The sequence below is a fragment of the Tiliqua scincoides genome, chromosome 7 (genome assembly GCF_035046505.1).
Source record: "Tiliqua scincoides isolate rTilSci1 chromosome 7, rTilSci1.hap2, whole genome shotgun sequence".
NCBI classification, from domain to species: Eukaryota; Metazoa; Chordata; class Lepidosauria; order Squamata; family Scincidae; genus Tiliqua; species Tiliqua scincoides.
Genome location: NC_089827.1, coordinates 59352996 through 59491297, shown reverse-complemented (window position 1 = coordinate 59491297; position 138302 = coordinate 59352996). Strand labels below are relative to the sequence as shown.

Below are 138302 nucleotides of genomic sequence, written 5' to 3'. Positions count from 1 at the left end.
AATGTCGGGGTGCTACAAAACCCTTCCCTAGTGGTCAACAATCTTGGGCAGAGTTGTTTGAGGGGTCACTTGAACCCCCTTAGGGGCGAAATTTCTGGTAAAAAGGGGCAGGACTTCAGCTGTCAAAGTTAGTTTGACATAAAGTATGTACTTCCTACTATTGAAGCCATTTGAAGTCCACTCATAACTAGAGGTGGGGGAAAATGGTTTCATTTTTTCATGGATTTCAGTGTTTTCCAAAGTTAGAACTGCAGAAAGTGGGGTTATGTGTTTTTATTCCAAGGGTGCATTTTTATAAATTATAATTATAAATTACTGTATATTTATTATGATAGTGCGCTAGGTAGGTGATATACTTGGTATAGTGTCACAGATGCACCTACATGCATGTAGAGGCATTAGAGAATATGCATATATGTCAGAGAATGGTTGTATTTTTTCACAGATTTTGGAGTTTTGTGTTTTTTACAAAACCAAGAAGTGCAGGAAGCGGTGTTAAGTGTTTTTATGTTGTTATCACCGAAAAACTCACCTCTACTCATAATGCCTCCTCATTTTCAATTCAGTATGCATCGAATTAGGCAGTTAGAAATGCAGAAAATTACTTGGAAATACTGGTGTACCCACAATAGTTGAGTACATATTTTAAAAAAAATAATGCTCTCGAGTCTCTAACGTCTCTTGAGTCAAAAAGGTAATGAAAATATTGCCTTTGACATCCCACCTTCATCTTTCTCAAATAGAAAACAATACAGAACTCTTTTTTAATCTTTCTCTATATATTTCCCACCTATGCTTCCCTAGGATGTACCTGCAGAGAAAGGCAGGAAGCCTCTTGCTTGGTAAATAGCCCACTTGCATCAAGGAAATGCTCTGCTGTGACTTCTTCCACCATAGTTTATTTATTTATTGGATTTATATTCTGCCTTTCTCCCCAAAGGTCACCCAAGGCGGCTAACAATGAAAATTAAAATACAAAACAAGTAAAATACAAAAAAACATTAAAAATTAAAAACAATTAAAAACAATTATTAGTTTCATCCTTCAGCACAGAAGACAAGTGATCCCCAAGATGGTAAAAAAAAAGAAAAGAAAGGAGTTTAGAGGAATCCTCTTTCTATTTTATAGAATAGATGGTACTTTTATATGTGGTACAAATAAGCCAAACCACAAATAATCTGTATATCTTTTAAAGGAGGTCTGTCCGTTTTTCAAAGACAAATTCCTTCACACAAGAGGCTATTGAGAAGACGTATCCCTTGCCATTCTGGACACAAACCAATAAATAGAGAGAGGGGGGGGGTCAACCAGACACCTGTGGAAAGAGTGGTCAACTGCACTAGTTTGGTGGCATTTTCTCCTGGCCACATTTAAGAGCCAGAAAATTAGCTGACCCCAAAGAGAGATTTGCTTGGGTCAAAGAGGATGGTGGCCCAATACTGACCACTGACCCGACTATTCCAGTTGCCCTTCGATAGAGAGACGAAGCTGTTTGTCAGTCAGTGTGGGAGGCACTGCGGCCAGAATTGATACCAGACTGTGAAAGATCCATCTGGAATGTTGCTTGTTCTTCAAAGATTAGAAATTCTTTGTTATTGTAAAAACTCCCATTGGGGGTTTAGAGAAAGCCTGCCTATGTGAACCATCTTGGATTAAAGTCAAAGGAGTGACCAAGAAAGGCAGTATATACATATGGGTTATTATTATTAATCTCAGGTAATTTGGGTGTACTGGGGAGAAATGGGGTTGTTTGTGCCCTCCAATCCCCATAACTTTCAGCACTGCCACTTATACTTGCACTGTGCTTCAATCTCAGTTTTTAAGCAAGCAAAATAACTGCATGCAGTTGATCTTGCATCACTTGGGCTGCATTAACATCTGACCCACCCAGTCAAAGTTCAGGGAAACACCTTGACTGTACTGCTCCCTCCCCTTGGAGCCATTGCACAAGCCTCTACCAATAAGCAGCAAATGTTCTCCACATGTGCTGCAAGGCTTTAACTGGGAACTCAATGTCAGTTCCAGTTTTCTGAGTACTATAAATATTTGTGGTGTATGAGAGAGCAAGGGTGGGGCAGCTTCATGTGTGCTGTGTTTGCTGCAAAGATGGCTAGATAACCAGAGAAGTTGGAGTCACTCCCCCACCCCACTGCCTTCCTTTCTATAATGTTGTTGGCAACCACTGTCTGAACTGCCCTGCAACCATATGATTTTTGCTGGTGCTTGCCAATCATTGCCTTGCTTAAGCAGGCAGCATTGTGTCCAGTCTTAAAGTTATGTGCAGCACATTCGTGAGATTCCCCCAAATCACCCTTTCCAGTCTGCAACTTACTTCAAGAGAGAGACAGGGATAAATCAAGGATTGGATTGGGGATGTGTAAATTCTAGGGACAGGCGGTGCAGAAGCAGCAGGTGAGGTAGAACTACCCCATCATAGTCTGTGCAAAAGCACCACAGCCACCCCACCCACTTAGACCTAAGGAGGCTCACCTCCTGAGAAAGCAGGTGTAAGGAGAGATTACTCAGGAGTAAGGAAAGCTTCCTTGGGAAAAGCAGCTTTGATACTTTTCCATGGGCAATGATGGGATAATTCTGCCTCACCTGCCACCCCCACTCCACATGTCTGCTCAGCTGGTGGTTCCAACTGGGAGTGGTTCCGCCCACTGGCTTAGCTGGGGGGGTGGGGCACTAAGTTTTGTAGGGAGCCTCCCCACAGCGTGCAAGCTCCCCTCCCCCTCGTCTTGCCATTCACCTCCATTTAGCCTCACTGCAGTGTGCAAGTGGCTCCTCCCCTCCCCTTTGGAGCCATTTTGGGGGGGGGAGAACAGAGGCGAATCGCTTCTAAGAGGAGGGGCTGCTTGCATGCTGCGAGGAGGCTCCCTGCAAAACTTTGTGCCCCACCCCCCTCTAGCTATGCCAGTGGTTCTGCCGCCACTGGTGTCTATATGCAGGCATTTGCCCAAGATTTCTCACCCAATGCATGGATGGTGACAGAGGTGGAAGCAGAACCACACCAAGACTCTTGCTACGAAAGCCCTGTTGAAGACAATGGGGTTCCGTGTCCAGGGAGAGAAATCTGTGCGCCACCTTCATTCTTGAGAGGTGCAAATTTCTTGGGCTCCCATTTTCTTGAGCTGTTTCTTGGGCACCCATATCTGGCCTGAGGATAAGACGCACCTGCACCACCAGAACATTCATCAGTGTGAGCGCTGACATTCACACATGGATGCTGAAAGCCTCAGTTACTTTTTTGAGTACTAAAATATATATACAGTCGGTTCTCATTATGCGCTAGGCTTAGGTTTCTGGAAAACCGAGTGGGTACTGAATTAGTGAATTCTGAATAATTGAGCCTATGGGGAAAATGGGGTTAGGTTCCAGGGGACCCTCTTCACCATACACTCTATGAACTTTGTGAACCTGAATCTTAACTTGAAGTCTGTGGGGCTGGGTGGTAGCGAGGACTCATCAACATCTCCAACATCTGATGCTTCCTCCTCCATGCTGGCTATCCCTCAACTCTTTGAAGGTTGCTGGCCCAATGACAAGGCCTCAGAGCTCAGCAGGGAGGAGAGGTTTGTTTCACCCTTCCTCCTCCATCACCTGTCTCTTGGCTCTTTCGCTGGGCTTGCATCAGCTCCGGAACAACCCTCAGGTAGCCTTCCAGAGGCCTATCGTCACCTCCGGGTTATGAAGGTTCAGCTGGAGTCCCCAAGATGGTGCGCAAAATGGTGGGGCAAGTCTGGAAGTGGGCACAAATATGCCCAATGATGTTCCAAGGGCCAACACCAAACCTCGTTTGATGCAAAAAATTGACCCAATCCAGACAACTTTCTAAAAATATCAGGAGTATTAACTGGCTGGGCACAATTGCCACAACCCCTCCTGCATCAACCATATTCCGTCTCTTTCTCTCAGCCTGCACAGCACTGGTGCTGCCTTCTGCTAGTGAGGAGGCTACTGTCTCTTCTCCTGCTCCCAAAACCTCTTTCACAAGTCGTTTGGCCCTTGAGTGTTTGTTTTTCTATGGGTGCAGTCCTAAACCCTTATGTCAGTGCTTTCCAGCACTGACATAAGGGCAGTACAGCTCCTAGGTAAAGGAACAAACATTCCCTTACTTTGAGGAGGCCTCCGTGAGTGACACCCAACTGCAGGATGCAGCCCTTGCCCCATTGGCACAGCTATGCCAGTGCTGGAAAGCACAGACATAAGGCGTTAGGATTGCGCCCTATGTGAAATAACAGTTGTAGGTGGGGTAATTAGTATTGCATTGGTGTGGTAGGACGTTATCCGTCCCTGTATGGAGGTTTAAACCTTCCCCCCATCACCTTATAGCTCACTCCTCTTATTTCCACAATTGTTATGACCCCTTAGAAAAGAAGCTTTCACTGAAGGTCGAGTAAAAGGAGTGAATGTGACAAAAGTTCACATTGTTTCTTTGCTTTTCCTTCTGCATTTGTGTGTGTCCAGAGGCATATCTTGGGCAGAGCCTGAGGGGAACATGCCCCAGGAATCATGCCAGGGGAGCACACGATTCCCCCAGGCTCTGCTCAAAACACCTCCATGTTTCGGGGGGGGGGGGGGCTGATAGCTTCGCTGTGTCCCATCCCAGCTTCTGTGAAGACTCCCAGCCTACACAGAAGCCGGGAAGAGGCACACACAATCCTGTCTTCAGGGAGAGCATGTATTGATGTTCTCCCTAAGTGCACAGCCTGGCTGGTTTCACTGCGCCCCATCTCAGCTCCCATAAGTCATCCCAGTATCCCAGGAGGAAGCGCATGAAGTCCCGCCCTTGAGGAGAACATCAGTTCATGTTCTCCCCAAAGGTGGGGCTTGGCTGGCTTGGCTGCGCCCTGTCCCAGTCTGTGAAGATCCCAGTTTGATCCCAGTTTGGAAAGATCCCATTCTGTGAAGGCTGGAATCCTTTACAGGAGCTGGGATGGGTTGTGGCGAAACCAGCTATGCCCCGTCCCTGTGGAGAATGTCATGAGAGTGACATCATGACATTGGGTGACATCATGATGTTGCGTGACGTCATGACAGCATCACTCTAGGTGCTGGGGCAAGGTGTTATGCCTTTGCGTGTGTCACTGTTTTGTGCTCTGGAAAGTGGCTCAGCATGGGAGATTTGTCAGGTCAGCCACTAGAGGGCAATCGTGTATAGGCCACTGAGGAAGAGATCCCCTGAACAAAATCCTTGGGCTTCTGACAATCTGACATTCAACTACATCATTCATTGGAGAATCAGAACTTCGATAGCTAGTTCTACCACCACCACCACACATCTGTTTTCCCCCAGACTGGTAAATAATAAACTCCAGTGGTCCCAATTTACCAGAGACATGCCATATTTTCTGCTACTTGCTCCTAAGAAATCACTGCTCTTATTTTGCCTTGTGGGAAAATGCTGAATCTCTGGAAAATGTCAAAATGTTTTTTATACATGTGATGTCAGTACGTATGCACGTAAAAGCAAATACACGAACACAAAATGCCAGGGCACTGCTTCCCTTCCATCCCCATTCCCAGACCCATCTATTCAAATGGGAAATCTTGATTTCTATTACTTCTGATTGCAAATAGGGCAATCAGTGCCATAGCTAAGGGGGTGCTGGGGGTAGCAAATGCACCAGGCAACAAGCTTTAGGGGGGCAACAAGCTAAACTTGACACTAGTGGCCAAAATTGTGAAAACCTTGGTATGTACAAATACCATCATGTTACATATCAGTGGCAAGTTAATTTAATGCAGAATGCAATGAAGCAATTTGCATTGGAATATCTGTATTCTATCAAAAGTTATTCAATTAACCAGAAAATGAAAACACAACTACCTCAGGGAACAAAAAGTGGGTATCTTTAACTCAAATCCGACCTATGAGACTGATTGTTCTGAGAGCCGAAGAGATGTTGTTATGATACAGCATAGAACCAAGAAGGTGCTAATCCGAGTCAGCTTTCATTTTCATGTCTCGTAATACAGTTACTCTTGCTAGCTGGGTAAAGAGGCACTTTTTCAAGTGGTGCTCCTCTTACGTGTAGCAAGGGGAGAATCACCACCCCTCCTCACCCCAGCACAGTGTCTCTAACCAATAAGGGCACGCTTTTTATTTATTTACTTAATTAAATTTGATTTACTCATGGGGGGTTACAAAACCTTCTTTGACCCCAGGCTGCAGATAGATTCCTTAGCTATGCCACTGACTGGGGGAGGCAGCAGAGCAAGTGGGTGGCAAGCTGCTGGGGGAAGGATGATGCCTCTTGCTGTGGCAGCACAGAGCTCCACATGCAGGAGGCTCACCAAGAGGCAGCCACCACTGCTTCCGCCCAACTCTTGGAGCTCCACCTGGAGTCAGATAGCTATGTGCTCTAGTTCATCCAAAAGAGCAGGAACAGTGCTCCGCCCACAGACAACTATGGGGCTGGAAGGCAGGGATGTGAAGTGTGGGAGCGGCAGGTGAGGCAGAACTGCCTGTTGTTGTCTGTGGAAAAGCACTGCAACTGACCTGCCTGCTTACTCCTGAGGAGGCTCTCCTTATACCCATTTTTTTGGGTGTAAGGAGAGCCTCTTCAGGCATAAGCAGGTGCAGTGCTTTTCCACACGGTACGATGGGGCGGTTCTGCCCCACCTTCCGCCCTCACACATTAGGTCCCTGCTGGAAGGGGGCAACAAGGCAATGAGGCTAGAGGAGGAACACATCTCAGATGGTTGGAACTCCAGAGCCTGAACAATGGAGGAGGCAAGGACTCAGTATGTTTGTGAGCAATCTGCCACGGAGGGGATGAGAGCACACACAAGTGAAAAATGATAGTGAGCGTGAAGTCGAGGAATGGGCGTGAGCAAGTCAAAAGGGAAGGATGGCCAGATTAGCTCTCCTGCCTGCCTGCAAGAAACAGCCCTTCCTTTGTTATGGTGGCATAGCTGGAGGGGGCGGGGCACTCAGCCTGGCAGGGAGGCTCAGCGGGGCGGGCAAGCGGCCCTTCCCTTACGGCTCCATTTTGCTCCCCCTGCCGGGAATGGCTCCAAAGGGAGGGGCCATTTGCCTGCCCCGCTGAGCCTCCCGTCCAGGCTGAGTGCACGGCCCCCCTCCAGCTAGGCCACCACTTTGTTACCATGTCCACATGGAGCAGAAAACTACTCATATTCTCTCTAGCTCAGTGATTTTCAACCTTTTTCATCTTATGGCACACTGACAAGGCTCTAAAACTGTCAAGGCACACCATTAGTTTTTTGACAACTGACAAGGCGCACCACACTGACACCAGGGCTCACATCCCCCAGTGGCCCTACTAACAAATGATACTCTCCCAAACTCCCGTGGCACACCTGCAGACCATCTGCGACACACCAGTGTGCCACGGCACAGTGGTTGAAAAGGGCTGCTCTAGCTCCTCCTTGTCTTACTTTGTCATTCTCCCCACCCACGCACTCACCCACCAGCTCTTCATGCAGCTTCATGTTTTCTTGGAAACAAAATTCCACTTGCTTGCAGGGCTTACTCCCAAATAAATTGCACAGAATTGCAGCCTTTCACTTTTGTTTCCCTGCGTATGAGTTTTTATAAACCATACTTACAAACACATACAACCACCTGGTGTTAGCAAAGGCAGGGGGTTCTGGGGTGATGGCTTAGATATTTACAATTCCTGAAAGTTCCTTCTGGGTCAGACTGACAATACCTGTGGCATGACTGCCCATCTCCTGCCCTGCTTGGAAAGACCCCAACTGCACACTGCTAGTCTTTTCAAACAATGCTGTTTAAACTGTTTTGTAATCATTGTCCTTCAGGCTATTCTTGCTAAGGTGCAGGGTGGTTATTTTATTGCTTTTTTTAAAGCCTTTGGTTCCTGCTTGCATATTGCTGTTCATTTCTCCATGACCATCACCCCATATTTCTCTCTTTTCGACCTGATCCTGTGGAGATGTATACAATAAGTCATGCATCCACTCATGCACAAGGACTATGATGGGCCTGAACGTGGCATACAAATAATTATAAATGCTAGTCACAAGTCAGCGTGCCTTCCAATTGAGACGTTCACGAGCAAGACAGAAAGGTGTACTTTTGTCCTGCCATTGCTCCCCTGCACCTTGTAAGCCAGACATACTGCCACTGAACTGGGAGGTAGCACATAGCCATCATGACCAGCACCCATTGACAGACCCATCCTCCACAAGTTTGTCCACAAGTGGCTTTAAGCTAGTGATTATCTCACTCAAGCTAGCGATTATCACCATTACTTGTGATGAATTCCACAGACTAATGATGCTCAGTGCAAAGACATGCCTCCTTTCGTCTGCCCTAAATCTCCTGCCAATCCATTTCATTGGGTGACTCCTAATAGTGTGAGAAAAAGAGAAAAACTTCTATCCACTCTCTCCTCACCATGCATAGTTTTATACCACCTGCGAGTCAGCCCTTCTGAATTCAATGGGACTTGCTTCTGTATACATATGCATAAGATTTTTCTCCCTGCCTGCTCCTCGCCCACCCCAGAGCCTTGCGTTGGTTGAGCTTGGCTGATGCAAGACTCACCCTGCAAGCCATCATAGAGGCTGGATGCGGCCTCCGTGCGCTGGTGTGGCTTGCTCTAGAGGAGGCGCAAATGTGCTTTATAGCATGTTTGCGACCTTCCTAGGCTGGCGCACAGGACTTGCTCCAGCCTAAGTCATCCTTAGGATTGCACTGTTATTCTCAATCCCTTTTGTCATGTCCCCAGCATGGAATTCTTCCTCTCCGCAGCTGCTCTCGATGTTTTCACTGAGTCATCCACTATGACCCAAAGATCTCTTTCCTGGTTTGTCACCAACAGCTGAGACCCTGTCATGAATATGTACAGTTTAGGCCTAGTAGCATTGCAAAGCCTGAACCTCAGTAACCCAGAAGGGGCTTGCAAGGGCCTTGCAGTCCTAGCTGCCAGGATTTACAATTCAATGGAAGGTGATTATGTAGCACCTAGGCAGCCAGAAAGACGCCCATCAAGGGTGGAATGCAGCTGCAGATCTCCAGGGGGGAGGGAAGAGCTGAGAGGGCGAGCTTCCAGCCCCACTTCCAGAGGACAGGGTCTTTGTTCCTTGTCTCTTGGTGAGAGAGGTGGTGGGTGCACATCCTGCCTACCAGGACCATGTGGCCATAAGTAACTGGCCTGAGGATCTACAAAAGAAGCTGACCCAGGTGAGGGTTAGAAAAAATAGAGTTAGCAAGTTAGCTTTGTTGTTTTATGCTGTTATGTTTCCTAGAAGTTTTTATGCCTCTAGCATTTGCTGCCTTTGTAACTTTTTGTAACCCTATGTATTTAATAAAGTAGAAAATCTTTTTACCATGTTGGTTCATTGTCTGTTGGGGACAAAGGTTCAGAATCCTGCCTAGCCGTTCAGCAAGCTACTAAAAATCCTCATTGTGGACTAGTAACTTGAGGACTGAGACTTTAAGTAAAGAAAGTGCTCAGTGCCTACAAGGGATATAGTTAAGCCTAAAGGGTCTTGGTTTCCCTGGACTGAGGCACTGGCTGTTACAGGGTGGTGGCAGTACTACCGAACAGGGATCTTTGAGGGCTCTAGGGTTCAGAACCAACAACTCTGAGCACCCAAAACCCTGGGAGTGAGACCCAAGTTTATGACAGACCCCATCTCTGATTTTTGGAAATATTTTGTCCCACTGTGCATTACTTTCCAGTTACTGCATTGAACTATTTAGCCAGTTTGGAACTACCCTGTTGGAGCTCATTTCAATCTGCTCTGGTTTTGGTGTCCACTGCTTTGATGTCATCTGCAAACCAGGTCACCTGGCTGCTCATCCCTAACCCCAGCTCATTTATGAACAAGTTAAAAAGCATCAGTCTCAACACAGAACTTTGTGGGTCCCTACTGAGAAAATTGCTCCTCTGTTCTTTAAGCAGTGGCCAGTCCATAAAAGGACCTATCATCTTATTCTTGGATTACTAAATTTACTGAAAAAGTCTAAGCATATAATGTTGACTAGATAATTTCTATTTGCATGCCTCTTATCTGTCTCAGAGTGCAATTCTAAGGCGCTCTTGGGCCAGTGCAAGTCCCTTGCGCTGACCTCCAGGGGTTGCAAAAGTGCCATAAGGGAGAGTCAGCAGGCCGGAGAGTCAGCAGGTCGAAGCACTTCAGCAAGGTCTTCTCTTCTAAACACTTGATTTATGCTTTCCAGCAGTTTACCTGAAATAGACTGACTGGTCTGTAATTTCCTGGATCCCTCAAAAATATTGGTTTTATGTTGCAACCTTTGAGTTCTTTGACACGGAGTCTGATGTAAAGAATAAAGTACATCGTTTTGTTAGAACAGCAGCAATTTCACATTTGAGTGCCCTGAACATTCTGGGTCAGGTGGCACCTGGGCCCAGTGATTCGTTAATGTTTAATCTGACAATACACTTTGAAACCTTTTTCTTTATCATTTCTGTTTGGTTCAGTTCTTCATACTCCCTCTTTGATAAGGTTTGCTCTTGCATCAGTATCAATCCTGAACCCCGCAGTGCCCAGGGCACCAGTGGGGCCAAAATGGTGACCGCTGGATCCTGAGGGTGTAGTGGCTACCGCCAGGATCTCCTACTCCCTGGGTGCTGTAAAAGTGTTTTATGGCACAGTGGCTAGCTAGGTCATTTGATACCCAGGCCCATAAATTTTTGTCACCCCATACGACATTAATTAATTGAGGGAGCAGATCCCCTCAAAAACGGCCAATGTGGCAGCCCCCTAATCAAATGGGCAGTGATCCCCACCAGTGGTTCCTTTCGCACTGCCTGGTAGGCCATCTCTTAGGATTCCATCTCTCTTAGGTTTGGATTCACCAATAGGGCCCCAGGTTCTGAAACCTTCCCGGCAGATGTATTTGCTACCAGGAGGAATGTCTTAAAGGTCAATTCTCGTAGAGGAATTTTGGCCAGCAGCTCGAAAGGCGGGGGCATGATGGACAACAGTACCCTGTGAGGTCCCAGCTAGCGAAGCTGTGTACCGTCAGTGGATTAATCTGTGCTCACATACATACACCCAGCATATAGATGCCACCCCTGTTCCCCCCAGGCAAGACAGAGGAATGCAGGCTGGGGCACTTGGACACTAAGAACAGGCTGGGCTCCCCAAGTGGAGGACTTACTCTTCCCTCCCACTTTGCAGCCTGCCAGGAGCGCCCCTGTGCTGATGAGATGCAGCACCTCCACACTCTTCTCTCCTCCAGCCTTGACCAATCCCAGGATGCCCAGGGCAAGGGGCACACTGGGAAATGTAGTCCTTGGGGTGAGGTTGCACATGGAGAGAGCTCCATACTGAGATGCAGCACCTCTGCCTGCCCAGCCAGCCTTCTCTCCCACCTCCCCCAGCATGTTTCACAGCCCTCCCAGCCTCATGCTGCGCCACCCACCTCGTTCACAGCTGCAGAAAAGTAGCAAGTCAGCAGGCAGCCCAGCCCATCCTCTCTCCCTAGATGCCTGGGGATGCCCCTGGAGGCTAGCCATGCCTCCCTAAGGAGTCGGGATTCACAGACTGAATACCTCAGGGCTAGGGCATCCTTCATGTGTTACCCCCACGGACAGGCTTGTGTCTGTGGTAATGATTGGTATGGTATGTGTCTGTGGTAATGACATGGAGCCCTTACTGGGGGTCTCCATGCTGACCCCCGTGTGATCCTGCCACCAGCCCAGATTTTGATGTAGGCACTGGGGTTATCCTGCATAAGTGGAGCTGAAGCAGATGAGAAGATTTGCAAGTCTTATTCATATTTTCAGGATATGAGGGAACCCAATTATCAAGCTGGGAAACCCCAATTATAAAGGGGGCCAGATAAACTGCTTCCAAGGGGCTGCATTTGGCCTGCAGGCCTTCTCTTTGACATCACTGTTTTAGATGGATGGCGGGCCTGGGGTGGCAGGGGGAAGCCCCAGGCGCCACACCCACTGCACCTCCACTCGTTGCGCTGCCTCTGCCTGCCCATCAGAGCTGTTCCACAGGCAGGCGAAGCCCCACGTGGCACTCCAAATTGTTCCAAAAGCCTTCTGAAGCTTCTGGTGCAACCTTGCGTATACGCAACAGGGACCAAATGAGTAGGCCTGTGGGCTGGGCTCAAAATGGGTCAGAAAACTGGAAGCATTCTTTAAAATCACACCAGAAGCCTCAGCAGGCATGGAGGATCATGTGAGGTTCTGTGAACACAGGTAAGTATCCTGGGGAGGGGGTGGTGTGATGTGCGAGGGGCAGCATGTTGCAGACTTATGCCCTGAGGTGGAATAGAGGCCAGGTCTGCAACTGGAGGCAAGGACTTGGCCTGTGTCAAGGTGTAGTGACATCTCAGAAGATATTACGGAGGAGAGAGGGTGTGGTGTCTACAGTGCCCCTTGCTCTAAGTAAATGCAGGGTTAAAGCCCAGGTGGTAGCTGGAGGTGTGCTGCACAGCTGCAGCCACTAGAGGCTAAAGTGAACCCGGGAGCATATAAACAGCACCTGGAGGAACTAGTGGTGTGGGTTGTAGGAGGAGTGAATGTTTGGAGGAGAGGCCTGGCCGCTGGGAAGCTGACCTTGGACTGTGACCTGACATATTGTTTCTGGACTCTGATTTGGCCCCTTGCATTGACTAACTGGCTTACCTGGACTTTGACCCTGGACTGTGACCTGGCATATTGACTTTGGTCTGTGATTTGGCAATCTTCGTTTATTAGACTGGGAACTGACTCTGACATGTGCTTACTGCCCTGGTGAGTTAACCAAGGGAAACTAACCAGCCTTAAGAGGGCATGATACCCAGTGGGGAGGAGCTGTGACACAACACAAGAAGAGAGAAAAAGTGTGGGTGGAGAAGTGTATAAAAAATGACCAAGAATGATCAAGGGATGTGTGTGGGTGAGTTAAAGAAGGGAGGGGGTGGTCAGATTAGTTCTCCTGCTCGGAACAACCCAGAACAGTTTCCTCTCTGCCTGAACACAAAACATTGTCAGTATCCTCCTTTCTTTCTAGTAATTTCTTCCTGTCTGATGCCTGGTTCACCCCCTCACCAGCTTCCCTTCCCTTCTTCATGCAGTTTCATGTTTAAGTTCCAACTTTACTGCCCAACCTTGCAGATGGTTGCAGACATCAAGCTCAATGCTAGGCAGGTCTACTCAGAAGTAAGTTCCATTGTGTTCAATGGGGCCTACTCCTAGGAAAGTGTGCATAGGATTGTAGCCTTAAAGTCTCCATTCCCCTGCTTATGTGCTGATTTTACAAGCATGGACCACCTGGTGTTAGCAAATGGAGTGGTTTTGGGGTGATGACGTAGATGTGTACAATTTCTGCAAGTCCCATCTGGACTGAAAAACCCATGCCACGCAGGTGAGAGTGGATAGGCAAACAGCCAGCCACCCTCCCTGCTTGGGCAGAGCTGTGGGCCAAAGACACGAATTGCACACTGCAGGTCTGTTTAAACAATGCAGTTTTGTTAAAATAATTTTGTACAGGTTGGGCCTCGCTATCCACTGGGAGTTCTGTTCTGGAACCCTCAGCAGATAAAAAATATCAATGGATACCAAAACAGTCAAAAAATGGCATTCAAGACCCACTTACAGGTGTCTTATTCCTCCATTGTTGCCCCAGAATACATTTGCTATACTGCATTCGGCCACTGTATGGTGTGAATAATGGAATGAAATTATGGCTGAATGCAGTATAGTGTCTATACCGGGATGGGCACAATTTGTGGCAGGAGGGCCACCTCATCTCTTTGACATTGTGTTGGGGGCGAAAAAAAAAGAATGAATGTATATTTTAATTTTGAATAAATTTACATAAATGAATACATTAGAGATGGAACTTATTTGAATGAATCAATTTTACTGAGCTTATTTATAATACATAGGAGAACTATAATACAGGCATTTAGAACCACATGAGAACTATGAACTGTTTGCCACATACCTCTTGCACGTGAAAACGTACAGACCAAGCCAGAAACACATGGAGTAGTTCAAATAGTTGTTCAAGCAGAAAGCACATGGAAACTATAAAAGGCCTTGCTCTAACTCAGCTCGCAGCTTGCGTCTGGTAGTCACAACTGGCAGTTGTGGGCCAGCGTGGACTCCAACAGCATTAAAAACATCAGTTCTGGTTTTTCTGTGAAACTGGAAGTTGCGTTATTTGAGCTGCCAAGCTCAGTTTGAGCCCGGCAGAGGCTGTGGATGGATGTCTGTAGCCTCTACAGGGCTCTGAGGGCCCTCCAGTGGTGAGGGAGGAGGAAGGGTGTGTATCCCCACACTAAGGTAATCTACTCTTATTTACTGCTTACTTTCAAAGGTAATCTACACATTTTGTTTCTTTACTTGTAGGCTTACAGGTATGCAATTTTTATAGTAAAATGTGTTTAGATCCATTTGGTCCATTTACTCACATGCACATAGTAAGTGCACATTTTGATTGCTCTCTATTCTACCACTGAGATATAAAGTCCAAAAATCATTTTATTTGTAACTCAAAGGTTCTGCCGACCTTGGCTGCATTCTCCAACTGCCTCGGGCGCATCACCTGGCAGGACAAAGTTCCTAACAACACAGTCCTGGAACGTGCTGGAATTCCTAGCATGTATGCACTTCTGAAACAGAGACGCCTGCGTTGGCTCAGTCATGTTGTGAGAATGGATGATGGCCGGATCCCAAAGGATCTCCTCTATGGAGAACTCGTGCAAGGAAAGTGCCCTACAGGTAGACCACAGCTGCGATACAAGGACATCTGCAAGAGGGATCTGAAGGCCTTAGGGATGGACCTCAACAAGTGGCCTCTGAGCGGCCTGCTTGGAGGCAGGCTGTGCAGCATGGCCTTTCCCAGTTTGAAGTGACACTTTGCCAACAGTCTGAGGCAAAGAGGCAAAGAAGGAAGGCCCATAGCCAGGGAGACAGACCAGGGACAGACTGCACTTGCTCCCGGTGTGGAAGGGATTGTCACTCCCGGATTGGCCTTTTCAGCCACAGTAGACGCTGTGCCAGAACCACCTTTCAGAGCGCGATACCATAGTCTCGCGAGACTGAAGGTTGCCAATACAAATGGTGGTGAACCCAGGGCCCCCAAAGAAATGTTTTCAAGTGGGTCCTGCACCTCCAGAGGCTGGCCCTGCTCTTGATCTTTTGCTGTATCTTAGTAACCAGGAATAATGGGTCTGCTGATAAACACATCAAAGTGGTTGGAGAACTCACCACCCCTTATCCTTACTATGCATCACAGGCACTGTTGATTGTGGTCCTGGAAATTTTGAGTGATTTCTCTAATTTGTTGTTGCATTTCTAGACTATTTCTGCATCATATTCAAAAGACAGGCAGCCCAATCCTAACATGCACTGGAACGGACAGGATGGCTGGCCTGCTCTGTATCCAGTGCAGATTTGCAGGTGGACCTGGCACAACTCGGCGAAAGGGGACATATGTCCCCTTACCCTGAGTAATGCCCCAGTCAACTCAACGGGGCTACTCGGATCTGCGCCAGCTTAATTGCTAGCACGGATTTGAGCAGCCCAGTGTAAGGCCAGGAAGCTCAGGAGGGGGGTTAGGATCTGGACTAAGTGCCAGAGGCCAGTCACAACCCCCTCCTAGACCTACCTAGTGCACCAGCCTGCCCAGCTGCACAACCCCACCTCAGACGCCCCCCAAAAGACATCCCTCCACCCTCTCAAACTCCTGTGCTGGCTGCCCTTGGCTGGCATTTTCTTACCAGCCAGAATCAGTGTGTGGAGGCCAGCACACATCCTTATGCCAGCCTTTTCGACTTGACAGGAGGTACAAACATGCTTTATGGCATGTTTGCAACACTCCTTGGCTGGCACAAGGAACTTGCACTGGCTGACTGAGCGCTCAGGATTTTGTTTTTACTTTTGTTTAAAGCAGCAGTTCTTCCTGGGGTACAGAGCCGGGGAATAAAAGGAAAGATGAGGGTGAACTGCCTTCCTTAGGCTTCTTGCAAAGTGCTCTTCTTCAACTTGGACATCAGACAACCTTAAGACACAGTTCTACAAAGTCACCCCACAGACCTCTTCAGAACCAGAAATATGCATCCTACTAATAATTATCCCATGTGGCCAGACACAGGGTGGGGAGAACACCTATCATCCATCTGTTGCCACGAAAAGAGCCCCCAATCCATCCTATTTATTATCCTCATTGACATTTGACTGAGAGTTTCCTGTAAATCAGCACTGTGTCTCTGAAATGTTGGAAGTGGAAAAGGTGCAACAACAATGCACAAGCATCCTGCACTGGGGGAGGGGGGAGTGAGCCAGATGTGGGATGCAAGAGGTTCCCCTCTTGTTTTTTTTCTGGTGAAGCTCTCTTTGGTATGCAGACTGCTTATCTCAGGTTGTCCTTCCTTGCTCTTCTTTCCCAGAGCCCCTTTTCCAGCTAGATAGCAAGCGCTCTCTCTCTCTCTAAGTATAGAGCACTGTAAAGTATATCAGTTTCATTATGACTACATGCACTAAAGTGATCTTATTAACAAATGTCTTAATTCAAAAAGCCCATGGTTTTTACAGTGCGAAAACGCAACAGTAAACCTCATACAAATTTCTTCCCCATTTTTCCATGCTGGCAACTCTTAGACCATCACACGCTGGGCATCAGATAGCATGAATAAAACATTATCTAGGAAAGGCACAAATCTCAAAAGGGAGAGGGTTAACTACTATGGCATACTGCCTTCCTTCCTTAGGTCTGGGAGAATTCTTAGGGATGCAAAAGGTGAAACGTTGCAGGAGGCTGGTGAAGAAGATGAAGAGCTCCACTTTAGCCAGCTGTTCCCCAGGGCAGGCATGGCGACCTGCAGGTAAGAGAAGCAGAATATTTGTTCAGGAGAAGAGGAAGGAGAACAGTGGACCCAACTTTTTCTCCCCCTCAGGACCCAACTCCCACAATCGCCTTTCATCAGCCTTCAACAGCCACTTATTTCAGACAGCTCACACCAACTTTCAGTCTCTCCAGCGTGTGCCAACCTGATCACATAGCTGTGCTGCCATAGACTCAAGCCAGCCCAGTCTTAGCCCTGAGCACATCATGCAGAATCACCTTCAAGGATCACAAGCTGAAAGAAAGGGCTCTTCAGGCACCATAGAAAAAGACTCTGGAACCATTTCTTGAAAAAGTTTACTCATAATGCCTCCTCATTCTTATTCTCAATGCTTCTTAACAGGGCAGTTGAGGAAAGGACTTGTAAATACCTGTATACCCATAAAGGATGCACATATTTTTATAAGAATTGAGTTTCCTACCAATTGCGAAAGACTGAGGAAAACAATGTAAAAAGTTTTGTACTTTTCCTCATTTATCTCCCAACTTGCCCATCCTTGATTGTACCTGCAGAGAAAGGGAAGAAGGCCTCCCGCTTGACAAACTTCCCATTTGTGTCCAGGAAGTGCTCTGGGTAAAACTGGTGTGGCTTCTCCCACATGGTTGCATCCTTCAGCACAGAAGATATGCGATGGAAGACCACGGTCCCCTGTGTGGTACAGAAGGAAAAGTAACTAGAAGAATCCTCTGTTTTGACTAGTGGTACTTGAATAAAAACTTATGAAGCAATAATAAAAATAAATCATCTGCTCTGCATGGATGATTTGAAGTTGTATAGAAAGTCCCAATCTGAAACAGAATCACTAATAAACACTGTTCGTATATATAGTAATGAAATTGCAATGGAGTTTGGACTAGATAAGTGTGCTGCATTCATACTGAATAGAGGGAAAATAATAAAAAACTGAAGGAATAGAATTGCCCAATGGAAACAATTAAGAATCTGGATGAGGAAGAACATTATAAATATCTGGGTATACTTCAGGCAGATAATATCAAACATATTGAAGTTGAAAGAAAAATTGAAAGTGAATACATCAGGAGAGTCAGAAAAATTCTAAAGTCCAAACCTAACAGTGGGAACACTATACAAGCCATAAAGACCTGTGCTATACCCATCATCAGATACACTGCAGGAATAGTAGCCTGGACACAGGCAGAGCTAGAGACATTTGATCTTCAGGAAGATATTGACTATCAACCATCCTCTGCACCCTCGTAGTGATGTGGACAGACGTATCTCCCTTGCAGCTCAGGTGGAAGAGGAATGCTGCAAGTCCATCAAATAGCAGAAGAAGAAGAAAAAGAGGCCTTGAAGAATATATAAAGGATAACCAAGAGGATGCACTCAAAAGGTTTAACAATGAGAAATGCCAACGAAACAAACCAGGCTTATAAAAAAGAACAAATAAAAAACCGAGCAGAAAATTGGAAAAATAAGCTACTACATGGACAAAATTTGTGAGACATTACTGGAAAAACAAACATCACCAAGACCTGGCAGTACACTGCAACATCGGTAAAAAATACAAGCTACCTGCAGCCAGAAACTGGTGGGATCACAAAATTGAAAAAACCATTGAAAACGAAGATGCCAAAATATTGTGGGATTTCCAGCCACAGACAGACGAACACCTATCTCACAATACGCTAGACGTAACTGTAGTTGAGAAGAAAGAAAAACAGTCAAAATCATTGATATAGCCATACCAGGGGATAGCAGAGTGGAAGAAAAAGAGCTGGAGAAAATATCAAAATACAAAGATTTACAAACAGAAATAGAAAGGCTGTGGCAGAAGAAGACTAAAGTGATCCCAGTGGTGATTGGTACCCTTGGTGCTATTCCAAAACACGTGGAAGAGTAGCTGAACAGCATTGGGGTCACAGAAATTGCCATCCACCAACTACAAAAAACAGCTGTACTGGGAACAGCTTACATCTTGTGACAAAATTTATAACAGCAAAATAGAATAAAAACCAGGCATCCCAGGTCCTTGAGAAGGACTCGATGTCTGGATAAACAAACCAGTCAATAATATCTACCTGACTGTGGAAAAATCTAACAACAACAACAACAAAATACCAAGACCTGGCCATTGAAATCACAAGACTATGGACGAAACATACCAAAGTGGTCCCATTGTCATCGGGGCACTCGGAACAATCTCAAAAAGTTTTGCAAACTACTTTAAACAACTGCAGCGTACTGAAATCACCATCAGATCTGTAAAAATCGGTGCTTTTGGGAACATTGTACATACTGCGCTGACACCTAGTTGATACTTAGGTCTCAGGCTGAGACTCGTGTCAGTTGCTCTCACCAGACAGCTATGAAGAGAGTCTGCTACAGGTCAGTGGCATCATCTCCAGGCCAGATTTTAGAGGCAGAAAATGAGTTGACCTCTCACCTGTAGACTTCAGCTTGAGCAAGACACGATCCTTTCCAGCAGCAATCCATAACAGGATGGCCATGGGAGGGCCCTGTTAGAACTTAACAATGGGGCTATATACCTGCGAGGCTACTTGTCCATCTTGCTCTGGGAAACTGCTGATAAGCCCTTCTCCAGACAGAAAGGCACAACAGTTCACAGCTATTCTAAATGGTTCCTGGCTTGTTAAAATGGAGTTCAGACAAAAGTTTAGGATCTCTAAATCTCTTGACAGGTAGGGACAGAAGCAGCAGATTTGTGTATTGTTTCTGAGTAGCATGTCTTCAGGATGAGTAGTCCAATAAGACCTAATATATAGGTCTGTGCCAATATAGCAGAGCCTGCATGGGCTGTGCTGCATTACATGAGGGGAGTGTCAGCTGTTGGAGGTCTCCTTGAGGTAAGGGGACATTTGTAAGGGGTAGGCTCTAGCAGCCGCTATGGGTCAACTCAGACCTGCAGACTGGCGCAGGTCTGAGTTGATCTGTGCCAGCAGATTGGGCCTGGGAATGGAGATAGGATATGGAGTATGCCGGCACCACCAATTCCACCTCCTCCTGGGCCACCGTCTGCCCCTATTATTGCCCTCCCCCCATCCTGTGTGCTGGAATTACCTGCTCCAGTGGGCATCATTCCATGCACCAGTGAGAAGGTGTTGCTTGTAGGCATGTTATTGCAAAGTGCTTTAAGACAAACTGGGCCAAAATGCTGTTCATCTGGATATAAGTGAAGACAGCCAGTATAGTTGGCCTTGTTACCCATGGGAAATGTTCCCAGACCCTCCAGTGGATACCAAAACCTACGAATAATCAAATGCGCAGGTTGGGGCCATCAGAGGACCTCTGGAAGTGACCGCAAATACCTTCCGCTCATGCCCAGAGGTGTTCTGAGGCATGGAGAAGCTGGACGTGACCTCCCCACATCCTGGAAGGCCTGCCAGAGCCTTCTGAGAAGCACGTCTGGTTTTTGGTTAAGAAATTTCCAGTTGCATTCAGGGGATACATTGAGAGCCTCTTCACCCATGTTTGGTCAAATCCACAAGTCCCAGACTTACGGATAAGGAGGGCCAACCCGCATTTGCAGTTCAAGCTTAGTTCTGGAAACCTGGCAAAACCAGCTGACAATGAAGGAAGACATGGTGTTAACCTTCTATTCAAGACACCTATAGAACAGAGGCATGTCTCTTAAATCTTCATGTAGTGGGTCCTATACACTATCTGATGAAATGTGTTCAGTTAACTAACTTGCCAATTGCCTTAAACTCAGCTTTCAAAACAGAAGACAAGGGAGTAAGGATCTTGTATGAAGGGCCAACCAAAAATAGCATTGTGATTTGTCTCTTGCAGCCATGGTTTGGATGGATTGACTGACTGGACAGAGTTTTATGCTGCTATTCAGTTCTCATGGGCAGCTCACAAGAGTCACATCATGGGGAAAACAATACAAAAACAGCAGAACGCTAAACCTTGTGCAGAGTCATCAAAACCAGTAGGCCCATTAAAAATGACCAGAGAAAGCCCAGTTTAGATGACCTGCTGGAATTTGCCTGGGCAAATAAAGAGGTGCTCACCAGGTTCTGAAAAGACATTTAGAAGGGCATTCCACATACTAGGTGGGGAGGCTGAAAAGGCCCACTCTCCAGTCACCCCCGCCTCACTTCAGAGAGGAAGAAGATGTGCACAAGGACGTTTGATGCTGGTATTCAGGATGGACCGTGTGGAGAACATTGCTATTATGAGTGAGTTCAGGGTTTCAGGACCAAAAGGCTTTCAGGATGCTGCGTAGGTGAATTGTTGTAGGTGAAATTTTTGTCTTGCTAGTAAATTGAATCTTTGGCATTGGCTCTGATCACCTGAGTATCAAATCTGATCCACCAGGACATGATTCTCCAAGTACGATCTCTTTTGCAAAAGAGTCTTTTTCAATGACACTACCTTAGGGATGACAAACTGGTCAAGTTCCGTATCTTGGGATATCAAAAAAGGGATCAAGAGAGGCGTAATATCAGCATAACGCTGGACTTCATGGATCACGGCAGTGGTGTAGGGCAGGTTTGGCTGATCTTCCATCATGGGTAGTTTGTCCCTGCCAATCACGTTATCAATTTCTTCATGGACTCTGTCTGTAAATATTAATTTATCATTAACCACTGATACATAGAAATTCCACTCTTCCTTCCCAGAGTCTCCAAAAGTGTGTTTTTACTAAGTGTCTCAACAACACCGGTCATTCACTGAGGCCAAGGTACATGGGGCCTCATTAGCTCTGAAGGGCTTGTTTTTTCTGCAAATAGCAGTGAGACTGGTTGCCTGAGATCAAGGCTGTAATAGGGAAGAGAGTTAAAGCCATCTATCCGTGCACTATGATCTGAGTGCCCAGTTCATCTGTGAGGACACACTTGTAACAGCCATATTTTCAAATCAGAGATTAGCACCCCAGACTCTCCACTCTGACACATTCCTTGAATAAGATCAGCCTTCTTTGTGATGAGATGGCCACAGAACACTCTACGCCATTTGACCACTAACTGCTCACTGTGGTGCCTGAGCAGGGTGACCAGACATCCAGATTTTCCCGGACATGCCTGGATTTTCAGCCTTTTGTCTGGGAGTCTGTGCGACTTTCTTCTTTGTCCTCCATTCTGGTTTTTTTCCCTGTGAGCTGAGCCTCTCCCTGCAGGCAGCCTTCTCCAATGAGCTCAGGCTCCTGTTGGTTAGTAACCCATCTTAGGATCCAATTGTAGCAATCTCCTGATAGCCACATGACACAGCCAGGCGTGGGAAAGAAGGACACACAGCCAACTGTCCTCCATTTTTTCCCCTGTGACTGTGCGTTGAGTGCGTTCCTGAAGGCAACCTTCTCCTTCAAAGAGTGTCTTTACAGAGTCTTTGTGAAGGCTTGTGTTGCAAGGAAAGGAGAGCCTGGCAAAGAAGAGATAGCTTTAAACCAGGGCTTTTCAAACTGAGGTGTCATGGCGCCCCAGCCTGTGGGCCCTGGTCACTTTCACCTTAAGGGGTGGGGGCAGCCTGGAGGCAGGGAGGAGGCAGTGGCTCGATCCCCTGGATTGCACTGCTCAGGGGGGCTGAAGAGGCTTGGCTGCACATATCTGAGCCTCCTGCAGCCTCCCGGGGGTGCAGGGAGCCCTGCGTGACCTTCTGCAGGGCTCCCTGCAGCTTTGAAAGTGAAAGCGGAGCGATTGCGCCCTGCCTCCTCTAAAGCGGAAGTGGAAGCGGAGTGAAGAGACTGATTGTTGGATTGTAGTCTTAATGACTCTAATCTTACATCACAAAGGTCAGCAAGGCTGTTTTTAAATCACTGGAGCAAAGAAACTTTGCTTTTTAAATTGATTTGCTATAGTGCGTTTTTTTGCCATCCACCTGAGTGCTTGGAACAGAACCCACGTGAATAATGAGCTCAACCTGTATATGGTTTTAACATTGATAGTAAATTGGATTTACTCCTGGGTAAGTGTGGGTAGGATTGAGCCTGGGATTGTTAAAAATATTCCTGCTTGATGATGTCACTTCTGGTTATGACATCACTTCTGGTGAGTCCTGACAGATTCTCACCCAAAAATGTGGGTCCCGGTGCTAAAAGTTTGAGAACCACTCTTCTAGGCTCTATTATTTATTGCCTAATCTATTAGCTGAATGTGGCTACATTTGTCTATGGAAACTCTCAAGGGAGTAGCCATGTTGGCCTGCAGCAGCCAAAATGAGGAGGCATTTTGTGGAACACAATGATGAACACATTTATTATAGCTTGAGCTTTCATGGACGATGCTCTATCATTTTTACAATGTAATAAATGTTTATTCTTTAAGGTGACTCAAGGTTGGCAACCTTCAGTCTCGAAAGACTATGATATAAGCCTACAGCACCCAGTATTCCCAGGTGGTCTCCCATCCAAGTACTAACCAGGCCTGACCCTGCTTAGCTTCCGAGATCAGATGAGATTGGGCATGTGCAGGGTAACAGTTGCTGTCTAGAATCTTTGTTGTTTGTAACAATTTACGGTGTGTGATGATGGTGCACTATTGAAAAATACAAAATTATTATAAACTCAATATGCAGATATACTGGTAGCTGCTGTGATCTGTTGGGCTGGAGGTAGACACAAGGTTTTGTGTGTGTGTGTGTGTGTGTGTGTGTGTGTGTGTGTGTGTGTGTGTGTGTGTGTGTGTGTGTGTGTGTGTGTGTTAAAACAGAATGTTGTAAGGAGTTGGAAGGAGGGAATTTTGCTCGTGACATATGCATTCATCCCACTTTCACCTTTGAAGAACTGGGAGAGTCACAGACTATATCGATGTTTCGGTACCAAAGTTCTGCCAAAGGCTAAGATGAAATGAATTTGGATTATGGACTTAAGACTTTGTTCCCTTGGGCATCTGGTGGGCCACTATGAGATACAGGAAGCTGGACTCAGTGGGCCTTTGGCCTGATCCAGCAGGGCTCTTCTTATGTCCTTATGACTGAGAGGCAACACTGCGATCACACCTTATCCTACTGAGATGTGCCCATGAGAAAAGGAGAGGGCATGCCAGGCCCAGAGTAGACAACCCCCTCGACAGCATAACTCTTACCCACTAGCCTTCTACATGTGACTACTTGGGATCAACAACCTCAGAAGGTGATGACTGGTAAATTGCCCTACAGAGATTAGAGAGGATGTATTTCAAGAACCACTGCAACACTGAATATTTTCTCTTCCCCTACCCACCCACAATTTAAATCTTTTTAACAGACTTTTCACCATATGGTCAGTTTTATCCAGAAAAACAAGATACAGTATAAATACCCACAACACCTGTTCTCCTGCTCTCCTCCTCAGGGACCAACCTCCTGTACTGATTTCTGAGACCATATATAGCATTCTTCTGGATTACCTGACTGGAATCAGGGGTCATCTTACGAACATATGAACACAAGAAGTTGCCTTGACTGAATCAGACCATCCACCCCAATACTTCCTTTCCTGACATCAGCCATTCAGAATCTCAAGGAGAGATCTTTGCTCCATAGCCCTTTAACTGAAGATGCCATGGAATTTATGTTAAATCCTCACATTGCAATCTCTCTCAATCTACCTACAGTGCCACCTACAGAGTGAGAAAAGAATCTTTTTTGATTAGCTATCAATTGCAGATGGCCTCCATCCAGTCAGAGAGCTCACTGCTGAAAAGAACCCCGTCAGAGTCCAATTCATCTTTGACTGGCGTGAATCGGATACACAATGGATTAGGGGTGACATATACGTTTAGAAGACCAGTAGGAGTGCCCATTGCCAAACCCTTTAAGATATCCCTTTGTCTTACCCTCAACTGATCACTTACTCTGAACTTCAGGGTGAAGGACCATGAACAGCAGTCCCCAGAGAATTGTGGAAGCAGTGGTTTTAGTGCCAGCCGCAAACAGGTCCAAAACAATATTTATCATGTTTTGCTCATTAAAACTGCTCTCTGGATCTCCTTTGGCCTGAAGAAAGTTAAACAAGATGATCATTCATAGGGAAGCAACATCAGATTGTATTATGTTTGCAAGAGAACACTCTGCTCTTCTTATCAGTAACCTGCAGGTTACACAAGAGGCCAAAAAAGGCTATTTGTAATTCCAAGATTTTGGGTGAAATCAGGTACTGTAGCTGCCCCATATCTGCTAGTGATGTGGAAATTCAGCATGGCTTGACTCGAGTCATAAGAACATAAGAACAACCCCACTGAATCAGGCCATAGGCACATCTAGTCCAGCTTCCTGAATCTCACAGTGGCCCACCAAATGCCCGAGGGAGCACACAAGACAACAAGAGACCTGCATCCTGGTGCCCTCCCTTGCATCTGACATAGCCCATTTCTGAAATCAGGGGGTTGCACATACACATCACGGCTTGTAACCCGTGATGGATTTTTCCTCCAGAAATTTGTCCAATCCCCTTTTAATAAGAACATAAGTCTCTGCCCCCTTTAACTCTACTCAAAAACGTCCTAATGGGCAGACTATCCACATCACCCTGAGCGTTTTGGGGACTCTAAGACTTGAGTCCTGACACTTTTTGGTAAAAAAGACAGCTGCAAAAAAAAAAAAAAAAAAAAAAAGGGGGGGGTTGCAGCTGGTGTGTGTGTGTTCTCATTTAATACTCCCCTGATGTCCCCATCATTGCATGATTGCTTTTGATTACTGATTGGTATTTTCATCTTTAATGTTTTATAAGTTTAACTATGTGTGCTGTTAACTGCCTGGGTGGTCCCTTATGTGAAAAAGAAAAGTGACATTCACATGCCTTAAGAATAAACATTCATTCATTCATTTATTCATTCTTTATTAACGGTCACAGACCCAAAATTCATAAAACATTTAAAACACTTAAAATATTCTAAAAAACAAAGCTTTTCTAAAAAAGAAGCAAGAATCTTCTTGCGTGTTCTTTGTGCTAATACAAGAAACTTGGCCACTGATTCTGTTATGGACTTATTCTTATCAACTAAGATATATTACCACATAAAAGTCCTCCCTGGAAAATTACACATAATAGGGTTAATATATCTTATTCACTCGTCCCTGTAAAAATTACATACAAAAAGAACATGTTCCAAGATCTCTATTATTACAGGGGCATAATCTATTTTCATATGTCACATTATTGTAGCGTCCTTCCAAGACTGCACATGGAAGACAATTAAATATTTATTGAATAAATATTCTGACAATATTGCACTAAATGTTTCCCAGCCTCTGAAAAATGGAGCAGGGAAAAGTTCCCGGATGCAGCATTGGCTGTCAACCAGTGGGATGTGGAAATACTCAGCTTAGTGAAATGGCATGACTGAGAAAACTATATGTGTAATGGCTAACAAGGCCTGAGTGAGTTCACATATGTCTTTGGGCATGCACGGTTCAAAAGCCAACACAGGTCCATAAATCTTCTCCTACCTTCTCCAACTCCTCCAGATATACATCAAGCAAATCTCTTGCAAAGCTGGGGTCTCTGGTGTCCTTATGTTCATCCACAATCTTTCTTAGAAAAGCATGAATTTCCTTATAGATTGTCCCAATTTTCTGATGTGGTCCCGGAATATAAAACAACCCAGGTATTTCAGTCATAAGCTGGCATAGTTGTAAACAAGGAAAAATAGATTTATCAGGAATTTGGCGTACAGAAATGAAATTGTGCTCTGACAGAACATTTTCCATTAATGCCCTTTTCACAGTGATGAGAAGAAATGAAACCCTTTGCCAGAATTTCATCCCAATTCCTCCCTTATTCCCACATTAGGGTGGAAATGGTCAACATTATAAACTGAAATCCTATATCTCCGTTTCAGAGAAATTCATTAAAGGTGTTCCTTTCCCAATGACCTAGTTAAGGTTTCATACACTTACTTTCACATCAGCAAAATAGATGGGCACATAATATTAACATAGCAATATTTTTGAATTGGAAAGGTATATTTCGAGCTTTGCCCCTCCCCCATTGCACACCTGGTGGGATATTGCCGCTGTTGGTGGAAATTGGAAATTGCCCCTGTGGGTGGGATCATGTGCAAATCCCCATCTTCCTTTTTCCCACTGGTGGTGCCATTGCACTTCCCTTGCTTCCTCTTTCTATTCCCCATGACCAAGCCTGACAAACAGTAGAAGAAGTGAGGAAAGTAGAGTGGTAGCAGCCTAGACTGTATCCAGTAGGGGCTTGGAGGAAATAATACGGGGAGGAATGTGGTGTGCATAGGGCACCAACCTATCTACCACTCAAACTGGCAACTTCACCTGGCCTTGTCAATGAGCCAGGCCTCAAAGAAGAATATGGAGCACCTGAACTCTCCTCTGCTAAAAGTGAGCAGCCAGGCCTCCTTTGGATTGGTATTCTACAAGTGAGAAGAGGCAACTAAAAAAGTCCCCTCTGACATGCCTGCTTGCCAAACCTAAGATGGTGGAGGGAATCACTGGCATAGCCAGAGGGGGGGCGGGCAGTAAGTTTTGCAGGGAGCCTCCCTGCGGCATGCAAGCGGCCCCTCCCCCCTTTTGGAGCCATTTGGGTGGGGGGGGGAATGGAGGCAAATGACTTCCAAGGGGAGGGGCTGCTTGCACGCTGTGGGGAGGCTCCCTGCAAAACTTAGTGCCCCGCCCCCTGTAGCTACGCCACTGGAGGGAGTCACTGTGTTTGTTTGTTGACCGATGAAGGTACCAAATTCAGGCTATTAGTCAGGAAGCTGAAATCCAGGACCCCAAAGGTAGCGTTCTCAGAAGTGCTACCTGTTCCGCATGCAGGGCCAGCTAGGCAGGCAGAGATCAGGCATCTCAATGAGTGGATGAAACAGTGATGTAGGGAGGAGGGGTTTAGATTCGTTAGGCACTGGGGAACGTTTTGGGACAAGCGGGGCCTGTACAAGAGGGACGGGCTCCACTTGAACCAGAATGGAACCAGACAGCTGGCACATAATGTTAAAAAGGTGGCAGGGCAGCTTTTAAACTGATCCCTGGGGGAAAGCCGACAGGAGCCGAGTGGCATCCGGTTCAGGACACCCCATTCCTCAGGGACAAGGATGGGGAGGTTAGAAAACAACAAGGTAAAGACGGAGTAGGAGAAGAAATTGGGAATGGAAGCATGATTGGATGCGATAGCCTGCTTGGCACAATGAGAGGATGCAGGGATAAAGGAGCTAACAAGCAGCCCATCCTGGGGGATTCCATGTACAAATGCTTTTATGCATGTGCCCAAAGTCTCCGAGCAAAGATGGGAGAACTGGAATGTTTGGTGACTAGAGAAAACTTTGATATAGTGGGCATAACCGAAACCTGGTGGAATGCAGAAAATCAGTGGGATACCGCAATCCCGGGCTATACACTATACTGGAGGGACAGGGAGGGGCATGTTGGAGGTGGGGTAGCCATTTATGTTCAAGAAGGGGTAGAATCCAGCAAAGTAAAAATTAAAGGCGGTTCTACTCGATGGTCTAATCTTTGTGGGTTAAATTACCAGGCCTGAGGAGCGATACAATAGTGGGGGCGTACTATTGTGCTCCAGACCAGAAACCTGAAGGGACCTTGAAATGAGGAAACAGATCAGGGAGGTGACAAGGAGGGACATGGTTGTAATCATGGGGGACTTCAATTATCCTCACATCAACTGGGTCAATTTGTGTTCTGGTCACGAAAAGGAGACCAGATTCCTTGACATGCTAAATGACTGTGCCTTAGAGCAGCTAGTCATGGAGCCCACCAGAGGACAGGTGACTCTGGATTTAATATTGTGCAGTACTCAAGACTTGGTTAGAGATGTCAATGTTACTGAGCCATTGGGGAACAGTGATCATGCTGCGATCCATTTCAACATGCACATCAAGGGAAGAATACCAGGCAAATCTGTCACAAAAACCCTTGATTTCAGATGAGCAGGCTTCCCTCAAATGAGGACGCCCGTTAGAAGGAGGTTGAAAGGGAAGGTAAAAAGAGCCCAATCTCTCCAGAGTGCATGGAGGCTGTTTAAAATAACAGTAATAGAGGCCCAGCAGAAGTGCATACCACAAAGGAAGAAGGGCTCGACTAAGTCCAGGAGGCTGCCTGCATGGCAAAGTCAGAGAGGCTGTAAAGGGCAAAGAAGCTTCCTTCTGTAAATGGAAATCTTGCCCTAATGAGGAGACTAAAAAGGAACATAAACTGTGGCAAAAGAAATGTAAGAATATGGGAGAGACTATGAGGAACACATGGCCAACAACATTAAGGGGAATAATAAAAGCTTCTTCAAATATGTTAGAAGCAGGAAACCCGCCAGAGAAGCGGTTGGCCCTCTTGATGGCGAGGGAGGGAAAGGGGAGATAAAAGGAGACTTGGAGATGGCAGAGAAATTAAATGAGCTCTTTGCATCTGGACTTTCAGAAGGCATTTGACACAGTACCTCACCAAAGGCTGCTGAGAAAACTGCAGTCAGGGAATTAGAGGGCAGGTCTTCTCATGGATTGGGAACTGGTTGAAGACCAGGAAACAGAGAGTGGGTGTCAATGGACAATTTTCACAATGGGGAGAGGTGAAAAGCAGTGTGCCCCAAGGATCTATCCTGGGACCGGTGCTTCTCAACCTGTTCATAAATGACCTGGAGACAGGGTTGAGCAGCAAGGTGCCCACATTTGCAGACGACACCAAGCTTTTCCAGGTAGTGAAGACCAGAAACTATTGTGAGGAACTCCAGAAGGATCTCTCCAAACTGGCAGAATGGGCAACAAAATGGCAGATGTGTTTCAATCTAAGTGTAAAGTCAAGCACATTGGGGCAAAAAATCAAAACTTCACATAGGCTAATGGGTTCTGAGCTATCTGTGACAGATCCGGAAAGAGATCTTGGAGTGGTGGTGGATAGCTCGATGAAAGTGTCGACCCAATGTGCGGCAGTCGTGAAAAAGGCCAATTCTATTCTTGGGATCATTAGAAAAGGTATTGGGAACAAAATAGCTAATATTATAAGGCTGTTGTACAAATCAATGGTAAGGCCACACCTGGAGTATTGCGTCCAGTTCTGGTCGCCACATCTCAAAAAGGACCTAGTGGAAATGGAAAAGGTGCAAAAGAGAGTGACTAAGGCCCAAATCCTAACCCACTTTCCAGCACTGGCATAGCTGTGCCAATGGGACATGTGCTGCATCCTGCAGTTGGGGAGCACTCACAGAAGTCTCCCCAAAATAAGGGAATGTTTGTTCCCTTACCTTGAAGCTGTGTTGCCCTTATGTCAGTGCTGGAAAGTGGGTTAGGATCACGCCCTATGATGATTACTAGGCTGGGGCACCTTCCTTATGAGGAAAGGCTATGGCATTTGGGCCTCTTCAGCCTAGAAAAGAGGCGCCTGAGGGGGGATGTGCTTGAGACATACAAAATTATGCACGGGAAGGACAGAGTGGATAGAGAGATGCTCTTTACACTCTCACATAACACCAGAACCAGGGGACATCCACTAAAATTGAGTGTTGGGAGAGTTAGGACAGACAAAAGAAAATATTTCTTTGCTCAGCGTGTGGTTGGTCTGTGGAACCCCTTGCCACAGCATGTGGTGATGGCATCTGGCCTAGATGCCTTTAAAAGGGGATTGGACAAATTTCTGGAGGAAAATCCACTACGGGTTACAAGCCATGATATGTATGTGCAACCTCCTGATTTTAGAAATGGGCTATGTCAGAATGCCAGATGCAAAGGATGGCACCAGGATGCATGTCTCTTGTTATCTGGTGTGCTCCCTGGGGCATTTGGTGGGCCGCTGTGAGATACAGGAAGCTGGACTAGGTCGGCCTATGGTCTGATGCAGTGGAAATGTTCTAATCTTCTTACCAGCGGTATAGCTTTCATTAAAATCTTCTGAAGCTCCTCCATCAAATCCATCAGCTTCAGGAATGTCTCATCATTGTATTCATAGCTGTTGCCAAATATTAGGGTGCAGATAACATTGCCAGATGCATAGTACAAGACTTTTTGCGGGTTAAATGGAAAGCCTGAAGGAGATACAAGAACAAAGCGATCAGAGATGTGTTGTCATGTATGTCACAGGATATGTGGCCAACTTCTCATTACCCATGTGTTATATTAGCGTAGAAGAGACAAAAAAAATCCAAATATCACATCCTGGTTTGCTAGCGGTGGGCGCCCCGGGTGGCGGGGTATTCAAATACCTGTAGAGCTTGGTGGGTTCAGGGTGGGGTTGCCTTTGTGGTTCCCCTCCAGGGGCTGATCCAGCAGAGTAGGGCTTCAGACTGCCACTGGGGGAGGGGGTTCACATCACCCCTCCTCCTCTGTGTTGGAGTAGTTTCCAGCTCTCAGGTGGTGTCTCCCTTCTCCCAGCACACCTCTCCCTCTGTCATCACAGGCTTTCTCCCTTTTGAGGAAGCCTGGCTGCCTCACCCTGCTCCACCCCTTCCTCCCTGGCAGGCTCAAGAGTTGCACACACACATGATGTGTGTGAATGATGCTTCCACATTTGCAGGGATATTTGCTGGGGTCTTGACAACAGAATTGGCACCTTCCATGTGGCGGTGTGATCTATACAATGTAACCTACATTCCTTCCTGATATGTGAATTGGTCCATGATGTAGGTCTGTCTCATTGAGCTACTGACTGGGCAATCCTGGAAGCCAGGAGTGCCTAAGCAAGGAACTGTGGGGGGAAAGAGGAATCATCGCCTCCGATGCCAATCTCTTGTTCTTCCCTGGAGGAGTGCTTCTCTGCCAGGGATGCTCTGACTGCGTGGCCTATGACATTCCATCACCTGTGTTTTCGAACCAACCTTCAGCAATCTGAGAGAGGTTTGCAGCCCCTGCAGCACCTCTGGGCATGAAGAATGGCTTTTGAAGCTTACAAGCCCAACCTCAGAACATTGAATGGAATTGGGAAAATGCTCCTTGCCTTACCCCTCACCCCAATCAAGTCTTTTTGTCATGGTCAGAGGCTCCATTGTCCCAGCCACTCTGGGCCATACAGTCCTGACATTTGTTTGTTTTCCTCTGTCTTGCAGGATATAGATGACCTACTGGTATTCCCAAACATTGCACTCAGCATCTTAGCACGGAACAGTTCCTCTTTCCCCAGTTGTCCCTCATACTTGTTTGGATAGTTAGTTGTCCAGGGTCCCTTTCTCTTGGGACTTTTGCCTTTCTGAAGAAGAATCCCTGGGAACCTTCTCTTCTCTGATCACGCTGGCTGGAACCCACACTCAGCAGACAGGGGAGCAACCAAGGACTCTTCCCATGTGACTGCAGCTGTGTGGACTGGGACTTGTCATGTGACCTTTCTCCAATCCCAGAAAACTGAGGCCAGAGCTTGCTGCCCCAGCGCCTCTGGGTTTCAGAGTGGAGGCCTTCATTCTCAGGAGCAGGAAGCTGAAGTGCCAGAAATGTGATTTTCAATCTTTCCACCTTCAGAATTAAACCCAGAATTAAAGGTTCCAAACTCTGCACTTGTCATGGACAAATTGTTGGGCAGAGGGGATGGGGAAATGGTTATGCACCTCCTGCGGATTCTCTTTCCATGGTAGGGGATTCCTGGGATCCATTTTATCCACCACTACCAATCTTCCCTTGCAACATGCAGATGTAAAGGACTGTTGAGCACAATCTGGGGTGCACTTTCTGTTCGAACAGGGCATCTATGAGATCAACCATGTCTCACTCGTTTCCCATGTGACCTGAAGTTGCACCAGAGAATAATCGAATCCTGGAAAAGTTCAGGGGTATAAAGTGACTCTCAGAACTGTTTTCTTCCCAGTGTTACTCTTAAGGAAACCTGTGTGTGTGTTCATTTTCAGGCTGTGAAGAAACTGTGGAGGGACAAGGTCCTTGGGAGTGGGCAGAGAGCTGTTTTCCACTTGTAATTCCTCTCCACCTACTCCTGAGCAAGTTTTCTAACCTCAATTCCCCTACTTTGCTCCCCTATGCCTCTTTTTCCAGTTTTCCTCTCTCCCAATGATGGTATCTTTGATTTGCTCCATGGAGCTGAATCAAAATTAAAATACATAACCCACTTCCACAAATTCGCTGCTTCCTTTATCCTCCTCTTCTGTGTCTTCATTACATTTTTTGTACATCGCCTAAGTGCTCTTTTTATTCTTCTCGTGTTTCTGCCCGAGACTGAACGTCCTTTTGCTTTTTCAAAACCTACCTCTTGCTTTCTTGACTACTTTCCTTCCTATCTCCTGTCCATGCTCACTGTGAATTACTTGTTCTCCAGTGGTTCTCCATGGCGGGACCAGTCCTTTAGATCTGGGTATCTCCTCCTCAAGCAGGCAGGTCAGGTTGAAAGACTTCCTGAGCGGAAGGGTGCCCAGAGAATTCCCAGAATGTCCAATCCTCAAAGGCCCTTCCCCAGAACTTAGATTTGGACTTACCTGTGAATCCCCCTTCTCAGTGGTCTCCATGGCAGGGTCGGTCCACCCACCCTTGCAGCTGGAAGCACGTGCATTTCAATTTACAAATGATTGGAAGAACAGGAGAGAGATAGTTACTTTCCTTGCTCGTATTTCCTGTTGTAGTTAAGGGGCATATTAGTAGGTTACTTGTTAAGTCCCCTTGTAGTTACACTTTTTTCAGAGTTCTCTGAAGCAGGATTCTTTCCATGTTTCCCTGGAGCATCATCAGGACGACTGTTGCAGTTCTGGGGAAGGGCCTTTGAGGCTTGGACATTCTGGGAATTCTCTGGCTGCCCTTCCCCTCAGGAAGACCTTCAGCCTGACCTGCCTGCCTGAGGAGGAGCTACCCAGATCTGAAGGACGGACCCTGCCATGGAGACCCTGTGAAGGTGGATTCACAGGTAAGTTCAAATCTCCCCATTTTTAACATTTTCTCAGTTCTTGCTGTTCCTTCTCTGCCTCTTCATCTCTCTAACTGAATTCTCACATTTCCCATGTTCTGCTCAATCTAATCTCCCTGTCAGGCATCCCGTTTCCATGGGACAAGCTGGACATGCATTTTGCATTGAAGGGGATGATATTCCGAGGCAAAACCTAGTTTCTCTATGAAGCTTTACAGAACGTTCTTCGGCCTGTTGCAGTGTCTACAATCACACAGTAGGAAGGGTGGTATTCATGTTTTAGGTCCAGTTGGAAGTGGAGACAACAGCAAAGATACAAATGTCTCCTGGATGGATCAGAATCCTAGCCTGATTATCTATGGAAATACGGTATAATGAATCTGCACTATGCATCTACAGACTTTTCCTGGGAGTGGGCTGGAAAGAACCCAGAGTGAGATCAGCAGCTGGGAAACTGCTGCAAGTGCCTGCAAACTGAGCAGGCATTTTTCTGGGCTGACCTTGGGCAACACCTATGAGCACCCAGGGCAAGACAAGAGCAGAGAGCAGAGAGAGAGGGGAGGGAGAAAGCCAAATGAGGGGGGGGGGGCTTCAAAAGAGCCTGACCGCCTGTGATGAGGCAGCCTTGGGGGAAGGAACTGAAGGAGATCCAGCTTTCTGGACACCAGCCACAACCTCCCTGGGAGGCACCTTGAATCCTCAGGGTGAAGAAGGAGACACAGAGCCTCAACCCCCTTCCCACCCCAGCTCTGAGGTGGCATGAAGGGTTTGGCCTGCCACCCAGCAGTTTACCACCCCCACAGCTGCACAGTCCTGAAAGAGGCACACTCTCTCAGTGGTGTGGACCTCTCACGGCAGCTCCTCAGTGCTATGATATTCCCCACAAGTGACTGGGGGGCAGCAATGCCCCCTTACATGCACATAGGAAACAAGTGGCAGCTGTGGTGGGGGAAAAGGGAGAGTGGGTGTTTGATATTAGAAGTGCCAACATTTTTCCTCTGGAGACAATGAGATACCTAACTGCAAACCCCCAACAATGCAACACACCTTCTTTGGATTTGAACTCTGAACACAAATATTCAGCTTCTTCAGAGACTCTCTTTTGTAGCGTTTTCTTCCCCATGCCCAGGTTCTTCAGGGTGGAGACAACAAATTTCCTCTGCTGCTTCCAGCCACTGCTGTATGATGCCATGAGGAGTCCTGAAGGGCATGAAAGAAAATGCCATCAAATTATTGTTATAAATGATAAATTCTGACAAACTAATGTTTGTTCCCTCCACTTCTCCCAGGAGAAGAGTTCATTATGTCATGTTGTTGTTAATACTTTGTCAGAGAGGACTGGAAATTCTGGATGTGGAACACATAGTCTATGGATTTTATCGTGGAAAAAGCTGCTCTGGAAGATTTACAGTGAAGTAGATGAAAACTGGGAATTTGTTTCCAAGAATTCCTGCTCTAGGAAGAAAAGGGGGGCACTCCCAGTCCCTCCAGGAATTTTCCATTACTGGAAAGCAGTTTTGAATGCTTCAATACCAACTGAAGATTCAATAGCCAGTTGAATCTTGCAATATCCTCTTCCTGTGGAGGGCATCACCACGCCCATGGCCTTAAAACGATGTGCAGGGGCGGCTTCTCCACATCCATCATGTCACTAAGGCTGAGTGCAGGTACTGCTTACCCCCGGAGCCGAAGAAACAGGTCAGTGGGGCCTATTATCATCCTCAGAGATACCCTTGTCTTCCCATGATAGTTCCCCCTCCTGCCTGGATGAGGCAGAACAAGCCACAAACTCGGATTGAGGAATCACTGAGCCAAGCCTCAAGCACTGTCATGACCCTCTTTTCCCTGGACCAACACTGTGGCCTGGGAACGAGTGCAGGCCAAACTCCTTTTGACTCTAGGCAAATCCTTGGCAGGGTGGTGCTTGTAAGAATGGTGGCTGAATTGCTGACACCAGGGCTGAGGTATTTGGGGCATATAGCACTAGTCTCATGATGCCTCAGGGGTCCCCACCTTGTATGGTTAGTCAGGAGAGGGGACTTGCTTGCTAGCCATCCAGGTTTTCACTGCCTCAACAACAACATCTTTCATCCATTTGAGGAGCTGGGCTTCAAGTGGGTTCCCTGAAAAACTGGGCACAGAAGTTATGGCTCCAGATTCACTTTCAGATGTGGATGGAGGGCTCAACCTGTCTTGAGTTCCCCCTCTATCCCCAGCTACCCCCAAAGGCCATACCTGCCACTGTGTAGGGGAGAAATGTCAGTCTGTGTTGCAGGTTTTCCCTCACACTCTTTGTAGGTGCAACTTGCTTGACCCCAACTGACCCGGACCATGGGGTAAGGACTGAAAAGAAGAGGCTGCTGTGGTAGTATTTTAGACAAGGCCAAGGAGTGATGAGTGCTGGCCTTGCCAGACCCTACTGAGACAGCCAGGACAAGGGTGAGGTGGGGGAGGAGCACCGTCACTCCACAGGCTTCACTGTTTGGGGGGTGCGAGCGCATTGAAGCCTAACCCTCTCTGGCTTGCAAGGCCTGCCACAGGTAATCTCATGGGAGATGACAGCAGAATTGGTGGCTGCCACACTCCCTGTGCTGCAGATCTTTGGGGCCACGATGGAAGGTACTAAAAAATGGCACCCATTTGCTTCCCTTCTTCAGAGCTCACACTAGCTGTTCAGGATGCCCTCGATCCCCCACCTCACATTGGCATCAAGCATAAAGACTCCCCCACTAGCCCAACAAAGGACTTCATTCCCTTCCCTGCACAGTGCCAAGGACCTAAAAAGTGAGGGTAAAGCAGAAGGGGGGGGGGCAAAGAAGCAGAAGAAGAAAAAGGGGTGTAGGACAACTTTTCGCTGTGTTTGAGACTCAGTAATGGACCAGGCAGTGCAGGTCTGGGGGCAGGATGCCCTCCACAGGGAGGGGATACTGCAAGATTCAATTGGCTCGAAGGGATCATGAATGCCTCTCCTTCTACTAGAGAATAACAGTTTCAGAATAAAAATAAACTCTCAAAACCTATGGCAGCTACAAAGCCATAGCTTTGTATGGCTCAAAACATATGGCAGCTTTGTATGGCAGTTGCTACAAAGCTGCCATAGCAACTGTGGGTCAAACTTGACTGACCCACGCTTATTTCCATTGTAGGTCACATTACCGCTCTTCACAGCAGCCAACAACTGCTGACTGTCCTACAGACCTGTATGACCAGATGTGCTTACACACCCATGAGACCACAAATCATCTTACTAGGTCAGTGATATGTTCAGCCCTTTGCTAGAAGAGGTGAGCTTGATAGATTTTTTACAGCAACAAAGCAAAATTCCATTTGGGATGGTCAGTACAAACAGTGGTTGCTTTACCTTCTCTAACTATTTTGCAATCACTCCCTTTCATTATATTAACCTGTTCCCATCAAGTGAAGCGGAGGACCTGTTTCCTTGCAATCAAGCACCCTGAGGGCAATGTGGAAGGGTTATTGCAAAGCTCACCCCAGCTAGCCTGGCCAGAAGTACACCAGTGTCCTCCTCTACAGGCTCTCTTGCCCTCCTGTGACATGGCAAGGTAAAACAACCTCTGTTTGTATGGACCATCCCTCAACTCCTCAAATCTGTCTCCCCAGTACGTGACACTGCCTTGCCTCCACCACTGCTCTCACCTGGGGGCAATGAAAGTGTTGGTAATGCCTCTCTCCTTTCCCAGTTCCCTTTCAGGGAGTCCCTCCTCAGCTTTCAGGAGTGTCTCAAAGGGAACTGGTGCTTCTTTTGATCTTACCCACCTTCTGCTTTTTGGTTCTCCTTTTTTGTCTCTCTCCCCACCTCTTTCATTCTCTCTGTCTCTTTCCCTTCCTCTTTGGCTTCTCTCCTTTCTTCTCATCCAGCTGCTCCTCCTCTCCCCTGACTGTTTGTTTCAGCCCCATGTGAAGACTGGTCCAGTGCGGTTCAGAACCAGAGGTGCTGTCAGTCATCCATCTCAGAGGCACTTGGCAATGATGTCATTGCCAAGTATCTCCAGGGCTCTTCAGGGTGAGCCTCAGCGATACAAGGCTCACGTAATCCCACTAGAATCCATGGCTTTCTACCCGGACAAACCATTGTATTAGCCCAATGACCTGCAGGCAGCATTACTAGTCACTTGTGATCTAAAAGAAAAAAAGCACACCTTCATCTATCAATAGTTTCAACATTCCCATCCCATGACGATAGGAAAGCAACCAAGAGGAGACCACTCAAAAAGATGAACCTTTCTGCACACACACTGAACTCCAGACATTTACAAAGGTTTGAAATAAAAAAAAATTCCAGTCATAATTCATGGAAGGGGCCTAATAAGTCATCTAGTCCAAGCCCAGTCATTCTCACAGTCACCTGTGATGTTTGTCTCTCTTGTTTTTAACTGCCAAACTGTTTCCAAGTCAAACGTTATCCAGGTACTGACGACATGAAGTCCCAAATCTTCTGAACACCGCTCCCCCACTCTGTGGTGTGTGCATAAACATGGAGGTTCAGCACAGTCAAGTCGCCTGCCTTTCAAGTGTCAAAGCCCCGAGGCCTTCTCACAAGAGCCACTTCCCAGGTTCTGAACAGGGAGGCTTTTCCTTTCTTAATTTCCCTCCTGTGGCTGCACAGTAGTAAGTGGTGACAAGGCTGGCCTGAGGGACAAATCCAGGACAAATGCTAAACCAGATGGGACAAAGGGACAACAGTCATAAAGGAGACTGTTCTGGGAAAACTGGACATGTGGTCAGTCTTAATCTAAAGCTGCCTGTTAAATATTGTACATTCCAATTCAGTCCCAGTGACCTAACAGGGTGATGCAGAGATGTCTGGTCTATCCAGCCGGTCAGCTAAAACAGAAGCATTAGGCAGCAGATTGATGAGTGTGGGGAGTGCCCACTTCTGTTTGTTCATGTACCTCTGCTGTTGCTTCTGCACTTTCTGCATTTTGGGTTGGAAAAAGAAAAAAGGGGCGGAGCAGAAGAGAAAGCATGGAGGAGAGGAGGTGGGCTGGAGCGTCAGAGATTCTCTAGTCCAGCCATTTTTAACCACTGTGCCATGGCACACTCGTGTGCCGCGAATGGTCCCCAGGTGTGCTGCGGGAATTTGGGAGAGGGTCATTTATCAATAGGACCATTGGGGGATGTGGGCCCCCATTGACAGCACAGTGTGCCTTGTCAATTGTCAAAAGCTGACTGTGTACCTTGACCATTTTAGTTCATTGCCAGAGTGCCTCGAAATGAAAAAGGTTGAAAAACACTGCTCTAGCCTAATATTCTCCTCTCCTGCTCTAGCTCACCATCACCACTCTCCTCCACACTTCCTTTCCTGTTTTGTCCCCCTCTTCCTTCCCAATCCAGAGACTGAGAGGAACAGAGGCAGGCACATCACAAGGTAAGGGGGACCTGCATTCAGGGCCTCTGAGAGGAATTTTCACAGGGGGTACAAAGTTTCTTTTGTGTCCGTTCCCAAAGGGGGAGCAGGCAAAACCAAACAGGAGAAGGGGGGCAACAGCTGCAGTAGTCTTTGGAGCCCAGGTCTACCTTGTTTCTCCAATGAGGAGCCCAGTTCTACCTGCCCATGAGGTGTTGGCAGCTAGATACAGTAATACAGAAAACCAAACACACTCCCAAACCTCTCCAAAATCTTTTAAACATGGAAAATCATTTCAGAAAATTAGCATCATCGTATTTAGGCTCACACTAGAATGGGAAGGGTCCAGTGTGCACCAAAACTTACTTCTGCAGCAGTTGTGCCCCTGAGCTCCTATACACTCCTTCACGGTAAGCGGATCCACAAGCCAAAGAGCTATTGTAGCAGGCCACTTTCCTCTTAGATTTGACACTGTGTTCGGGAGTGCCATGTATGCATTGCTCGGCCTGGCGCATATGGCTTGCAGGAGAAGCCACCACCACACACCCCCAGTAGCATCTCCAGCATCCAATGCAGGCAGCAGGTCCGGGTGAGATAGGAAATGTAAGATCCCCAGAAATTTCTGGGCCTCATCCTTTAGCTTCTGGTCCCCCTTTTTGATCCAGGAACCAGGAAGATATAACTCCTGCTCTCCCCTCTCATCGGCCCTTCCTGTATTTGGCATGCTGCCTCAGGAGCCAGGAGGTTTGGGCCAGCCCAAAATCCAGGGCAGACTTACTCCAAGCCCAGTGGGGCTTAAAAGAACATGTGAATATTGCCACATTTTGTCATGGGACCCATCTGCTATTTAAAATGTCCCCGTCTGGTCCCCGGAAGGGGTATCTGTCTTGCTACAGGCAATGAGAGTGAGTGTCTGATTAAAAGCTTGGTTGCCAATGTTACCCTGCTGCGTACATGCCTGTGTGCTGCCTCCCTTTCCCTCTCTCCCATCTTGTTTTCCTCTTCCTCTTGTTTCCTTTTTGTGGGAAGGATCAAAGGTATAGAGCAGCATGGGTCTCAAACTGTGGGTCCGGACCCACTCGGCGGGACATGAGCCAGTTGCAGGTGGATTGCATAGCACCTAGCTCAGCTGCCATTGAAAAGACAGAGCTGCTGGGCCGGGTGGGCTCCTGGTGGGAGAGCGGAATGGTGTTCTGCCCTGAATGGTTGGGAAGATGGGACACTGGAAAGGATGGAGGGTGGTGTGGTTGGAGAAGGATCCAAGTCTGCTTTGACATCAAGCTGGAATGTTTGAATTCTGAGCTCTGCAAAATTACAGCTTGAGTGTGCTGTGTAATTTGGCTGATGGCAGCTTAGGTTTGAAGCCTAAATTGATGCTGTCCCTTCTGGCCCTGACATAACTTCCAGCTAAATGACATCACTTCCCATGGGTGTAAAAGAGGGCTATAAAAAACAATGTTTTCCAAACACACTACCATGGCACAACTAAACTTTCACTCTGCCACTGAGATGCTTGTTTCTTAAAGCAACTGCAGCACTCAGCCAAGTTTTGCAATTTACTTCAGCTACTTAGTCTCCGAAAAAGGTGAGTAAAAAATTTGAGTAAACAGGAGTTTTGTAGCTCCAGCTACTTTAGCACATGTCCTAACATGGCAAATTAGCCTTTAACAACCTTCCTTGAAAAAGCACTGGCCAGGCATAAACAGCCTGTTAAACAACAATAGCTTTTACAAGTTGCTAACAGCCCCCTTAATTACCAGGTACTCAACTTTAGCTATTGACCAAGGTAGCCAACTAAAGGTCAAGTTGGTTTTACCTGGCCCAGGTTCCCTTCTGTACTCAAAATAAACCAGCTAATTAGCTTAATTGATTTTATTGAATGTACTGAAATTAAGTTTACATCTCACTTAAAAGAAAGCAATAGACATTAAGAGGGAAAACCCCCTCAGAGACTTAACACAGACACAATGAAAACAATAAATCTAAAAACTCCTAAATTATACTAAACCTATCACTTACAGGCATAAGTTGAAAAGACTTAACAGAGTACGGCCTTCACCTGTTCTCCAAAATTTGCAGATTCCCCATCTACAATGAGGCAACGAGGCAGGAAAGATGACCTCCCAAACGCCAAGCTTAGACCCACCTCCTAAATTCTGGTTTATAACTTTGAAGCACCAATGATCCAATCAAGAGACCAGCCCTATGTCTCCTGATTAAGAGCCCAATCCTGGGCTCAAAGTGCCAGCTTACCGCTGACATGCACTGCTGGCTGGCGCTGGGTTAGCGCCTGGCAGACGCCCAGCCTCTGCCGCTCGTCAGTTGCAAGGACCTCCGAGCCACGGTAAGGAAAGCGGGGCGTGGGAGGAGGCGTTCCAGGGAGGAGGGAGGTGGGCAGAGGGCGGAGAGAGGGTGGGGAGGAGGTGTGATGGGGAGGTGGGAGGCAGGGAGAGGGTGGGCGGGCGGCATGCCAGGGGGGAAGGAGGGAGGCGGAAAGAGGGCTGGCAGGAGGTGTGCTGGGGGGAGGGAGGGAGGCAATCCTGTCAGTTCATGTGGAGCTCGGTGCCCTACACAAACGCCTTTACCTTTTGTTCGGCGGTGAATTGAGTAGACTCATTGCAGGGCTACTTCCCTTACCTGGGAGAAGGGAACGAAATTCCCCTTCTCCCGAGGTGCCACCTGTGGTAGCCCGTGGGGTGCAGGATGCAGCAGCAGCCGTTTTCGGTGCCACTGAAGCTGTGCGCCATGGGAGCTCAGGATTGGGCTGCCCATGATGTAATCCTCAGGGTCACTACAGATCACTTTTGGTTCATTAAATGGTACCTACACAGCTGCAATAAGTTTCTAACCGTGTAATGTCCCTGGTACCATAACTCCAGTATTACTCCCTCTGCATTCCCTTAACCAAAAAGGAACCCTGATAAGAGCAAAGCACTGTTTGTTCTCACAGGTCAAAATGATTTCCTACTAGCTCATACCCAACATTACTACCTTCTAGCAAAGGGATGCAGCTTACAAAATAACTTGGGCCTAGTCTGGCTTGTTCTTTACAATGGATCTTGACAGATTGTCCTTCTAAATGTGGGTCCCAGTGCTAAAACGTTTGAGAACTACTGGTATCGAGAACATGTAGGTGTCCCTTGTTGGTCACTTTAAAATAGTGTAGGACTATGGGATAGTAACATCACCCCACTTTTTTCTAGGTCTCCCTTCGTCAGCTGCTTTTGTCAGCTGCTATGAGGAACACATGGCCAGTAACATTAGGGGGAATAATAAAAGCTTCTTCAAATATGTTAGAAGCAGGAAACCCGCCAGAGAAGCAGTTGGCCCTCTCGATAGTGAGGGGGGGAAAGGGGAGATAAAAGGAAGAGATGGCAGAGAAATTAAATGAGTTCTTTGCATCTGTCTTCATGGCAGAGGAGCTCAGGCAGATACCGCTGCCCAAACAGCCCCTCCTGACCAAGGAATTAAGTCAGATAGAGGTTAAAAGAGAAGACGTTTCATACCTCATTGATAAATTAAAGATCAATAAGTCATTAGGCCCTGATGGCATCCACCCAAGAGTTAATAAGGCATTGACAAATGAAGTTGCTGAGCTCTTGACTAAAATATGCAGCTTGTCCCTCAAAATGGCCACGGTGCCAGAGGATTGGAGGATAGGAAATGTCACACCAATTTTTAAAAAAGGAAGGAGGGGGGACCCAGGAAACTATAAGCCAGTCAGCCTAACATCTATACCAGGTAAGATGGTGGAATGCCTCATCAAAGAGTGAATCTCAAAACACATAGACGAACAAGCCTTGCTGAGGGAGAATCAGCATGGCTTCTGTAAGGGTACATCTTGCCTCACAATCCTTTTAGAATTCTTTGAAAAGTTCAACAGGCATGTGGATGTGGGAGAACCCATGGACATTATATATCTGGACTTTCAGAAGGCGTTCGACACGGTCCCTCACCAAAGGCTGCTGAGAAAACTGCACAGTCAGGGAATTAGAGGGCAGGTCCTCTCATGGATTGGGAACTGGTTGAAGACCAGGAGACAGAGAGTGGGTGTTAATGGACAATTTTCACAATGGAGAGAGGTGAAAAGCGGTGTGCCCCAAGGATCTGTCCTGGGACCGGTGCTTTTCAACCTCTTCATAAATGACCTAGAGACAGGGTTGAGCAGCGAGGTGGCTAAGTTTGCAGACGACACCAAGCTTTTCCAGGTAGTGAAGACCAGAAATGATTGTGAGAAGCTCCAGAAGGATCTCTCCAAACTGGCAGAATGGGCAGCAAAATGGCAGATGTTTTTCAATGTAAGTAAGTGTAAAGTCATGCACATTGGGGCAAAAAATCAAAACTTCACATATAGGCTAATGGGTTCTGAGCTGTCTGTTAGAGATCAGGAGAGAGATCTTGGGGTGGTGGTGGACAGCTTGATGAAAGTGTCGAACCAATGTGCGGCAGCAGTGAAGAAGACTAATTCTATGCTTGGGATCATTAGAAAAGGTATTGAGAACAGAACAGCTAATATTATAATGCCGTTGTACAAATCAATGGTAAGGCCACACCTGGAGTATTGCGTCCAGTTCTGGTCGCCACATCTCAAAAAGGACCTAGTGGAAATGGAAAAGTTGCGAGAGAGAGCAACTAAGATGATTACTAGGTTGGGGCACCTTCCTTATGAGGAAAGGCTATGGCGATTGGGCCTCTACAGCCTAGAAAAGAGGTGCCTGGGGGGGACATGATTGAGACTATCTTGCCACAACTCCTCCCCACTGGGTATCGTGCCCACTTAAGACTGGTTAGTTTCCCTTGTTTAACTCACCAGAGCAGCCAGCACACGTAAGAGTCAGGTCCCAGTTCAATATATGAAGGTTGCCAAATCAGAGTCCAAAGTCAATATGCCGGGTCACAGTCCAAGGTCAGATTCCAGGTCAGCCAGCCAGCGTTGTGTCGTGTCGTTCAAACATTCATTCCTCCTACAACCCACAAGCCCTTCCTGCCTCAGGTGCTCCTTATATCCTTTGGTACCTCATTACCTCTAGTGGCTGCAGCTGTGTAGCACACCCTTTACTGGAAACCCAGGCCTTGACTCTTAAAGGGGCCACTGTAGACACCACATTCTACCTCTTCGCCAGATCTTCCATGATTCCAATACAGAGACATACAAAATTATGCATGGGAAGGATAGAGTGGATAGAGAGATGCTCTTTACACTCTCACATAACACCAGAACCAGGCAACATCCACTAAAATTGAGTGTTGGGAGAGTTAGGACAGACAAAAGAAAATATTTCTTTGCTCAGCGTGTGGTAGGTCTGTGGAACTCCTTGCCACAGCATGTGGTGATGGCATCTGGCCTAGATTCCTTTAAAAGGGGATTGGACAAATTTCTGGAGGAAAAATCCATTACGGGTTACAAGACATGATGTGTATGTGCAACCTCCTGATTTCAGAAATGGGCTATGTCCAATGCAAGGGAGGGCACGAGGATGCAGTTCTCTTGACATCTGGTGGGCTCCCTGGGGTATTTGGTGGGCCACTGTGAGACACAGGAAGCTGGACTAGATGGGCCTATGGCCTGATCCAGCGGGGTTGTTCTTATGTTCTTTCTGTGAAGGAAAGGTACTCTATTTACCATGGAGCATTTTTTCCCCCTGGGTTAACTGTAAAATCCATTAAAAATTATCACTGTCCATTTTGTCCACAGTGTAACCTCTTTGCTATGAATGGAATTAAAGGAGAGACCAGATGACATCCAATCGCAATTCACTTTAAGACTAATTTTTCTCTGTACTGTTATGTCCATACACTTTTGCTAAAACAGACATTGCTTATCCCATCAGCAGATGAGCAACACTTGCCTCCAGAATTTCTTGTACGGCCTGCTAGCTTGAAAAGTGGAGCTGGTGGTCGGTCAGCAAAGTGCTCTGCGTTCTCTAGCAGCGACTTCTTCATCATCTTGAACCCACTCAGGAAGACGAAATTCCTCCATCCAATCTGCATTGAGAAGGCTTCTCCAAATCTTTTTTCCAACTATAAAAGGAAAACATAAATAGTAATAAAAATAAAGAAAACTAGGTTTTGTTGCTAGAAGAGACATTCAACCACAAAGAGACCACTCAAATGGTATAGTAGTCTACTCTGTTCTGGGAAATTCAAAATGTCAAGACATAGTGCAAGCTTGACACCCTCTTTCAAAAGAGTTAAGAAGTCGAAAGGCTTTATGTTTTTTCTCTATGAATCCCATTTTTAGATTAAAACAATCACCATCAACACTGATACCTCGGGTCTTTTTAAAAAATAATTTATAAGGATAATAATGTGACAATGGTATAGCTTTACATAACAGAAATTCATCATCAGCTAATAATAATTAAGATTCCCTGAGAGCCCAATTCTATGCATATCTTCTCAGAATTAAGGACCCAATCCTATACTTACCAAGCACTGGCGCTAAGCCCTAGTGCCAGCGCTGGGTGCCATAAACATGCCATGAAGCACTTGTATGGTACCTGGAGAGCAGGGAGCGCTGGCGCTGGTTCAACACTATCCAGACGCAGGGCCCAGCATGGACAGGAGGCAGGAGCACCACTGCGGGGGTAAGTGAAACTGCAGGGCAGCAAGGAAGCCTGGGGGGGGGGACAGAATGAGAGTGTGGGTGGGGAGGAACCGGGGCGGAAGGGGGTGGGACTGGCAGAGCAGTATCCTGAACACTGTGTCAGGCTGAAAAGCCCAACACGGAGTCTCTCAAGTCTGTGCTGGAATAATAGTTAGTGCATGCTTGAGAAGCCCCATTGCGGGGCTTGGGGCTTTCCTTGGGGAAAGGGAAAAAGGTCCCCTTCCCCCAAGGAGACTCCTGGCAGCTTCCCAGAGCTAACTGGATACAGTGATAGCCTCTTTGGCGCTGCTGCTCCAGTGGGTGCCAGTGGGTGCCCCCAAGGAGACTCCAAGGAGACTCCTGGCAGCTTCCCAGAGCTAACTGGATACAGTGATAGCCTCTTTGGCGCCGCTGCTCCAGTGGGTGCCAGGAAGCATAGGATTGGGTTGTAAGCCCCTTTATATAGGAATAAACCTGGGTTTATTCCCAGGTAAGTGTGAATAGAATTGCAGCCTAAGTTTGGCCTGTTACAACAGGGTTCTTATGTTCAGGTGTCATTACTTTCTTGTTTTTGAGGAGTTGCTGTCAAGTTGAGAGTGGGAGGCGAAGTAACCACAGGGAGGCCACACCGGGAAGGAATCTAGCTGGAACGAGGAGTTCTACAAAAGGTTAGAACAATTCCATGGTAAAAATCCCTACTAGGCATTTAGAAAAGCCTGCCTATGTAAACCACCTTGGATTAAAATCTGGGGAGAAATCCGATGACAGCGGCATATAAATTACCTGTATTATTATTATTATTATTATTATTATTATTATTATCCATTTGTTTTAAGAAAGTGTTTTTACCTGGTCCTTTGGCAGTTTACTAGGAAGCAGGCACTACTGAGGTCAATAGAACTTACTCCCAAGAAATAGGCATAAGATTAACTGGCTTTTCAGGGAATGCTGAGCACATACAGCCTTTTATAGCACAATCCTATTCGTGCCTACTCAGAAGGAAGTTCCGTCTACTCAGAAGGAAGTTCCATGTGTTAAATGAGGTTTACTCCCACAAAAGTGTGTATAGGATTGCAGCCTTATACAGTTGAGAGGTTCAGGGGGTGGAGATGATCACAAGCTTGTCTTTAAGAACTGGAATAGGAGTCAGCTGAGCTTCCCAGAGGCACCCCAGGTGGCATGGCGGGAGGCCCAGCCGAGCTAGCTGGGGGTGGGTGGATGAGCAGCTGGCTGGTGGGGCTTGGTGCTTTGGCGCAGTGGCGGTTCTCTCCCAGTGAGGAGGGAGAGGGCCCAGCCGCAGCAGCTACACTCGCCTTCCTGCACTTTCTGGGACAGGCGCACTTGGCCTGGCAGCCTGCTCAGGGGGGTGGGTGGGAAGCTTTGTGCAGGTGATGTTGGTGGGAGACTGTTGCCCCCCCCCCCCCGTAGTCTCCTGTATGCTGGCAGGGGAACAGCATCCTGATGTAAGTCGTGTGCAGGCTTTGTTGTTGCCTGCGTGTTGTTGCCCCCCCCAAGCCTGTAGCTCGATGCAGCTGCTACCCCCTGACCCCCTTAGCTACACCACTGGGTTGGGCAAGTCTGGAAGTGGACAGCCATTTTGGCTCCAAGTAACAATTCCAACTGTTTAACAAATATCAGTGTACTCTAAACATAGCCATAAGATTTGTCCAGGGATGAAATAAGGATGCCCGGTCAAGTTGGAGATTCATCAAATTACCCAATGAAGTGATAATGACGGATTGGCACATTGATGGCACCCAAGAGCAAGGCAAGCAGCGAAAGGAAAAGGATTGACGAAAAGGGTAACAATAGAGCCATGATCAATGACCTAGAATACAAGGAAGTGTATGCACAAACTCCAGCCCAGAAACCAGCTCCACTAGGGCTGGCCCCTAATTTGTAGACTCATGTTTCTGTCCAATTAACAGTGTCATATGGGGTTGCTGGAAGGTTCTGTTTTTCTAGCAAGACTCTATATGGTACTTAACACAAACTATTTATTTTGTTCATGCAAAGAACCGTTGGAGCATTTCATTTTGTAAGAGACTCTTCCCCTCCCTTCAGAGTTCACTAGAAGACACATAGTGAACCATCAGCAAACCTGTTGCCAGGCAAAGTGTGATGTACCCCTTTACAGCTTCTGTGCACTCTGGTTTATATCTACCAAGCACTGACTAATTGATGTGTAGTAGTCTTGCAGCACATTCCTAGACATGACTACCAGTGTTGGGAAACCCAGCGGGGCTTGACTCAAGTTGAGTCACAGAGTCATTGCCCCCCACAACTCGACTCAAAAAAGAATCCTAATGGGGGCACTTTCCAAGACTGAGTCACCCTTTAGTGACTTTAATGGACTTGAGATGAGTCCCCGCATCTTTAAAAAGCCAACTGCGGAAAAACAGGGCTGCTGCTGGGAAATGTGCGTGTGTGTGTTACTCACTCCCCTGTTGTCCCCGCTCATCTGAAAACAGGGCAGGAGGGGTGGGAGGGAGTGTGGACAGAAGTGGCGAGAGAGAGGAGGAGGGTCACAATCAGCAACTGGGAGGCTTACTAGGACGACCCGATCTTTGGCAGCCCTACTCAGAGGTAGTCCCACTTTAGCCGGTCATTCAGTGAGGATCCCTCCCCCAAGTAATGACAGAGTCTAGAAGCAGCCACAAGGTTGGAAAGCAGAATTGGGCAAAAGAGTGTTCTCCCACCTCCCTGGGCTTCTCACAAGAAACCCCTTGGGCTCCTCCTCCTGCTCTCCATCAGCCAATAAAAATATCTGAGTGCCCATAGTTTGTCCAATTATCATTGGTTCCTTCTTTCCTATCAGAGTTGGAGGAAAGGGCTCACTCCTGCCTCCTCCTCCCACCCAATTCATTAACCTTTTCTGGGGCAGGGCCAGGCAGGACTCCCTTGAGCAGCGGCAGTATCTCCTGCTCAAGGTCAGGATTAATCGAACAGTAAACATGACCAACAAGACCCGAACACCTGGCAAAGGGAGGAAAAGACTGAGGAAAAGCCCGTGCACAGAATGCCTCGACCACCCAGAAGGGGGAAATTTGAAGAAGAAGAGAAAACAGAAACAACTGAGAATGGAAAGCTTCTTCCCCTCCTCCACCCCCACTGGATCCGAGTGTGCTGTGAGTATAAACAACAGTCTCATTGCCCTGGCAACTGAACCTGTGGAATCTATAGATGACTCAGTAATAGGGGTTCCTAATATCAATTTGTGTCCAACTGAAGTGAGGGGGAAAACTGGAAGAGTTGGAAAACAATCTTCCCCCAGACAGAAGCACAAGTCTAATGGCATCCAGATAAGGCAGCTTGCCTTTGGTTGTACTTTTCAACAATTGGGAGAAATCTGCTTTATATCTGCAGAGACACTGCTAGTGATATTAGGTCACCTAAACAAAACAGAAGGGCAATTAGAAGCCTTAATTCAGAATCCAGCTAAGCTAACTTTGAACGCTGCCAGGTTCCAATCCCCGGTAATCAACGCTGCCGGGGACACCATTAAATCATCCTCCTCCATATCAGAGTCAACAGGCTGTAGCAGAGCACAACATGAAGAACAAAGGAAAGTGCAGCAAATATTCCAAAATAATCAGATATTAATCCACTTCCCCAGAAGAGATGCTCACTTTTGGAAATCTAAAGAAACAATACTTTTGTCCCTCTCCCAACTTTTGAACCACCAGGTTCTCCCTTTGGACATAAAGCATTTTCATTTTTTACCCTCCCAGTTAACGTACAAAAGACTTTTTCTTGATTTCGGCTCAGCAAGCGTGCCTCTGCGAATATTTCACTCAGCACAGTGGCTCAGAAGATTTGATATCTTCCCTCAGCGTGACTTTAAAGAGTTAGGCACCAGAACATTAATCAGGAAAAAAGCTAAAAGTGCTGGTGTTAACTTCATATCTGGGAAGTCAGATATGCCAATAACACGTAATCCAGATCTCCATGGTATTTCATCTGCAAGACAAGCTATTGAGAAGGCCAGATATCAAGCACATGGGCATGATGAATTGGTGGATCTGAAGATAAGACTAGATAGTCTCTTGGAACAAAGCAGACAACCTAATCGCAGGCATGAAGGAAAAGATCTGGTATCTGAGATAAGTGAGGTGAGTGAACTGATGGAGTCAGAAAACTGACTGAGATAACTGATGGAGTTATCTCTATAGGTCTGAGTCCATCTTCCAAAAAGCTGTCAAACTCTGTTATAGAAGCTGCTAATATGGTCCAAGATCCTATGGCAAAGGAAATATGCTTTGGAGAGCTGCAGGGAAGCCCCAGTCTCCCTTTAATATCCAAAGTGGGAGAAACAGAGAAACAACTAATCATCCAGGACTGCTGTTGGCACCAGATCCTCACTTTGATAATATAACAGCTCTCCTTGCCCCAGACTTGCTTCTCTCACCATATAAGCCACAGCCTGCAACTGAGGGGGCAGACAAAGAATACACTAAGGAACACTCTTTAAGGTCTTTGCCCAGCTCCGAAGAGCCTTCAATCTTTGATAAAGCCTCCCAAGATCTGTCCTATGACTCCTTACAAACAATGAGGCCACCTGTAAAATCTGGTTCTTGCAGCTGTGATACAAGCTTCCAGCTTATGGACCTGTTGCCTCAACCAGATGTGGATAAGGGCAAGCTGACTAGGGAGGCACTAGAGGCATTCAGAGATCTACCTCATCAGGAACAACGAAAGACCGTGCAGAAAGTGGGAATGCTCTGGAAGGAGCTATTGATAAATAGTAAGAAGCAAGATTCTAAGCTTACTGAAATAAGTTTGGCTCCTCATATATGCGAGGTTACAGAAAGGAATGATCAGCATTGATTGTCTTCCCCTCCATATTCTTATAGATCCTCCATTAGAGTCATTTCTTGGAATATTGCTGGTTGGTGCTCTAAATTGTCAGAAAAAGATTTTAAAGACTTTTGCTCTCACTTTGAAATTATTTTTCTCCAAGAAACCTGGGTTTCCTCATCTGCCTTCCCTTCTCTCCCTGGTTTTGCAGTATGTTTCCACCCTGCTGCAAAATCGGAATCAAGAGGATGACCAAGGGGGGGCTTGGCTACTTTAATTTCAGTTGATGGAAATCCAACTTTTGTAGAGTTGAATATGGGCACTAGTTCCAACATTTTAACTTTACAGGTTTCTTGGCCTGTAGGTTTTAATCTTTTCCTGTTGAATATGTATTGCCCTCCAGAGATCTTAAGGTGTGATGGTAATTTATTATTTTCTGAATTAGATTTGGTTCTCTCCAATTTGTTTGACCAGCATAGTGATCCTTTAATTTTGTTGGCAGGAGACTTGAACTCCAGAATAGGGGAAAACAATTATGTTATGGGTGCAAAATTGGGCCTTTCAGCTGAAGATCTAACTTATCTTCCCACTAGGATTTCAAGGGATTCGGGGATAAATAGAGCTGGACACCTTCTTTTTAGTCTTATTTACAAATATCAACTTTATATTTGTAATGGAACAGATTTAGATCCAGATTCGGGCTTGTATACTTTTTTTGGGCCAAGGGGTAAAAGTGTGATAGATTATATGATAGTTTCTCACTCGATGTTATCCCATTTCAAAAGTTTTAAGGTACCGTATTTTTCGCTCCATAAGACGCACTGTTTCCCCCCAAAAAAGTGGGGGGAAAAGTGTGTGCGTCTTATGGAGCGAATACTGCGCAAAAAAAAAAAAAAAAAACTCTGCCCCTGGCCCCGCCCCCTGCCCGCTCTGCGCGGCTCCGCTTCCCAGGAAAGTGTGGGTGGGGTGGCAGTCTTGCTGAGCAAGCCCGAGGGTCTACTCAGAAGTAAGTCTCAGCATCACTGGGGCTCACTCTCAGGAAAGCGTAGATGGGGTGGCAGTCTTGCCAAGCAAGCCCGAGTGTCTACTCAGAAGTAAGTCTCAGCATCACTGGGGCTCACTCCCAGGAAAGCGTGGGTAGGGTGGCAGTCTTGCTGCACAAGCCCTCGTGTCTACTCAGAAGTAAGTCTCAGAGTCACTGGGGCTCACTCCCAGGAAAGCGTGGGTGGGGTGGCAGTCTTGCTGAGTCTTGCTGAGCAAGCGTGTCTACTCAGAAGTAAGTCTCAGAGTCACTGGGGCTCACTCCCAGGAAAGCGTGGGTGGGGTGGCAGTCTTGCTGAGCAAGCCCCTAGAGCAGGGGTGCTCATTATGTCGATCGAGAGCTACCAGTCGATCTCCAGGCGAAATGAGTCAATCGCAGGCTTCTCTCCCGTCCACGCATCCCTAGGAGTGAGCCCCTGGCAGGCTTGTGAGCCCAGGGAGCGAGCCCAGGGAGGGAGCCCAGGGAGTGAGCACCTGACGGGCTCCTCCCTGGGAGAGGAGCCGCTGGCAGACTTTTCTCCCATCCACGCATCCCTGGGAGTGAGCCCCATTGACTCTACTGGGGCTGACTTACCTTTCCCCTGTTTTTGCACTGGTATGTATGGAGATCTGTGTCCCCCCCCCACTTCCATCTGTTGGTTCTGTGTTTAAGGGGTTTTGCACTGGTCTTGCTGTGATGTCTATACAGAGATCTTCCCTCCTCCACACCTTTTCCCTGCTTTTGCACTGGTATGTATTGAGATCTTCGCCCCCCCCAACTTCCATCTGTTGGTTCTGTGTGCAAGGGGTTTTGCACTGGTCTTGCTGTGATGTCTATACAGAGATCTTCCCTCCCCCACACCTTTCCCCTGCTTTTGCACTGGTATGTATGGAGATCTGCGCCCCCCCCCTTGTATTGGAATCGAGGAAGGTCTGGTGAGGAGGTAGATGTGGTGTCAGCAGTGGCCCCTTTAAGGGTAAGGCCTGGGCATCCAGCAGAGTGTGCTGCACAGCTGCAGCCACTGGAAGGCAATAGGGCCCTCAGGGATATAAGGAGTACCAGAGGCAGAAAGGGTTTGTGGGTTTGAAGGAGTGCAGGTTGGAGAGGAGACTGACTGGGTTTATTGAATTTGGAATCTGACTGTGGATTGTGACTGGACTTGGATACCCTGATGGATTTGACTGACCTACCTAGAACCTGACCTTGGACCGTAATTTGGCTTATTGGCTCTGGACTCTGATTTGGTAACTCTGATTGATGGAACTGATTTACTTGGCATCTGTGGACTGGAACTGGACTCACTTTTGCTAGCTGCACTGGTGAGTTGCACAAGGGGGACTGATCAGCCTTAAGTGGGCAGGAGGCCCAGTGGATTGGAATTTGGCAGAACATCATTGTAGCAGAAAGATAATGTGATCCCCTATTTGTGTGCACCTGCTTTTGTGAGCTTCATAAATTCTGACTCTAGCGATGATGAGTTCTTGGGGTTTCCAGAAAACTAGAGTACTCAAACCTTTAAGTCGCTCCATTTGTTAATGACAGTGATAATGGTTCTTAATGCCACTGTTGACTGCTGTTCACTTTACATGGTTCAAATGTTATTCTGTTATAGTTTATTAAATATTTTATTACACTATTTGGTTCAGAATATTTTTTTTCCTTGTTTTCCTCCTCTAAAAACTAGGTGCGTCTTATGGTCAGGTGTGTCTTATGGAGCGAAAAATACGGCACATTAGACCTGAAAGTGATCATATGCCAATACAGTTATTTCTCTCCCTGCCTATTAGTAAAGTCTCGGAAAAGAAACTATTTGAAGAAAACTTAGTAGCGCAGGGAGAGAGAAGGCTGCGTTGGACCGGAAATTTACAAGAAAAAATAACTTCTGTTTTATTGTCCCCTAGATTATTATCTTTAAGAGGTCAGGTTCTTTTTTCTTCAGATCCCTTGGAAGCTTTTGGAAAAATTGTTCAAGAAATTAAACATTTTGTAGTCACTTCTAAGCCCGTCCATATAGAAATTCAGTTTTATGGTGGATGGTTTGATGCTCAATGTGCTGCCCAAAAATGTATCTTGGCTGGGGCAATAAGGAGATTGAGACAAGAGGATTCACGGGAAAATTTTTCTTCTTATGTCCAACTGCGTAGAGAATATAAAAATTTGATACGGATGAAAAAGGAAGAGTATATAAGGAAAACTTGGCTAGAGCTGGGTTTGGCAGCTCTGGAAAGAGATTCGGCCAGGTTCTGGACATTAGTTTCAAGGGGAATGAAGAGATATTCTGCAGCCCTAGATAATCAAATAACTTCTGCACAATGGCGTACCCACTCTACATCGCTCTTCAGTTCCTCCTTCTATGGGAATAGCCCACGTTTGTCTTTGGATTTAAATTATCACCTTTTTTCATCCTTCCCTGAGTGGGATCCAGTCACCTTGGACGAAGTAAAAAATCTGATTATTTCCCTGCCAATGAACAAAGCGCCAGGGGAGGATATGCTTCCCGGTGAATTGTTTAAGTCAAACATTAATTGGTGGAGCGTAGTTCTTGCTAAGTTGTTTACTTATACAAATCAGTCTGGGAAAATACCACAGGGGTGGCAAGTTAGTGTTATTGTCCCTATCCATAAAAAAGGCTCTAAGGCTGACCCAAAGAATTTTAGGCCTATTAGTCTTCTTAGTATAATTTCTAAATTGTATTCTAAATATTTATTGAGTAAACCAGAGCATTGGGCTGCTGAGAATTCAATAATTGCAGAAGAACAGGCTGGGTTTCAAAAGGGGAAATCCACTATAGACCAATGCTTTGTACTCCATCATTTGATTCAAAAATATTCCCAGTTGGGTAAAAAGAAGATTTATGTCACTTTTGTGGATTTTAGCACGGCTTTTGATCTTATTAATAGAGACCATTTGGGGCAAAAATTGGCTGTGACTAATATTGACAGAAGACTGTTGTTTTTAATCCAGATACTACATTCAAACACCAGTCTTAGAGTCAGATTAGGGGCGAATGGGTTGCTTTCTGAGGCAATTCCTGTAGACAGAGGAGTTCAGCAGGGATGCCTGTTGGCTCCCTTTCTTTTTAACTTTTATATTAATGATATTGTACAGGAATTGAGTGGCCCAGTTTTTTTCCACCTTCAATTTGGGATGTTAAGCTCTCAATTCTTTTATATGCTGATGATATTGTAATGATTTCTACCACTCTTGTGGGTATGCGGAGGCTTTTGCTCAAATTGAGTAAGTTTTGCACAAGACAATATTTGGCTATTAATTATGCCAAAACTAAAGTTGTAGTTTTTGGGAGGAACAGAAAAACTCATAGATGGAACCTTGATGGAAAACCTATAGAACAGCTTGGTGCTTTTAGTTATCTTGGTCTCCATTTTAGTGCTCATCTCTCATGGAAGTACCATTTTAATGCAGTTAATTTGAAAGCGACTCATTCTACTCAATCTTTACTTCGATTTACTAGAGTTCACAGGGGAAGTTTAGTTGCTCCAGCTGTTGAGGTGTTTGCCAAAAAAATAATTCCTCAAATAACCTATGGGGCTGAGGTCTGGGGATATACAAAGTCCCCTATTTGGAATTGGCCCAGAATTCTTTTATAAGATCTCTTTTATCTGTTCCCCATGCAACGCCAATTGTATATTTAAGAGCTGAGGTGGGATTGATTTCAATTGAAGCTAGCTGTCATATTGCACTCATTAGGTACTGGTTAAAATTGAACTCCATGAATGATTCCCGCCTTCCAAAGACATGTTTTTTAGAACAACTTCAAAATCCTGCACAAGAGTCTTGGGCAAATTTGGTTAGACCTATAATGGATGAATATGGATTCAATGTAGAGTCCCTTCCTACTCTTATTACTAATGAAATCAAGAAGTTGCTCAAAGAAAAAATTAGCCTTTATTCTAAGAGGATGGATTTATGTATTATTTCCCAAATGTCATCTGCATTTTGGTTTCATGTTTATAAAACATCTTTTGGTTTGGAAAATTATTTTATAAATTTAACTGCTGCTCCAATACAAAAAGCATTTACGGCCCTTCGCTTTCTATGTATGCCATTGGCCTGGTTGGAGGGGAAATATAATAATACCCCCTTTTATCAAAGAGTTTGTCTATGTGGACTAGGGGTTATTGATGATATCTTTCATTATTTATTTAATTGTCCCTTTTATGAACATCCTAGGAATCAATTTCTTGCTGGTATGCTTAGACTATTGCATGATAGACCCTTGCCTGCTCAGCTTCCTCAGTACCTGCAGTTTGCTTGCGGGTACAGATGTTACTATCACCTATCAAGTAGCAAAGTTTGCCAAAGCCGCAAAAAAGATCCGTGCAAAACTCCATAAATCTTAAGGATGAGTGTTTTTATTGGTTATTGTTATATATTTTGTTGTTGTTTTTCTTTTAATGTATTGCGACGACCTATGGTTTTAAGCAAATAAATTGAAACTGAAGCTTAACCTTTTCCTGCCTCCTGGCTGGAACTGTCTGCTGCTCACTGTCGGATTGCTTGCCCTATGAGGTTTTCCCGTCGGAAACAGTAAGCAAGCACCTCCAGACACAGGCATACTCAAGTCGGCATGTGGGGGGACGAGTACCAAGTCAGGGAGGCCCTGACTCGACTCTTTTTCAGAGCCTTCCATGTGTGCGACTCACAAGTCGCTGTGTCACAGAAAAACATGCATTTTTGTGACTCGAATCCGAATCACCTGACTCAAGTTCCCAACACTGATGACTATTTAGAAGTGAGTCCCACTGTGCTCAATGGGGCTTACAAAAAGTGTGGCTAGGATTGCAGCCTAAATCAATGAGCTGCACACAAACCTGTTGCCAACCCCTAAATAAGGAAGTCTTAAGTGAGCAACCTGTCACCAGATCATCCACATGCAATCTGGGCTTTGTTCACTAGGTTCCTATGTCTGTAGAAGTTGCTAGGAACCATGGTTTTGCTCATGTTTCCTGCAGCAATGTACAGACATCCCCCTGTATCCACAGTGGGGTTCTGTCCCGCCTCCTGGATACAGACACTGGGGATATGGGGAAACTCTATATAATTAGTAGCCTCTATGACTCCATATCCATTTCTTTTTTTTTTCTTTAGTACCAATAGAAGCCTGGGTTTTTCTTGCTTAACATGCAATGTTCTTGCCTAACTGAAGAATGCTATACAGAGGATACAAACTGAACAATAACAGGAAGCAGAACAATTCAGTTAGTCTGCCTCTAGTGTGTGGGCTGGCAGCACAATGAAGGTAAATGGATGTGGGAGGCACACTTCCACTCCCACCCCCCATCTGCAAATCGGTGAAACCATCTATACTGGATCCACTGACACAGGAGGTGGCATGTATTGCCATTCCAAGACAAGAGAACCTCAACTTCAACCTGCCTCTCGTGAAGCTTAGCTTTCTATGCAACTCCTACAGATACAGGAATATCTCCAGGCATTGTCTTGGCAATGGTTACTAGAACATGCTGTGATTCAAAACAGGTCCAGCTGGTACTTACTTGTTGGGTGCAACAATGCATATTGTTGCCAGCTAGAAGCAGCAAGTTCCCAATGAAAGGCAGAGGGGCAGGTCCTGGAGGGCAGCGAAGACACCTCTTTCTGCGCTTCATGTAATCAACCAGCAGAGCAAGCAGTAGGAGAGAAAGAACCTGTGTTGGGAGGTTATTCCAACCAGGTGAGATCCTGGTCCACAGCTGTGAGACGAAAGTTGGCATCACATCCATTAGATTCATCTTTGTCTCTTCTCATCAGACTTGCTCCAGCATCTACTTCACTTTCAAATTCTCCTTCCTTCTATTTTCTTCTCTGTAGGACTTCACTGTAGGAATATGATCTACTATCAAATACAGGGTTACATCAGTAGGTGTGCACTTGCCAGTTAAAAGGGAAAGAGCTCCCCCCCCCCGCAAAGATTTGCTTTACCCTGATGGTTCTCATCAGGAGCTTCCCATCAGGCTCCAATCCCATCCCCAGCTTTCCCTGATGGTTTGCCCTTCTGAGGGCAGTAAATGTCCTGCTCTTGCCTGTTACAGCAGGATTCATGTTTCTTTCCTGTACTATTGCACAGAGAACTGACCTGCTCACACAGAAGCAAGAGCTGCCAGTCCCTCCTTGGGGCTTCTGAGCAAGCACAAGGCTTTGCCCCGAAGCAGGTTGATGGAAGCAGTCTCCCAAGCAGATGCTCTTCACACCCATGCTCAGAAAAGCTAAAAGATCTCAACTTCAAACTTAACTGTGTGCATACACACTTATACACACTTCCCATTGAATACAGTGGGACCACAGATACCCACCCATAAGTCGATCCCACATATAAGTCGAGGACAAGTTTTCAGCCAACAATCATGGAATTTTATATGACCCTCGGATAAGTTGGGGGTTAAACTTAGGGGGTGTCTGATTATAGTTTTGTCTGATTTTAACCGAGGCCAGATCCTGATAACCTACCACTAATTGTTACCTAAGAACTGTAGTCTCTAAATTATTAAAAACATAGTAAAAGATCATAAGGTACATTTTTATTCTTTTTAAATTCTGGTCTTCACCACCTTTTTGTAAACACTATCAGAGTAAGTGCACTATAAACAACATACCAGTAAAACAGTGGTTCCCAACCTGGTATTCATGTACTCCCAGGGACACTCAACAGGACCTTTAGGGGTACTTGAAAAAGAATGTAATAGAGAGGTGAGGGGCCAGCCAGCAGCCGAGCAGATGTGCCTTTCTTGAGCTCTTGAAAGTCACTCTGTTTTTCCCCAAAAATTGCGGATCTGAGCAGACCTGAGGATTGTTTGTCAGGAGAGACAAATTCCTCCATTTGATGGCATGATCCCTGAGGAGATAAGGCCAGCCAAGGGGGCTTTCCCAGGAGATTCCACCATCTTGGCTGCAATGGTGAAGAATTCATGCTGAATCTAGCTGAAGGGAAAGACTTGGAAGATTTAAGTAAGTGATATTCCATCATGTATGCCTGGCACGGACTGAGTAATTTGATTGCCTGATTTGTTTTCTTGCCGTGAGAAGGGGGGGGAGTTTTCTCCCTTCCCAGCTGTTTATTGGTGTGAGGAGAAATCATAGAGGAGATTTGCCAAGCTTGTTATGGATATATGAAAATATAATTACAACTTTACATCTTTGAATTTTGGTGGATTACAAATTAACTGTCCTTGGATAAAGTTTGTGTATTGGAGCGTTTATTGCCTTGGTTTGATACTATTGTTTGGGATTGCCTGAAAGAGCTGCTGGATGTGTTGACATTCCTGTGGACTGAGGAATGGCGTTGCCAAGGCAACAAGTATAAACAGTAGATAAGAGAAATAGAAATAAAACAAGAACAGTGCACCAGTGACATCTAGTGACATCTAGTGGATTTAAAAAGATATTGCAAGAACTGGATTTGTGTTTATAATTGAACCAAGGAATATAATACGCTGAGGACATCTAGTGGTCTTAAAGAACATTGAAAGCAGAAGGTTTTACTTGACTTTATAATCTTTTTTGTTATTGTTGATGAGTGACTAGAGGATTGATTGTTGATGTGATTTGATGTATAGATAATTTAAAGAGAAAGTGAAAGTGATTTGTTTGATAACAGATATTTGAGCTTTACAGGAAGGAAGAACAAAGATGGTGGGTAAAACAGTGAAAGTCCAAGTTTCGCCAGCGTCAGAGACAGGAATTGGAAAATTAGTATAAGAGGAACCAAAAGGGAAAGACTGGAAACAGACTCTGCAAGACAACATGGAAAAACTGTTGGCAATGGTACAGCAACTAACAAACCAATCTGTACAAACTCAAGCTAGTGTGGATGCTTTAACTAAAGGATTAGATGAACTTAGTGGACAACTGATGGATGTGGAAATTAGATCAGAAGAAAATAAACGATTGAGAGATTGGGAAAAAGATAAGAAAAGATCAAGCTAAAATATCAGAGATAGAAGAAAATCAGCATGACGCAGAGACAACTTTAATGGAAATTCAGATGGATAGTGCAGCTGTAGTGGTGAGGATACAAACTATACCAGAAGAGAAACGACGGATTGTCAATTATCAGAATGGATTGATACACAGATGGAGGAGATATCTAAAGAAGTGGACTCAGTGAGAAGAGTGAGCACTTTTTATCTGAGAACACGAATTACCAAGAGAAATCCATGTGAAATTCATCAGAACCTTTTACAGAGATAAATTACAGGAAAAGGAATGGACAGTGGATGATAACAAAGCCAACATTTTGAGACATGTTCCATGGAGAGTGAGGAAGAAGAGAAAAGAATATGAAAACCTGACAAAATTTTTAATAGAAAAACAAATACCATACAGATGGCTTTCTCTGGAAGGTATGATTTTTCAATATCAGACACAGAGATATAATATAAATTCAACAATGAAAGCAGAAAACTTCTTGAGCACAGTGATGAAAGACGAGATAAGAAAGGAAGAAAAGGAGGAAGAGAAATCGAAAAGAAAAGAATTAGAAGAATATAGACTAGAAATTGAGTCGGATGAAAAGAAATCAGATGACTTAGAAACAACTGATGAATCAGAGAGGGAAGAGCCTAGAGGAGTGAGTAAGAGGCGCTCACCAATAGTAACAAGAAAAAGACAAAAAGAGAGGAAGACTAGTAAAAAGAAAAATAATGACTAATGAATAGGGCATTGCTGGGGAATAAAAAATTAGGAGATGTTTTTGTGGCTTCAGATGAAAAAAAGAGGTGTTGCCATTTATGTTAAAGAAAGATTGAGATCAAAATTAATATATGCATTACAAGATGGATTATTGGACTTTGAGATGCAAGAAGAAACAGTAAAACAATGCATGATAAAATGGGCACAAAATATAGGCCATAACATCACAATAGATCAATGGGAACAGACCTGAAAGCATAATAAAAAACTTACTAGAACAACAACTTTTAAAGAAAATGTATATAAAATGTTTTACAGATGGTACATGACACCAAAAAAATTGGTAAAATTGAAACAGAATATATCAAATAGTTGATAGAAATAGAAATGTGCGGAAGGAACGTTTTATCATATGTGATGGACATTGTAAAAAAAAATGCAAATTTATTGGAGGATGGTAAGAAATCTAATACGTGAGATTGTTGGATTTACTATATATGTTGAAACCTGAATTATTTTTGTTCAATATTAGTTTAGATATTATAAATAAAGAAAACGATGTGTACCTAGTTATTATGATTTTAACTGTAGCGAGGATTTTATATGCTAGATATTGGAAGGACTCTAAAATACCAATGAAAAATGAATTAATAAAGAAAATAATGAATGTGGCGGAAATGGACAGACGTTCAAAAATTTTGGATCAACAACGAAAACCGACACAAATTGAGAAATGGAAAAAACCCTTTTATGCTTGGTTGAAAATGAAATTTTAGAAATATATGCTAGGGCCTTTAGATGATTGTATTACATATACAATATATTTGATATGATACATGAATGAAGAATGAAAAATGATGTGAAGAGATAAATTTAGAAGAGGAAATTGATTAGGAGACATGTAATGATTTATTAGTTTTAGTGATATATGATAATTATATATGATTTCCTGCACCCTTTCTTTTTGTGTGTGTAGTGAAGTGTGTTATGTTTTTTGTGTTGTGTGTTATGTGTGTTTGTTTATAGTTGTTTTTGGAAAATAAAATAAAAAAGAATGGAATAATGGCAAAAAAAAAAGTCAGGTTGTGCTCCAGAATGCTTTGCAAGACAGGAAGGGAGGTGGCTAGTTGGCTGTGAAAGCCCCACCAATAGCTAGTTTTTGGTCATCAATTCATGTATGAGCCAGTGATTGAAAACCAGCACAGTAAAAAAGCTGAAAGTGATCAATCACCCCGAATTTCTCAGCACACTTCTGGTGCAAAACAGTGCAAAGGCAGAGTCTTCTGTTCTTCAAACAGATAAAAAGAGAAAGTATGGAGTACGTGAAGTCTGGGTTTGCATCGTGTCCTGTGGCTTCGTGGGGGGGGGGCGGTTGCAGTCCGTGGAGCTTTGTTCCCTGCCTCCCACGCCTTCCCAGCAAGGGAGAGGAGGCCTAATGAAGGGTGGAAGGGACTGCCTCTGGAGCCTCCGCTGGGTGACCAGAGGGAGGGGGTTACAGCACCCTTCTCCTCCTCTCTGTCTCTTGAGGGTGGTGTCCATCAGTGGGGCAGCAGGAACTGCTCCACACCTTGCCCTCCTCACCCTCCTCCCACCTCCTTTGTGAGAGCCTTAGAGGGGCCTGGGGCTCTGGTCCCTGCCTCCCTTCTTTCCCTTGTGTTTGGTGGAACAGGCAGCTGGGCGGGCATGGCCAGGGTCCAGGCAGCCTCTCCTCCTCCTCCTGAGACTTTTGCTGCCAGTCTGGGGCCCTCCCCCTGCGTCTCCAAGTAAGTCGGGGTGGGAGGGAAGCAGCCGACCCTGACACATAGAGAGGAGACGAGGGCTTGTATTATGACAAACATTTTGCTAATATGAAGGGTACGGTTTATGGAAATGGGCTGCCAGGGGATATGCAAGTGGAAAAGGTTGGGAACCACTGCAGGAGATCCATGAATCAAATCCACCTTTAAGGTGTCTGGTGTGTTAAGCCAGCAGCTTCATATACAACATACAACCCATAACACATAACTGAGTGTGCAATTCAATTCACAGCAGAGAGATGCAGCCGCATATATTTGCAACCCTTTTTACTCAGAAGTAGACCCACTGCTTTCCATGGGTGTTATTCTTAAATAATGGTGCACTGAACTGTAGCCTGGGACTTTGCTTCAAATGAAAAGGAGGATCCCATCCTGGTGTTGAAAAAAACAGACCTGCTTTGCAAGCATTTGCAAAGCAGAACCAGACTGTAGCAGACGGAAGGAGAATAAAAGATTAACTTTGGCTGGAATTTCTCCCTGAAGTTGCTGTAGAAACAAATGATCTCTGCAGTGCATGCCTGCTGCTTGAGATAGAACTTTTCAGATTTGAAAGGCTCTGCCCTCTGATTGACCTGGAGATAAGGCAAAGTGATAATTGGAGCTTGATTACTTGGCAAAAATTTTAGGTACTATATGAGTATCTACGGTACTTTTCTATGTGTATACTTATAGGTGTGTCAAAAGGCCTATTTCTCTGCCAGGGTCGGGAAGAAAAAAGTGTCCCAAATTTCTCTTGTTTTCTGAATGTGGTGGGAATCTCAGGGGGAAGAGAAGGCCTCCGTTTTCCCCTTTGGGACAGCTATGAGGCAAGCTAGAAGAGAATTGGATGGGGATAGCAGCAACCCCCTTCACACTGAACAGCACCTAAACATGCTATCCCTAGGGCAGTGTTTCTCAACCAGCGGTATTCGTACCACTGATGATACTTGAGGTGGTATCTGATGGTACACACGGAACCCCCAGACCCCTGCCCCCTGGCAGCAGGACCAGCAATGCAATGTGACAAGCAGCAATAGGCGGCTTGGCTCAGCACGCACAGCTCCTGAGTGTACTTTAAAAGCACTCAAAAAAGCCCTCTCATCTGCCCTGAGCCTCTTACTGGTGTTTGTCACATTGCATCTGGCCTCCCAGTACTGATGTAACTGGCTATGACACCATCACCAGTTACGTCGTTTGGTGGTACTTCCAATAGGTGGACCAAGCAAAGTGGTATAGTGGGGAACAAACATGGAGAAACACTGCCTTAGAGTAAACACCATTGGACACAATGGGACTTCTGAATAGGCATGCACAGGATTGCATAATTGAATGCGTCAGTAGGAGGGGCACCTCTGCCTGCCTGGGGAAAGAGGATGCCTGCCCTGGCCTCTCTCTGCCTGGGCTGCCATCCTGCATGAACTTTCCTGGGAGTAGGCTCACTGAACGCAATGCCAGCATCCCCAGGGCTAACTTTGCTCATAGTTTGCTCCTCTGTTGGGTGACCTGAAGAGGGCTCCCCCCTCCCTGCTGTCTCCCCCTGGCTTCAGAAGGTACCTACACACCTATCCTGGGAGAAAGCCCCATGGCTGAAAATTGACATCAAAAACAAAATAAAACTATTTTTACTAATAAGATGAAATAATCCCAATTTTACTGGCTCAGCAGTGCCTCCTGGACCACTGAATACAATGGGTCTTGCTTTTCCATGCACATGCATAGAATTGATTTCTATTTCTCTGCCAGGGTGGGGACAGAAATAGTGTCATACCATTATCTTGATCTGGTTGGAATTGGGGGGGAGGAGGAGAAGGACACCATTTTCCCATCAGGACAGCTAAGAGGCAAACTAGGAGAGGATCGAATCGGGATAGCAGGCTGCAGCAACCCATTCACAGGAGACAAATACTTTGTTAACCCCCTGCCCTAGATCAGCTGCCCTGTATTGCCTTCATTCAGCATATCAGACTCTGTGCAGACCATGTACCTTCAATGTGTGAGGTTAGAATCTCCACAGGAGAAGGGCCTTAACTACAGCAGGTTCCGATCTATGGAATAAAGTACATGTTGGGGTCAGAAATCAGTCAATCGTCCTTCTCTGCTTTTGTAGTGGCTGGAAGAGGTTCAGTTCAGGGTTTTGTCCCTGCTTGCATTGGGGAAAACTGGTTGTCAATGCATTTGCAGGCTTTGCGTGCTGTCGCAAGGCTGCATCAGTGCAGGGCTCTCTACCAGCATCCCTTCCTTCCTTCTTTCAGCCAGTGCAGATCAGATCAAAGCCCTCAGGCTACTCACCTGAGTGGGTGACCCCTGCCTCCTTCCAGCTTCAGCGTGGATGGTCAGTAGCAGAACCTCACTGCAGGCAGCACAGCCAGCTGCACAAGTGAGCAGCATCCAATTGCTCCACTGTGCTTGGAGCCCTCAATATTTATTGCCAATTATCTGGCTATTGGCTGCCCCCACTGGAGGAAAAGCAAGGGACACCCTTTATTCAAACCTCCTCACTTCTAGCCACACAAGAGACCTGCATCCTGGTGCCCTCCCTCCCTTGCACAAACCTCCTCACTTCTAGCCCCACAGAAGCCCGCAGCCCACGTCTTTTGCCCTCCAGTGACCTGATAGCGACATGTGTCTGCCGTGACACTTTGAAACGCCTTATGTTTCATTCTTGTGCCACCCATAACCGAAGGAGTGACTGTGGCACCAAAAAATAACAAAGGAGTATCACACCAAAGATATGCAATTCTCTTAGCATTGAAGATGCAGGGAAGGGATTGAATGTCCAAGGGACATCCACTAAAATTGAGTGTTGGGGGAGTTAGGACAGACAAAAGAAAATATTTCTTTACATTTCCATGTGGTTGGTCTGTGGAACTCCTTGCCACAGCATGTGGTGATGGCATCTGGCCTAGGTGCCTTGAAAAGGGGATTGGACAAATTTCTGGAGGAAGAATCCGTTACGGGTTACAAGACATGATGTGTATGTGCAACCTCCTGATTTTAGAAATGGGTTATATCAGAATGCCAGATGCAAGGGAGGGCACCAGGATACATGTCTCTTGTTATCTGGTGTGCTCCCTGGGGCATTTGGTGGGCCGCTGTGAGATACAGGAAGCTGGACTAGATGGGCCTATGGCCTGATCCAGTAGCACTGTTCTTATGTTCTTAACTACAATTTCCAGAATGCCTTGCAGTTCTTCTTGTTATCTGGTGTGCTCCCTGGGGCATTTGGTGGGCCGCTGTGAGATACAGGAAGCTGGACTAGATGGGCCTATGGCCTGATCCAGCGGGGCTGTTCTTATGTTCTTATGCTTCCCCCCAATGGTTTGCTTCCCCCTGATGGTTCCCATCAGGTTTCCATCCAATCCTCCGCCTCCCCCTGATGGTTTGTCCTTTTGAGGCCCTGCTCTGGCCTGTTCAGCAGGATTTATGTTTTTTATCCTGCGCTAGCTAGTGTGCATAGAGGGTGACCTGCTCATGTGGAAGCAAGTGCTGCCAGCCACTTCTTTGGGCTTCTAAGCAAGCACAGGGTTCTGTGCTCCAAAGCAGGTGGATGGGTGCCGTGTCCCAAGCAGCTGCTCTTCACACCCATACTCAGAAAAGCTAAGAGATCTCCACTTCAAACATAACTGTGTGCACATACACACTTATATAAACTTTCCTGGTAGTAAGCCAATTGAACACGATGGGACTTAATTTTCCATGTGCATGCATAGAATTGTGTCATAAGGCCTATTTCTATGGCAGGGTGGGGAAGAAAAAAGTGTCCCACCTTTCTCTTTTTTTGGTGCAAAGTTTATTTCTTTATTACAGATACAGGTGAGGAAAACTGATTAGACAGGGCTGGAACTACACAGGTTACACACGGGGGTATTGGCCATAGATTACAACAAGCATTGTTCCAAAAAAAGCAAAGGCCGCTGGCCATGGGGCTTCTGAGTAATCACAGGGTTGTGTCCCCAAGCAGATGGATGGGTGCAGTCACATAAGCAGCTGCCAACAGGAACCAATAGCTGCCAGACACTTTTGGGCTGGGAAGCAGGCTCTACATTCTTGCAGTGAAGTCTTGTAACCTGTAGTACTGCCTACTGCAATGTGCAATACATGGGGCTGCCCTTGAAGACAACCTGCAGGCTGCAACTGGTGCACAATGCTGTCGCTCATCTTCTGACAGATACTGGAAAAGGTCAAGCGCATTCAGCCAGTATTGTGGCAACACCACTTGTGCCTGCCAGACTCCTGATCCAATTCAAGGGATTGCTACATATCTTAATAGCTCTACATGGCCTTGTGAACTACCCTGCCCTAGATCAGCTGCCCGTATTGCTTTTATTCAGCAGATCAGACCCTGTACAGATTATGTTCCTTCAGTTTGTGAGGACAGAATCTCCACAGGAGAAGCGTCTTAATTGCAACAGCTCCCAGTTTTCAGAATAACCTACCTGTTGTGGTCTGAAGGCAATCCCCCATCTCTGTTTTTTGCAAAGCCCATAAGACTGGAAGAGGTCTGCTTGTTTTTTTGTCTCTGCTTGCATTTGGGGAAACTGGCTGTTAATGCATTAGCTGGCTCTGGGTTCTTTCCCAGCGCTGTGCCAGTTCAGAGCTCTCTACTACCCTCCCTTCCTTCAGCCAATGCGGATCTGTTCCGACCCCCAGGCTATTCACCTGAGCGTAGCCACTCTTGACAGTTCTGTGATGCTTGGCTGCCCGTGTGCCTCCTTCCAACCTGTAATGTCCATAGCGGGAGAGCCCCTTCCCTGGGGTTGCCACCGAGCGCGAGGGGCTTACCCGGTCGATGAACAGAGGTCGGCGGCAGATTAAGGGACAGGAGGCAGGTAGAGGTGCTTGACACAGGCGGCTTAATAGCATCAGCCGTTTTACATTCATGTGGACTGTTACGTCACAGCCCACCGTACATTATGCTGACACATGCCATCGTCGTCTGGTAGGCTCCGGACCCGACCCTTCCCATTCCTTGGCGGCCTCAGCCCGAACTTTTTGCCCAGTGTCTCTGGGCTAGGGGCCAGGGTTTTTTAGGGCTGCAACCCAGCTGGCTGGGGTCAGGCTAGTTGGCCTTAGGGGGGCCCCCCATACCTCTGTGCTTCTTCCCCGGGCAGCTGGCCCCCACAGGGTATAGTTGGCTGCAAGCCCCAGTCCCGATAACCCCATCTCTCCAGGGGTTGCCCTCTGGGTCCAGGTGGGTCCAGGGATATCTCCACCCCAGCCTCCTCTCTCCAGGGCAAGTCTCAGTCCTCTCCCTCTGGAGGCCTCTCTCTTTCCCCTGAGGCAGGGGTGTTTTCCCCTTCAGGTTTCCCTCTCTTCCCTCTCCAGGCTTCTTATGAGGCCAAACCCTGGTTGGTCCAGCCCCACCCCTTCTGACCACGTGCCTGCTTGTTGTTCCCAGCTGGTCCTTGCCTCTACTCCCAGGCAGGTGTTCTGCCAGGGACCCCAGTCCTGATGGCACTTGGGTCTTACCCCCAGGAGGCCTCTACTCTAGAGGAGATCCCTGCTCCTGGGGAGCTTTTGGCCACCTGGGCTAGGCCCAGGTGACACAGCCTCAGCCCAGATGGTTGGTAGCAGAAGCCTCACTGCAGGCAGCACAGCCAGCTGCTCAGGGGGAAAGTCTCCAACTGCTCTGTTGTGCTTGAAGCCCCCAATACTTACCATTGCTGATTTTCTGGCTATCCACTATCCCTGCTGCAGGAAAAGCAAGAAGCACCCTATCCTTCCTTATTCAACATGCCTGGTGGCCCACAGGTGCTCTCACTCCTCACTTCTAGCCTCATAGAAGTCTGCAGGCCATGGCTTCTGCCCTCTAGTGACCCCTGAGTGATACATGCCTGCTGTGACATCTTGTCATAGGAAGATCCAGGTGTGATCCCTTTCCAGCTCATCCCGTTTCTACAGGTAGATAACCTTTTCCCCAGTCATCTGAAATCTGGGTTATTCCAAAATCCAGACATTTTGTCCAAGACTTTAAAAAAAAAACTTTCCATAGTGTGAACACTAGAAGGTCTTCTGCTCATTCCCATGTACAGTGCAGGTGCAGGCTGTAAATTCTGTTTTTTGCTCTGTGGTGTGTACTTGTTCAGACACTGTTGAAAAATTTCAGAGGAAGCAAATTCCTATATGGGTAACAGAGAAAAGTGCAAGGAAAAGCATTTCCTATCATATTTATGCAATTATTCCAAAATCCAGCCACCTTCCCTTCCCAAGCAGCCTGGATAAGGGATACTCAACCTGTATTTAATTTTAAATTTTATTTTTTCTGGCCCTTTACACTGAGTCTTGAGTCTTTCCCCTTTTAAAAAACTGCTGCGACTCTGTGGAAAAAATGGGGCTGCTGCCAGGCTGTGTTTGTGTGTTTCAGAGTTCTCTTTGGTGGGCTGCTGTGAGATACAGGACGCTGGACTAGATGGGTCTATGGCCTGATCCAGTGGGGCTCTTCTTATGTTCTTATGTTCTTACCCAGCCAGCTGAAATTAATATTTTGCAAAATTTGTTGCAAGTTCTGCAACCCAAGACGCTGTAAGTTTTAAGCCCAAACAAAAAAAGTTAACAATTTTGCTCTACCCCCCAACCCCTGTCCCTGAACATAATGTTCCCTGCTGCTACTGGTGCTGCTGCTTGTGCACACAAAGCCTGCCTTCCAGATCGACGCAAGAGGTTTTTTGGGCAAGACGGAGGTGGCCCAATCCCAAGCTCTTTGTGGATGACTCAAGTCTCCTGAGTCAGGAGCCCAAACTTGAGTGTTCTCTGAGTCTTTAACATGTGTGAGTCTGCATAAATCAGTTAAAAATGTGCATTTTTGCAACTCGGAATTGAGTCACTTGACTCGAGTTCCCATCCCTGCTTTAGTCATTATATGTGCACAGGGAATCTGTCTAGTAGTGGTCTTTGCTCTAAGAACAAGTATGTAGTGTGCACATTTTCATCTGCAAAATGTTGGGTGAAATTTTGGCATAATGGCCTCTACATTTCAAGCTGAGCATGCAATTTTATCCTGCATGCACTGAGTCCTGCAGACCATATGAAAACGACATGTTGGCTTATAGCAGGGGTGCCCAAACCCCAGCCCTGGGGCCACTTGCGGCCCTCGAGGACTCCCAATCCGGCCCTCAGGAAGCCCCCAGTCTCCAATGAGCCTCTGGCCCTCTGGAGACTTGCTGGAGCCCGCACTGGCCTGGTGCAACTGCTCTCAGTGTGATGGCCACAGCTTGCTGCAAGGCCTTTTATAGGCAAGACCTTCATTCATTTATGTAAATTCCAACTCTAATATATTCATTTATATAAATTTATTTAAATTTGAAGTGTAAATTAATTCTTTTTTTTCCCTGGCCCCTGACACAGTGTCAGAGAGATGATGTGGCCCTCCTGCCAAAAAGTTTGGACACCCCCGGCTTATATTGAATTTGGCCAAGATGACTGTGTAGGATTGCTACACTTACTCTGGACTGAAAGCTTGGAAGGTGATTTCCAAATAGCATCAAACAGAAGATACAAAAGTACATCCAGTAATTGGTTGTGTAAAAATATTGCAGTGATGAACATGATGTTCTGCATGGTGACTAAGATCAGCTTTACTAGCAAAACAGAAGAGCATTCAATAACTTCCTTGCATCTGCAGTGCTAAGAGGATTTCCATATCCTTTAGATAAAGGTATCCCCTGTGTCCGCCAATTCACTTATATCTGCAAATCCAATATGTGCATATTTATGTTCGATGTACTTTTTTATTTTTTAAATGCAAAGATAGGGCTAGGGCTGGGATAAGAGGCTTAGCATATAAGATGGAGTTTGGTTCCCAGTTATAGTTTGTTTGTTGCCCAGATGCAGAGGGACATAAATAACCAGGATGCAAAAACCCCGGACGTGAATATTCAGGAACGTGAATATTCAGGAACATGAATATCCATTCTGGGGAGGCGGGACGTGGGGAGAGGGGAGGAATGCCGGGGGGGGAGGGAGGGAGGCGGGAGGCTCGCCACCTTACACAGAGGCTCTTGATTCACTGCCCACCATTGGGTTGTTGGTGAATCGAGTAGCCCCATTATGGGGCTACTGCACTTACCTGGGGGAAGGGGACGAAAGTCCCCTTCTCCCGAGGTGCCGCCAATGGCTGCCTTGGGTGTGCAGGATGCGGGGGCAGCCATTTTCTGCGCTGCTGCAGCCAAACGCCCCAGGCAGTTCAGGATTGGGCTGCCCAAAATCTTTGTTCCTCTGCTTATGCGCTGATTTTGCAAACATGGTCTACAGCCTGGTGTTAGCAAATGCGGGGGGGGGGCGTTCTGGGGTGATTACCTAGATGAGTACAATGTCTGAAAGTCCCATCTGGGTCAATCTGAAAATAGGCACCCTGCCTTTCCGCCCCCATCCAGTGTGGCATGACACTCCGTCACCCTCCCTGCTGGCACACACTGGGCCAAAGACCCCAGCTGTACCCTGCTAGTCTGTTTAAACAATACTGTACTCCAAACAGTTTTGTAACTCTTTATTCAAGTCCCTTGTTACAAAGTTTAGCCTTGAAGGGGAAATTATTATGACTGGCAACTTCAATGGAGTATTTCAGGGGCCTTCAAACTGCAGCCCACAGGCCAGAACCGGTGCACCTGCACAAGGATCTTGGGTGTGGCACAACAGGGGCGAAGCCTTACCATTCCGTGCCGCAGCGTCCAACCTTCATGCCTGATCTTTGCAGAAACGGGCACCAGGTAGCTACTTCCCCCAGGAAATCAGCACAGAGCCTTCTGGGTTGTTGTGCAGCTGAAGTTTCTGCAAAGATTGTGAAGATGGGTGGCTGCAGTGCTGCCACCACACTGGGCCTGAGATCATTACTCAGGCACTCCATGGACCACAGTTTGGAGGCCCCTGGCGTATTTCATAATAAACTGGATAGCGCTCATTTTGTACAGGAAAGAAGATCATTGCTTCCAGTCTGTTTTTCAAAGGAATAAAGGAGTTGGCTCTACTTGATATTTGAAAACATCTCCATCCAAAGCAAAGCGATGATTCTAACTTCTCATATTCAAGTATGACTACTTAGCCCTGGGTATTTGGCATCAGTAGGGGCTGCTCTTTGTGCTGATCATAACCCTACCTTTCTTGAATTTGGAGTAGGAAACATTAGATCTTATCCACGTAGTAACGAAGTATTGAGTCTCCAAGAGGAAGAGGTTGAGGTAAAGTTCTCTAGTGTGTTGACTGAGGGCCCAGTTCTATCCAATTTCCCAGCACTGATGCAGCTGCAATAGTAGGGAATGAACAACATCTTGTGGGGACGGGGGCAGTCCCAGACAGTGGCGTCACTAGGATTCGCATCACCCGGTGTGGGAGGCCTGCGTGTCACCCCATGCAGTGGGCGGGGCAACACCCCAGGTGGTGGGCGTGGTGATGTACCATCGCCCCGCCCCCACTGGTGTTTTGGCTCTACCTTTTGATAGAACACAGATCTTTCAATGTGGTTTGTTTCATTGCATTCCGCATGAAATTACACATTGATTGATATATAACATGATAGTATTATTCCTCCAGACTCTGATTTTAGTGATTTTGAAAACTTGTAGGGTCACACACCCATGTCAACTTACTAACTCCTTATTGCAGCAGTTCTTTTAGCACCTGGACCCACTTTTTAGAATGACAATCTGTCTAGTACCCATTGGAAGTGATGTCATGGCCAAAAGTGATATCATCAAGCAAAATAAAATAATTATAAATAGTTAAATTAAAATGAAAGAAATAATTAAATAAGGGGGAGCCAGCCCTGTTCCACCAAGTGAGTTTTCTCTGTAGTCTGCCTGCAGTAAACCCAACCCCAAAGAATCAGTGAGATTTCCAGCCCTCCCCAGTGCCCAGTTTAAAGTCCTTCTATTTCAAGCACATCAATACAGAGACCCACCTGGCTTTACAAGTCTGAGAGCCCAATCCTGTGCCTGTCTAATCAGAAGTAAGTCCCATTAGAGTCAATGGGGCTTACTCCCAGGAAAGTGTGGGTAGGATTGGGCTGTGAGGGAAACTGCAAGTGCAAAATAGAAAACATTCCCAATGAGGCAGGGTGACCCCAGATTGTAACCCACATGTAAAGGCCACTGGAGCAACACATAAGCATAGTGAAAAAAAAGGCTGCTTGGTGTTTAGAAAGAATCATTTTGCAAGTCTGAAGCACAGAGAGCAGTAAAAGCTGCTTGATTTTATGAAAGGCAATAAGCTGACTGAGGCTGGAACTTTGGGGCCTCAAAGGCTGTGTTATACACTTCAGAATTTAGTTTAGATAAGAGCATCAGGCAATGGCTGGAGATGTAAGCCTTGGCAGAAGTTAAACACACCGGTGTCCCCCAGAAAAACTCTGTAACTATACTTTCATGCTGTAAGAGCAAAAACATACATATGGAGACCAAGTGACCTTTGATACCAAACCAAAGTATGTACCCAAAGTAAAAGATCACAATAGTTATATAGAATTGAGACGAAGAAGTCAAATTGTTTGATTTTAGTGAAACTGTTAAAGGAAGTTTTAAGGTCTTTGATTCGCAGAGGTTTGCAGAGGGCCCCACAGTGTTTTACTAAAACCAGGAGAAGAAATACAGAAGAGATAAGATAGGTGGCTCAAGCAAGGCCATCCTAATTAGGATGAGTCTGAAGGGGATGTATGCCAAGAAATGGGTCTGAAGTTCTGCCAAAAATGAGGTCTTCACACCTGTGTTTAAGTGTTTTTGTGTTCTCTTTTAATGAGGCTAGTGAGAGGACTTGTCAATTAATTTCTAATTGGAATGATAAATGTGAGTAAGGGTCAGCACTGGGTCAAAACTGGATAAAATGATATTATAGCAACCCCTGCTGATTCTTGAAAACTTTGTAATTCAATATGTTTAATTGTTTAATTTTACCTTTTATGGGAACTGTAACCTGAAACAAGGTGTCTTTAAAGTTATCTATAGCCTATTAAGAGTTAGCCCCATCTATGATATCAAACTTCAGCCAATGGGAAGCTCAGATTTTCAAACAAAGGACCCAGAATGGTATAAAGGGTCCAGTTAACATTGGGAAATTGCTCTCCTGCTTTGAGACATTAGTCCAGGGCTTTTCAAACTGGGGTGTCGCAATGCCCCAGCCTGTGAGCCCTGGCCTCTGCCCCCTTAAGGGGCAGGGGCAGCCTGGAGGCAGGGAGGAGCATTGGCCTGATCCCCAGGATCACGCCACCCAGGGGGGCTGCAGGGGCTTGGGTATGCTTACCCAAGCCTCCTGCAGCCCCCCAGGCTGCGGGGAGCACAGCAGGGCTCCCCGCAGCAGTGAAAGTAAATGCGGAGCGATCGCGCTCCACTTCTGCTTTAGCAGAGACGCGATTTTATTTCTATAGCATATTCAAAAAAATTACTGTTTAAAGCAGCAGTTTAGAGCAGGGTACAGGGCAGGGAAATAAAAGGAAAGATGAGGTGAACTGGAAAATGACCTGCCTTCCTGCCTTCCTCTTGCAAAGTGCTCTTCTTCAAATTGGACATCAGACAGCCCTGAGGCACAGTTCTACCAAGTCACTCCACAGACGTTTTGAGAATCAGAAATATATGCCCTACTGAGCCATTAGTTGTTTATTTGATTTTTCTCTGTAAACCGTTTTGTGAACCTTCTGTTGAAAAGCGGTATATAAATACTGTTGTTAATAATAATAATAATAATCCCATGTGGCCTGAGACAAGGTGGGGAGGACACCTCCCACCCCATCTTTCCATGAAGAAGAACCCCCAATGCACTTTACAGGTGATGCCTTGGTATTTGCACAATAATCTGTTCCCGGACCCCCTGCCGATACCAAAAAACCACAGATAAAAATCCGTGGCTCGGCACCCTGTAAGGCTTACAAAGCAGACTAAAGATGTGCTCTGGTTGCATTCAGAGCCTCTTCTGGGGCTTCTGGGAGGATACATGCAGCTTCTGCAGACACCAGAAGGCTTTCTAAGGCCTCCCAGAGGCCTTACAAGGAAATTACAAGGTCATTTCCAGTTTTGTGCAAAAAGTGGAAGTGATGTTTTAATGCCTTACAAGGCCTTTGGAGGGCTGGTGAGGCTCTCCCAGGCCCTCCAAAGGCCCTATAAGGCCCAAAGACTTCACTTCCAATTTTCACGCAAAACTGGAAGTGACCTTCTAAGGCCTATCAGAACGCCTTCGGAAGTCCACGGATGCCATGTGCAGCCTACATGGGCCTCAGAAGAGGTTCCAAATGACAAGAGCACAGATCTGGTCACCTCCAGAGGCTTCAGTTGGGCCTAGTCAGACTCCATGTGGGTCCAGGGGGTGTGCATTGAGTCAGATCCCCAGATAGCTAATCCACAGATACGGAGGCCCCACGTGTACTTAGTGTATTTTATTTATTTATTTATTTTTCACATTTTTATACTGCCCTTCTTCCAAAGAGCTCAGGGCGATGTACACAACTGCTCCCCTCCTTCTTGTGCTCACAACAACCCTGTGAGGTAGGTGAGGCTGAAAGTGACTGGCCCAAGGTCACCCAGGAAGCTTCGTGGCTAAGGGGGGATTTGAACCTGGATCGTCCAGGTCTAAGTCCACCACCCAAACCACTACACCACCCTGGCTTTCATTGACATTTAGACTGGGAGTTCCCTGCAAATCAAAACTGCGTCTCCAAAATGCTGGAAGTAGAAAGGTGCTTTTACACAACACTGCACAAGCATCCTGCACCTGAAGTGGGGCAATATAGCCAGGGAGTGAACCAGATGTGGGATGTGAAAGGTTCCCCTTTTGGTTTTCCAGGAATGCTTTCTTGGGTATGCAGACTACTTATCTCAGTCTGTCCTGTCTTGCTTTTCTGTCCCAGAACCCCTTCTCCAGCTACAGAGCAAGCATGAAACACCTCTCATGCTCTCTCCCGCATCCAAGTACAGAGCTTGTATAAATAATTACATCCTTTTCTTTATGACCACATGTCTTAAGAGTGACCTCTTTAACAAATGTTTCCCAATTCCTGCTGTGTAAACCAGCTATGCTCACATGGAATTTCTTCCCAAATCACTTCCCAGAATATACTCTGGTTCTAAGCAGCACTTCTTTTCAAAAGGCAGAATTAACTCAAGAAGCCCACGATTCTCACAGTGCGGAAATGCAACAGTAAACCTCATACAAATTTCTTCCCAATTTTTCCACGCTGGCAACTTTTAGATCATCACACACTGGGCATCAGAAAGCAGAAATACAACATTATCTAGGAAAGGCACAAATCTCAAAAGGGAGAGGAGTAACTGTCATGGCATGCTGCCTTTCTTCCTTGGGCCTGGGAGAGTTCTCAGGGATGCCGAAGGTGAAACGCTGCAGGAGGCTGGTGAAGAAGATGAAGAGCTCCACTTTAGCCAGATGTTTTCCAGCGCAAGCACAGAGACCTAAGAGAAGCAGAATATTTGTGCATGAGAACAAGAGAAAGGAGCAGAGGCGTAGCTAGGTCATTTGACACTCGGGGCCCATAAATTTTTGTCACCCCATATGACATAATTATTAATAATTACTAATTATATTGATTAATTAATTGATTCACATTTTTATACCACCGTTCCTCTTAGCAGCTCAGGGTGATGTACATGGTTCCTCCCCTTATTTTGTCCTCACAACAACCCTGTGAGGTAGGTGAGAAGGAGAGATAGTAATAGTCATGACATGAAATGAATAATAATGGCCAGAAAATAAATGCAGTGAATACTTCCCCACAAGCAATGGATGAAATTCTGCATCAAATGGTATATAACAAGATGGTTTTATTCCCAAAAGCCACGATCTCCAGAATTTTGGTCACTAGGGTGTCACCCCTCCCCCGGATGTCTCATTGGCCTGAGTTAAGGCAGTGGTTCTCAAACTTTAGCTGGGACCCACTTTTTAGAATGACAATTTGTCCAGGAGAAGTGTCCATCACCAGAAGTGATGTCATGGCTGGAAGTGACATCATCAAGCAAAATAAAATAATTATAAATAATTAAATTAAAGAAAAACAGATAAATAAGGGGAAGCCAGCCCTGTTTCACCAAGTGAATTTTCTTTGTAGCCTGCCTGCAATAACGCCCCCCCCACAAATAAATCAGTGATATTTTCAGCCCTCCCCAGTGCCCACCTTTCCAGCTCAAGCCTCTGGTTTATTCTTTTGGGGGGCGGGTTGCTGCCTGCAGTTTATTCTTTGGGGGGGGCTGCCTTCTGGAACATTTGTTGAGCTCCACTTTCATCAGATGGGGACCATGCAAGCTAGCCTTGCATTCCCTTTTGCCTGACTTGACCAGGAGCCAAGGCACATTTGCTTACTTGTGAGTAAACACGACCGTGTGGCTTACTTTCGCTTTCCATAGGGCTCAATACATTTGTCTGATTGGAGGAGGGACTTCCTTCTTGCGTGTTTTTTGGGGGCTGCTTTCATTAAATAAGAACCATTCAGATGTCATTAGATTTCTCTCAGCCTGCCCTTTCCGATGAACTATGACAAGTTCACCTACTTGCAAGTAAACGTGCTATATGGCTCAGTTTCATTTTCCTTAGGGTTCCATGCATGTTTTTGTTTCAGATTTTTGGCCATAACTTTGGATGGAAAGGAGATATTTCAATCTGGTTTCTTGCACTGCATTCCGCTGGAAATTCCACATCCAAAGGTATATAGCATGATGGGCTTACTCATAACCTCCGCCATGTTGGGAGATTTGTGGTGTCACCCCCCCAAGGGGGGTACCCGGGGCGGACCGCCCTCCCGCTCCCCACTAGCTATGCCACTGGGAAGGAGAGCAGAGGAGCCAACTCTTTCTCCCCCTTAGGACCCAACTCCCACAATTGCTTTTCGGCAGCCTTCAACAGTCACTTATTTCAGACAGCTCACACCGATTTCAGCCTCTCCAGCTTGTGCCAAGCTAGGCACATGACTGTGCAGCCATGTGCTCAAGTCAGCCCAGCCTCAGCCTTGAGCACATTGTGCAAAACCACCTTTAAGGACAAAGCGCTATATAGCGCAAGATAAGGTTAGGATTGGGCCAAACTGCTGTTCATCTGGAGATGAGAGAACAGAGCCAGTACAGTTGGACCTCAGTATCCACAGGGGATCTGTTCCTGGCCCCCCCATGGATACCAAAACCCACAGATATTCAAATCCACAGGCTGGGGCCATCAGAAATGGCTTCTGGTCATGTCCAGAGGTGTTGTAAGATGTGCGGAGGCTGCATACGGCCTCCCCACACCTTAGAAGGTGGTCTTCTGAGACACACATCTGGGGCCTTCTGCTGGCGCTTTCTGAGACACACTTCCAGATTTTCACTTCTGTTGCATTCGGGAGGTACTGTGAGACCCTCCTGCCCCACATTGGGTCAAATCTTCAGGACCCAAACTTGCAGATAGAGGGCCATTCTGTACCTGTAGTTGACGCCTATTTCTGGAAATTTGACAAAACGGCTGACAATGAGGGAAGACGTGGTGTTAACCTCCTATTCAAGACAGCAACAGAACAGAGGCATGTCTTTCAAATCCACAGGGAGTGGGTCCTATACACTTATCCGCTTGATGAAATGTGTTCAGTTGACTAACATGCCAATTGCCTTAAACTCAGCATTCAAAAGAGCAGACAAGGGAATAAGGAGGGCCAACCAAAAATGGCATCGTGGTTCATCTCTTGCAGCCATGTTTTGGATGGATTGACTGAATAGAGTTTGATGCTGCTATTCAGTTCTCAGGGGCGGCCCACAAGAGACACATCAAGGGGAAAACAATACAGTGAACAATACAGCAGAACAGTGAACCTTGTGCAGAGTCATCAAAACAGCAGACCCATTAAAAAGGACCAGATTAAGCCCAGTTTAGATGGGCTGCTAGAATTTGCCTGGGCAAAAAAAGACACCAAGCTCTGAAAGGACATCAAAGAAGGGCATTCCACATACTAGGTGGGGTGGCAGAAAAGGCCCACTCTCTAGTCACCCCTGCTTCATGTCAGAGAGCAAGAAGACTTACAGAAAGTCCTTTGATAATGACTCCGGTATTCGGAGGGGGGGAATCATGTGGAGAACATGGCTATTGTGATTGGGTCCAGGTTGGCCACAAGGCTTTCAGGATACCTTGTCTTGGTATTAAGGTGAATCTTTTGGCATTGGCTCTGATCACTTGTGAGTCTCAAATTCGATCCACCAGGACATGATTCCCCAAGTAGGATTTCTTTTGTAAAAAGATCTTTTTCAAGGATGCTACCTTAGGGATGACAAACTGGTCAAGTTCAATATCTCAGGACTTCAAAGAAGGAATTGATAACGGCACCAGATCAGAATAACGCTGGACTTCATGGATCACGGCAGTGGTATAGGGCAGGTTCAGCTGGTCTTCCATCATGGGTAATTTGTCCCTGCCAATCACTTCATCAATTTCTTCATGGACTTTGTCTGGAAATATTAATTTACCATTAAGTATTGATGCTTGAAAATCCCCCCTTCCTTCCAAAAGTCTCCAATAGGGTATTTGTTCTAAGCTTCTCAACAACACTGGCCATTCACTGAACGCCAAGGTAGATGGGGAGTTTCAGGCATCATTCACTGTGATGGGCTTGTTTCTTCCATGAATAGTAGCAAGACTGGCAGCCTGAGATCAACTGTAGTAGGGAAGATAGTTAAAGCCACCTATTCCTGCACTGTGATCTGAGTGCCCAGTTCATCTGTGGTTCATGAAATGAAAGGAATGCTCATCAGGCTTAATGGTGCTCTAAATGCCATAGGTAGCTTCAGGGCCTCTGAGAGGAATTTTATCAGAGGGTACAAAGTTTCTCTGTGGCCCCTTTGCAAAGGGTGGGGGTGAAACAGAGCAGGGGAGGGTGGTGATGGGTGAGCAGAACAGGGCAGGGAGGGGCAAAGCAGGGTGAGGGGAGGGTAGAGACAGCTAGATAAGTCTTTGGAGCTCAGGTCTACCCACCCATGTGGCATCAGTAGTGTCCCCAGCATCCCCAATCATGGTAGTGTCCCCAGCATCCCATACGGGCAACAAGTCTGAGTAGATAGGAAAATGTCAGATCCCAGGAAATTTCTGGGCCCTCTCCTCTGGCTTTTGACACTGGGCCTGGTACAAATTACCCCCTTTACAAAATCCCCAGAAGATATTAGAGGTCGAATGGAAGAATGGTTGTCAATCGAGCTGGAATTGGAGGAGGATCAGGTTAAAGAGATGATAGATATTGTATACAGGGTCAATTCTAGGTATGCAAGACTAAATAAAAAGCCAAGAGAAATAGTGATGAAATTTACGGAAAGAGCTGCAAGAGAGAATATATTAAAACGATTGGAAGAAAAACAAAGAATAGTCGAGGGAGAGCAAGTGAGAATTTTGAGAGAAATACCCTGGAAAGTTCACCAAAAGAGAGCATCCTATAGAAATTTTGCTGCAATATTAAGAAGAAATAATGTGAAGTATCGTTGGCAAATTCCAGAAGGTCTCCTGTTTGTTTATGAAGAGAAAAGATTTAATATAAATTCAATGATGAAAGTTCAACGATTTTTATCAAAATATGGAGAAAGTCTGGGAGAACAAAACAGGGAATTCTCAGAGAAAGAGAGCACTTCCTCTCAAGAAGAGGAAGAATCCTCAGACCAAATTCAAAATGAACAGAATGGAGGAAAGGGAAAAAAGAAAAAGGAGCAAGATACAGATGACAGCCAAGAACAAGAACAAGAAGAAGTACAAGGAGCAGTAGGAGGAAGAAGGACAGTACAAGACAGAAAATAAGTAGATTAACAAGAAAGACAAAACAAATTTCTAAGTGAAAATGGCTGCACAACAAGTGAAATTTTTTTCTGTAAATATTAATGGATTGAATTTTCCTCAGAAGTGTAGAAGAATATTTCACCAATTATATCAAACCAAAGCAGATGTAATCTGTATACAAGAAACACATATTAGAAAAAATGATGCTAGATTTCTTAAAAATAGAAAAATGGGAACTTTATTTTTTGCCTCTTCTTGCTGGCATCCTTCAGTCTCGGAAGACTATGGTGTCACACTCTGAATGGTGGTTCTGGAACAGAGTGTCCTCTCCAGTGCGCGAAGCCTGGGTAAAGTAGGTATGGAGGATAGGCTGTTACCCATGCAGCAAATCCCCCCTCTCCACGTCGCTGAAATGGTCCAATGGAAAGGCAGAGGCCAATACGGTTGGTTCCAGCGGCGTTGCAGGAGTTGCCAGAACGTGACTGTGTTCAGCCATGAACTGCCTCAGGGACTCCGGCTCCGGATTTTGCCTTGAGGTTGACTCCTGAAGCCTTTTCCATTTCCTTTTTGCCTCAGACTCACACCAAAAGAAAAGAGGGGTAGCTACATATGTTAACCCCAAATTGGAACCCAAATTGAAATGGCAATCGGAAGATGGGAGAATTTTTATTGTAGAGATCCAAGTTGAAACAAGGAAAGCATTAATTGTCAATATTTATGCACCAAACACCCATCAAGATAAGTTTTATAGAAGACTACATGAGAAACTAATTGCTGGAGAAGATAGGGATCTTTTTCTATTTGGAGATTTTAATGCGGTCTTTCAAATTAAATGGGACAGAAAATTTAATAAAAGACCTTTAAAAAGAGGAGGAACCCCACCCAGATCTTTTTTGGAAATGGCAGAAGAATTACAGATGATTGATACATGGAGAACACAATATCCAGACAAATTACCCCCTTTACCCCCCTCTGGAGTTAAAGGGAACTCCAACACAAACACACCCCTCAGCAGCAACCCCATTTTTTTCACAGTGGGCTTTTTAAAGGGGGAGCAACTTGACTTGAGTCCTTTAGAGTCATGAAAGGGTGACTGGGAGACTTGGAAAGTGCCCCCGTTATGAGGCTTTTTTGAGTCAGATTATGGGGGGCAGTGACTCTTGACTCAAGTCAAGCCTTGATGGATTTGCCCATCCCTGGACCTAATACTATGAGAGGAGACACTGCTGTCACACCTGGGAGAGATCTTTGCTCCAAAGCCCTTAACTGAAGATGCCATGGATTTTGTGTTAAATCCTCACACTGCACTGTCTTTCACAGTCTGAAGTCCAATCCATCTTTGACTTGGCATAAGCCAGACACATGATTGTGGGATGACACATACCTTTAGAAGACCAGTGAAAGCTCCAGTGAAAGGGTTTGGAAAGCTGCCAAACCCTTTGAGAGAGCTCTCTGTCTCAGATCACTTAATCTGAATCTCAGGGTGAAGGACCAGTCCCCAAAGAACTGTGGAAGCAGTGGTTTCAGTGCCAGCCCCAAACAGGTTGAAAACAACATTTATCAGGTTCAGTTCATTAAAACTGCTCTCTGGATCCCCTTTGGCCTGGACAAAGTTAAACAATTTGGTCATTGACATGGAAGAAACACCAGATTGCATTCTGTTTGCATGGGAACACTGTGCTCTTCTAATCCGTAACCTGCAAGTTACTCAAGAGACCATAAAAGGTTATTTGGCTTTCACTGTCCCAAGATTTTGGGTGGAAATATGTACGGGAGCTGCCCCATAACTACACATTCCTACTGCTACCACAATACCCAAAACTGCAGTGAGAAGCCATAATTACCGTGGTGCCGGAAGACATTCCGGAGTGCTGCTCAGCAAGGCCTCCGTCAAAGAGACAAGTCCTGCTAACAGGAAGCGGACAACAGAGGAAGCTTTTCAGAAAAGAAAGCAGACAGTGAGAATGCTAGACTCATACCCACTAGAGGAATGCTAAAGGAGGCAACAGTGAGAAGCAGGTTCTAGTGTTCTGTCTGTTTCCTTTGAGGTCTATTTCCTTCCTGTTAGCATTCTGGTGTTGCCTCCTCTAGCTTCCCTCTAGCAGCTATGAAGCTAATGTTCTTGCTGCTTCCTTTTCCAGAAAATTTCTTCTGCTGTCCACTTCCTGATACCGTTGCTTTGCAAACAAAGCATTTGGAGACAAGAAGAGGTGAGTCATGAGCATGATGGGGGGGATTTGGGAATCATGGACAAACCGTGGAAACTGAGGCTGCCGAAGGGGGGGCTACTGCAATAATAAAAGAAGTCAGCTACCCTCGGAAATGTCAACCACATTTAAAGCACCAGCCTCCATGATATCTTATTCAATTTGCTTCATGTTGGGCAGAGAAACCATTTAATTTCTATTTAGAATTGTCCATTTCTCAACTCTCTTCAACACCTTGGGGACTCTAGCTCCCGCTTCAAAGCCCAAAAGAGGGAGCATCAATCTGTGCCATCCAAAGGCATCCAAGCATGAATTCATGTCAACCGGTGCAGGGGCTCACTGCATCACCCCATGATGGACCTCCTCCCATACCAGACCATACAGAATAAATTACAGCATCATACAAGCTAAATACATTGTCATCACTAGGGTTGGTTTAACGCTATTAACTTTCTTTATTCATTTATTTATTTTAATATACAACAGTACAGGTTCACCCAACAAATCACTAACCAACAAAAACCACGTGGGCACTCATACAACTAAATAAGAGTTCTTGTATTAGCTCTGATACGTAGAAATGAGAACTGACTCGCACTAACACCCTATGGGTTCCCTGCTGTGTCATAATAAAACCTCATTGGCTTTCCAAACAATTGGTCTTATTCGTCGGTTTAAGTTAAGAAAATTCATTTTTTATTACATAAGGCAGTTGTGTTTCTCTTTTTTGTCCATAACATTTGGCAGAATACAAATATTTCAGGGAGGTTTGTTTCATTGCATTCTTCATGAAATTCCACATCAAATGATATACGTATAACATGATGGTATTATTTGAAAACACCAAGATTTCACAATTTGGGTTAGTAGTGGCGTAATCAGGGCCTAGGAGAGGGGGGTAAAGGGGGTAATTTGTACCCAGGCCCAGGGTGAGAAAGGGGGCCCAGGAGCCAAAGGAAGGGGTCCAGAAATTTCCTGGGATCTTCCATTTTCCAGTCTCAACCAGGCTCACTGCCCATGCGGGGTGCTGTATCTAGCTGTCAATGCCAGGAAGGCAGGGAGATCTGAGCTCTGCATGGGGAAGACTGGTAGATCTGGACTCCAAATACTATTCTGGCTGCTGCCAATTTCCCCCTGCCTGTTTTGCCCCCATTCTGCCCACCCCCCACTCTGTTTCACCCCCTCCCTCTTTGGGAAGGGGCCCAAAAGAAACTTTGTACCCCCTGATAAAATTCCTCTGAGGCCCTGGGTATAATCCCCCCCAAGTGCATCACCTGGTGTGTTCTGCACCCCTCTCACCCATTAGTGACATCACCGCATCCAGCATGCCCACCGTTCCCCAAGCACCCAGGCACAATGCCAGGGACGACTGTTAGCCTCTTGCAAATACTCATGAGTATGTGCCATGTCTCAAAGAAGGTGCCATGCCACCAGAAAGTGGGCAGGTGGGAGGCACAGAGACAGAGGCAATGCAGTTGTGCATCCTTGAAGAGAAGACTTTGACCTCCTTCTGGTGACTGCTCACTGCCAGACGGGTACCTATCTGCACTGGCTGACAGGGACCATGGGGTGGGGGTGGGGGGTAAAGGGAGTAATTTGTACCCAGTCCCAGGATCAAAAAGGGGGCCCAGAAGCCCACGGTGGGGAACCCAGAAATTTCCTGGGATCTTACATTTTCCTATCTCATATGCACAAAGTCATTTTTGGTAATGATTTTTTATATTGAAAAGATTTTAGAGAGGCGTGTGTTTGGTTTTCCATGTTACTGTATCTAGCTGTCAATGCCTCAAGGGCAGTAGACCTGGGCTCCAAAGACTATTCCACTTGTTGTCACCCTCCCCCTGCCTTGTTTTGCCCCTCCTTCTCTGGAAAGGGGCCCAAAATAAAAGTTGTACCCCCTAATAAAATTTTTCTAAGAGGCCCTGCTGGCTGAGCATACCTCCTTTAACCACAGGGCAGGGCCAGGCAGTGGCATAGCTAATGAACGTGTCAGCTCTCGTATTAACACCTTATTGGTTCCATGCTGTATCATAATAACATCTCATTGGATTTCAGAACAATTAGTCTCATAGGTCAGTTTCGAGTTAGAGAAAGCTACTTTTTGTTCCTTAAGGCAGTTGTGTTTTTGTTTTCTGGTTAATTGGCCATAACTTTTGATAGAAAACAGATATTCTATTGTGGTTTGTTTCATTGCATTCTGTGTTAAATTACCTTTCCAATGATATATAATATAATGGTATTATTCATACTATCAAGATTTTCACAATTTTGGCCACAAGTGTCAAGCTGAGCTTGTTGTCCCCCGTAAAGCTTGTTGCCTGGTGCGACTGCTACCCCCTGCACCACCTTAGCTACACCACTGGGGCCAGGTAGAGCAGGAGATGGGGGTGGGGGACATACAGTCCAGGAAGGTGAGGACCCAGAACTTAATAAGGCACTCAGGGCTGATGACGTCCAGTAATGGAATCCCTGGGGCTGAGACTGGCCCACATTCAGGGAAGGAGCAAGAATACTCATGAAGGATGAAGAAGGCTGAGCACACCCTGTCCTGTGTTTTGATGGATATAATTTGTTAAATATACCGAACTATTTCTTTTCTTGGTGCTTCCTGGTTCTGTTGCTGGATGATTGCTTTTTATGGCTGTATTGATTTTTTCATCTCTGAGTCTTTTTAAAAGATTTATCACATGTATTGTTCGGTGCCTGGGTGGTCCCTTATGTGAGACAGAAAAGATGTACAAACACTTTAAGAATAAATATTCTGACAAGATTGCACTGAATGTTTCCCTTCCTCAACAATGGTACAGGGAAAAGTTCCGTGAGTTCCCTGCTGCAGCTCTGGCTTTCACTGCCTGGGGTGTGGAAATGCTCAGCTTACTGAAGTAGGATGACAAAGCAAACTGTGCATGTGCGATGGCTAACAAGGCCTGAGTGAGTCTACATAGGCCTTTGGGCATGCATGGTGCAAATGCCAACACTGGTCCATAAACCTTCTCTTACCTTTTCCAGCTCATCCAAGTATCCATCAATCAAATCTCTTGCAAAGGTGGGGTCCCTGGTGTTCTTATGTTCATTCACAATCTCTCTTAGAATGGCACTGAGTTCATTAAAGTGTTTCCTAAGTTTCTGGTGCGGTCCCGGAATATAATTCAGCCAGGATATTTGAATCATAATCTGGTGTCGTTGAAAGGAAAGAAGAAAGATATATCCTAAGGATAACATTTATCAGGTATTTCAGGTATGGAAATGAAATTGTGCTCTGAAAGAACATTCCCCAGTAGTTCCCTTTTCGCAGTGATGAGAATAAAACCCTTTATCAGAACTTCATCCCCTCTCCTTCCCTTCTTCCATCCCCATTCTTCCTCTTCTTCCCACATCAGGGTGGAAATGGTTAACATTTTATACTGAAATCCTATATCTAAATTTTAAAGAAATTCATTAAAAATGTTCCCTTCCCAATGACCCAGTTAGTCCATATATACACTATCACATCAGCAAAACAAATGTGAACAGCATATGAAGGTTCCAGAATATATGAAATGGAAGGCTATATTGCAAGCCTTGTCGTCCCTCCACTCCACACCTGAAATTGCCATCAATTTATATTTGCTGTTGCACCCTGTTGGTGAAGCATGTTCAAGTCCCAACTTTTTTTTCTCCCCACTGGTGGTGGCATTGCATTTCCCCTGCTTCCTGTTTTTGCTGCCAACGAAAGAAGAATAGGAGAGGAAGTAAGGAAAGTAGAGTGGTAGCAGCCTAGACTGTATAAAGGTAAGAGGCTGGGAGGGAACAATGTGAAGAGGCATATGGTGGGTGTTGGAGGAAATTAAAAATAGTTTCCTCTTTGGGGGGAAGCAGAGTAGCTTAAGCAGTGGACCCCCCCTTTTGGGTATCAGCCCAGGGAACCTCCCTCACCTGGCTGACTGCTATTCAATAAAAAAAGACAAAGAGGCAATGGCTTGTTAAAGTTGCAAAAAGAAGTTATTAACTTACAGTTCCATTGAGTGTATATTTACAGCATCTGACTAGGATCAGAAGTTCTGCTAACACTTAGAGATAGCAAGGCCCTGGAGCTGCCTAGTCCTGCATGCCTTGTGCTCAAGTTAGCCAGGGCATCAGAGCCCTGGTGTGCGCATCTTAACAGGCTCGTGGTCAGAGGACAAGAGGAAGTGCTCAGAGGAGAAGGGAAGGATAAAGGGTTAGGGCCACACCCCACAAGGATCACAGAAAGAACAGGTAGAAAAGTGAGAGTCACTGGGCCATAGCTTGACCCCTTCTGGACAGCATCCTGCCCCCTCTGGACAGCAGATGGAGTTGCACCAACTCCAACAGTGGGCACCTACCTCTGCCAATCTACCACTCAAACTGGCAACTTCATCTGACCTTGTCAAAGAGCTAGGCCTCAAAAAAGAACATGAAGACCTCAACTCTTCTCAGCTCTTTGGAGCTGGACAGGCCTCCTTTTGAAGGGTGTTCTGCAGGTGAGGCGAGGCAACTGGAAAAGTTCTCTCCCACATGCCTGCTTCCCAAATCTAAGATGGTGGAGGGAGATGCCATTTTCTTTTCTTGTACAATAAAGTTACCATGGGTAGGAGTCTGATTACCATCTTCATTGTCTCCTCAGTCAAATTTGTCAGCTTCAGAAATGTCTCATCATGGTATTCAAACCTGTCACCAAATCTTAAGGTACAGATAATATTGCCAGCTGCATATTTCAAGATTTTTCATGGGTCAAATGGAGAACCTGTAGGAAATGAAATAGATCAGAGGCCACTGTCATGGATATCACAGGACACACAGCCAACTTCTCATTATGCGAGTTATAAGCATCTTCTCATTATAGCATAGAGGAGACAAGAAAAGTTCAGACAAGGAAGTATCCAGGCAAATCCAGACAAGAATTTGACTGGGAATCCTTCAGACACAGCCTCGGCCACACAGGAGCTATCTTACTCTGATGTGGCCCACATAGAGATGAGGTGGTGGTGGTGGCTGTGTGTGAATGATGCTTCCATTTGCAGGACGGGGTCTTGACAATGGAATTGGCACCTTACATGTGGTTATGTCATCTATACAAATGTAACCTCCATTCCTTCCTGCCATGTGAATTGGTCCATGACAGAGGCCTGTCCCACTGACCCAGAGTCTGGTCAATCCTGGAAGCCAGGAATACCTGAGCAAGGAACTGTGGGAAGAAAGAGGAATCACCACCACAAATGCCAGTCTCTTATTCTACCCTAGATGAGTGCATCTCCACCTGTAATCCACTCACACACAGAGATCCTCTGACTGCCTGGCCTATGACATTCCATCACCTGTGTTTTTGCTCCAACTTTCACCAATCTGAGGCAGGTTTTCAGCTACTGCAGCATGAAGAATGGTTTTTGGCTCTTACAAGCCAACCTCAGAGCTTTTTTTAAAACCATTTGTGCCCAACGTTGCATTTACGTAACAGGGATCAACTATGTACACCTGTGGGCAAGGCAAAAATGGGTTAAATCAGGAAATTGCTCCTTGCCCTAACCCTTGCCTCAATCAAAACTTTTGCTGTGGCCAGAGGCTCCATTGTCTCAGCCACTCTGGGCCATACAGTTCTGTAATGTGTTTGTTCTCCTGTCTTGTAGGGTGTAGCTGACCTACTGAAATTACCAGAGTTTACACTCAGCACCTGTCCACGGCATAGTTCCCTTCCCCCTCATCGTCCCTGGTACTCACTTAGGTAGCCATTCAGGTACCCTTTTCTCTGGGCCCTCTGCCTTTCTGAGGAAGAATCCCTAGAAGCTGGGTCTCTGATCATGCTGACTGGAACCCCCACTCAGCAGAAACGGGAGCAGCCAAGGACCCTTCCTGTGCAGCTGTCAGGACCTGTCCTGTGACCTTTCTCAATCCCAAACAGCTGAAGCCAGATTGAGCTGTCCCAGCACCTCTGCATTTAGGAGCCAAGAACCTTCAGGTTCTCAACTCTGCACTGATGGACAGACAAACAATTGGGCAGAGGGGGTGGGGAAATGATTACGCACCCCCTGCCAATTCTCTTTCCATGGTACAAGATTCCTGTGAGGCCGTTTATCCACCACTACGGATCTCCCCTTGCAACATGAAGACACAAAGGAGTGCTGGGCACAATCTGGGGTGCGGTTCCATTCAGACAGGGCATCAGTGATGCCCACCATGCCTCACCAGTTCCCCTGAGTTTGTACCGAAAATAATCCTCAGAATCCTGGAACTGTTTCTCTGTCTGAGATGGAACATCCTTTTGTTTCTTCAAAACCTACCACTTGCTTTCTTGACTACTTTCCTTCCTATCCCCTGTCCGTGCTCACTATGACTATCTGGCTTTTAACTCTTTTCACAATCTTGCTGTTCCTTCTCTGCCTCTTCATTTCTCTTATTGCATCCTCACATTTTCTGTGCTCTGCTCATTCTACTCTCCTTGTCAGGTGTCCCGTTTTCATCAGACAACCTGGAGATTGTATGCATTTTGCATTTAAAGGGATGATATTCCGAGGCAGAACCTAGTTTCTATAAGAGGCTTTGCAGAAAGTACTTAGGCCTGTTGCAATGTCTACAATCATACAGTAGGAAGGGTGGTATTCATGTTTTAGGTCCAGGTGGCAGTGGAGACAGCAGCAAAGATTCTAACGTCTCCTGGGCAGATCAGAACCCTAGTCTGATTATTTAAGGAAATACGGTATAATGAATCTGCATTGTCCATCTACAGAGTTACATGGGGGTGGGTTGGAAAGAACTCTGAGAAAGGCCAGCATCTGGGAAGCTTGCAAGCCTGAAGGCAAGCAAAGCAGGCACTTGTAAGGGCTTCCCTCAGCCAACAAAAATGAGCAGCCAAGGGGAAGACAGGAGCAGAGAACAGAGAGGAGACAGGGAGGGGATAGGGAAGGCCAACTGAAAAGTGGCTAGGAAAGAGCCCGCCTACCTGTGATAAGGCACCTTTAAGGGGAAGGAGCTGAGGGAGGCCAGGCTTGATGGGCACCAGCTACAACCTCCCTGGGAGGCATCTTGAATCCCCAGGGTGGAGAAGGAGACATCGAACTTCAACCCCCTTCCCACCCCAGCTCTGAGGCGGCATTAAGTGTTCGACCTGTCCCCTGCGGTTTACTGCCCCCACAACTGCCCAGTCCTGAAGAGGACGCACTTCCTCAGTGGTATGGACCTCTTGCTGCATCACCTCAGGACTGCAATATTCCCCACAAGCAGCTGGGGGAGGGCAGCAATGCCCCCTTACATGCACATAGGAAACAAGTGGCAGCTGTGCTGGGGAAAAAGAGGGAGTAGTTGTTTGATATTAGAAATGCCAGCATTTTTCCTCTGGAGACGATGAGATGGCCAACCGCACACCCCCAACAATGCAACACACCTTCTTTGGATTTGAACGCTGAGCATAAATATTCAGCTTCTTCAGAGACTCTCTTTTCAAGCGTTTTCTTCCCCATGCCCAGGTTCTTCAGGGTGGAGACAACAAATTTGCTCTGCTGCTTCCAGCCATTGCTGTATGATGCCATTAAGAGTCCTGGGACATGAAAGAAATTGCCACCAAACTATTGTTTGTTTGTTTCCTCCACTTCTCCCAGGAGAAGAGTTCAGAGTTCATTACGTCATGTTGTTAATATTTTCTCAGAGAGGACTGGAAATTCTGAAAGTGGCACATGTATTCTATAGATTGTTTTGGAGAAAAAGCTGCTCTGGAAGGTTTACAGTGAAGGGGATAAAAACTGGGAATTTGTTACCTGAGAGTTCCTGCTCTAGGGAGATTAAGGGGGCATTGCCAGTCCTTCAGGAAAGCCTTTCCCCTCCCAGGAAGCAGAGTTGAATGCTTCAGTACCAACTGAAGATTCAATAGCCAGTTGAATCTTGCAGTTTCCTGTGGAGGGCATTCCCCCCATGGCCTTAAAATGATGTGCAGTGGGCATCCTCAGCATCCATGGTCTTGCTGACGCTGAATGCCTGTCCTGCTTTTCCCAGGAGTAAAAAAAAAAATGGTTGCGGGGGGCAGGGGGAGCCTAACCTGCTTATCACCCTGTTATCTTCCTCACCCTATTATCGTCCTCAGAGAGACCCTTGTCTTAACCTGATATCTCCCCCTCTTGTCAGAAAAAACTATAGATTCGGATCGAGGAATTGCTGAGCCAAGCTTCAAGCTTTTTCATGACCCCGTTTCCCTGGACCACCACTCTGGCCTGGGAACAAGTGTGAGCTAAACTCGTTTTGACTCTAGGCAAATCCTTAGACCGGTAGTGCTTGTAAGGCTGGTGGCCGAATCGCTGACACCAGAAGTACTGGAGCGAATGCACTGTGTGTGTGCACTGAGGTACCTGGTGAGTGTAGCCCTGGTCGTATAATGGCTCAGGGGCCAGTTCCTCTCAGGTTTGACACTGTGTTCAGGAGTGTCACATATGCATTCCTCAGCCTGGCACATATGGCTTGCAGCAGCCACCACCACTGCACACCCACAGCAGCTCCTCCAGCATTCCAAGCAGGCAGCGAGTTGGGGTGAGATAGGAAAATATAAGAACCCAGGAAATTTCTGAGCCCCTCTTTTGGCTCCTGGTTCCCCTTTTTGATCCTGGAACCGGGTACAAATTATTCCCAGCACTTCCCTCTCATGGGCCCTGCCTGCATTTCACATGCTATGTCACGAGCCAGGAGGTCTTGGGCCAGCCCAGAATCCAGAGCATCCTTACTGTATGCCCCAGTGTGTGTATTACTGTATGCCCCAGTGAGTCCAGTGGGACTTAAAAGGACATGTGAATACTGCCACATTTTGCCATGGGACCCTGTAATGTCCATAGCGGGAGGAGGCCCCTTCCCTGGGGTTGCAAGCGAGCGCGAGGGGCTTACCCGCTCCTTGAACGATGGTCGGCGGTGGATTAACGGACGGGAGGCGGGTATAGTTGCTTGACACAGGCGGTTTAATGGCGTCAGCCGTTTTACACTCATGTGGACTGTTACGTCACAGACCTACATACATCATGCTGACTTGTGTCACCGTCATCTGGTGGGCTCTGGACCTGACCCTACCCGTTCCTGGGCGTTGTCAGCACCAGCTTTCCACTCCGAATCCCTTGGCCCAGGGTCAGGGCTCTTGGAGGATGCAACCCTGCCGGTTGGGGTCAGGCTGTCTGGCCTTAGGAGGGCCCCTGATATCTCCGTGCAAGCTTCCCAGACAGCTGGCCTCCACGGGGTATAGTTGGCTCCAATCCACCATCTCCACTACCCCGTCTCTCTAGGGGTCGCCCTCTGTGTCCAGGCAGGTCCTGGCTCAGGGAAGTCTCCCCCCCCAGTCTCCTCTCTCCAGGGCAGACGTCCGTCCCCTCCCTCTCAAGGCCTCTCTCTTTTCCCTTAGGCAGGGATGATGCTTTCCCCCTGGCTTTCCTCGAGCCTTTCTCCCACTCACCAGTCCCTGCAGCAGCCTTCCTGGGGTGTGGGGAGCCCTGCGCGAGCATCTGCAGGGCTCTCCAGCCTGCAGTAAGTAAAAGCAGAGCGATTGCACTCCACTTCCGCAAAAACCAGAAGTGGAGCACGATCACTCCACTTCCACTTCAGAGGAGCTGGGGAGCCCTGCAGACACTTGCGCAGGGCTTCCCGCACCCCAGGACGGCTGCTGCGGGCACTAGTGAGTGCATCCCAGTTCCTGCAGTTCCTGGGGATCATGTCGCTGCCTCCTCCCTGTCTCCTAATTGCCCCCACCCCTTAAGGGGACAGAGGCCAGGGCCTTCAGGCTGGGGCGTCACGACGCCCCAATTTGAATACCACTGAGGTAGGGGAACATTTGTTCCCTTACCTCGGGGCTGCATTACAGCTCCACAGGTGCGGGAAAGCTGGACAGGATCAGGCCCTTAATGAACTACATACATACCTGTTACCAACCCCTAAACAAGGAAGTCTTAAGCGAGCAGTCTGTCACCAGTTCAGCCACATGCAATCTGGGCTTTGTTCACTAGGGTCATTCACTAGGGCAGGGGTCGGCAACCTTAAACATTCAAAGAGCCATTTGGACCCGTTTTCTGGAGAAAAGAAAACCTCGGGAGCCACAAAACCCTTTTGACATCTAAAATGAAGATAACACTGCATATATAGTTTTTTTTACCTTTATGCTATGTATAAAAAAATTATAGTGTGTTGCATTTCTGAAATGAATGAACTGTTACAGAGAAAACAATATGTAACATATTTTAATGTTACAAGACCACCATAATCTTAAATTTAAAATTACATATAAAAAACGAAAGAGCTAAAATACATTTAAATTAAATACTAATTTATTTTCCCAGGGCCTGCCCTAGTCAATTTGGTGCTATAGGCAAGACTTGGGCTGGTGCCCTCCCTAGCAGAAAATCCTGACCAACAGTAAATAGTCATCTTTGTGTCTTTTCCACAGTAATGTAAAAGAGGTACAATGAAATACAAAATCTAATGACTAGTATTTTTCAATACAATAAAGAGATTTATAGTTTTTACTCCCCCTTGTATGTCCCAATTTATAATGCACTCCCCTCTTGTATATGCAACTTTTATAATGCGCTCCCCTCTTACAGGTCCCATTTTTATAATGTAGCCCCTTCTTGTAACTCCCTTGTAGGTGCTGAGGCACCTTCCTTATGAGGAAAGGCTACGGCCTTTGGGCCTCTTCAGCCTAGAAAAGAGGCGCCTGAGGGGGGACATGATGGAGACATACAAAATTATGCAGGGAATGGACACAGTGGATAGGGAGATGCTCTTTACACTCTCACATAACACCAGAACCAGGGGACATCCTCTGCCTGTCTACTCAGAAGTCAGCCCCAGAAGAGTGAATGGGCTTCCTCCCAGGGAAGTGTGGACAGGCTCCTCTCCCTGTCTACTCAGAAGTCAGCCCCAGTAGAGTGAACGGGCTTCCTCCCAGGGAAGTGTGGACAGGCTCCTCTCCCTGTCTACTCAGAAGTCAGCCCCAGTAGAGTGAACGGGCTTCCTCCCAGGGAAGTGTGGACAGGCTCCTCTCCCTGTCTACTCAGAAGTCAGCCCCAGTAGAGTGAACAGGGCTTCCTCCCAGGGAAGTGTGGACAGGCTCCTCTGCCTGTCTACTCAGAAGTCAGCCCCAGAAGAGTGAATGGGCTTCCTCCCAGGGAAGTGTGGACAGGCTCCTCTCCCTGTCTACTCAGAAGTCAGCCCTGGTAGAGTGAACGGGCTTCCTCCCAGGGAAGTGTGGACAGGAATGCAGCTCACCTTGCTCCTTCCTGCCCATTGCCTCAGCAGCTTCTCCGACCAGCCTCGCCTCTTCCGTTCAGCTCCCTGCCCGCTGCAGGGCGAAGGAAGGAAGAGCGCAGGGAAGAGGTGCCCGGCTGCCCCTCTCCTCCCCCCCCCCGCACCTGCTCCCAGTGGGGCACAGAGAGCAGGTCCAGGAGAGCACCGCTGCCCCTGCCTGCCTGCCGAGGAAGGAGCTGCTGTGCGTGGGGGGGCGCTTTGCAGGGAAGGAGCTGCAGCTTTGCAGGGAGGAGCGGCGCCCCGCACTCACCAGCAGCCAGCGCCCGCAGCACATCGCGCTGGAGTGAGGCGCCCTCGGGGCTGGGCTGGCTGCGCAGAGGCCAAGGGGAAGGCGCCCGCTTCCAGCCCCCACTGGGGAGCTGCATCAGAGAACTGAAAGAGCCGCATGCGGCTCTTAAAACACAGGTTGCCGACCCCAGCACTAGGGTCTTATACCTACTGAAGTTGCTACGAACCATGGTTTTGCTCCATTTCCCCACATCACAGGACAGGCCTCCCCAGAGATACAGAAACCACAGTTGCCGGGGAAACTCTATGTAAATAGGCACCCCTGTGCTGCCATGACCATCACCTTCATTTTCCTTTAACAGCAGTCTTGCATAACAAAGAAACATTCTTGGCTGACAGAAGAATGCTACAGGGAGGATAGTAAGGGAACATTAACGGGAAGCAGGACCATTCAGTTAGTCCCCCTCTAGTGTGCAGACTGGCAGGTTAGTTTTCCTCTAGCATGCAGGCTGGCAGGAAAATGAATTGGTGCAGAAGGCTGGGGGGGGGGGAATCCATAGATAGGTTAAACTGTGTATACTGGATCCTGGGATACAGGGGGGTGCCTGTACTGCTGTTCCAAGACAGGAGAACCTCAACTTCAACCTACCTCTGGTGAAATTTACCTTTCTATGCAACTCCTAAAGATGCAGGAGTTCCTCCAGCCATTGGCTTGGCAAAGGAAACCAGAACAGGCTGTGCCTCCACATGGGAGCAGCTGGTACTTACGTGTTGGACACTACGATGTGGATTAATAGCCATGAGCAGCAAGTTCCCAATGAAAGGCAGAGGGGCAGGTCCTGGAGGGTAGCGAGGACACCTCTTTCTGCACTTCATGTAATCAGGCAGCAGAGCAAGCAGTAGGAGAGAAAGGACTTGTGTGGGGAGATTATTCCAGCCAGGTGAGATCCTGGCCCACAGCTGTGAGACGGAAGTTGGCATCACATCCATTTGATTCATCTTTGTCTGTTCTCGGCAGACTTGCTCCAGCATCTGCTTCGCTTTCAAATTCTCCTTCCTTCTATTTTTTTCTCTGTAGGACACTACTGTGAGAATATGATCTACTGTCAAATATAGGGTTACATCAAGAGCTGTGCTTTACTAAAGCATTCAGAGAATGACTGCATAAGATCTTAGGAGGACACTGTCAGCCCATCTAAGGCCTGCACCAGATGTGCAGTTATTCTGTGGGGAAACGCATCACTGAGTGACATCTGTGAGAGTCACACCACATGGAATTTTTGACTACATTTCACTGGGCTTTGTTTGTGGCCAAAGCAGCACTAACCCCTCCTCCCAGGCTGCCAATCATGCTTCAGCCAACTTCCTCTTCCTTCATGAAGCACTTGCCAGCCAAAAGGGAAGATGTTTCCCCCAGTGGTTTGTTTCCTCTTGAGAGGTCCTATCAGTAGCTTCTCATCAGGCTTCAATCCAACCCCCACCTGCTCCCTGATGGTTTGCCTTCTGAAGAAGCAAACATCCTGCTCTTGCCTGTTACAGCAGGATTTGCAAGTGTGTTTTCTATGCTAGAGTGCAGAGAGGGGCATCTGCTCGTGCAGAAGCAAGAGCTGCTGGCCACTCTTTCTTCTGAGCAATCATGGGGTTGTGCCCCAAGGCAGGCAGATGGGTACAGTCACCCAAGCAGCTACTCTTCACACCCATTCTCAGAAAAGCTAAGAGATCTCAACTTCAAACATAAATGTGTGTGCCTATACACCCTTTCCTGGGAGTAAACCCATTCTACACAATGGAACGACCTTCACATGTGCATACATTGCATTTTGTCAGAAGGCCTATTTCTGTGCCAGGGTGGGGGAGAAAATAGGCTCCCACATTTCTCTTGTTCTCTGAATCTGGTTGGAATCGGGGTGGGGGGGAGGCGAGAGGAGAAGGACTCCACTTCTAGCAAGCTAGAAGAGAATTGGATCAGGACCTCAGCAAACCCCTTCACTCTGAACAGCACCTAAATACATGTTCCTTGGAGTTAATGCCATTGAACACAGAGGGACTTCTGAGATGGAGTGCATAGGATTGCATAATTGAATGCTTCAGTAGGAGAAGCATTCTGCTTAATTGAATGCTCTGCCTGCCTGGGGAAAGAAGCAACAATCAGAAGCCGCTTTTTTGCTGTTATCTCTCCTATTTCCCTGAAGCAAAGGGGCAGATGGCTGCCCTTTAAAGCTGAACACAAGGAGAGGTTGAGCTGTGGTGAAGGAGGGCTTCAGAAGGTGCCAGCCTAGGGTGCAAAAAGATACTTGGATAGTCCGTGGCAAGAAAACTCGCATAGCTCACAAATAAGAAAATCCATGTGGATTTTGCTTTCAAAACCATCAAATGCAATTATTCAGTGGCAAATGCCTGTTTCCACCAGAGTTTCTGCAGATTCGGTCCGGGCCTGAGAGACGGCGGTTTCTGGCTCTTCCCTTTTTCCCATAGTGCAGGACCAATGGCTGCCAGACATTTTGGGGATGGAAAGCAGGCTATATGTTTTTGCAATGAAATATTGTAACATGTAGCACTGCCCAGGCCGCCATCCTACACGAACTTTCCTGGGAGTAGGCCCACTGAACTCAATGCTAGAGGCCCCAGGGCTAGCCTTGCTCGGAGCTCACTCCTCTGTTGGGTTCCTGAAGAGAGGCTCCCCCCTCCTTGTCATTCTAACCAGATTCGCAGTGCAAAAGAGCAATCAGAAGCTGCTTCCACAATTCTCTCCCTGCTGCCCTTTACAGCTGAAAAACTTCGACCAAGGAGGGCTTTACCAGTCTTGGGTGCCAAAACGGTGCTCAGATATTCCACGGCAAAAAACTTGTATGTATCTCACAAACATAGAAATCCGTGCAGGTTTTGTTTTCAAGTGTGGTTATTCTGTGGCAAATGCCTGTTTTCACATAGCCTTTGGCAGATTTGGTCTGGGCCTTAGAGGTGTGGGTCCTTGCCTCTCTTCCAGACAGCAGGAAGCAGTAACTTCTGGATTCATTTGGGTTAGAAAACAGGCTATGCATTTTTGGCAATGAAATATGGTACCATGTAGGACTGTGTACTGTAATGTGCAATACACAGGACTGCCCTTGAAGACAACCTGCAGGCTGCAACTGGTGCAGAATATTGTCGCTTTAACTTCTGACAGATACCGGAAGGCATAAAGCACCTTTGGCCAGTAATGGGGCAACTCCACTTGTTGCCTGCCAGACTCCAGTTCCAATTCAAGGGGCTGCGACTTACCTTCAAAGCTCTACATGGCCTGGACACTTGTACCTTGTGAATCACCCTGCCCTAGTTCAGCTGCCCAGTATGGTCCTCATTCAGCAGATCAGACCCTGTACAGACCCTGTACCTCCAGTTTATGAGCTTAGAATCTCCATAGGAGAAGGGCCTTAATTGCAGCAGTTCCTGGTTTACAGAAAAACCTACCTGTTGGCGTCAGAAGTTAGTCCTCCTCTGCTTTTTGTAGACGTTGGAGGACTGGAAGAGGTTTGGTTGCTAATGCATTAGCAGGCTTTGGTTCTGCAGCAGGGCTGTGTCAGCACAGGGCTCTCTCTGGATATCAGGTTCCCTTCATTTGGACTTCATTTAGATCTGATCAGAGCTCCTGGGCTACTCACCGGAGTGGGTCCTGTCCTATCAGTTGAGTGATGCTTGGGCACCCGACCTGCCTTCTTTCAGTCTCAGGTCAGTAGCAGAAGCCTCACTGCAGCAAGCACAACCAGCTGCTAGGTGAGAAGTCTCCAACTGCTCTGTTGTGCTTGGAGCCCCCAATACTTACATACTGCCGATTCTCTGGCTACAGACTGCCCTCTGCTGGAGGAAAAGCAACGGACGCGCTTTACTTATTCAAAGTGAGGAAGCACAAGCCTGGTGGCCACAGGTACCATTGTTCCTCATTTCTAGCCACACAAAGCCCGTAGACTGTGGCTTCCACCCTCTAGCAACAAGAGGGTGACATGTGTTTGTTGTGACACCTTGGGAATATCTATGCATGCTTCCATTCTAGCAGTGGCGTCACTTGGGGTGTGTGGGTGGTATGGACTGCAGCAGGTGACACGCAAGGGGGGTGACACACACTGGGGTGACATGCTAAAATGGTGGTGGTTAGGAGTAATACCATCATGTTATATACTGTTGGATGCGGAATTTACAGCAGAATGCAATGAGAAAAAACGAAGTGAAATATCTCATTTCTATAAGAAGTTATTGGCAAAAAACCAGAAAACAAAAAATGCATGGAGCCCTGTGGAAACAGAGCCATACCACATGTTTATTCGCGAGTAGGTGAACTTGCCTTAGTCCGTCGGAAAGGGCAGGCAGAGAGGAATCCAAGAAACCAGAATGGTCCTGATTCAATGAATGTAGCCCCAAGTATCTGTCCTGGGACCGGTGCTTTTCAACCTCTTCATAAATGAACTGGAGACAGGGTTGAGCAGTGAAGTGGCTAAGTTTGCAGACGACACCAAACTTTTCCGAGTGGTGAAGACCAGAAGTGATTGTGAGGAGCTCCAGAAGGATCTCTCCAGACTGGCAGAATGGGCAGCAAAATGGCAGATGCGCTTCAATGTCAGTAAGTGTAAAGTAATGCACATTGGGGCAAAAAATCAAAACTTTAGATATAGGCTGATGGGTCCTGAGCTGTCTGTGACAGATCAGGAGAGAGATCTTGGGGTGGTGGTGGACAGGTCGATGAAAGTGTCGACCCAATGTGCGGCGGCAGTGAAGAAGGCCAATTCTATGCTTGGGATCATTAGGAAGGGTATTGAGAACAAAACGGCTAGTATTATAATGCTGTTGTACAAATCGATGGTAAGGCCACACCTGGAGTATTGTGTCCAGTTCTGGTCGCCGCATCTCAAAAAAGACATAGTGGAAATGGAAAAGGTGCAAAAGAGAGCGACTAAGATAATTACAGGGCTGGGGTACCTTCCTTATGAGGAAAGGCTACGGCGTTTGGGCCTCTTCAGCCTAGAAAAGAGACGCCTGAGGGGGGACATGATTGAGACATACAAAATTATGCAGGGGATGGACAGAGTGGATAGGGAGATGCTCTTTACACTCTCACATAATACCAGAACCAGGGGACATCCACTAAAATTGAGTGTTGGACGGGTTAGGACAGACAAAAGAAAATATTTCTTTACTCAGCATGTGGTCGGTCTGTGGAACTCCTTGCCACAGCATGTGGTGCTGGTCTCTAGCCTAGACGCCTTTAAAAGGGGATTGGACAAGTTTCTGGAGGAAAAATCCATTACGGGGTACAAGCCATGATGTGTATGCGCAACCTCCTGATTTTAGAAATGGGTTATGTCAGAATGCCAGATGCAAGGGAGGGCACCAGGATGAGGTCTCTTGTTATCTGGTGTGCTTCTTGGGGCATTTGGTGGGCCGCTGTGAGATACAGGAAGCTGGACTAGATGGGCCTATGGCCTGATCCAGTGGGGCTGTTCTTATGTTCTTATAAAAAAAACACCAGAGAAGGAGGTCCCTCCCTCCAAGCTAGCAAATGTATTGAGCCCTATGCAAAGCGAAACTAAGCCACATGGTCGCATTTTCTCACAAGTAAGCAAATGTGCCTTGGCAAAGGGAAATGTCAGGCCATCAGAACGGTCTTGATCTGATGGGATTGGAGCTCAAGCAATGCTCCAGAAGCCAGCCACTCCCTCTCCCCCCATAAAAAGAATAAAACAGAGGCTTGAGAGGGTAAGGTGAATGTCAGTAAGTGTAAAGTCATGCACATTGGGGCAAAAAAATCAAAACCTCACATATAGGCTGATGGGTTCTGAGCTGTCTGTGGCAGATCAGGAGAGAGATCTTGGGGTGGTGGTGGAGAGGTCGATGAAAGTGTCAACTCAATGTGCAGTAGCAGTGAAGAAGCCCAATTCTATTCTTGGGATCATTAGAAAAGGTACTGAGAACAAAACGGCTAATATTATAATGCTGTTGTACAAATCGATGGTAAGGCCACACCTGGAGTATTGTGTTCAGTTTCGGTCACCACATATCAAAAAAAGACATAGTGGAAACGGAAAAGGTGCAAAAGAGAGCAACTAAGATGATTACTGGGCTGGGGGACCTTCCTTATGAGGAAAGGCTATGGTGTTTGGGCCTCTTTAGCCTAGAAAAGAGGCACCTCAGGGGGGACATGATTGAGACATACAAAATTATGCAGGGGATGGACAGAGTGGATAGAGAGATGCTCTTTACACTCTCACGTAACACCAGAACCAGGGGACAGCCACTAAAATTGAGTGTTGGGAGAGTTAGAACAGACAAAAGAAAATATTTCTTTACTCAGTGTGTGGTTGGTCTGTGGAACTCCTTGCCACAGGATGTGGTGATGGCATCTGGCCTGGATGCCTTTAAAAGGGGATTGGACAAATTTCTGGAGGAAAAATCCATTACGGGTTACAAGCCATGATGTGCACGTACAACCTCCTGATTTTAGAAATGGGCTGTCAGAATGCCAGATGCAAGGGAGGGCACCAGAATGAGGTCTCTTGTTATCTGGTGTGCTCCCTGGGGCATTTGGTGGGCCGCTGTGACATACAGGAGGCTGGACTAGATGGGCCTATGGCCTGATCCAGTGGGGCTGCTCTTATGTTCTTGTGAAACAAAAGTGACTTGAGTTCTCACCAGAACCCTTCCAGAGATGACAGCACCCTTAATGCCAATGGGAGGGTGTTCCACATTAGAGACACCAGTACAGAAAAGGCCCTGCTGTAGCCACCACCCTTCCCACTTCTATCAATGATGGCACAAAAAGCAGGCGCCCGTCAGAAGAACTTGGGTGATGGGACAGAATGTATGGGAATAGACAGTCTCTAAGGTAGTGGTTCTCAAACTTTTAGCACTGGGATCCACTTTTTAGAATGAGAATCTATTAGGACCCACCAGAAGTGATGTCATGACTGGAAGTGACATCATCAAGCGGGAACCTAGGATTTTTAACAATCCTAGGTTGCAATCCTATCCATACTTTCACAGGAGTAAGTCCCATTGACTATCATTGTTAAAAGCATATACAGAGTAGCTTGTTAAAAGTACAGGTCTGTATCATTTCCCCAAATGCAGTCACATACCATGGTAGCATCAAATCTAATATATTAAAAATAAAATATTGACATGAATGAGGACCCACCTGAAATTGGCTTGCAACCCACCTAGTGGGTTCCAACCCACAGTTTGAGAAACACTGCTCTAAGGTATCTTGGTACAAAGCCGTTGAGGTCAAACGTCAACATCAGCACCTTGAATATCAAAACTAGCTCTTGCCTCCAATCATCATCCTATTGTCTCTGAAATGCATACAGTGTCCAGGTAGTCCCATGGAAACAGGAGGCCTGAATAGAAGATTAGATTGAGCAGAAAGCAGAAAGTGAGAGGACACAGGGGAAATCAGAGGCAGATGGGAAGGAGCAAGATCACGAAAAGCATTCAGAGCAAGAAGTTTGCAGTGAGCATGGGCTAGGACAGTGATTCTCACACATTTAGCACCAGGACCCACTTTTTATCATGAGAATCTGTCAGGATCCACTGGAAGTGATGTCATGACCAGAAGGGGCATCACCAAGCAGGATAATTTGTGACAATCCTAGGCTGCAATCCTACCCACACTTATGCTGGAGTAAGTCCCATTTACTAACATTGTTAAAAGAATATACATAGTAGCTTGTTAAAAGTACAGATCTGTAACATTTCCCCAAATGCATATCACATATCATGGTAGCATCAAGTCTAATATATTAAAAACAAAATATTGAAATGAATGGGGACTCACCTGAAATGGGCTCACGACCCACCTAGTGGGTCCCGACCCACAGTTTGAGAAACACTGGGCTAGGAGATAGACTATGTGGAAAGAAAATGCTGGATAATCAGATCTGGGATCAGAAAACAAAGATGAGCAACAGAATTGAAATCAGGGGGTGGGGAGGTCTAAGGTCAGTAAGCAGAATATTATCTAAACTCAAATCAGTAGAAGTATCTTGTTCAGCACAGGCCTCCTCCCATTTGTGTTCATTGTTTCGATGTGGTGGTAAAGTCCTCAGTACATAGCAGAAAGCTGTTTCAGTTTGATCTCATTTTCTCACCACTTTATCTCAAACCTCTTGTGTTTCATCAAGACAGACCCTTTCCATCTTCATGTTTTGCCAGTTGATATTATGGGTTACCTTAAATCAGTGTTATTCAAACTGTGAGGTGTGGCTCCCTTGGGAGGCACCAGGACCACACAGGTCTGGTTGGGTCCTAGTTCGCAGCCTGGGATCGCTTCTCATCAAGGTGAAATCTCTTTTCAACCCCCTCCCTCTTCCACTCCCCCCTTTCGATCTCCAAACCTTCCTGCTTTCCTCCCCCTCCCCAAATAAAATGCTTCCTATTTTGCGGTCACCAGGGGTCTTAAAGTTATTTCCATGCAGTTGGCAGGGGGGGGGGGGGAGGGACAAGCACACACTTTACTTGGCCAAGAGCAGAAAAAGGGTACTGTTTTTAAAGTGATTTATTAATCTTGTTGTTTGACTGAAGAGCAGAGGCTGTATTTTTAAAGTGATGAATCTTGATATTTGAAGGGAATACTTATCAGCCACTGATGAAGTGATTGCCAGCCCAATCCTATCCATACTTTCCTGGGTGTAAGCCCCATTTACTGTAATGGGACTTACTTCTGAGTAGACATATACAGGATTGAGCTGTGCATCTCCTAGTATAGGGGACAACCTATACTAGCCTCCTAACCAAACCCTTATAAGCTCTGATATATTTTCATGGTCTATTTTTGTTTTCCCCACCAGCTGCTGGAAAAATTTAATTTGATTAAATTAATAAAGGGTTCAATCCTATCCAAGGAGAATGGGAGAAATGACTAGTTGGATTGGGGACCACAAGGGTGTGTGTGTGTGAAGTTGGTCAGACTGATTGTTCACAAAGTTCATTTGATAAAACAATTCTATTGGTATGCTTACAAAGTTAAAAAAAAAAAAAAGAGTCCTCCTGGACCAGACAAAATCTACCTACTCCAGCATCCTGTCTCCAACAGCGATCAGCAGCTGATCATTTATAAAGCATGTATATTGCTGTGTATTAATAATATATATTTAAGATCTGCATTTAATTAATGATACAATTAATATAATTAATATTAATACAGTTAATATTTCTGGCCACTTCCTGTTTAATGATGTCACTCCCAGCCCTCAGGAACATGATGGGGAGTCATGGCCAACAGCCATGAGCTGGAAAAGTTTGAGTACCACTGCCTTAAATGTTTCTCTCACCCTGCCACAGTGCTCTGTCTCCAGTCTTCTTGGCTCCACGTACATGTTGCAATGTATTTCCAGCTCTAAACAGGAGTGCTCTTGTTCAGAGGTCCAGCCAGCCTAGAATACAAGTCCTGCTGTTTAGAGCTTGCAGAAAGTGGGGAGATATCACAAAGGGGGAAGAAAAAAGGATGCTGCTTTCCTCTCCTCTCCTTCCTCCCTGTGTCAAAAAGTAGGCCTAGGAGACCTGCGGGGGGGGGGATCCCCGGGGCCCCAAGCCATGACAAACTATGCCATACAAAACAAATAAATGTGAGTAGCTCATCTCATTCAATGCACTTCTATTCCCCAAGTGCATTCTGGAAACTGTAGTTTGCTACTTACTAACACACTACAGTCCCCCCAGAATGCATTGTGGGAACAGAAGTGCATTGAGAGCAGATTAAAGTTGTAGTGGAAATGCAGCCCAGGTCTTCTCCATAAGCACTGTGACAAAAAAGGGAAATCAAGGACCAGGTAATATCTGAATAAGGAAAGATCTGCTTGTAGCCATGCTGGTAGGCCCCAGTGTCAGACCCCAGCTGTATCCAACATTAATTAGTGCATACCAAACCTGGGAGAACTGTGGAGGAGGTTGCTTCACAGGGTCTCTGATATCGTACCAAGCGGGCTCCAATCGGATGGGAGGGGGGATTCCACCATGAGTAAGGAGGCTTGTGGCACGTTCACCTCTAGAATGTTTGGCTGGCACTGAGTTCTGATTGGTGGATGCAGGGCTTTTTTTGTAATGGAACGCACCAGAACGCGGCACCTTTTTTCCCCCCTGTCTGCACCTTTTTTCCCCTCCCTGCACCACCCCCGCTCTGCACTGCTGGCTAGGGAGGGATTCGAACCTCCAACCTTGTGCTCCACAGCCCAGCACTCTCTCCATTAGGCTATAGGAAAGCCTGTTGTCAAAGTGTTCAGAACTAATATATAAGGTCTTAAGCCCAGCTGGTGGCTATCAGTGCCTCAAGTATTAGTTCCAAACACTTTGAGCCTAAGACCTCTGGTGGCTCAGTGGTTAAATTATAGGTCTGTGGAGCCAGAGGCTTGGGGTTCAAATCCCATTGAGGAATAATTTTTTTTTTTTTAAGGTGGGAAGGTGCTCCATGGCTGCAAAATATAAAGGTTGGTTGCTAGTTGCCAAAAGGGGGGCCAGTTGAGGCTGCAAAACTCCTCAAAGTTCAGTCCCAGGCAGGCTCTTTTTTTAACTTTTTTTTTTTTTTAACTTCCAGTTAGGACTTAACCCACAGTTAAGCTCCTGGAGTGAGTCCCCTGCTGGAGGCTGTGGGTTAAGTCCTACCTGGGACTTAAAAAAAAAAAAGTTAAAAAAGAGCCTGCCTGGGACTGAACTTTGAGGAGTTTTGCAGCCTCAACTGGCCCCCCTTTTGGCAACTAGCAACCAACCTTTATATTTTGCAGCCATGGAGCACCTTTCCACCTTAAAAAAAAAAATTATTCCTCAGTGGGATTTGAACCCCAGGCCTCCGGCTCCACAGATCTATAATTTAACCACTGAGCCACCAGAGGTCTTAGGTTCAAAGTGTTTGGAACTAACACTTGAGGCACTGATGGCCACCAGCTGGGCTGAAGACCTTATATATTTGTTCTGAACACTTTAACTACTGTATAGGCTTTCCTATAGCCCAATGGAGAGAGTTTCCTATAGCCCAATGGAGCACCTCCCCACCTAAAAAAAAATGGGGTGATTCACTCCAGCTGTGGCAGGAGTGCTTTTGCTACCAGGGAGCTCACACGGGATGGATGTGTGTGTGTGTGTGTGTGTGCGTGCGTGTGTGTGTGCGTGTGTGTGTGTGTGCGCGCGCGCACGCACGCACGCACGCACGCATAAAAATGGTTTAAAAATAAATAAATAAATAAATAAATAAATAAATAAAAAGTTGTGAGTTCCTGCACCTATTTTTTTTTACAAAAAAAGCACTGGGTGGATGGGTCAGGAGACCTATAAAGGTGAGGGAGGGACGCTTATGCTGGGCTGACTTTGTCTCTGGCTGAGGGGGCCTGAGATCCTGGACTGCTCTGGCAGGAGTGAACCCAACTTGACTGCAGCAAGATGGGCTAGATTAGATTTTGGAATGCTAAGACTTTGGTGAGTGATAGTTAGAGTTAGGAGGTAGTTGTTATTGTTTTATTAGACTGAGTGTTGTATTGTAATGCTATACTCTTTGCCTAAATTTTAGACTATGCAGTGCTGCCTGTATAACCCTGCTTTAAGCCTTTATGCAATAAACCCTACTTGCTACAACTGACTGGATTATTGGGATTGGAAGGGAGCACAGGGACTGGTTGTGGGAGGCAATCCAGTGTGGTATGGGAGCCTACTCCTTTTATTAAGCTGAGCCCAAGGGGGTGTCAGCTGGCGTACGACTCAAGGGGAGGGTTCCCCAAATTTATCCTGGCTATCAGGAGTGGAAGCTCCGAGGTTTAGGAGCTATTTGGCAATCTGCCTTGGAGAGATCTGCGGGAGCTCAGTGACCATAAGGGTTTATGGCTACTTGATCACCCTGAGGGTAATAAAAAGATTACCTGGCTATCCAGGAGTGAGATCTGATTTCCTTCACAAGCACCAACACATATTAATACAGTTATGAACTTAGGGGCTCAAGAAGACCAGTTCTGTCTTCACCCTTACTGTTTTACAAATGTATTTCTGTGTCCCTGAGCTGTCCCACCTGAGGATGCAAAAACCACCACCTTCTTTTGGCAGCACCCAAGTCTGGCATTTGAGGTGAGACCTGCAACAAAGTTGCAAGCAATGCCCCAAATCTACAGCCCACCTCCAGCCCCGTTAAAGGCTCAAGTCAGCCAAGTCCTCCTCTTTCCTGCTCCAAACATGTAGCTCTTTGGGCCCATTGAACATATTCTGTCCTTGTCATGTCTTTTTGGGAGGGAGTTCTTTTAATTTAGTAACGTGTTTGTTTTTGCATATCTAGGGTGTCCCCTGAAGATGTAGAAACCACTACCTTCTTTTGAGACGGTCCTGTATTGCTTCCATTCTGATGGGCACTCAACCGTCTGCCTTTGTTATCCATAATTTATAGAAATAATGATATCATGCTGTTTTGAGCCATGGCAGTGGCAATGCCAGCAGACCTCCCCAGCCATTGGCTGAGTTTGCATGATATCATGGAATGTTCACAAATGCTTGGGAAAGAAACAATCAACAGCAGAGTTTTCACATCAAAATCATCATTCTAGTTGCAATCATGGTTGATATTAAAGTATTTATGTAGTTCCAAATTAGTAAGTGGGACGAAGGGCAAAACTGGGCCTGGGGGTGGGTAGTGCAGGGATGGGAGATGGGCAGACTGGGCCAGGAGGGGGCAGGGATGGCAGCATAGGTGGCCAACAGATCCTATTCCCCCTCCCAGGCCTGAATGCCCTACATGGGTCTACTTGGTTCTGTGCCAGCAGATTCTGCAGATTCTCAGGTTCTGCCAATCTGAGGAGACTCACAGCAGCTGCTGGAGCTCAGCACAGGGGAGACCTCCAGCTGCCTCTCTGCCAGCACAGGATACATTCGTGGCCATTTGGTGGCCATTCAGCATATCGTCATATCACAGGGTGGGCAATTCAATTCGAATTTGGCTGTGCATTTATTTGCTGAGCAACAAGCCTTTACAAGACATGTCATAACAGAGTCCCTTTGCTTCTCTTTCCTTGTCAGGATTGATAATGGCAAAGTACAGCCATGACTGGAAGGAGCAGAAGAGATTTACCCTTTCTATACTGAGGGACTTCGGGATGGGGAAGACATCCCTGGAGCATGTAGTGATTGAGGAAGCTGGACATCTGTGCTCTGCCTTTAGCTCTGAGGGAGGTTTGTCAAATCCAGGTGTACTGAGAACAGGAAGAACGCTAAGTTTAAAAAACAAGCAATGGCTTAGAGTTGTCCTAATCTCCCTCCTAGAAGTATGTGGATCATTTCAAATGCTATCAAACTCTGAACTTGGGGTTTGTTTGTTTTTTTAAGTTCTGTATCTCTCTGGGAGCAGGATCACTACTGCCTCTGGATAGGGTAATATGTCTGGCAAGCTGCTGATGCCCTAGGAGGGTACTTTTTAAAGGAATGATGCAAGTAGGCACGAGACTCTGTCGTTGTATACTTCTGTAGTGTTTTCAGTTGGAAAGCTGCTGTTTAGGCAAGAATTGATCATTTACCGCCTTCCAGGTATGTAGTTACTGTCCAGAAGTTTAGGTTAAAATTAAAAATAAGAATTCGGAAGAATGTTCTCACTGTAAGAATGAGAAACAACTGCTTTAGGGAAAATGCAGAATCTCTTTCCTTGGAGCAGTAAAGAAAAGGTTAAGTTAGGTACCTTCCAGTAATTGTTTAGATAAGGAAGTGGAGACTGAAGTCATTATTAGCTCAGTCACTGAACAGTTCATAGTAGATATATGCGCTTTTCCAGTTTATTATTCTTTTACAGTAAGACATGTCACAACCTGCAGCCTTTACACCTAACCAATGACCATTTAGACCCAAACTACACGTTTCATTACAACGTGACAGTGTAGTTTTGATCTTAGTTTTGCAGCACAATCCTATTCGTGTCTAAGTTATTATTATATTAATTATTATTTGTTTCACAAAAATATAAAGAACACGTGAAAACAGAAGTACTATAGAAGAACCTTAAATATCCAATCAAAATACAAAATTTTAAATAGTACACAAACCAATATCAGCACCCAATAAATCAAAGGGCCCAATCCTATTCAATGCAGCTCTGATGTAAGGGAACAAACATTCCCTTACTTTGAGGAGTCCTCCATAACTGGCCCTGCAGTGGAGGATGCAGTGCCTGCCCCATTAGCACAGCTACACTGGAGCTGGAAAATTGGATAGGATTGGGACCAAAAGCTCATAGGTCCCATCAAAATAGGAAATTTTTGTGGTCTAGAAACAGAGGCTGGATTCTAAATACCCAGCTAAGATGCAAAATTTAAATTATTGAAAGGTAAAAATCGAATCACATGGACTCAACCAAAGTATGAGTTTTACATTTCTTATAAATGAAAAACAGGGTCTTATGAATACTTAGTTCAGTATTTAGAAACGAATCAAGCCATGCAGTTATGCCCTCCATTGTAATGGAGGGAATTATTTCCTTGGAAGTACAGGTGGGGCCTTGGTATCCCCGAGGGATCTGTTCTCGAACCCTCCATGGATACCAGAACCTGTAGACACTGAAATCAGCCTCCTCAAAACCATTGAAGGTGACCGGAGCTGGGCTCAGGTTGCTTCTGGAAGCTTTCTGAAGCCCACGGAGGCCGCGCGTGTCCGCCCGTGGCTCTGCGAGCTTCTGAATGGCCTAAAAGGCCAAACAACTGTAACGTCCAGTTTCCAGAGGGAAACTGGAAGTGATGTTTTAATGCCTTTTAAGGCATTAGAAGGCCCTGGGTAAGCCCCAGCAGCCGCTATGCATCAACTCGGGCCTACGCCAGCGATATCACTAGTGCAAAGATCAGTGCTGGTAGTTCAGACCTTGGAAGTTGGAAGGGAGATAGGTTACAATGAACACCAGAGTTGCCAATCCTGCTCCCCTGTTCCGATACCTCAAAAAGACCCCTTACCCCAAGGAGATCTCCAACAGCCAAAATTCCCCTGTGGGATGCAATGTAGCCCATGCCAGCACTGCTGCCTGGGCATTTAGTTAGAATTGGGCTGTCCGACCCCATACTATACCTACATGTTTTAAGGGTAATGTGTTGCTTCAATAACCATCCAAATAGTGGCAGTCTGTATCTAATCTAATCCAATCAGGCTCAGCTGCCTCACCTGCTTTTCAGTAACTCCATCCCTCCTTCCTCCTCCAGAACTTGCATTTTTCTGAAAGTTACTCTATTATTTATGTACTAAATGAATGTGAGATTTTCAGATCAAGACTATAGTTGGCTAAGTATATGTTGGCAGGGTCTTCAGATGGTTTGCCATCTGGGAAGTCTTGTGGAGTCAGAAGCCTTTTTCAACATGCATTAAACAATTGGTGAAAACCAAATTAGGGGCAATGCATCCTAAATTCCCTGTTTGTTGTGCTGTCCTCTTCAGGTCATCCATTTGACCCACACAGTTTCATAAACAATGTGGTCAGCAATGTAATCAACTCCCTCACTTTTGGCAATCGCTTTGACTACAAGGATGAGAAATTTGAAAAGTTGCTTGTTCTCTTAGGAGAAGCTTTTGAGGAAGAAGCTGGATTCTTGCCTCAGGTATGATAAGGTGCTGTTTGATCAAGGCAATGGCAGTTAAGCCCAAGGATTCCAGTTGCTTGATTTTTTCTCTTCTCCGCTCGCGCTCTCTCTCTCTCTCTCTCTCTCTCTCTCTCTCTCTCTCTCTCTCTCTCATTGTGGAATCAGTTCCTTCATGAGATGCCTCAGATGAGAACTGAGCTCCACCAGTCCCGCTCCCCTCCCACTCTGCTCCCTCTCCCTGCCACACCTCCTCCCTGACTTCTCCCACCCTCCCCACCTCCCCGTGTCCCCACTCACCTCTCTACTGTCCAGCGGTCTGGGTGAGTGGCAGGCACTGGAATGCGAGCCCAGAAGTGGAGTTAGCCCAGTGCAGGCTTATGCTGGGCTAGCTCTGGTGTTGTGCCTGTAGAAAGACTCACAAACATGCCTTATGGCATATTTGCAACAGTGCATGCTGGCAGTAAGCCAGCGCACCAGGCTCTGGAGCACACCCTAAGTGACTCCCTGTCCCAAAATGGCTCACAATCTATACAGAAGAAACACCAGGAAACAGCCACTAGAAAAGACACTGTGCTGGGGTGAAGAGGGACAGTTACTCTCCCCCTGCTGAATATCAAAGGAGGACCACTTGAAATAGGAGGATCTAGCTGAAATACCAGCATCCAAGGCTGGGGATTGTAGTATTTTGCAACATAGGCAGAGCTGGATTTATGTGTACATTTTGGGGTTTGTTGTATTCAAAGAAGGGGAAGTTTTTGATAAAAAAGAGATTATCAATCTGTGGTGTTTCTGAAGTGCGTGCAGTTCTGAGATGCATTTTGTGTTGGCATGCTTTTAGGGCACCACAGTTATCACCAACCTGTCGTCTGTGCTGAAAGATGAAGCCATGTGGGAGAATCCGCACCAGTTTTACCCTGAGCACTTCCTGGATAAAAATGGGCAATTTGTCAAGCGGGAGGCCTTCCTGCCTTTCTCTGCAGGTAAATCCAAGGGAAGGAGGACTAGGAAAGTTCATTCCAGATTCTGTTCTAGGTTTGTCCTCCCCAGGTTTGTGAGGAATAATCTCTCTCTTTCGCCTTAGCCCAAACTGGTCTTCTCTAGAGGACTATGTTGGCCCATTTCAGTGTGATGCTCACACCATCTTCTTAGCAAGAGAAATGAGACTGGTCTGTGCACAGATGGTTGCTTTTCAGAGAGGTTGAATTAACAGGTGTGGCATTAGAGTTGGCCAGGTTGGGCACTGATCAAGGACCCACACCTATCAGAGGGCCCACTTGGTTAGGATAACCCCTGATTGTATTGTGACAGCAATAGTGCCCACATCTCCATTAGAGGGCAGATGCGATAACTGGTGCCAAAACTGAGAATTTGTCTGGTAGAATTTGTTAAAAATATTTGGTTGGGAAACTGCTGGGAATCTCTAATATGCCTGAGTTCCTTCAAGCCCAAGCTTGGTTCTTAATGGAGCTAGAACTCAGTCAGGTGCCTTCACACCATTATTGTGACCAGAAGGAAGACGTTTACAATTTTACATACTTTGTAAATATTTGGCAAAATGTGCACAATATTTTTTTTAACAAATATTTTATCCTTGTGGAAGAACTACGTATTTCCCAGAGTAAATTAGGAGCAATCAAATTAAGGGGTGTCAGGTGTGGGGGGTATCCTTGTGTAACTGATACAAGACTGACTCCTTACTAGCAAAATGAGCAGGGATTCATTTTTGGCTTCACCTCCTGTTCCTTCCTCAGGTCGGCGTGCATGTCCAGGAGAACAGCTGGCCAGAATGGAGCTTTTCCTCTTCTTCACCAGCCTCCTGCAGCATTTCACCTGCCACATACCAAAGGATCAGCCCAGGCCAAGAGAGGATGGATGTTATGCTTTTACACTTATCCCACACCCCTTTCAAATCCAGGTTGTTTCAAGATAAGGGCAGATGTCCCTCTCAGTTCTTCCTGATGTTCTGAGATCTTCCATCTTTCTTATGTCATTCTTAAGGTTGCATATCAAGGATGTAATAAAATGTTAATGGAGTATAATTTACCTGTGGAAACGGAAAATGCAGTGAGGCTGCTACCCTATGCAGTCTTTCCTGGGAGTAAACCCCACTGAACACAGTGAGACTTACTGAGGAGACATGGATAGGATTGTGCTGTGAGCCTCTTCTCACTATGGTCACATGACTATGTGTGAATACTCTTTATATTTGTCATTTATGAATGAAACATTATTTTAGAGATTTTCCTGGAAAACATTGAAGAGATTTGGGAGACACAACAGCCCCCTTCTGGACAGAAATCAGGAAATGCATAAGACATCCATGCTGCTTCTTCCATTCTGTTTATTCCACACCCAATCTCAGGAAAGAGAAGCCATGTTGTGACAACTCAGGGACACCTGTTTACTCAGAAGATGGACTGAGTAACTGCATCAAAATACAAACACTTTTGCCCCACTGACAGCAGGTCTGCATGTTTCTGTTCAGTGCCTTCCCTAAGAAAGCCTTTCAGCACAAAAGTCCCAAGATGCTTGTTGACGTGTGTCAAATTCTCCAATATGGTAAAGTAGAAGCAGCAGCAATAGTCAATGTTTGGCCCACCATTGTCAAAATATTGGATATTTGAGTACAGTGGCAGATTTCTTTTCATAACTCGGCTACTGATGATGACTTACAATTCACTGGAAAAGCTCAGGATGTAAAATCTACGTAATCAAATTAACCCCAAGAATCACACATTTGTTGGTGTGTTCTGATGTCCTGTTCCAAGTAAGTTACTGCAGCATCTTTGTTGCTTCTAGTTCACTATATGATTAAAGTGTTACAAATCACCTTGAAACCCAGAAAATCTTCCTGCAGGCCTGGAAGCCCCACTTTCTCCTCATGTGTGTGCGTCCTGGGAGAGAAGGGACCAGGGGAGAATGAGGAGGAGAGTGGGGAGAGGGAGGGATGGGGCCCTTGTTGCTAAGCCTGATATAGCATAGGTTCTATAGTATAGATCCTATTGCATAGTTATCCACATCGCCCACCCAATTAGATGTTCCATACACATCAAATCACTGATTCCAGAGTGAGGGCAGGGAATAATTACGGAGGCAGTCATTCTGCAGAATTTTATTTTGGAACACATGATAAGGCAGCATATTAGTTTTTCTTTGTAAGGAACAAAGTTAACCCATTTCTGCCTGGCTCACAGGTCTATACATTTGGACCGTGTTGCAAATATGCAACGTTGGGCAGAAATAGTTTAGGTTTCAGTACAACCTTCTGAAGTTCTTGTGCACAAATAGTATTCTCAGTTAGGGCTCCTTGTGCCCCAATACTCAGAATTCCTTCTACTGTGCCCGTCACCAGCCTCAGCAGCAACACCGGCTCCTATGATGGCAGCGAGTGGGATGAGCAGCCCCAGGCCAAATGTGGCTCTTCTCTCTGAGACCCAGTGCCAAGGCTGAGGGGAAGAACCCATCTGTGCAACGCATGCGCTTGGACACTTGGTTAACTGACCACCCTCCTCCCCCCACTTTTTCCTCATGTGTGTGCGTCCGGGAGAGAAGGGACCAGGGGAGAATGAGGAGGAGAGTGGGGAGAGGGAGGGATGGGGCAAGCAGGGGTCTTATCAATTGCCTGAGAAATGGCTTAAAGATTTATAGGCTCCTGTCCTAGCAACCTTCTGCTCTCATTCTCTCCTGCCCATTGCCAATAGTATCCCCCGCCCCCTTCCTTCTTCCTACCCTCTCAGACACATTCACACCCATCACTGCTTCTCACACCACATCAACTCCAGCAGAATTCTCAAGTCCTCTCACACACCCTTTGGAAACCTGAGAGAAAGAGGTCCTTCCAGATACATTCAAAAGTCCCTGATCAGTCCCATCTGTCCAGCACATACTGAAAGCGTGTTTTCTCTTCCCAAATTAATTTGCCTCTCAGATTTCTTCCAACTTCGCTTATTACTCAAATACTCCCCAACTCCTTTTCCCTCCAATACATTAGTTTTCTCCCCCTCCTCCAAATAATTTTCCTTTAAAATTTCCCCCCCCCAAACTATATTGATTTTCTGCTGTATTCCTCCTCTCAAAAATACATTCTCCAAAAATTACTTTTCATTTTCAAAATCCACTTCCCCCTTTCTGTGCAAATCAATTTTGCCCTCAGTTCTTTGCGTGTGTGGGAGGGAATGAGGGATTGCAACTGAGAGAAAGAGAACTTATTCATCTAAATTCACTTCAGCCTCCAATGTATGTATTATTTATTTAAATTTATTTATTTTCCCGCCCTCGACACAATGCTATATAGACATTGTGGCCTAATGTTGAAAAGTCTGGAGATCCCTGTCGTGGAGGCATGTCCAAAGAGAGAAGGGGGGATGGGACTTAACAGCTTCTGGAATGAATGTAAAGATGAATGATTCCTCAGTTCCTGAGGGAGGTCATGGTCAGCTTCTAGTGGCAGCTGTTAATGTTGCAGGAATAGTCAGTAACTGAAGCATGACCTGCAATTTGATGCATGAAGATAATCCTCTTACCATAGAAAGAGACAGTCTCTGAGGTATGTGGGCTTCAGTCTATATATGGCTTTAGACCAGGGGTGCTCAAACCTTCAACTTTAGGGATGCTGGACCTTTAACAAGTGTATAGAAGAGAGAATTGCAGCAGGTGCAACTTGTCATCCCACAGATGACAAGCTGCACATGCTGAAAGGTCCAGCATCCCTAAAGTTGAAAGTTTGAGCACCCCTGCTTTAGACTTTCAACCCCAGCCCTTTACACTAGAAAGCATGCCAGGTGGTAGTGCAGTTGGTGGAACAGAAGCTGGATCTGCTCCTCTAACATTCACAAGAACAAGAGGAGACGACATGCTATGAATGAAACATTCCCAGTAATGGTGGATGGAAAGCACCACCATATAAGTGAAAAGTTCTTCCTTTAAAATACGTATGCCTAGCTTTTCATCATTCAAGGTGCCTTACAATGTCAGTTAGAAAAACAAAGCTAAGACTGCAATCCTAACCATACTTTCCTGAGAGTAAGCCCCATTGAACAAAGTAGGACTTACTTCTGAGTAGACCTAGTTAGGATTGTACCCCAAATGTAAGAGAGAAAACCATGGAACAGCCAGAGAACAGAAAATGTATCCAAAATAAAGCAGCATCAGATCATGAAGGGTAGAAAGAAAAAATTTTCTACCTCCTGAAACACATGGCAATTGATAAGGGGAGGGAATTCCACATGGAAACAAACCAGCAGCCTGTATAACAGCAGCATGACCCACTCAAACCCCTGGCCCCCACATCTGCATTCTTGCCAGCTGAAATTTCCAGACAGTCTTCAAAGGCAGCTCTACGTAGAGTGCATTTCAGCAGTTAACCTTGCTGTAACCTATGCACAGATAACCATAGTCAAGCCTGACTGACATGTTACCCACAGAGGCTTCCCACTCTTGTAGGGACCTCCATTTTCTCATGTGTACCTATGACCCCATGTGTGCAACTGGCACAAGTATTTCACGTTCACGCTTTTACATATTTACTTTCCATGTGATGTGGTGCAAGATGTGCTGCAGCCTTTAGGCCAACTGCAGTCTATACTCTGGAATGAAGGGATACAGGACAAACATACTGTAATAGCTCTTGCTGCTATCATACTCTGCTTATAAGCCTCCTAAAGGCATCAGGCCAGGGGAACACAGCAGGGCTTTTATAAATGTAGTCAAGCTACACGTTCAGAAAGGTTGTTTCCTTCTACCCCTGAGCTGCCTGCACACAGAAAACTAATCTACCAGGGAGAATGCTAGGCTTGAACCTTTCTCCCTGACATGCTAACTTTCACTGGGAAGAGTTTCTGACCACTGGAAATGTTTTATCATAGAGTCTATCTACCTGCTTTCTGACATAGTGACAACTGGATATTAGACAGTGACAGTTTGAGAGGTCTTATTTGACACCTACCAATATCAAAGCAATCAGAAGGTGCATCTAAGACTAAATTGAGATTAAGTTAAATTTATATTGTATATTTCAAATTTGGCAGTAGGAGCTGCGGGAACTTCACTTTGGCGACAGCCTGAGGGTAAGCACTGACATATCTTTGCAATATGAAAGTAATCTTAGATATAGCAAAACAGGGACTAAGTGGGGGAAAGCAAGTGAGACAGTTGAAGGAACTGTTTCAGTTTAAGTTCAGGCAACTCAGTGACCCTGTTCAAATGTCACCTAGAACCATGCTTTTAATTTGGTTCTGTATGATGTCCCTGAGCATCCAGTCTAATGTTCCTACTTCCCTTTACACACAAGGACACTGCTAAGATGGATACTTTCCTGTAGAAGAGCAGTTCAACACACAAGGCTTTATTTGCAAGAGGAGCAAGTGAACACACAGAATTACATGTCCATAAAGTGTGTTTGATTCTAGGATCATGGCCTGCATAGAATTTAGACAGGAAGTAATAACAACAACAACAACAACAACAACAGGTATTTGTATACCGCCTTTCTTGGTCTTTATTCAAGACTTTATTCAAGGCGGTTTATATAGGCAGGCTAGTTTAAATCCCTTATTAAATAGGGATTTTTACAATTGAAAGAAGGTTCTTTCTTTCAAGAACCACTACATTCAGGTGTTTCATTCCGATCTAGCTTCACATTCTGGCCTCCATCCTCCCACGCTCTGAGCAGATGGAATAGCTCGGCTTCAGCTTATCAGCTGCTTCAAGGTCACACGGTGCCGGTGGCCTCGAGCTGGCAACCTTGTGGATGTTATCTTCAGGCAGACGGAGACTCTACCCTCTAGACCAGTCCTTAGGTCACAGTGTTTCAGTCTCATGGAAAAACCTCATGAGATGGGTCCGTTGCTTCCACACATGAATAGTCTCCTGAAGTTCCATTTTCCCCTACAGCAGATAGAAAAAGTATTTAAGGTCATTACAAGTATTAATAATAATTATAAGTGGCTTTTCAACTGCAGATACTCGCCCATAAGTTGATCCCACAGATAACTAGAGGGCAGGTTTTGAGCCAATAATCATGGAATTTTCTATGACCCTCGGGTAATTAGGGGGTTAAACTTAGGGGGGGTGTCTCACTATCGTTTTGTCTGATTTTACTTGAGGCCAGATCCTGAAAAATAACCCACCACTAATTGTTACCTAAGAACTGTAGTCTCTAATTTATTAAAAACATAGTAAAAGATCATAAGTGGTCAAAAAGATCAGGGTGGTCAACTCTTCTTTGATGGAGGGGACATTGCCGCTCGCCTTGAAGCAGGCAGTGGTTCGCCCCCTCCTGAAGAAGCCCTCCCTGGATTCCACTGTGTTGAATAACTATCGGCCAGTCTCCAACATCCCGTTTCTGGGCAAGGTAATTGAGCGGGTGGTGGCGGCCCAACTCCAGAGGGTCTTGGATGAAGCGGATTATCTGGATCCTTTTCAATCTGGTTTCAGACCGGGCTTTGGGACGGAAACTGCCTTGGTCGCCTTGGTGGATGACCTACGCCGGGGACTGGACAGGGGGAGTGCGTCCCTGTTGGTCCTGCTGGACCTCTCGGCGGCTTTCGATACCATCGACCATGGTATCCTTCTGGGCCGATTGGCCGAGTTGGGAGTTGGAGGCACTGTTTTGCGGTGGTTCCGCTCCTACTTGGAGGGTCGGTCCCAGATGGTGGTGCTGGGGGATGCCTGTTCGACACCCTGGCCCTTGAGGTGCGGGGTGCCGCAGGGTTCAATTCTGTCCCCCATGCTATTTAATATCTACATGAAACCGCTGGGAGAGGTCATCCGGGGGTTTGGAGTGAGGTGTCATCAATATGCTGATGACACCCAGCTCTATCTCTCCTTTCCTCCAGACTCCAAGGTGGCAGTTGAGGGCCTGGAGCGCTGTCTGGAAGCAGTGAGGATCTGGATGGGGGCTAACAAGCTGAAATTAAATCCGGATAAGACAGAGGCTCTCCTGGTTCGGAAATCCTCGATGCAGGTGCTGGATTATCGACTTGCTCTGAATGGGGTTGCACTCCCTCTGAAGGAGCAGGTTCGCAGCTTGGGGGTCCTCCTGGATTCGCAGCTGCTCCTGGATTCCCAGGTGGCGGCTGTGGCTAGGGGGGCCTTTGCTCAGCTTCGGCTGGTGCGCCAGCTGCGACCGTACTTGAATCGTGCAGACCTGGCCACGGTGATCCATGCCACGGTGACATCGAGGTTAGATTACTGTAACGCGCTCTATGTGGGGCTGCCCCTGAAGACGGTTCGGAAACTACAATTAGTACAGAATGCGGCGGCCCGTGTGGTCACCGGAGCCAGGCGGTTTGACTCTGTCAGCCCGCTTCTCCGGGGGCTGCATTGGCTGCCCATTCGTTTCCGGGCCCAATTCAAGGTGCTGGTTTTGACCTTTAAAGCCCTATACTGCTCTGGGCCAGGATATCTTAGAGACCACCTACTCCCGTACAATCCGGCTCGCCATCTCAGGTCATCAGAGAAGGCCTTTTTGCAAGTGCCGCCACCCAAGGAGGTCCGGGGGGTGGCTGCAAGAAATAGGGCCTTCTCGGTAGTGGCACCAACATTATGGAACTCCCTTCCCCTTGACTTGAGAATGGCTCCCTCTCTTGAGAGCTTTCGGCGAGGCCTGAAAACACTGTTGTTTAAACAAGCCTTCTGATTTCTGGCCTTCTTAACTTTTTATACATCTTTTAGTTTTACAGGCTTGATTCCTCGGTGATCTGCTCTTTTACTCTTTTAATCTGACTACTGTTTTTATGGCCCTGTAGTGTGTTTTTAAATGTTTTTATCTGTTTGTATTAATGTTTTTTAAATTCTATTGTTTTTTAATCTGTTGTTAGCCGCCCTGGGTCCCGTTAGGGAGAAGGGCGGGATAAAAATAAAGTTTTATTATTATTATTATTATTATTATTATTATTATTATTATTATTATTATTATTATTATCATAAGATAATTTTTTATTCTTTTTAAATTCTGGTCTTCATCACCTTTTTGTAAGCACTATCAGAGTAAGTGCACTGTACACAACATACCAGTAAAACAGTGGTTCCCAACCTGGTATTCATGTACTTCCAGGGAAACTAAACAGGACCTTTAGGGGTACTTGAAAATGAATGGCATAATGGTAGAAAAAGGCAGGTCATGCTCTAGAATGCCTTGCAAGACAGGAATGCCTTGCAAGGACCAGCAAGGCAGGTAGCTAGTTGGCTGTGAAAGCCCCACCAATAGCTAGTTTTGGGTCATCAATTCATTTACGAACCAGAGATTGAAAACCAGCACAGTAAAAAAGCTGAAACGTATTATGGAAAGTGATCCATCACCCAGAATGTCTCAGCACACTTCTGGTGCAAACAGTGCAAAGGCAGAGTCTTCCGTTCTTCAAACAGATAAAAAAAAGAGAAAACACTGTGATCAATACATAAAGTCTGGGCTTTCATAGAGAGGAGACGAGGACTTGTATTATTAATTACAAACATTTTGCTAATATGAAGGGTACAATTATGGAAATGGGCTGCCAAGGGATATGCAAGTGAAAAGGGCTGGGAACCACCGCAGGAGAACCAGGAATCAGATCCACCCTTAAGGTGTCTGGTGTGTTGGCCTCGCCCAGGCTCCGGCTGAAGATGGGCTTCACCGCCGCCTTCCCCGCTCCGCCCTCCGCCATTCGCCCCTGTCTCCGTCCCTCCTGCTTTCCTCCCATTGGCTCAGGGACACGTCACTCCGTGGAGGCGCGCTCACCATTGGCTACCGTGGGAGGCTGTGATTGGATGAATAGGCTGTGGGTGGGCGCTTGGCTCCGCAGCGGGGAACACGAAGTAGTGTGCTCAGGGCGTGCCGCGGGCAGGGCGCGAGGGCTGCGGCTTTGTGGGCGGTGTCGCGGTGGCGCGCGCCCTGCGTGGGGACTGGAGTGAGGGGCCACACGGGAGGCTGCGCGAGCCTTGCCTCTGGCAGCGGGCGGGCCATGGGAGGCTCCAGCCAGCCGGCGCGGCGCGGCGGAGGAAGGGCCGGCCAGGTCCCGCCCAGGTGGGCGAGCAGGCTACTTGGAAGCGCGCCGCCTCTGCGGCTGCCTGTGGCTCCGGCTCTCACGCTGAGGCTGGGAGGAAGCACGGGGCTCCTCTCGGCTCTGGTCTGCCCGGGCTGAAGGTAGGGTCGCGCGGCGGCAGGTGGGCAGAGGCAGAGCCGGAGTCCTCGGCTGAGGCAGGTGGAGCAGAGCCTCCCCGCCGGAGTCCTCGGAAGAGGCAGGTGGGGCAGAGTCTCCTCGCGGGAGTCCTTTGAAATGTGCTGCTACCATATGAAGCACCCAAACCCCTGAACGCACGTGCAGAGTGAGGAGGGAGGGACAGAGAGCAGAGCATGTGGGTTGGGGGTGCTTGGGTACTTTCCACAGCGGTGGCCCTTTTCAAAGGACTCGGTGAGGAGGCTCTGCCTCCACACCCACCACAAGTACCTGTGGGAGCCTCCAGTGCAGGCACAGCCTTGTGACAGGACCCAAGACTTGCTCATGCTTTGACAGCCAGTTTCCCCCAGTGCAAGCAGGGACAAAACACTGAACTAAACCTCTTCCAGTCACTACAAAAAGCAGAGGAGGAGGACTGATTAACTTCTGACCCCAACATGGAGGTTATTCCATAAATAGCAAGTTGCTGCAATTAAGGCCCTTCTCTTGTGAACATCTGCTGAATGAAGGCCAAATGGGGCAGATGATTTAGGACAGGGGGTTCAGAAAGTACGTGTGTCCAGGCCATGTAGCGCTTTGAAGGCAAGTCGCAGCCCCTTGAATTGGATCTGAAGTTTGGCAGGCACAAGTGGAGTTGCCTCAATACTGTCCAAATGTGCTTTACATTTTCAAGTATCTGTCAAAGAGGAGCAACAACATTCTACACCAGTTGCAGCCTGCAGGTTGTCTTCAAGGGCAGCTCCATGTATTGCACATTACAGTATGCAGTCCTGCTTTTTACCATACTTCATTGCCAAGAATGCGTAGCCTCCTTTCTAGCCCAAATGTATCCAGAAGCTACTGCTTCCTGCTATCTGGAAGAGAGGCAAGATTCAGAAGTTGGGGGACCCACACCTCTATGGCCCAGACCAAATCTGCCAAAGGCCATATAGAAACAGGCATTTGCCACAGAATATCCATATTTGAAAAAACCTGCATGGATTTCTATATTTGCGAGATACATTTGACTTTCCTGCTGTGGAATATCCAGGTCCCGTTTTGGTACCCAAGACTGGTAAAGCCCTCCTTGGACAACACTTGTTTTTTTTAGCTGTAAAGGGCAGCAGAGAGAGAGAACTGAAAGTAGCTTCTGTTTGCTCTTTTGCACTGTGATTATGGTTAGGTTGAAGGGGAGATAAGGAGGGGGAAGTTCCTCTTCAGGAGACCCAGCAGAGGAGTGAGTTTGAGCAAGGCTAATCCTGGGACCTCTGGCATTGAGTCCAGTGGGCCTACTTCCAGCAAAGCTTGTGTAGGATGTGGGGGGTGGGGAGAGGCCAGAATGGGAACATTCTTTTCCCAGGCAGGCAGTGGTGTTGCAGTGACCCTTGGGGGAGCAACCAAGCCCCCAGGCTAGGTTGCTGAATAAGTGCAGGAAAGAATCAAGGAGCCAAGGAAGAGACGAGAGACAGACTTTTAGATTCAAAGCAGAGAGAGAGAAAAGCTGATTCTACTAGCCTCCTCCTGCGTTTTTATTGTACTTGCAACATTGACAGCTACATTCAGTTCTCAGATAAAGCCACATTAGAATCTCATACAGGGGTGAGAACAATGGGTGCTTCTTCACAGAGTGCTGTATCAGCTATTGTCACACTTCAGCCTGGAAACTAGCATTCCTTGTCGGTTTGCCAATAACAAGGGGGGTTTGCCCGCAATTGCCATACCAAGGCTTTCTGTGTGCTTCTGCTTAAGCACTTGAAAATACCACATTGTCCCCCTTTTTATTTTTATTTTTAATTTTGAGATAGCATTTGGCATTGTGGGGTCATTTGACACCATGCAAAATGGACATTGGGATTTCACCATGAATTACATTTACATTATAAGATCATGAGCTATGCAAACATTGGGAAAATTTAAAAACTTGGTTACATACTATGCACTCCCTTAAGGGGGGTGCTAAATGACTATCTTTTAACACAATTATAAAAAGCAAAAACAAACATAAGAACAACAACATTGAACTTTTTATTAGGGGTTCTTGGTTCACTGGATGTCTTCAGGAAACTTTAGTGCCACGCATCTTCACGCACTGTGCTGACACTTAAAACATTTCTGTGAAAATAAACAGAATAGCAGAATCTTGCTGCTAAGTTATTAATGAAGCTTGCCCTTTTACTCTGGGTCTGGCAATTATCTGTAAAAGCACATGGGGGTAAAAGCACATTATATTTAAGCATTGAGAGAGTGTTAGAGTTAGAAGTGAGAGTGAGTGAAGTTACATCAACATCTTAAGGGATTTATGTCTAAGCATTGAGTATGTGTGTGAGATTCAGAAGTGAGAAGAAGAAAAAAGCTTGTATGTGTGTTATTACAATGTGGGGTTCTCTCTTTGAAACACATACATTTTTTACTGGAAACAATTCTGTTGTTTCATCTTACACATACAATTCACATACTCTCTGCAGTCAGCAAATGGCATTGCACTTTTAATCACAATGACTTCATTTTTCATAACCATTGTATGACTTACTCTGGCCTTTGAAATGCAACATAACTGTTGCTAAACTGCTATCTTTTGCACTCTCTGTGAGAATCTGAACTTTGAACTGGAAATAACCTTGTGTAAACCTTTCTGATATAATTAAACCACTACAACTAATTTAAAATATTACTATCTGCTAGTCACTTATATATGAAAACAAAAAGGCCTTAAGGGCTTGATTAGAACTATAGGATTCTGATGGAACAGGATAGAATCAGTCAAAGCTATGGGAACAGGGAGACTTTTTAAAAGCCTGAATAGCTTTGTTATTACCTTTACATAAACATCTTAATAAAAAGAGGTGTAGCTCTGACTAATGACAGAATAAGGTTTAGTTTGACTTTAAAGCTGTAATAACTGCTGCTGGTGGACAAAATGGCTGATGGTTGCCGTTCTGAAAGGTGTGTGGAATGAGAGACACTGAAAAGTTAGGGAACTACTACAAACTAAACTGAAAGGGAGGGGTGAGTTTAGCTTGTTGGTAGCAGTTTGAGGATCAGAACTGGAACCAAGGTGTTTAAAGCTCTCTTGTACAATTTGCTCTTGTTATAAAGTGTGGTTTTTTTTCTGACCTTCCCTTTGGTATGTAACTACCCCCCTGGTTGGAAACCCATCAGTGAACACTGTGATTGCTTTAGGGATGGGAGTTGGGCGTCTGACTGCTGCAAGGCTGCTGCAAGGAGACTAGCTTTGTGACTGTGGGTGCCTATATTCTGGCAAGTTCTAATCATGTCTGCCAGAGTTAAGTTCCGGACTGCTGATAAGGGTTGAAGTGCCTTTCTGCAGTCCTCATTGGCATTGTCTATAGCAAGTTTCATTAACAGCTCTTCTGCTGCTTCATTATTGTCCACTTGCTTGCTAATGGCTTCCTGGAGGCGGTTCACAAAATCCACGTAGGATTCTGCCGCCCCCTGCCTAATTGTTGCAAAAGACTTTCCAGGCAGCCCTGTTACAGGGACTTTATGTAAAGCCCGTAGTGCACAATTGGCTGTTTCACTTAAATACTGGTCCCCTAGTTGTACCTGCATGTCTGTAGTGCTGAATTGGCCTTCTCCCGCTAGCTGTTCCCAAATTACGTTGTTTTGTGGATTTTGTGCGCGCAGGCGTGCAGCGTGGATTTCACAAGTTTGGCGAAACTCATTAAGCCACACTGCATTTTGTGCAGGAGTTAAAACCATGCGCATGAGAGATTTCCAATCATAAGGAACTAGACGGTATGCATTGGCAATTCCTTCTAGCAACCCTCTGGAATAGGTGCTTGTGATGCCAAAATCCTTGAGTGCAACCCTTACCTCCTTCAATGCTGAATAAGGAAGAGTTTGCCACACTCTAGTAACCTGTCCTTGTGCATCGTGAGCCTGCACCACAGGACAGAGCAAGGATAGCTCGAGGGATTCTTCTGCTGTTAAATTCTCTGACTTCATGGCCTGGCGAGCCATGGCTTCCATGAAGGAGGGTTGTCTAATGTTTGGTGGTTCTTTTTGCTCTAACAGAGCTGGGGCAGAAGGGGGAGGAGGAAAAATACAAGGGCTTTTAGAAGGAGCATTGTTACTCTCCTGCCCTGGTGGCTCTGACTTTGGAGTGCAGCTTTTGACAGCATTTAAACAAAGATGCCATAAATGAAGAACTTGAATAGAAGCCCGGGGTGCTTTATGTAAAGTTTCTCCTATACGTTCCCAATCGTGTACCCTAAAAGTGCCTGCCTCCGGATACCATGGGCATTGTTCTCCAATTATGTGCACTAAGTCTGTGACCTCCTGTGAGGAAACAGAATGCTGTGCTTTTCGGAGGAGGAACCGTAAGTCATTGCGATGATGCTCTTGTTCAGCCGAAAGGCTGGAACCCATACTCACCTGGGATCCCGAAGGATGATTGACGCGTCTGTAACCTGTGCAAGGCGAGGTGAGCGGGCTGTAGTCTGCGTGGCCCCTGTTTCAGGGTCAGATGAAGCAATGACTGGGAGGTAACCAGGGACAAGCTGCTTGATATAGAAAAGAACAAGGCAGCTTGTCTACTGTACCTGACTGTTGCAGAGGGTCCCTGTTCGGGCGCCAGATGTTGCAGTGACCCTTGGGGGAGCAACCAAGCCCCCAGGCTAGGTTGCTGAATAAGTGCAGGAAAGAATCAAGGAGCCAAGGAAGAGACGAGAGACAGACTTTTAGATTCAAAGCAGAGAGAGAGAAAAGCTGATTCTACTAGCCTCCTCCTGCGTTTTTATTGTACTTGCAACATTGACAGCTACATTCAGTTCTCAGATAAAGCCACATTAGAATCTCATACAGGGGTGAGAACAATGGGTGCTTCTTCACAGAGTGCTGTATCAGCTATTGTCACACTTCAGCCTGGAAACTAGCATTCCTTGTCGGTTTGCCAATAACAAGGGGGGTTTGCCCGCAATTGCCATACCAAGGCTTTCTGTGTGCTTCTGCTTAAGCACTTGAAAATACCACACAGTGGTACCTCTCCTACTGACTCAATTACACAATCTGTTCATGCCTGTGAATACCTGTGATGCAATCCTGTGCATCCTGTGAATACTACTGTTCAATGGTCCTTAATCAAAGGAAAGTGTGTTGAGGCACTGTTCAGTGTGAAGGGGGTTGCTGCTGTTCTGATCCAATCCCCTTCTAACATGCCTCTTAGCTGTCCCAAAGGTAATAGTGGAGGCTTCCTTTCCCCTCCCCCATTCCAACCAGGTCCACAGGATAGGAGTGAGGCATGATACTTTTTTCTTCTAGCAGAGAAAGAGGCCTTCTCACACAATTCTATGCATGCCTATCAGAAATCCAATTTTGTTCATTGGGGCTTACAACAGGAAAGTGTGTATAAATACACATTTGTTGGAAGTTGAGATCTCTTTGCAGTTCTGAGTACTCCTATGCCTGTGTTGGGCCATGATCCTGTGCCCACTTGCTTGGAAGCCCCGTAAGCAGTGACCTGAAGCTTGCTCTTGCATGAGCAGGTCAGCTCTCTGTGCCCTCTGGTGCAGAAAACAAACACATGAATCCTACTGTCACTGGCAAGAGCTTGTGTTGAGGAGGGAGTAGCTCCTTATCTGGTTGTCCAGCAGAATGCAGCTTCAAGGACACAGCCCACAATGTAGAGAGTACACAGACACAAGGAAATCCATCACCATTTCAGTCTGTATTTACAAATTTACAATAATACCAGCAGCAAAACAAAGCAGAGACAGCAAAACATACTACACACATGACCACCAAGGACCCACGCATGAGGGCTCTCTTATAAAGCTCTGTGCACAAATCAGGATGGGTGGTGTCTCCTCCTACCACACCCTGTCTCATGATGCATGCCTCATCAGCTGGCTCACTCTACACCTGAGTCCTAGTGACTCAGCATACATTAGGCCCTACCTTATTCAGGCCTGCAAATTTAACCTGGGTTATGTTTTAACCCTGACAGCTTGTTTTGCCAAGCTCCTGTTCTGAGCTTTGCCTAGAGATCCTATGCCCACTTTAAGGCTAAGTAGTTCCCCCTGTGGGAATGCAGGGATGTGTGCTGTGGGATGGGGGGGCTGGACTGGATGGACCTGTGGCCTGATCCAGCAGGGCTGTTCTTATGTTCTTACCAGTCTAACTCATCCTCCAAGATGTAGTGTACTGTCACTGCAGTTTCTCACAAACCCCTGAAAACCTTCACATTCAGGAAGAAGGAGTGAATGAAATGGTTGTAAGGAAAGGGAGGGAGATCTGCAGACATAATTTATATTATGTCTTTGTATTATTATAAATATGTAGTTTTGACTGCATAGTATTCTGAATACTTATGACTGTACTTATCGTAAGAGGTGACTAAGCCACTGGGCTGATGGGACTCATTAGCCTGGGGGATTTGCTGCATGGGAAACAGTCTATCCTCCATATCTACTTTACCCAGGCTTTGCGCACTGGAGAGGACACTCTGTTCCAGAACCACCATTCAGAGTGAGATACCAGTCTTCTGAGACTGAAGGATGCCAACAAAAAAAAATTCCCCCAGCTGGACTGCAGCTAGATCTGCCCTACCAGCAGGAAGGAGACCAGTAGGTGGCTTGCCTGTAAGTCTGTAGGGTCCCAGCTCTCCAAGCAGCAGTCCTTCCAGCTAATCAGCAGCACCTCTGCTTTCTACCACTCAGCAGTCTGAGTAGTCCCCTTAGTTAGTGAGCCAGATAACACAGGCTTACAAAATTGAGGGTCAGAAAGGTTTTGCACTGACCCTCCCCCCTGAGGGCTGTGTAGTCTATTGTCCCTAGAAGTAATTAAGTGGCCATAAACCCATCCAGCCACTTAACACTCTCGGGCTTCTCTAGTTTCAGTTACCAATTGTTCTCTAACCCTGAGAGCATTCAGTCCTGGGAGTCAGGCCAATTTGGTAAACCCCCTGAAACCATGCTTCAGCCTGATCCCATCTGACTCAGCTTGAAGCTAGGAGCAGGTTCCTGTTACTGGGGTCTCCAGGTTCCAACTCAATCACTCTGGATTAGCTCCTACAACCAAGTTCCCTTGTTCCATCACTCCCAATAATCCAGTCAGTTGTGATAGGTAGGATTTACTGAATATAGATTTAAAGAATAGTTATACAGACAGCACTGCATCAGTCATAGATTTCAGAATTTAGGGTAGAACACATCGATACAATACAATACTCAGCACTAATAAAACAAAGAGCTAACTCTAACTATCACTCACCAAAGTGTTACACTTCCAGAGTCTAGTCTAACCCATCCCTGCTGCAGTCAAAGGGGGGATCCATCTTGTCAGAATGGTCAAAGCTCTGGCCCCCATAGCCAGAGACAAAGCTGGAACAAAGGAAAGCTCTTTCCCTTCACCTTTATAGGTCTCCTGACCCCTCCACCAATCAGAACTTGGATCCAGCAGAACATTCTAGGGGTGGAGTGCCACAAGCCTCCTTGCTCATGGTGAACACCCCCTCCCAACTTGAAGTTCACAGCTGTATCTTGTTTATCAAGTTGGCCTTGGAGCCAATTTAGTAGCTTGGTACCCTGAAGGAGGCCTCCTTTCAGATCTGGAATGAACTAATTAGAAGTTGGTTACAGCTGGGCCTTATAACTCAGGCTTAGCAACATGCCTACAAGCAGAAGCTTTCCTTATTCTGATGTTACCTGATCACCAATATTCACTTTTCTGTCATAAATTTCTCCCAAAATTGGTGGTGGTTTGATATGAATTTGGGGTGCCAATTCCAAAAATGGCATCTGTTTTGCCCTATCACATCTAGTTTTGGAGATACAGTATAGCTTCATTAGTGAATGGTTCAAGCAGCTTCCTCATGAGGAAGTCATGGTGTAGGCTTCCTCATGAGGAAGCTGCTTGAACCATTCACTAAAGGGGCTATGCCTTGTCTCCAAAACTGGATGTGATAGTGTAAAATGGATGCCATTTTTGGAATCAGCACCCCAAATATACCCAGGAATTGGTGCAACATTTAAGGAAGCAAAATGTATGTTGGCCTGTGCAATTGGTCCAAATTGGTCCAGCATATCATTAGCCAGTCCGTTGGTTTGTTAGCAGAGTTGTGGGTCCTTGAGTCAGTAGCCAGTAAATCAGAAGTTCAGTCCAAAATGCAGAGCTGTAAGTCAGTCCATGAGTTAGCAATCCAGTAGGCCAGTTAGCCACAAAAGTCAGTCCCTTCAGTCAGCAAGCAAGTCTCCTTTCCCTCCTCCACTCTCTCTCCACTACAACCCACAAACCCTTCCTCTATCAGGTGCTGTTACAGAAAGGGCTGTTTTGTTTAGGGGGGAATTATTACACTACCCTTATTGGAACCTCAGGATCGCAGGCTGGATAACAAGACTGCTTAATGCAGAGAAATGCCCTTTTAGCTTAAAGAGGAGACTGGGAGAAAGATAACTTTTAATAAAAGATTATAGTTTTATTACAAAAGCACAAAGGTAAACATAATGCACATGGAAAAAGTGGTAAGTATATGTTCCCTGGTCCTAGTACTTGAATGCAGGGTACCTAGCTTTCATGGTGGTTGTGTATGGAGAGTATTTGGTGCATCAGAGGAATTTAGAAAAAGGAAAGGTTGTAGGGAAGGATTTTAGGGGTCCCTGGTCTGCCAAACCCAGTTGCTGACTAAAGATGGGGAGAGAAGGGGAGAAAAAAGGGGGGGAAGGAGAGGAGTCCTGTAGAGCAGTTGGATGGGGGGGGAGAGTCCTGTGTGGAGGACCCTGACACAACACAGATGTGTTGTGTCCTTGGAGGGGCAGCCAGAGAGAGAGCATGTGGCAGAAGCCCTCTTTTTATAAGGGGTTTGCTGGCTATCTAAGCCAGAAGGCTGCTTGCTTACTACCACCAGCAGGGTGTTTGGAGTCAGGATGTCCCTTATCAGCAAAATTCAATGGGGTCTAGTGGCTGGCTTCCTAGTTGGGGGAACTCAAACAATACCCTAAATGGGCAACCCAGGAAGGCAGTTCAAATTTTGCATACGGTACTTAAGCAGTGATTGAGTTAAAACAATACAATGAATAGGCGACACTTAAATAATGATTTACTATGCCAGACTTCTTCCTAGGGAGGTGAATTTTGTAACCATGAGCTTGTGACTTGACCAGAGTTTTTTGGAAAAGTGTGCTGGGAGAAGTGTGGCTCACATGATGTTTTAGTAGCATAACCAGATATAAAATCACAACTAAGGAAAAAGGGGATTTTCATGTAACAGTGCTCCTTTTATGCCTGAGGCCCTCATTGCTTCTAGGGGCTGCAGCTGTGCAGCACACGTCTGCTCAAAGCCCAGGCCTTAAACCTTAAAGGGGCCACTGCTGATACCACGTGCTATCTCCTCGCCCAGTCTTCTTTGATTCCAATGCAGAGCAGGCTGTTTATTACCCTCAGAAGGGCAAATCCTCAGGGGAAGCTCCTACCCTTTTTGACTGGCAAGTGCTGCTGATATATATGCAGGCACAGGAAGTCTGCTGAAGCATGATTAGCAGCTTAGGAGGAGGAACCTACACACCTTTTTTAAATACAAAGAATGCCCCAGATTGCAGTGATCAATTGGTGGAAAATTCCTTGTGGGGTGACTCTCTTAGATGCCACTCAGTAAAGCATTTTCCTGGATTAGCAGCACATCTGGTGCAAGTCTAACATGGGCTCTCAATATCCTCCTAAGGTTTTGTGCAGTTAGTAAAGAAGGGTCTCTGAGAGGAATTTTATCAGGGGGTACAAAGTTTCTCTTGGCTCCCTTCCCAGAGGGGGAGGGGAGGGGATAAAACAGCAGGGGAGGCTGGGGAGGAGGCAAAATAGGACAGTGAGAGGGTGGTGACAGCCAGAAAGTCTTTGGAGCCCAGGTCTACTGGGCTTTCTAATGCAGAATCCAGGTCTACCTGCCTGCACAGTATCAGCAGCTAGGTACAGTCATATGGAAAATCAAACACGCTACTCAGGGCTAAATCCCATCCAGTTTTCCAGTGCCAGTGCAGCCATGCCAATGGGGTAGGTGCTACATCCTGTGGTGGGAGGGCAATCATGGATGCCTCCTCCAAGTTAGGCAACATCTGTTCTTTTCCCTCAAGGCTGCATTTCAACTACACTGGCAGTTGAAAGTTGGATAGGATTGGGCCCTCAGTCTCTCTAAAAGCTTTTAAATAGAGAAAATCATTGTGCAAAATTAGCACAATCATATTTAGGATCATACTTGAATAGAAAGTGTCCTGTTTACACCCAAACATACTACAGGTTGAGCCTCATTATTTGTATGGGTTCCAGTCCTAGCACTCAGGTTTGGATGGCAAAAAAAGCAAATTCATTCAAAAAACCATGTTCCCTTGCTCCAGTGATTTAAAAACAGCCTTGCTGACCTTTGTGATGTAAAATAAGAGTCTTTAAGAAGACAATCATCAATCAATCCTCCTCTAAGGGCTTAGAGAGGCGCTTCAGGGGGAAGGGAGGGGTCAGATGGAGAGAGGATTGATGAATTGTCAGCCACCTGCCTTCTCTCTCTCTCTCCTTAAGGAGACTATTGTTAAAGGACTGTTCAGTTTTTTAAACTGATTTTAAAGGGATGCATTTTTCCCCTTCTCCAGGAATCAGCACATTCCTTCCCATTTGCAGTGGCCATTCCTGTTGAGTCAAATCAAGTCAAAAATCTGTGTATAAATAGGCTGGACCTGTACTTCAGCAGCTGTAGTCCTGCAGCTGTCTCCCTAAGCTCCTATACATTTCTTCATGGCAAGTGGATCTACAAGACAAAGTTTTACTGTACCAGTTTCCTCCCAGATTTGACACTGTGTTAAGGAAAGTCATGTGTGTGTTCCTCAGCCTGGTATCTATGGCTTGTGGTGACAGCCACTACCATGCACCCACAGTGGTGCCCCAGCATCCCACATGGGCCATGAGACCAAGTGAAATTGAAAATGTAAGATCCTGGGGAATTTATGGTCTTCTCCTTTGGCCCCTGGACCTGGGTACAAATTACCCCCTTTAACCCACCCCCCATGTAGTAAAGCACACCTTGATGTAACTCTGTATTTGATAGTAGATCATGTTTCTACAGTGACATCTTTAAAGAAAATAGAAGAGAGAATTTTAAAGCAAAGTAGGTGCTGGAGCAAGTCTGATGAGAAGAGACAAAGATGAATCTAATGGATATGATGCCAACTTCCATCTCATGGCTGTGGGCCAGGATCTCACCTGGCTGGATTAACCTCCCAACACAGGTTCTTTCTCTCCTACTGCTTGCTCTGCTGGTTGATTACATGAAGCGCAGAAAGAGGTGTCCTCGCTACCCTCCAGGACCTGCCCCTCTACCTTTCATTGGGAACTTGTTGCTTATGGATGTGAAGAATCCACATCATACTGTCCAACATGTAAGTACCACCTGGACGCATTCAAAGGCACAGTGTGTTATGGTCACCTTTGCCAAGTTGATGCCTGGAGAAACTCTTGTAACTGTAACTCCTGTAACTTTAGGAGTTGCATAGAAATATATTTCACCAGAGGAGGATGAGGTTCTCCTGTCTTGGAACTGCAGTATAGTGTTGCGGGAAACCTGAGGAAAATTATAGTTGCTAGCAACTTCTACAGGTATAGGAGCCTAATGAACAAAGCTGGGATTGTATGTGGATGAACTGGTGACAGCTTGCTCACTAAGGCTTCCTTGTTTAAGGGCTGGGAACAGGTATGTGTGTAGTTTGTTAATTTAGTCTGGAATCCTATGCAACTTTCCTGGAAGTAGGCCCATTAAACACAGTAGGACTCACTTCTGCATAGTCATGCCTAGGATTGTGCTGTAAGACTGCTACTCAGAAGTTACCAAATGCTGGGTAGTTATAAACCAGAGTGTAGAGAAACTGCTGGTGGATAAATTACACTTTGTATGGCAACTGATTTGCTGCTTCACTGCATGCCTTCTAGTGGACATCTCTGACTTAGAAGGGAAGGGAAACTCAGGGTGGTATACATTATTCCTCCCTTTTGTCCTCTCAACAACTGTGAGTAGGTGAGTCTGAGAGATAGTGACGGGTCAAGGTGTCCCAGGAAGCTCCATGGTTGAGCAGGGCTTTGAACCTGAATCTTTGAGATCTAAGTGCAATTCCTGAACAACTATACCATCCTGTGTTTTATGCATGCTGGTTAGTGATTGTGGAAAATTGGTGCAAAGGAGCCTTGCAAGTGGCCTTACAAGGGGTGAACTTGCAGTTGAAAGCTCATCATTGCACCCAAGCCATAGGAAAAAAAAAAAGAATCTCATGCATAGGGATTTTGTTACCACCCTGTACTTTAGTGTGTGAACACTAACCATGAGGTGCTACTCCCCTTGGTCAGTCTGCCTTCTCCAGGTACCTTCCCTGATACTTACTAGCAATGGTGCTCTCTAGTTTCCTCCACATGTTTGTATCTCACTTTTGTCACAAGCAGCTGAAATAACTGCTCCAGTGTTCCTCCTTGGGTAAGGCATTCCTTAGGTGACGTGCCACCACTGTAAAGGCCTCATCTCTAATCCCCACAAAATTAATCTCTGTGGAAAAAATGGATGGTGTAAGCAAAAATTTAATACGAGAGTTTATGCTATTAACTGAGCTTCGAAATCTTAGGAATTATAATTAGTTGATGATGAATTTCTGTTATTTAAACCAGAACACTACCTCAATTTGCTTATTGTTGCTTATTAAACTCTCAGTTGTCACTGTTGAAAGTGAACTTTGGATAGAATCTTTGTTTTTAGGTATAAAACTTCTGGCATTTAAAAAAAATTCTTTTGAAGAAGAGTGTTGAGCTTGAAATGTCTCTAAAAATTTTCCAGAACATACTGCTGCACCATTTGTCAGTTCTCTTTAGTTAAACATCTCCTCTAGCAACAGTTTTCCTTCATAAAATGTCTCCTCTAACAACAAATTGAGTTTTCTTTATTTTATTTAATTTTTTTCTTTTATAGCTGGCAAAAAAGTTTGGAAAAGTGATGTCAGTGCAGATTGGATGGAATAATTATGTTGTGCTGAACGGTTTCAAGATGACAAAGTTGCTGCTAGAGAGAATTGAGGACTTTGCTGACCGCCCACCAGTTCCACTTTTGAAACTAATGGGGCGTACAAGAAATTCTGGAGGTAAGTGTTGCTCATCCACTGGTAGGTGGATGTAACAGTACAGAGTAGAAATAGAACTCGAAAAGATCCCCTTTGATCAGGCCAAAGACCCATCTAGTCCAGCTTTCTGTATCTCACAATGGCCCAGCAGATGCCTCAGGGAGCACACAAGACAACAAGAGACCTACATCCTGGTGCCACTCCCTTGTATCCGGCATTTTAGGCCAAAGTGAATTGTGATGGGGCCTGATCTGGTCTTTAATCCCATTCATAGCAAAGGCATTGTACTGTGGATATTGTCTGTTAGTGGATACTGCAAAGATCTCAACAAAAATGCTTCTGTGTAGATCAGGAGTGGCCGTTGCTTCAACTGTAGGCCTCCTGAACCTTTAGCAATTGTATAGAGCAGGAAATTTCAGCAGGTGCAGCTTGTCATCTGATATAGGCCTAAAATTGAAAGGTTGCCCAGTGCTGATGTAGGTAGAGTACTGTCAATAGCCCAGTGGTTCTCAAACTGGAGCGTCACAGTGCCCCAGCCAGAGAGCCCTGGCCTCTGCACCCTTAAGGGGCGGGGTGGCACTGACACAGCCCCCAGAATCGTGTCACTGTCAAGGTGTGCAGGGGCTTGCTTCCACTTACCAGAGGCTGGAGCAGACTCCTGGGGGTGTGGGGAGCCCTGCACCAGTCTTTGCAGGGCCCCTGAAGCGCACAGACACTCAAAATAATGATTGCAACCCACTTCCGATTTTCGATGGTGAAACCAGAAGTGGGTCATGATTGTTAATTTCACAGTTTGCGCACCTCGGGAGGCCCTGGGGAGGCAGGGCTCCCTGCACCCACAGGAATCTGCTCCAGCCTCTGGTAAGTGGAAGCAAGCCCCTTTGTGCCTTGACAGCAACACAGTTCTGGTGATCGCATCGCTCCCCCGCAAGAACTTTCAGCAGGGCTCAGGCTCCCTGACAGTTTGCGAACTGCTACCATAGCCCTATATCAGTTTTGATTAAGGAGGAGACTTTAGTCATCACAAAGGAGACCTACATGTTCTCTCTGCTTTCTTGCTGGTCTGCGTACAGAAAGGATACCAATTAGGAAGTGGAATGCAAGTCAGGGAAGAGGGAAACCAAAACAGCACACAGAGCAAGTATGCAGAAGGGTAGTGGTTTTCAAACTCTCACGTGGAGTTTGAGAAGCACCAAGTCTTTGTGGGGGCAGGGGGAAGGCAGCGACACGACCCCCAGGATCGTGGTGCTGCTGGGCTCTCAGAGGCTTTAAAAAAACTTATCTCTGCTTGCAGCAGTCATCTGCAGGTGCGGGGAGCGGAACTGTCTGTAGGGCTCCCTGCATCTCGGAATGTTAGAAAAATGCGATCACGACTCACTTCCAGGTTGCGATTGCTGCCTGCCCCTTAAGGTGCTAGAGGCACTCACTCTTAAGCTGCTGTTTGAGAACCACTGCAGTAGAGTAAGGTTGGCACTCAAGGTTTTAAAGAGACACAGCAGACGCCTGCGGCAAGAAACACAGACATTGGGGAGAAGAGACAGGGATATTTTAAACAGCAGGTGGGTCCCACAATGAAATTCATGCCAAATGCAGTTTCTCTTACCTAGTGGTGTGCTGACCTTCGTTCCTTTCAGTTACTGAATTGAAAAAGAAAGAGGGAAAACAGAAAAAGGGAAGTATGGAAGAGAGTGGTGAGCTAGAGGGTGCGGAGCAGAAGTGGAAGTGTGGAGGAGAGCAGTGTGGTAGGCTAGAGCATCACCAGCATTTGAGCCCAGGACTCCTCTGCACTTCGTCTTTCACCTCACCTGTCTCTTCCTTTTCCAATCCAAGATACAGGAACTGGAGGATCAGCAGTGGAATAGACAAACAGAGTTGGGTACCCCACATCAGTCTGATGCCCAGATGACCTTTTCGTTGATATGATGGACAGGCTGACCTGTCTGGATCATGTTAGGTTGCAGGGACTGGATTAGAGTCTAATATATTTAACAGGCATTCTTATGCACCTTTCTTGCTCTCTCTGTTTTTAATCTTCCCAAGTTTTTCTCTTTTGTCCCATCTGTTTTTCCTCTCCACCATCATTCACCAAGTGACTTGTAAAGTGCTGTGTAGAATCTTGCTAATGATAAGCTTGAAAATGTAATTGAAAATCCTTCCCTCCTGTCAGAAATTGATGTTTCTCTAGGAATCCAGATTCTCTCTCTTTAACCTTTATGGGCTTCTGTAGAAACAAAGCTTTTGGGGGAGGATCCCCCCCTTTTAAAGTTTCAGATATTTGCAAACCTCTGGAGATTAGTGAGTACAAAGGAACAATCTTTGTCTTGGTTACATTCCTACTGGCATGGAGTGGGAATTTAGAAATATATTGATAGATCAAGGTGCTTGTGTTTTTCTTGTAGGTCACAAATGACTAGAAATGATACATGTAGATCAGGGGTGACCAAACATTTTGGCAGGAGGGCCCCATCATTTCTCTGACACTGTGTCGGGGGCCAGGAAAAAAGAATTAATTTACATTTAAAAATTGAATAAATTTACATAAATGAATATATTAGAGATGGAATTTATATGAATGAATGAAGGTCTTGTAGCAGCTCAGGGCCTATAAAAGGCCTTGCACAAAGCAAGGCTGACCTTTCCTTGGCTGCTGCTGCATCACAGATATGAAACGGCAAGAGGTGGAGAGAACCCTTGTCCCACAGCTCACACAAGCGGTTGAACAGTCACCCTCACGCTGAGAGCAGCTGTGTTGGGCCAGCATGGGCTCCAGCAAGTCTCCAGAGGGCAAGAGGCTCATTGGAGACTGGGGGCTGCCCGCAGGCCAGATTGGGAGCCCTGGAGAGCCACAAGTGGCCCCTGGGCCAGGGTTTGGGCACCCCTGACGTAGATCACCGAGCTAGTAAAATGGGCAATGACTATGGAGTGCCATGGATTTTGGTGGCTCTGCATGAGCCTCGCATTGCCAAGTCTGACCCTCAACATGCTGACCCTGGAGACATGCAGCAATGATGTTATCACAAAGTGCCTCAGAGAGAGATGATTGAGGCTCAGCTGTGTGTGAGTGACTCTGACAAAAAAGGAGGGGGAGAAGAAACCAATAGAAAGCCAAAATAGCAGAAGGTGGACAAAAGAGGGTCAAGTTCTCCTTGAGGCACCCCTGAAGATAGAGGAAAGACCCCTGGAAGGAAACTGTGAAAGGAGGGACTCATTACATACACCCTGATTTACCCCAGGAGGGTTTCACCTACTGGAGATGGAGGCAAGACAGGCTCACGTATGGGAAGGGACCCCCCCCCTTTTGAAGGGTACCTTGCAAGAGGTTGTGACAGCCTGCAGAAGATGACCCTTGGGCACATCTGGCCAGCCAAGTAGTAGGGTACTCTTGTTACACTTGGAGCCACCTGACCTTGCAGTTCCTCCACATAGCAAGATGGGAAGCAGGTTAACTCAAAGAAAGTGACTGCATAACAGTTATATAAGGTAAAGCAACCACTGTTTGTGTTGACCACTGTTTGTGTATGGGATTTTGTTTTGTTGTTGCAATGCATCCATCAAACTCTCCTCCCTTAGCAAAGATTCATGGGTTCATGGATATAGATGCAGAGTTGCGAAGGCAACAGGACATTGGGAAGTTGTTGGCTGCCAAATGTCAACCATGTGAAGAGCAAGTAATGTGGCCTGCAGTGCAAATTAGCATAGGCTGATCAAACATGGCAGCTGCTATGGGACATGAGAGCTTCTTTTTATTTTTTCAATGCAATATCCTCCCGTTCAGTGTAAAACCTTTTTGAAGCAGATTTTCAACAATAAAATCTATAGACTACATCTAATGAGGTCTAGAATTTCCAGTCCTTAGCATATCAAAAGAACTCTTAATAAAATCATGACATAATTTACTTTTTGCCTTGTTCCTGGGAGAAGAGGAGAGAACAAAGTATGATTCGATAGCATTCTCTTTCATATTTTTCAGGATTCTTCATGGCATCATACAGCAATGGCTGGAAGCAGCAGCGAAGATTTCTTGTCTCCACTTTGAAGAAATTGGGCATGGGGAAGAAAACACTTGAAAAAAGAGTGTCTGAAGAAGCCGAATATTTGTGCTCCGAGTTCAAATCCAAAGAAGGTATATCTCATTCTGAGGGATATGGTGGGCTGGGTGTTGGATTGTATATAGAAGAGGTATGGACTTCATGGACATGGCAGTAGCAATAGAAGGTTAATCAAAATTTGTTTTGGGGCTGCACTTGAAAAGATGTGAACGATGGACATGAGTGGACGTGAGGTGATCCTTGAAAGCTTAGGGGGGACTGACTGCGAGATCTAAAACATGACCACCACGCTTCCTACTGTATGATTTTTAGGCATTGCATCAGGCCTAAGAACTTTCTATAAAGCTTCATATAGAATTGTACTGCTGCCTTCCAAATCATCATCTTTCTCATATCTGAAATGGATACAATGTCCAGATAGTTCATGAAACCAGAAAGCCTGCAAAGGAGATCATATTAAATTGAGCAGAATGCCAAAAAATGAGGACACAGTATGGAAAATCAAAGAGGCACATAGGAAAGATCTAGGTATGAAAAGCATTAAAAACAAAAAGTTTCTACTGAGCATGGATGGGAGATAAAGTAGGCGAAAAGAAAATGGTGGGGAAGTGTGAGATCAGTAAGTAGAAAACTAGTTAGAACAGAAAAATTGCAACTTCACGTTGAAGCAACATGAAAAGGAACTCACTGAATATTTGCAATAATACCTGCCTAAATGATGCTTCTATCACCCCTGATTTGTTTCAGCTGTGTCGCACTTTTGACAGCTATACTAACCAAAGGAAGCAGCTGCATTCTGGGGCCAATCAGGACTTGTTTCTTGCCAGATTAACCGTGTATTCTGTATTGCTGTTTCACACAGTGCTCAACTTTTCAAAATAGATCCCCTGTGTTATCAGAGTTATTACTGAATAAATAAATAAAAATGCTAGCATGTCCTGGCAATAGAACTAATGTATGGATAAGAAAATGAAGCAGAATCAAATAGTACACCAACACTGTGAATATTAGGAGAAATAATATAAATTGTATGTGTCATGAGGCTATCAAGAAAATAATTTCCACTTCAGATCATATTGTTACATCCCAGATTTGATTGCAGTGAGGCACCTTGTAGTCAGAATGGAAGAAAAATAACATTGGAGCAAAATATAATCAATTTTTGCAGTCATGTTGTGTTTGACTGGATTTTGTGTATATAGTCAGTCCTCATTATCCCTAGGGTTAGGTTCCTGGAAAACCCAGGGGATACTGAATTAGCAGGTACCAAATCATTCATATTTCAAATCATTGGCAAGAATGGGGTTAGGTTCTAGGGGACAGTCTTCACTGTACTCTCTATGAACATTATGAGCCTAAATCTTACAATGAAATCTGTGGGTTGAGTGATAGCAAGGGCAGCACCCAGTATATCACATTGACTCTTTGTATGGAACAATTTGTACCTCTAGCATATATTTCTTCCTAACAACATTATACATTTATAAAACATATTGCACTGTGTGTGAATGGCATCCAAGAGCTTGAACAGTTCTTGGGCTTTATCCTGGGAGCCCAGAGAGAGCACAAACAGTTCCTATTGTGTTGCAGATGGCATTCCGTAGATAGCACACAGCCACTCCAAAGAGAGGCACCAAAAGTTTGCTAAGAGAGCAAACTTTTGCCCTGTGCAAGGCAGAGAAAATCTTGTTAGCTGTTGGAGCAATGCAGAGATCTACAAATAGAGCAAAAAAAATAGTTTCCACTGTCTGTCAAATGGCATTCAACAGAAACATACACCGACTCCAGAAGAGAGAGATTACCTTTTAGGAGTATGCTAGTATAACACTTGCTTAATGAGAAGTTGGCTACATACATGATGACACACACCTAATCTCTTTGTTCTTGCATCTCTCTTCAGGCTCTCCATTTAAGCCACAAATGATCGTGAGCAATGCAACTGGCAATATTATGTGCATCCTAATATTTGGTGACCGCTTTGAATACAATGATGAGGCATTCCTGAAACTAATGCATTTAGCTGAGGAGGTGGTGAAGGCAGCAAGCAGAAACATTCCCCAGGTACCTTCCTTGGAGAACAAACAACACATGAACGCCTCCCACCATCTGAGGTTTGGTGAGCAGGCATGTGAGATGGGGCTTTTTCAGTTCCCGCATCTCACCTATAGAACACCTGTCCAAAGGTGCCTTCCTGACCTGCTGTTAGCTGAGAAGTGTTGAAGTGCTTCATGTTCTTTGTTGAGGCTTGCCTCATTGACAGGGCCAGGTGAAGTCAGTTTGAATGGTGGATTGGAGGAGGCAGAAGCAGGTGCCCTGCGCATGACACATGCTTTCCCCCATCACTCCCATCCCTTCATTTACTTGATACACTCTAGGCTGCCACCACTCTACT

The 138302-nt window shown here is 46.1% G+C and overlaps 3 protein-coding genes and 1 pseudogene across 3 annotated transcripts in view; 2 read left to right on the top strand and 2 right to left on the bottom strand.

The window, feature by feature from the left end:
• Positions 1-16607: 16607 nt before the first annotated feature.
• On the bottom strand, positions 16608-76372 carry LOC136657560 (cytochrome P450 2D17-like). The gene is made up of 11 exons (XM_066634476.1): positions 76357-76372; positions 74953-75089; positions 44732-44903; positions 34562-34714; positions 30547-30707; positions 28260-28278; positions 26168-26322; positions 24574-24715; positions 21176-21363; positions 17320-17461; positions 16608-16786 (listed from the first exon to the last, which is right to left on the bottom strand). Exons 1-11 carry the CDS (start codon positions 76370-76372, stop codon positions 16608-16610), a joined length of 1464 nt encoding a protein of 487 aa, XP_066490573.1.
• Positions 23110-23226, bottom strand: LOC136657989 (5S ribosomal RNA; annotated as a pseudogene).
• A 14036-nt stretch (positions 76373-90408) lies between the features above and the next one.
• On the top strand, positions 90409-112068 carry LOC136657559 (cytochrome P450 2D20-like). Its single transcript, XM_066634475.1, has 6 exons — positions 90409-90514; positions 106110-106262; positions 108495-108655; positions 109476-109617; positions 110389-110494; positions 111963-112068. Exons 1-6 carry the CDS (start codon positions 90409-90411, stop codon positions 112066-112068), a joined length of 774 nt encoding a protein of 257 aa, XP_066490572.1.
• A 17843-nt stretch (positions 112069-129911) lies between these two features.
• The window catches only part of LOC136656999 (cytochrome P450 2D6-like), a 19159-nt gene continuing 10768 nt past the window's right edge, over positions 129912-138302 (top strand). The window contains exons 1-4 of the mRNA XM_066633558.1: positions 129912-130145; positions 131714-131882; positions 135832-135984; positions 137811-137971. Of these exons, the coding sequence (XP_066489655.1) occupies positions 129912-130145; positions 131714-131882; positions 135832-135984; positions 137811-137971 (717 nt within the window). The remainder of the gene's footprint in view (positions 130146-131713; positions 131883-135831; positions 135985-137810; positions 137972-138302) is intronic.

What these genes read in the sequence shown, in the direction of transcription:
- LOC136657560 (XM_066634476.1), bottom strand. An exon ending in AGAGTTCAAATCCAAAGAAG is followed by an intron (nt 30,708 to 34,561) that starts GTGTGTTGCATT and finishes TATCTCCTTCAG; the next exon opens with GCTTTCCATTTAACCCGCAA. An exon ending in ACCAGTTTGTCATCCCTAAG is followed by an intron (nt 17,462 to 21,175) that starts GTAGTGTCATTG and finishes TGTACCACACAG; the next exon opens with GGGACCGTGGTCTTCCATCG.
- LOC136657559 (XM_066634475.1), top strand. Translation starts at nt 90,409, where the DNA reads ATGTCCATAGCGGGAGGAGGCCCCTTCCCTGGGGTTGCAAGCGAGCGC. An exon ending in TGCCTTTAGCTCTGAGGGAG is followed by an intron (nt 106,263 to 108,494) that starts GTTTGTCAAATC and finishes TGTCCTCTTCAG; the next exon opens with GTCATCCATTTGACCCACAC. An exon ending in ATACCAAAGGATCAGCCCAG is followed by an intron (nt 110,495 to 111,962) that starts GCCAAGAGAGGA and finishes CCCAATACTCAG; the next exon opens with AATTCCTTCTACTGTGCCCG.